The sequence below is a fragment of the Tauraco erythrolophus genome, chromosome 8 (assembly GCF_009769465.1).
Source record: "Tauraco erythrolophus isolate bTauEry1 chromosome 8, bTauEry1.pri, whole genome shotgun sequence".
Lineage (NCBI taxonomy): Eukaryota > Metazoa > Chordata > Aves > Musophagiformes > Musophagidae > Tauraco > Tauraco erythrolophus.
Window position 1 is genome coordinate 44,673,609 of NC_141472.1, and position 125,990 is coordinate 44,799,598.

At 49.0% G+C, this 125,990-nt stretch overlaps 2 protein-coding genes across 4 annotated transcripts; both read right to left on the reverse strand.

The window, feature by feature from the left end:
- Positions 1–4,952: 4,952 nt before the first annotated feature.
- On the reverse strand, positions 4,953–24,131 carry ACVR1C (activin A receptor type 1C). 3 transcript variants are annotated; one of them, XM_086616022.1, is made up of 9 exons: positions 24,054–24,131; positions 16,317–16,539; positions 8,426–8,665; positions 7,237–7,467; positions 6,840–7,007; positions 6,156–6,312; positions 5,792–5,916; positions 5,405–5,535; positions 4,953–5,078 (listed from the first exon to the last, which is right to left on the reverse strand). In XM_086616022.1, the coding sequence occupies exons 1-9, from the start codon at positions 24,129–24,131 to the stop codon at positions 4,953–4,955; spliced, it is 1,479 nt and encodes a 492-aa protein (XP_086472148.1). The 3 variants fall into 3 exon arrangements, with proteins under 3 accessions (XP_086472148.1, XP_009990375.1, XP_086472149.1); XM_009992073.2 differs by lacking the exons at positions 8,426–8,665; positions 24,054–24,131; XM_086616023.1 differs by lacking the exons at positions 7,237–7,467; positions 8,426–8,665; positions 24,054–24,131.
- Positions 24,132–46,019: 21,888 nt separating this feature from the next.
- Positions 46,020–74,535, reverse strand: ACVR1 (activin A receptor type 1). Its single transcript, XM_009979665.2, has 9 exons — positions 74,466–74,535; positions 67,233–67,499; positions 66,509–66,726; positions 61,519–61,618; positions 59,659–59,805; positions 57,251–57,526; positions 53,880–54,077; positions 48,195–48,325; positions 46,020–47,201 (listed from the first exon to the last, which is right to left on the reverse strand). Exons 1-9 carry the CDS (start codon positions 74,533–74,535, stop codon positions 47,067–47,069), a joined length of 1,542 nt encoding a protein of 513 aa, XP_009977967.2. The 3' UTR covers positions 46,020–47,066.
- Between the last annotated feature and the right edge of the window lie 51,455 nt (positions 74,536–125,990).

Consider the following 125,990-nt stretch of genomic DNA (forward strand, 5'->3'; position numbering starts at 1 on the left):
CTGCCCGGGTACAAGAGGCCTGGCTCACAGGAGATGAGCCCCCGGAGCCGCTGCTGGCAGCGCCCACGCGCAGCGGCACGGGGCTCCGCACACGGGCCAACGACGGCTTTACAACACCGATACACCGTCACAGCAGGGATTTTTGAGCCATAACCTTTACCAACACGCACCACTACACAAAAACTTGTGCGTCTGTACCTGTAGACCACAATCAATGCGACGGAGCGTCTTCCCACCCGTCCCCACAAACGAACCTGGCACGTGCCGGGAGCCCTGCGCAAGCACTGCCGGCCGCAGACAGAAGTCCCAGTGCTAAACGGTTCCACGCAGTGGCGAGGCAGTGCGCACGATACCGTTCTGAACAGCAATGGGAAACACAAAATCTTCCTTGCCGTTAGCAAGGATGTGCTGGGGACGTCCTTGAGCCCGTCAGTGGTCACAGGAGATCCAGGCAGGCAAGGACTGCGAGAAGATGGCGCTCTGTTCAATGTTAAGACCAGTTGTAGAGACTAGACATGTTCCTAAACAGATTTAGTTATAATTCCTGAATGTATTCCCAAAAAAGAGTGACATAACAATGACTAAAATATTATAGGATTCGTCATAGCATTACATGAGGGAATGATATTGGTTAAGTGCAAATTACTGTAAAAATAGCCAAGTGCAACAGAGATTACAGTTTGAATTTCTCGTGGGGTATTTGGGAGGGGCAGTTCAGGCAACAACAAAAAAATATTAGGTGCTAGAAAAAATGTTAATTAACTTTCCCTTTCAGTTCATATTCCATGCAGTAAGCTTTAGGTTGTTATTAGAAATGAATTTAAAAAAAAAATTAGTAACTCCCCCAAACTAGAAGCATCAATTAGGAGAGGCTAAACGCGGTGACCGGTCTTGTGCATCCTTGAGCTCGAAAATTTCTACGAGCTTAAGAATTTGTGCTTTAAGTGAAGATTAGCAGGAACATTAGTAACCTCTTAAGAAACCTAAGCCTCCCTAAAACTGCAAAGAAGTGTCCCAGTATAACCTCTGTTCTTAAATTTGAACAGGATCAATCTGTTTTGAGGGAAAAGGTCACTAAAACAAGGGGGGTTTGTTTGTTTGCTTTTTTTCTAGAAGGAGCGGAGAGTTTACAAACATCTAAAAGCCCAGTGCAACATCACCAGCTCCTTGGCTCAGTTGTGTTTAACTCTAGTTTGCTAAAACATACATTCGCCTCCCAACAATAACAGAAAAAAAGAAAACCAGTGCAAAAATAGGTAAGTGAAAAGCTCGGGCAGACGGGCTGTCACGTCTCACGCCATGAGATACGCGCAGGAAAAGACTCAAAGCATTCCCGGGGTGGGAGCTGTGACCCGAGAGGTGCGGCCGGGTCAGACCAGCGTCCGCACACGGAGCATCCCCCCACCCCAGCCTGGTGCCACACGGGTCTGGTTCCAATCCCAGTGCTGTTCGACAGCTTTCAGAGGCTCCAGGAGGGAGGCGGAAAAAACGCCGCCTCAAAACGCACTGCCACATCGGACCGACCACAGGGACAGGAGACAGTAAGTGGCATTTACAACCAAAAGAAGTTACTGATGGTGGTCACACCGGCATCCCACGCAAGATTAAACCAGAGAAAGCCAGGGGAGCAGGCTGGGCTGCAGAGCGATGCGGAGGAGCCACGGGCTTGCACCGCTCGGCTCCCGCTGCACACCCTGCCCGGCCCCATCACCCCGTGGTGCCAACAAACACGTTTGTCTCTGCAGACATAAGACAGACGCACCACACCGCAGCCCCGGAGCATGGTGGGCTGCAAGAACTGCCCGAGCAGCCACCGGCAGCGCGGCCCACAGCCGGCAGCACCATCCCTGACGACCAATTCACTGCTGTGGTACCCACCAAACCCTCCTCTAACCATCTCCCAGCTCTGCCCCCAGAGTGGGTCACCAAAGTGCCCTGCACCAAAAAGCACATTTTTTAATATCACAGCATGACTTTAGTCTGGCATGGCTCCTGACCCAGAGGAGCTTCTGCACAGACACCAAATTCCTCCAGCGTGCAATCCGATTCACAGGGAAAGAAGCCCCAGGACCAGTTATCAGATAGACTTCAAGGGCATAGATACTTTCAAAGGATAATATAGATTAAAAGTGCATAGGACTGAATTTAAAATGGAAGAAAAAAAATCCTAGTGAGCATCCTGACCACTCTCCCTGTAAAAAACGCCTCTATTTTAGGGAAAAAAAAAACAAAAAACGCGTTTTTAAAGTGGTGTAAGAGAAGCTAACGGTGTCACCCTGCGTTTTGCACGGCAACCGATCACGTTTTCGCCAACGAACCTCACCGCATCCGGACTGCTGCGAACATCACGGGCTTTGTGCGACGGCTCCGTCACGCCGCTCGGCGGGCACCGCTCCTCCCTCGCTGCCCCCCAGCAGCCACCAGCCTGCTCAGCCACCCTCCGCCCTGCCACGGCGGCAGCGACCGTCCCCGCGCTCAGCGTAGGGGCGGACACTCCTGGGGCGCATTCTCCTTTCGAAACCACAGTATTTTTTGGTTTAAAGTTATTTCCTGCAGTTATTTCAGCGTCACTTTAAACAACTATTTGTGTTCCGTGACGTGCACCTTCTGGGCACGTGTTCCTTCTGGGCACCTTCCCGAGTGCTAAAGCAATTCCGAAAAGTTGATCTCACCTGCACAGTTTAAATACTTCTGAAGTAACTGCCCTAAATCAGCAGACTATTTCAAATTGCTTTTACTCCACTACTCTTCATTTCAGACACCTTATTCTGCAACTGCAATAAGAGTTGATTGCAACAGATAAAACATTTCCTTTTCCCACTTAAAAAAAAAAAAATCCTTGATTGTTCCTTTTTAACATTCTACAAGAATAAATGCTGGATCTTATGTTTGCAAATCTTTGGAATCTTTGGATACTCAGGTCAGCATGGCTCTTTGGATCATACAGCTGCAACAATTACCCCTCAAACAGCTTAGAAAGTACACATCTGTGGAGCTCCCTGGTGCAGTTTATGCAGTTGAAGCACATAAGAATTCAATCTATAAGATGACCTTGGTTATAGCTCAGAAAGCATACTGGAGAAAAATCTAACAGCAATCTAGGAGAAAGATTCTTCATCATTCAGCTAACAGACCATGCAGAGACTTGCATTATTTAACACAAGCAGGAGTGACGAGAAGTTATGCAAACAGATAAATTGCATTAGAGCCTATTTACGGGGCAATTAACGTCCACAGAGAGTCCATAATGTCCTAGAGCTGCTCCTCAGAATGAAACCTGGAGCACTGGTACTACTGACCATCCCACGCAGTACAAGTTTAACCCATTCTTCCATGCAAGAGCCCCAGTTCAAGAGGTTTCACGTCAAAGATTGATTTTAAACACCGCAATTAGCTAACAGTTTACTTCCACTGAGCTGCACGTGCCAAATCGAATTTTTGCAAAGCTTTGTTAGTCTGGAGACATCTCTGGGCTTAATTTCCATGGACCACCCGCATTTAGAAACACTTAAAGAACCATAATATTATGAAATGTATCATTTTGCCTATTAAAAATATCAGGATACTATATTAAAATGCGTGGACCACGGAGCGGGGCAGAATTCACAAAATGCCAGACCATCAGTGAATTCTGAAGAAACACTCTGCTTTTCACAGCATGCAGTATTATGGAAACATGATTAGAGATGTTAATACTTTTCACCATCCTGGTGCTATTAGAGAAATCCATATGAAACCTCTGAACAGGCTGTATCGGCTCCGCACAAGGCCACCAGCACTTTAAATTTACATTTTAACAGGTCCCTGGGCCATGACAAACAGCAGAGTGACCCAGTCCAGAGCGCAGGTACATGTGAAGCATCAACTTTAAGTGCCCGAAACGAGGGTGGTAGAAAGCACGTTAATCTCCTGACTCCATGGGCACTGCTCTCTGCCGCTCCCGAACGCCACGGCGGTGGTTCCCGGTCGCGTGGGCGTCCCCAGAACCCCGACACACTGAGGTGGGCTGCGCAGCGCGACACTGCAACGAGAAACAAACCTTTCCGCCAGGTTTCAACTGTTTTCCAAGAATGAGTTTTGTTAAAGCTTCCCCCTAAAACATCAAAAGGCACTAAAAAAATGTTACCGGTCACAGATTGGCAAGACATTGTTTAAAAATACATATACTTTCTCAGTATAGGTAGAATTTCTCCCATTCCATCCCTACTTGTCTATCAGAAAAGTATTGCCTCTGTTATTTCTTCTACTGACTGTTAAAAATTGTCCCTTGATCCATACGTTCACTGAACAAATGAACACAGTAAAATAACTCAAAATCCTAACTATAATATTGTATATGAAATCAAGACAATAAAAATAAAAGTTAACAAAAAACTGACTGATCTTTTGTTCCCAACATGCATGCTTAGTGGAGTTTTCATCTGTTTTTATTTGCTTAGGTAACGATAAATATAGCAGTTAAAAACAATTTTACTGACAGCCCCTTTTCAGATTCCAGTGTAAAAATATGTAAAAAGCTGGATAGAATTTGGTCTTGAGGATAAAACATGTGGTTTCTCTTGCAAACAGGCTGTAACCAACACCAGCTACTGCCGGTGTGTCTGGGGGTTGACTGGAATAAAAGTGCAACAGCGAAAGGCACCGTAACACTGCCACGGTGTTTGAAGCTCCTTTCTGCAACTAGCCTGGTGTCTAATTTACTTCAGAAAACCAAAGCAAGTCATTGACTTGCTGTAAAAAAAAAAAAAAAAACCAAACAAAAAAACAAATTATGAGTCAAAAGCTGCCCCTTCCAGTGGCCAAACATGAAGCTGGATGTCAGCGCTCTGGTTCGGGCACTGAAATACTGAACCACGTTACGTGAGGTAGACCGAAAACAAAAACAACATCACATGTTAAAAGGTGAACAGAAGAATTCCTTCCCCTCTCCCCTCCCGCTGCGGGGAGCTCCGTCAGGCTTTGGAGTCCTCCTGCGCGCAGAGCTGCGAAATGGTCTTCTTGACGCGCAGCGCGGTCAGGCGGGCGGCCCCGCTGGCGTGCCAGCACTCGCGCATCATCCGGCCCATCACCCGCAGCGCCTGCCAACCGCCAGGGAAAAGCACAGGTCAGGATAACACCGCCGCCTCCGGCTGCCGGCTTTCCAGTGCAACACTGGAAGACGACGCACAGCGCTCTCAAACGGTACCGCGACAGCACGACCGTAAGTTAAGACCCATATTGCAGGGAGCTCAGCGTTTGGCGCAGAGGCAGTTTTCTCTGCATTGATCCGGGAGCTGAAGAAGAGGCAGACAACTGAAATACATTTAAATTTAGGAGAGGCTGGACATCGAGTTCCCTTTGTCCCGCTGAAAAATTCCGTCTTAATTTAAATACACTTTGTAATAAACTGGAAAACTGCTTTTACCTCACAGCTTTGCCACTGGTTCGGAATATTTGGTCTGAGCTTCTGCTCACAAACCACCCTTCTCATATCTTCTATCGAAGGATCGGAAGGCACAACGTCATAGTAAGGCAACTGGTATTCCTCGGTGATTCCTAGGAAAGATTTAGTGTGTAGGTAACGCAAAATCCAAAGTAGTTGCTCCAGAATCAACTCTAACTGTTTTTACAGGCAATGAGAGAGAACAGAGGAATATCGGAATATCTGGGGCCGCCTTGAACAACTGCTCCACAACAGACTTCTACCACCACATACTGCCAAGATAATGGAGAGCGCAGGGGCAGGGACGTAGACCCTTTAATTGCTTTTGTTTTATTTAAAATAAAGCTGATCTGGATTGCAAAAGCTCACCTCCAACAGGGCACCGTCGGGCTATCTCCCAGTACACCAGCCCAAGGGAGTATATGTCTGCACGCTTGAAGGACTCGAAGACGCTCATGTTCATCACATCATCAAGTATCTCAGGAGCCATGTACCTGTGAAGGACACGGTGGTCAGGTTGCTCCAGGGAGTTCATACAAAAGACTGCCGCTGCGCTGCCACAAGCAGTCCCGGGCAGGGCTGGCAACCGCCTTCGGCACTGCCCACGGGGATGGAGGGTCTGGGTCTGCTGCCAGCGATCGGCAGAGAACAGCCACCGATGGGGGACAGGGCTGAGAGCAGCCGTCCCCGCGGGGCGAGCCAGGCTGGCGGCCACCAGCCCCCCCTCACCCACCTCCTGGTGCCCACCCTGGGGTTCTGGGGAATGTCGATGGTGTTCAGCACCGAGTCGTGCTTCACCGCCAGGCCCAGGTCCGCGATGGCGCAGCTTTCGTTCCTCTTCACGAGGATGTTTTTAGACTTCAGATCTCGGTGCGCGATCGCTGGCTTGCCTGTTCGCAGGGAGAGAAAGCGCCATCAGTTTTGATAACAACAGTATGAATTTTAATATAATGAGGAAGGAAGCAAAAACAGTTTTACTCAACTTTGTTACTACACCCCACAAAAAAACACTAAAGCCTGTTTTGTACTAAAGAAAGCTCTGCTAAATGCCATCAAATTAAAGAAAGACCTTGAGGGCATTTTTGTTCCAATATCTGTATTTCAAGAATAAAACACAAAAAAGAGAAACTGTAAGTTCACCCTCCAAATTAATTTAGCAAATCCTTCGCTAGCTCTCCCCTTTGGCACAGCTGCTCCCGTGGGCATCCACTTAGAGATATGGAAGGAGGCACAGACAGTGAAAGGGGGAAGATTACATCCCTATTCTGTTATACTGTGCCACTTACATCAATACTGGTTTTTGGAGTCTAACAGTTTGTAACATGCTTCACCGTGCCATGTAACCCATAAATGTGTCTGCAAACAACACTGAAGCTCCTTAGAATCCTGGAAGGACCAGCAGAAGGGAAGCACTCACCTTGCGTGCCGACGATCTCCATGTGGAGGTGTGCCAGGCCGCTGGCCACCGACAGCGCCAGCTTGACCATGCCCTCCACCGTCACCGTGCCTCTGTTCAGGTAGTCGAACAGGGACCCCTGCTCGTGGTACTCGGAGACAAGCCAGAGCTGAGTCCACGTCCCGTTATCTACTCGGAGGAAGCAGGATTATTCAGCTTTATTAAAAAACACTGGCCAGCAAAAGCCTTCCCCGTTTTGTGGCCAGCTCAGGCATGCAAACGACCAAGTTTGCTGGCCACCCTGCTGGGAAGGAGCTCGGGCAGCTGCGAGGTTCCAAGCAGTGCTTCAGATGGGAGCGGGGCAGCCAAAGCCATTCCGAGACAAACACGGGGGTTTGGCGCACGACTCGCAGCATACCCTTGTTATCGGCAGCAATGAAGCCCAGGATGTTCTCGTGTCTCAGCATAACCGTCTGATAGATTTCTGCCTCCCGAAACCAGGACCGTTCGTCTCTGGAGGAGAAGATTTTCACAGCTACATCTTCCCCGCACCATTTTCCTCGCCAGACTTCACCAAATCGGCCTTTTCCCACAATTTCCTGCAGGACAATAGTCCTCGCGATTGTTCTTTGCACAAGCAGAGGTAAACCTAGTTTAAAGGGAAGAGATGGGCATTTGTGATATAGTTCAGCAGTGATCTTTAAATCCCAAAGTTGGACATTTTCCAGTGAGTTCACAGAATCAACATGGAACGGTTTGGGTTGGAAGGGACCTCAAAGATCATCCAGTTCCAACCCCCCTGCCATGGGCAGGGACACCCTCCACTACACCGGGATGCTCAAAGCCCCATCCAACCTGGCCTTGAACAATTCCAGGGATGGGGCAGCCACAACTTCTCTGGGCAACCTGTTCCAGGGTTTTACCACCCTCACCATGAAAAATTTCTTCCATAGAAATCTCCCCTCTTTCAGTTTAAAGCCATCACCCCTTGTCCTATCACTTCATTCCCACCTCATTTTTGCTTTCTTTGATTTAACACACGTTCTCAATAGCAATGGAGGCGTCATACTAGATAAGATATCAGAAATGGGAAAAGTATTCAAAAGGTTGGTGTCCCGCTCAGAACACGGATTTGGAGTGATGCTATTTCAGCACTCCCACAAAACTTTCAGGAGTGGCATCCTGACTCATCCAGTTAAGGTCAGTACGTTTCATTATCAGCTGTGCCACACCAGCCAGCAACGTGTCATCTCACACGTGAGCCAGGCTTCTGATCAGCTTTTGAGCTCTTTCATTTGAACAAAGAATCAAACTTTTGTAGTTTGACAGAAAATGAGCAAACAAAGCCCTACTGCCGCTGGGAGGTGCGGCCAAGCACACCAGCACAAAACCTCCCTCGACACAAAACTTGTCACTGGTGCGAGAGCCTCTGAGCCCACCCCCCACCTGCACTCTGCCCGCCTGGCCACGTTCTCCGCTGCTGCACAAGCAAGGTGGCACCTTTGCCTTTGGTTTAAGCTTCAAGCAAATTTGCTCCCAAAGTCGGCAGCGAAGCAGCGGCAGCCGTGCCAGGGCAACGGGCAGGGCAGTGGGCAGCCCTCACCCACCCGAGCCGGAGCCAGAGGTCGTCATGTCGTAGATGAGATCCTTCAGCGTCTTCCCCGAGTTCACCAGGTTGCACTCGGAGAGGGGCTCCTCCACATTGGGCTGCTTCGCCCTGCCGCGGGCACAGCGCCGGCCCGGGCAGGCACACGCCGCCAGCACCGCTGCCAGGGAGAGGACACAGACCGGCACCACCACCGCCAGCACCACGGGTCCCGCGCCGGCTCTGCCAGGCGACTCCGATGCTTTTGGGAGACACAAGGGAGGGTGGGATGGAGGGAAAAAGATGGTAAGTGACAGGCTGTGGAGTGACATACAAAGATTTAATGATTTCCCAGAGTCCTGACCGGGACTGGCAGCAGCGAGACAGACCCTGTTTCTGGACGTTACGGAGTCTTCCCCACCACCACCTTTTTTGCAGTCCCTTGGGCTCAGGGCAGCACTGTGACCACTGCTGAACACCTCCATCTCAGACAGATCGCCCCACCAGCAGCTCCTCAAGGAAACACCAGTGGAGGCGTTTGGCAGCGCGTGGCTGGCGGCAGCACGGCTCAGGAACAGCCCCAGGAGAGCTCCTCAGCCACGCTGACACTCCACCCCTCCAGATCCCATCTGGTTGTATCTCTACTTATCTGTTACTACACCAACAGACCTCTCACAGCACAACACGTCCTGGCCACCAGCTTCTCTGACTGTCCCACTCCAGCCGCCAGCTTCTCCAGCTGTCCCACCCCACCTCTCTGTATCATCCACGACAACAAACACCTGAAGAACATCTCCTCGCAACTGTAGTTCCAAGAACCACAGCAGGACCCAACAGAGCACGCACAGTTTTGCTCTGTTGGCGTTGGCAAACTGCTGTTTGAGCTGACCCCCCACCTCCCCGCTGCCGAAGCTCAGAGACAGGAGCGGCGCGCTCCCTGCGGGACCCCGCGGCAGGGCAGCCCGGAGCACAGGGGCAGCCCAGATGGAACATGGGGCAGCCTGGAGCGCGGGGCCATGCCAGGACACCTGCCGTCCTGGCAGCCCAACCTGCGCTCCGCACGCAGACCATCTGCACTGAGCAAGAGATGCCTTGCCGGCTGTGCAACTGGTGAGCACTGCATCCATCCCACAAAGTTTGTGTATAAATTTCTCAGCACACTGTCCCTGCTGGAAACAAATCCTTGGAAAAAACGATTTCCTAACACTTAACATATACGGGAAAACAAAGTTCTAGTAAATGAGGCTTTAAAACGATTTCTAAGACAGAATGCTTTCAGAACTTGTGTTCATGAAACCATTTCACGAGGGTCAAGAAACGGGACTGTCCTAGATCATTTTCCTTTTTAAAACTGCAGGGGTAAAAAAAAATACCAAGAAGCTATAGGAACACATTATCAAGGTATTTATGTGCACACGTACACACACAAATCCCCTAGTGCCCCCAAAATCGTAAATAAGCAAAAACCAACCAACCAAAAAAAAATCCACAAACCAATCAACCAGCACAACTCCCCAAAAATAAAAGAAAACAGAAACACGACCCAAAAAACCCCTCACTGCTCAGGATCACACGTACCAAACAACAGATCTAAAGGCAACAGAAGATGTAAGAATCATGAACTCCACCCTGCAACGCCCACCCGGAGCCGTCGGAGAAATGAGAAAGCCCCTCTGTCCCTCCGGGCAAACGCTGAGCAACGCGTACGTGGTACGCTGGGTTCTGAGAGCAGCCTGGCTCCCAGCATTGCCCGTTCCTCTCCTCCAGTTCATGTGACAACAGAACCATTTCTTCCCCAAAGGACCTTGTCAAGCCACGCACTGCAGCATTCCCAAGTGCCAGGAGCAAAGCTGGCCGGGCAAAGTTAACTTGTTCCTTTTTCTTCTCTTCTTTACGTTTTAGCACTATGCACTGTAACTAAGAGAGAAAAGAAAATAAAACATTAACAACAGAAGGTCTCACGTCTACTTGCAGCACAATTCAAACTGGTCTGAAAACAGAGTTGTTACGTCTTGCCCACAGGCTTTTCCTTTCATAGACTTGGACAGGACACTCCGAGGACTATCTGGTAGGTTTGTAAGAGGATTGATGAGCAGAATTCCTCCTTACAAGGGCTGCTTGCTAACCGATCCACTGTGATTTCCCAAGCTGATTTAAATCCATGCCCACATGGCAGAGGTTTTCCCTGGAGCAGGTGTGACGCGTGGTCTGTACGCACCCTCGATCACACAAGCTTCGGTGCTGCCGGCGGGTGCGGCGCCCAGCAGAGCTGCTGCCACCACACGGCATGGCACGGTGAGCGGCACCGCGCACGGCACGTGCTGAAGGCTGCGGAGGAGGACTGCACGCTGCGCAGCGGGGTACGGAGCTGGAACAACGTGTCGGGGTGAGGAGCTGCCGCCTGGGTGTTCAAACACAGCACTTCCAGCACACTGCCCAAACCATGTCCTCGCCCGCGGACCTACGTGGATTCCTTGTCTATCGGCAGGGGCTGTTGAAGACGAAGGTGCACATGATACTTGCTATAAAACATCAGTTCTTTCCACCAACTGCTGAAATACAACGTAACATGAAACGAACAAAACTGGAAACTTTGTTGTTCTTCAGCCAGTGCAAACAGCATCAGAAGGAAAATGTTCAGGAAGCTCTGAACAGCAAAAACCGAACCAGTGGGAGAGGAGATGCAGAAGGGCGTCTGCGCAGACGGGCACACAGCCTCTGCGCCCTGAGCCGGAGCGGCGGTTTTCCCTGCTGCAAGCAGCAGCGACACATCGTGCTCCTGGGAGGTATTTGCTCCCAGCAGCACCTGATCCTGAGGCCCTGCAGAGCCCGTGGGTGCTTCACATGCTGAACATCAACGGGCAGAGAGTAGTGCTGCTGGTGGGATGCCCTTCGCCTGCGTCTCCCGCTCATGCCTGAGCCTCGCTGCGTGCCCACACCATCTTCTGCTGGAGAGTCCTTTCACTTCACCACCACGCGGTCCGCAGCCAGGTCACAGCCGTCCCTTCTCGCAGCGTACCCTCACTGCTGTCCTGCATCCCCCTCCCCGTCCTTCCTCCTCTTCCCTCTTTTTTCACAGGTCCCTCCATTCCAAAGCATCAGTCTTTCCAGAAGCAAACTGGTTAAAAATCTCCACTTCTGCTCTCTTTTTCAGTACTTTCAAGTCTGTTTCCTTGTAGTCTGGATGTTACAGGTGGCAAACCTGTACAGGCAAAAAAAAGAGTAACAGTTACTGTTGGCTTTCTTCTTATCCTAAAATTACGCACGTACCTATGTCTATGCATAAAACTTCCAGGGCTTTTTCACCTGCTTTGGAAGGGTTTTTAATATTAAAGCCATATTACTGTACGGGCTATGCCTACACTGCCTTGTCATACGCTCTGCAAACCCAGGCTCGGTTCCGAGATTTGCCGACAGAATTAAGTGAGGCAGCAACGCGGTTTAGACGTCTGGGACATGACAATTTGTAACTTGCAGCACACTGTTTGTACGTTGCAAACCAGTGAAACAGGTTTTATAGCAGAATTTTAAGGGGCTCATAAAAAATCCTCAGTATATCTTTAAAAAAAAAAAAAGCAGCAAAACCATTTTCATCAGAAAAAATGTCGTGAATTTTAACAGAAAAGTGATCTGACACGTTTTCACTGAAGATGCACGAGCACAGTTCGTATCATTAAAGCACTGCGGTGCAGGCTTTGTGAGAGAACTGCACCAGAACTTCATTTTTAGAGCTATCTCCCTCCCACATGGCGTTTGGGGAGCCAGGCAAGCAGCGGGGCGGGCAGGAGAAGCAGCAGGTGTAGCGGGGACACAGTGAGCACGGCAGGCCAGCAAGATCGTTTTGCCACTCTGAGGAATGGAGCAGGAGAAACCTCGGCTGGCGCAGGAGGAGGGAGGAGGGAGCACAGAGACACAGACACTCACGGCCATTCCGGGGCTGCAGAGCGAGAGGTCAGGGCACAGCAGCAGCAAAACTGGAAGAGTTCTCACATCCACTCAGGAGGGTGACATTTGGCATCAGGAATACAGACAGACACCAGCTTAAGGACTTAGGCAGTGACAGTTGCTCAGAATAAAATCAGGTTCAGTGATGCTTACAGGTCTCCTCCAAGATGCTGCTAAGTCGAGAGAGCTCAAGTGCAGAAGGCAAATTAGCAGTGAGATTGGAAGCTGAGGTGTCCAGGCCAGTTTGCACGTGGTCTCCACTGAGTTCCTGGGAAACGAAGGGATCCTGACTGTCTGGAGAAGATTCTTGGAAGGAGTCAACCAGAAACCTCCTCTGTCATCCTTTAGTCTACTGGCTGTACCAAAGACAAAGTGCGGATCACGGCTGGTGGCAGCTACTCCAACCCTCTCCAGTTCTTCATACAGCACACGTGGGGGACTTGGGAAGTACCAGCGCTGCGGCTCCTGCTTTGCAGTTGGTCATAGACCATCTTCAGTCCCGACCCCTTGCAGCACAGTGTCCTGCAGCCAGCACCACAGCCGTGCCCGTTTCTGGGCTTGCAGATCATGACCCCATGGGGATCCCTGGGGCTTCTCACAGCACAAACCACGAACAGGAGGAGTGACAAACGGCACAAGAGCAAAATACACAACACACAGGATACAACAGTGATTAAAGGCAACATCACCAGATAAGTGTGGTAATGTTTACAGCAGTTGTGCAATGTTAAACTCTCTGTGAAACAAGAAAAATCCCTCATGACTACCTAAAACCATCAAATCAACACCATTAATCATAACATTTTGCAATCTGATTTCAAATGTACCATTCAATGACTTACTAACCAACAATAGAAGCTGAAGACATGTTGGCATGTATGAAACAAAAATAGCACATCTGGCAATATTTAGCAATTTCACAATATGGTGTCATTATATTCCAAGTTGTGTAAACAAGAGCAATTTTAGACTACAAAAAAAAAAGGAAATATTTTTTTCCCCTCCAATGGAACGAGTACACAATTTGTACTCAAGTTAAGTTTCTCCAGCTTTCACTCTGACTACAGACCCCATCATCCCTTTCAGGACATCAGAAATCATCTGGAAAAGGTCTGCTTAAAGATCCAGAAGTTCAAGCAAATCCATCAGGGATACAGCTACAAGATAAACAGACGCATTCTATTTTCCCCCTCCCCTGTCCGCAGCCCTGCCTTCTCTTCGCATGGCAGTACTGTTACCAATCCCTCCAGAGAACACGAACCTGGGATGGCCAAGATGGAGAAAAGCATGTGAAATATTTGCAGGATGAGACATCCCCAGAGCAGCTGTGACAGGCTGGAGCTCTGCCCACAGGGGTTTTGTGGGGGAGAACCTCAGGAGATGGGTCCAATGGGGGAATTATCCCAGGAACCACACCAGTGGTGCGGCACTGAGCTGCACTGACATGAAGAGGAAAGAGGTTGAGTGCATCTCATGGAGCTACTTCAGTCTCTGAGCAGCTCTGCACCACTGCAGCCCAAGCTGGCAGCCCACGTCCTGGGTCACGGACAGCTCACCTCCCGGCCGCGTGCCGCGAGGGAGCACAGCGAGTCCCGGCCATGCGGACCCCAGTCTTGCCCGCGCTCAGCAGTGGGAACAGAAACCTGCACAAACCAGTGAGATAATGGACTAATGACTAATCCTGGAACGGCCTCCATGTTCCATCGGACCAGCCGACGGCTCCAGGGCTGGCCACCCGCTACGGTGCCTCTGCCTTGTGCTGCTTGCCCTCAGCCAGAGACGAACCCAAGATCCAGATCTGGATTTTGGAGCGCCACGTAAGACTGGAAGTGAAAGAAGAAAAAAGGCAAGCTGAGCAAGGAGATGCCTAAAAACTTGCTTTGGAAACCGCGATTTCCCAAGCACAGGGATGCACCTACAAAGGCAGCTGAGGCAACGGCACCCAAACGGGTGCCCAAACATTCCCCCAAATGTTTAGAGCAAAGGGCTCAGGCTAAAAATTAAGTAATTTTCTCTGGTACTGAAACACGAAACCAGAGGTTTTGCAACTACCAGTTCAAGCACCAGTACGACAGATATGCCTCCACCGCTCCTCTACAAAGAGCGGTTTTCTCCCAAGATTCCAGCATCCCAACTTGAAAAGAAAAAAAAAAAAGGCATGGTATTGTATTTCTACGTTTCTAGAGCATGACTGCCATCAGTATCTCCCTTCTATTGCCAACAAAAAGAAAAATACTTAAATAATCCTTATTCCTGCCCCACATAACAGGTGAGATCAGGTATCGGGGTTCAGACCTCCCAGCTGTCAGGATTCTACCTAGGCTGGCTCCTCTGGAGAGGCTGCTGGGAACAGACTTTCCTCCAGCAGCATCCAGCATCCCCCTGTCCACACCAGGAGACGACGGTCACCAAGGTGACCGCAGCACATCCCCCGTGGTCTAGCCCCCTCCATCTTATATGACATAGCAAGTGCTCCCAGTTACAGCCTTTTAAATTCCATTAAGGACTATACAACAGCAGCTTAAGTGCAAGTTATCATTGTAAATTATGTATTAATCTGCATCTTTCTTACCTGTAACATCTGTCACCAGTATCAGTACATAAAAGGTATCATCTGATTAAGTAGTGCATTTTACAGCTTTTTCAGAAAAAGCCTGGATTAAACACAAATCTTGGAAAGAAGGGCCAAATAATTAAAAATAGTATAAATATTTAATTTTAACAAGCACTGAATCAACTTCATTACGCAATTTTGAGTTTGGCAGGCTCAAGTTCTGCCCCAGCTGTGCAATACACAGAGCTCCTGGAAGTGCAAATCTTTCTCCCCCCTGTAATTGGGACCAGGAATCTCACACCTTCTCAGCCGGGCTGGACAAGAATCAATGATACCGATCTGACACCTGCGAAAAGCTGCCTCACGAGCTGCTAAAACAAACTGCAGAACCCCAAAGTTCAAGGCAGACTAACGAGACTGCTGAAACAGCATCAGCCAAAGACATCACCCAGCAATGACTTGGTGTCCTTCACCCCTCACCCCCCAGCAGGAGACCCTACGTGCCATATGACCCATATCCACAGAGAGGACACATCTGCCCTCCTGACCACAACGGAGCCACTGCAAACCCCTTGCTGGTGCCAACAAACTGCGGCAATTGCTCATCAATCCAGATCACAAAGACATGGCACTTGGTGACACAGACTCCCAACACAAAATGAGGGGATCAGCTCCTCATGTGCCAGGGAGCGCCCCGTCATGGGTCACACCTCATCGCCAACCCAGACACTTGTCTGTCCGAAAACACGGGGTGGTGTTTCCCAAATACAATTCAGAGTCAGCACCTACATCTAACCACTTTCTTTCCAAACCTCTCTAGTCTGAACTCCTACCCGAGCCATCTAAAGCAGGTCTGTTTAACTGTGTGCAGAGATGTTTGTAAAACTTCCGTAAAACTTCAGAGAGTGCAAGGTCTTTGTTGTTTCCTTGGGATGCACCAGTTAACAGCTCTCAGCTTCTCACAATTCCTAATTCACAGCTGCTACACATTGCTCATCCATGCCCCATGGAAAGTCCTCAGTACATCAGATACCACCTTCCTAACATCTAGACTAATGCCAATTCAAATCACAAACTCCCTGAAGATATTCCAGCCCATAAAACCTGTGCAGTTACAAGCCTGTTTCCTTCAGACACTTCCTTTTCATCTTCAAGGCTAATGCCTCATGGGATCTCGAAGACAGCATTTGGAGTACCTTTAGGAGATACAAGAAACTCACTTTTCCCCAAATAGAGCTGCAGTTTAGATGTTCCTGTCTGAAACAAGTCAGGAAAAAAATAGCTACGGTTTTACAGACAGCCTTTAGAATCCCCCCCAGCTGGCTCTCACGTCATGCCCTCCGCACGGTACTGCTGCGCTGCCCAGCTGCCACACCAGCCTTTGAACAGCACCTCACGCTCACACAGCGCTTACCCACAGGCAGGCGGAGGGTGATGTTGTTGCAGAAGTCGGTGTAGCAGCACTCGGTCTTGGTGATGTTCTTGGAACTGTGGCAGAAGACCTGCGCGTTCAGCTCCGGGAGGGAGACGCAGGACTTGACCACCTCCTCCCGCCCGTTGGTCAGCATGACCGAGGCCCAGCAGGCACCCTCCGTCTGGCAGGTGAAGTTGGTGTGCTCGCACAGCTGGCACACGCACTTGAGACCTGAAAAAGAGGTTTCCAGCTTTCACGAGAAGAACTTGGGAAGACAGACCCTCACAGCAACCATGCCAGGTGGTCTTGCCAGCCGGCCAAGGCTAGCCCCTTCACCACAAGCACCCCGTGCCAGAGCCATTCCCTATACCAGCGAACAGGCTCTTGGACTGCAGGAGGAAGCCAGTCCCAGAAGGTCCCCAACACCCACAGACGACAAGCTTTTAAACCAGGTGGTCCTTAGTCACAGGAAAGAGTACAGCATCTATCTCGCGTGGCACAGAAGTCTGACCACCCCAAGAAGAAGTTTCCATGAAAGCTGCCTTTTGCCTGGGCGGGGAGACAGGTTCAAGTCCTCAGGTTTGTGTTCTCAGCTCCCACGGACTCGATCGCCACCTTCAGACAACGCTCAGGACAAACAGATGGGCACGTGCTCCATCTCGAGATGTCTATTTAGACACAGCTATGTTCATGACGTACTGAATTTCAAATAATATCAACAGCTGCCGTTTGGGCAGCTGTGCTGAATTCCCAAAACCTGGCCATCCCGCACCTGTGCCAGCCATTCCCCCCCACACTGGCAATCCACATGCTTTGCCAGAGCCAACTGGGTTAGAGCAACGAGTCTGTGGAATCGCCAAGATGCAAAGTCCCGGCACGCTCCACCCAACACCCTACGGACAGGGACGGGCAGTAACTCCTGGCTTTTCCTCCCATGTCTTCTGAGATGATGCACCTTTTTCAGGCACACAAACAGCTGCCCAGTTTCTTTTGGTGCAACTTTGTATGTTTTTAACCATATCTTCCGGTTTTACCAAATCTAGTAGAAACACATTTAGTAACTATTATATTTTTCAGGCTTTATTGACTCTTCCTTGGAAGAAGAGGAGGAAACCAAAGCCACATCATCTCAGTGAAACACCAGATGCCAACAATACGTTTTTTTTGCCTTCCTTGTTTTCTTCACCTGCTTCATAACAAACAATTTTTGCTTGATTCACGTCACGTTTAGCAGCCCACGTTAGCAGTGATGCAATAACCAAGACATCTTAACCTCAGGCTGAAAGCAATTTCTACAGGAAACACTTCCTTAACTGCACTTTATATGATTGTTTCTGTAAAAAAAACTTTATTTTAGAGTACAAAGACTTGATCTCTTCAACTTTTGACTCAAATAGTTCTTATCCCACCACAGGGTCCCCAAAATGCATTCTGTACACTTTCCCAGGTCAGTTATAACTCTGCAAGATTGAACGTTGCTCTACTTATGGAAGCCAGGGTATACAAAAAAAAAAAGCAAAAAGTAATTTTATCCATAAACCCATACTGTTCTTTGGGAATAAGGGAGAGTAGCTGTTTCTTTTACTTAAAGATAATAGACATCTAAAAAGTAAAATCATGAGATGACTAGGATGGCCACCAGGAAGAGAAGAGCCTTCTTCCCACCGCTAGCTACCCCGACAAGCCAGCGTGCTCCAATAGCTGCCGCATTTCTCTCTCCAGTGCCTTTCCTTGATCAATCCAGGACCCAAACCAACCATTTATCGTGCCCCACATCCGCAGCCGAGGAGGGAGCTGCAGTGACCGACGGCCGCGGCAGCACGCGCCACGTGGCAGGGGCAGCAGGGACTCATCTCAAACGGAGCCTCCGGAGGAGCGGAGAAGTCCTGACAGACGTCAGCGCGAATCTCATTTCTGTTTCTCTGACACTATTTGTTTTCTTTACAGCAATCTTCATCCTGTGCTACCCTTCTGATAGAACAGCTTGTAGTGTTTATCTCCAGCTCAGGCCCGCAACAAACTTCCCTGGCACCATATGTTCGTGTTTATCCTGGATGCAGGGCACGCTAGGAGCCACATCGCTGTCTGTCTGCTCCGGCTTTCTCTTGGTACGGCGAGCGAGCACAATCAATAACCCAGCAACAGAACAGGTGAATCTCTTCCTTAAAGACATTACCGTGGCCCTAGAAGAGATGCCAGGAGCAAGACTCATCAGATCCAAATAAATAAGAGATCCAGCAGAACACAACTAGACACATCATCACCAATACTGCAAAATAAAAGCATTACTTGAGGAAATGAATATAAGACTGTCTCAAGTGTCTTCAATGTTTCAGACACGTCATTGTGGTGTCTTTCTCCCCCTTCTCATGGCCTAAAAATAAAGCGGGAAATGGTCTTTACGACGTCATCTGCAGTAGATAACTGACAGTTCTATCCATATCCTGGTATTTTGCAGATTGCTTGAGAGAGGAGCTGATCAAAACTGTCACTGCAAGTCCTGACCAGCAACAAGGATACTCCTCCGAGCACCGCAGACACAGGCTGAGAAAAGGGTGGCTAAGGGGCTCTGTGACCTCCCTTTGACCAAGCTCAGACAGTCACTTACCTATATCCAGAAGGAAAGGGGCCTTGCACCACCTCGAGCCTACCTGTGACCAGAGTTGGCTGGAAGTCGTGCTGGCAGACGAGTCTGACAGTCAGCTCGTTTGGCAGGGAAAGCAAGGGGTGCCACCACCTGGAGATAGGTGTTTTCTACTGCTGTATTCACGGAGTGTTTCACTCTGCTGGATGTCCTTTTTAGTTTCTACATCACTGACAGCAAGATTCTAACCCCATTTTTCCTTTTAGTTCTGAGCATTTTGCTTGAAACTGGCTTGTCCAATCTACTGGCCACAACCAAAAGCTCACAGACCTATGGAAATCAGCTCTGTTCCCCAGAGTTGTTTCTGTGAGAAGCCATTACACAAAGAAGAACAAAAAGAAATAAAATTTTGGTCAAAATTCTCAATACAACCCAACCATATTATTGTTGCTTCTGAAAGCGAACACATTCAGCCACCCAATGACAAGCTGGGAGGAGCAGGGACAGAGCATGTTGAGCTGAACACTTCCAGAGAATTTTCATGCCCACTGGAGACTAAAAAGTCCTGGAGACCAAGATGGCTCATTCCCTCTTCTCCTCTGGCAATACTGAGCTCACCAAAGTCATATGAGATAGGCACACAGACTGTATGTGATAGGAACACTGCATTCAGTTTGGAAGAAGCAGAAGAGCACAGGAAGAAAACTTGTCCACACTCAAAAACATTACATCCTAAAAAACTTTTTAATGTATGTTTGTCCTACCACACTTGGTTATTGCCTTTTTAATAACTTCTTTTAAAAAAGCCGAGAACCACTGCCCCAGCTGGTACAAAGCCTTCACCCTATGCTTCTCAACTCAACTCCTTCCAGCTGTCCTACTCTGGTCCTGACTCTGACCCCATCCTAGTTCCCATCCCCCCATCGTTAGGCAGCTCCAGACTCTCAGGGCCACCTAATTCCCGGAGCTCTCCCCAGGAGCACCCCCAGCTCCCCTCTGCTGCCCACCTCTGCTCCTCCCAAGGCAGCTCACACTCACTACTTACACTGTGCCAGTTCCCAAAGCCTCACTGACACATCCTCCCAGCCAACACGTCTCCTCCCTCACCCCCTCCCGGTTCCTGCTTTACTCCCCTGCTCTCTGCCCCACTTTCTTTCCCATGGGGTCGCCAGCTCAGCATTAGCCCCCACAGCCTCTCCGTCCTGGCTCCATCAGACTCTTCCCCATCGGTCAGCTAAGGCTTCATCCTCTCCCTGCTCGGTGGCAGTGGTCAGTGCCAGGGCAGGGGAAGTACCGTGCTGGCAGCCCCAGGGAGAGGCTTCTCTGCTCTCTGTTACTTCCGTCAGCCCTGTGCTAGCCTGCATCGGAGATCAGCTGCTCCAGCCAAGTCTTCCTAAACTGAGACTGTCTAAGCTGAAACAAATTTGGGCTGTCAGGTGATGCACGGTGGAAATAATAGAAATATAGAATGGTTTGGGTTCAAAGGGACCTTCAAGACCACCTAGTTCCAACCCCCTGCCATGGGCAGGGACACCCTCCACTACACCAGGTTGCTCAAAGCCCCATCCAACCCCGCCTTGAACACCTCCAGGGATGGGGCAACCACAATTTCTCTGGGCAACCTGTGCCAGTGCCTCACCACCCTCAGACAGAAGGGTGAAATCTAATGGATAATGCTGTGAGATCTGGGAATAACACACTGGTTGGCAAGAATGAAGGCTTGACACATCTCTGCTGCTAACAAGAATCAAAGGGGTCTTACCAAGAGGTGAAATCTGCACTCTCTCCCCCTTCAGCCTCGTATTTCAGCTTTTCCTAGCGTTATGTCTTCTGCCACTGCTCAACCAAGGTTAAATGCTGCCAAATTTCAAGCCCTTATGCAGGAAAAAAACTCCAGAAAAACAGCATGGCCAAATCTATTCCAAGATAAGGTCAGAGTTTGAGTTGTGGGCAAGACAAGACTCTCTCTTCCCAGAAGACTTATGCAGACCACTTTTAAATATAATTCTGCAAAATCAGAAGCCCAAGGTTCCCCAGATACCTGCCTGTGCTACTGTCTAATTTCTCATTTAGAAAAAAGGATAGAAAATTCAACAGATACAAATACCTGACCTTGTTTCCAAGAGCAGTTATGTACATCAAGAATCTTTTGTTAAAAGAGCAGAAAGATGATCTTAAAATATAACCACAGAAGTATAATTTTCCTGCACCTGTGCTATTTCAGCTGCCTCACCTCAGTGGAATCAGGAGAAGAGGATCCTGGGCCCTTGTGAACACACCCTTGGGAAGCTCTGCACCTCTCCTGCTCCCAGTCCCACTGAACGAGGGGACAGGACAAACCCCATCAGCTCTCACCCAGTGTCACATCCCTGTCCTGTGCCATGTGTGTAGCTTCTCACAGACATTGGTACAGCCACCTGAACACTGTCGAGCCTGAACCATCCTCCCCGCCGACAGCCTCCGGGACATGGCACTTGCCAGAATTTGCAACTTATCCGTGCTGCTCCACTAGACACATCCCAGTGCTGCTCCAGTTTCCTCATTACTTCCTCTATTATCCTTTTCTTTTTACAGAAAAAGTGACCATATCCAGTTCTACAACCTGACAACGCCTTTCAAGCTTTCACACTACACATCTGCACAGTTTCTGCTCTGATGTGACTCCACTGCTGCCCCAGAGAAGCTGGCAAGATGTTCCCCCCAGTTTACAGACCAGAGAGATAACAGCGCGATGACGAACGTCTCTCCCGGTGCTCAAGCCAACACCACCTTGGAACCACGCTTCCCCTTCCAGGTAGCCATTCTATAGCACCAAGTAAGAGGAAGAATTTGCGAATATTGACTGCAATTCTGCAAGTCCCTACATGCAGCAAGAAATGCTCGTTCCCTCCCTGGGGAAGGCACACTGTGCTTCTCCAGCTCTGTTCCTGGGACAGTCCCAGCAACGTCAGCAGCCACGCACTGCCAGGGCCGGGGAAAGTCCACCACCGTGGAAACCAGAGAAGAGGAATAAGGCGACTGTGAAGGAGTTAAAGAGAAAAGGATCAAAGAGGCAGGAGGAAAACGTGCTCCCAAAGTTCCCAAAGAAGGCACTCTCTAATCCAGTAACGAACACGACTCCTTTATTTACTCAAGCACAACATTCCCTTAAAACACAGCATTCTCTGGTTGAGAAACCAGGAGAAAGTGAACAACTGAAATCCACCATGGCCTCGGAGAGCTATGTGAGGCATCCAGAGTCGGCTACCAAAGGTTACCAGTTCTCTGAGCACGTCCTTCTCCAGTAGGCATTAACAAATTTGTTCTGAATCTCCCAAAAGCGCCGCACCCCCGTAAGGCTCACGGGCGCGTGGTCCTGCCGCGACCGGCTGCACAGCCCAGGGCAGGACTGGGACCAGAGCAGGAAGGGACGTGCCATGGGGTCCCTTCAGCAGGGACCGCAGTCGCACGGACACGCTGCACGGCAGCGGTGCGCGGTCCCTCTGGTCTGCCAGAGAGCAGCGGGCGCTTGTCATGACCCACGTGAACAGGAGGAACTAACAGCTGACCGAGGTGACCGGGAAGTTGATTCACAAATTGTCAGACACACAAGGAAAGCAGCTTTTAGATAGAGAGACCACAAAGAACAGGTCTTCCCTGGTTTTAGTATTTTTAAGTCATAAGTATTTTCCAAGGATTTTTTTTTCTTCTGTTACTGCAATAGGAGTTGAGGTTCTGCACCAGGTTCTTGGATGAGACCCGCTATGAATCAAGGACAGAATGACTCGCTTTTCGGAGCAGAAAATAACCTGCATGATTTGCATAAAAAGCAACTTTTTTCTTTTTAGTTTTCCATGGAACCATAAGAAAACACACAATACAGGCAAACACGCTGTGCAATTAACTTATGCGGCAGGACGAACCGAACCAGCATCCAACTCACAACAAATCAACGCAAAGATGCGCAACAGAAGATTTTTTTTTTTTCATACTTCCACATCAGTTTTTCCTCAAATGTCAGCTTCAAATACATGAATCACTAGATAACTAAGGAACAAGAATGATACTACATGTGAACAACAGACGGAAGAATATGAGTTTAGACACCGCTTAACGAAAGCAGCTAGTAATTAAAACAAGCAGGTAGACACAGTGCAGCCTCAAAAGTTAAACGGAAAGAATCGAGCATATAATTGGCATAAAATGACTAAAACTGCGGGACTAAACGAATAAACTAAAAACTACAGGGGAAAAAAGCCCAGACTTGCTATCTCTTATGAACCACACAATGTTCTACACTTGGACACAGGCTTTTTACTATACAGATTAACAAAGCATTAATCTCCCATTAAGTCAGAATCCAACACCACCCACAACAGTTAGCAGTTTCTTCTTGTGACTACAGGGAAGTAGAGCATTTCAAAATTAAATTGGAAAGCAAATATCTTAAGTGGCCTTACAGCAATTAATTGTCTCTAACCTCGATGGGAAGGAAGGCTGAATATCCAGGATGTTTCCATTCTCGATCGGTCTGTACAGTGCTGTACTGCGCCCTTCTAGATATACTTCCAGTTTACTCCCAAATCAAGAGACGCAGGGTTGGCGCGAGCGCAGGCGCTTGCCCGGGTCCCTGCCTGGGGCACGGACTCCAGGGTGAGGACGCAGTTGCCTCCGGGCCACCTTGCACGGGACGAGGCATCACAGCTCCGCAGGACACGCGCACAGACCTGAGACACCGGCCGGCCGGTCTGCCTCGCTCCCAGGAGGGTGCCAGGTGGAGAAAGCTTCGCTGTTGTGAAAAGGGCTCAAAGGAGACCCCAGGAACTACAGACTGGCTGCCTCCTGTCACTCAGTCACGTTGCTCATGATGGAGCTGGAACCGAGAGCGGGGCAGGCGCTGGCGAAGGTGCCGCAGGGTCGGTGCGGCTCCGGCACAGCCCCCCGGCAGGCGCGCTCCGACCGACCCCACGACTGCTGGTGAGTGACTGCGGCAAGGAAACGTCGCTGCCGCGAGCCAGAGCTGCTGCAGTCTGAGCCAGAGGTCAGTCCGTTTGTCTGGCAGCAGCCGAGATAAAAGGCAGGGGGAAACCATCAGCTTTTGGAGCGAGAGGGTGTTATCTGCAGAGTCGCGCAGAAACGCGTGTTGTGTGCTCCAGTGATCTGGGAAAGGGAACTGATAATACAGCAACAAGGTCTGCTGAAGACAGAAGAAGCAGGGCTGACTTCAGAGCATCGCAAAGGAAACTGGCCATGCTGAGGGGTCAAAAGCCAGAGGAGAGTAAAATCATACAGGAGAAAAAAACAACTTCAGCTCTGTGTATGCAGTAACCAGTCCGATACTGGCTATCACCACTCGGAACAGAGACAGCTGTGCCTTTCTGGGAGCTCTGGGGAACATCAGCTCAGCTCATGGAGGAAGGCACCATCAGGAGAAACCAGGAGGAGGTCCAACGCTCTGTCCTGCCATTTGGGATCGGTTCCCGTCACCCACTTTGAAAGGGCACAGGAGAAGTAGAAAGAGTTACGGACAGATGGCAAGGGGGACTGGACGTAGATTAAGGAAGTGGGCTTTTTCTTGTCAGAGGCAATTTTGGGGAGGTATGGAAGTTTTATGAAGAAACCATAGATCATACTGAGAAGACGAATGGGATTGGCTACTCACCATTTCCCACGAACTCGAAAGCTCTCGGGCAGCGCAGACATTATCGACAGCAAACTCACAACGAGCAAGAGGAAGCACTCCCCGCTCTCACGCTGCCTTTGCCACCTGCCCCAACAGCGCCAGGTGACGACATTATTGCCCCTGCTCAGGATAACGCGTTAGTGTATTCAAAAACTCATTGCACAGTTCCACCTTTACGTACTGGATTTACAGAAAGTGCCACGCATAGTGATACGAACACATCAGCTAACTGGGAGCCCAGAACCTGCGAGCTGCCGAGAGCCAGGACTGTTCAGGGAGGAGTTCGGAAAGCGTTGACTTGTACTCACACTGTGTCCCATCCTCCTTCCTCAAGCATCTGCTGGAGGAGCAGCAGTGGTTGGGGCTGTATTAAAAATACACAGGGAAGCAATTCTATTGACATGTGCAAGTATCTTAATTTGGGAAGGAGGATACTGGGTACTCACAATCCCTGTCCTAGGGAAGCTCAGTAACCGTGACACAAAGCCAGCAGACAGAGGCTGAGGCCGGGCATCTAAAGCAGTATTAACTGAGCAGGGAAAGGGTAACAAAACCCAGTGAAATTATTTTTGTTGGAATAAACTGTCAATGGACATTTGCTAATTTCTCATTAGCTTTGAGCAGGTGAGGCGCCCTTTGAAAAGTTACGCTTTATGAAACATAAGCTATGCGGCAAAACTCTGTGCATGCAAGAATTGTGTGAAATGCAGCAGATACATAAAGCTGAGCAAGAACCTGCTGGTCTCAGACCAGAAGGCACTGAAGGAGGATCCAGCGTAGGGCGGAAGGTACAAATTCCATGGGGAGGTGGCTGCGATAAGACGGTGCTGACAGCATTTACTGACTCCACGTCTGAAATGGCTCGCACAAAAAAAAGAACCCCTAGCTTTGAAAGCTGAATATAGTCAACAAGTGAAAAGTGCTTCACAAGGTATTTTACATCCGGGCAATCCCACTGACTGTCTTTTCTATGGCCTCACAGTTCCCTCCAAAATACAGCTACTTTCACATAAAGTAGGTACTACCGATGAAATTTTAACTTGCAAGATTAAAATCTGAATGCTTTCAAATTACTGTATTAAGAGGAGCAAAGTATTTCAAAATAACATTTGGAAACCTAAAATGTCCCTTTTACTAAACTGCTGCTGGTTTTGCCCCATTGTATGTCAGACTGGAAACTTACTGCTGGAGAGGCGAGAGGGATGCGAGTTCTGCAAACACTGCTCTGATTACCTAAAATCAGCTTCCTGGGAGACATGAAATCAAGAAAACACTGACTTTTTAGTGAACTTTACTTATTTTTGCCATCATGAAATTTAAAATGAACAGAGAACAGGAAGATAAAACGCCAACTGCATACTGGCAGTTGGACAAGACGATGGTGTAGGTCCCTTCCAACCGAACTATTCTCTTCTATCAGAAAAAACTTAACTTGCAAAGACCGTTTATTCTGGAAAAAAGCATTCCCAAGGCTACAGCCAGCAGTGAAACAGTCACCTCTGAATGGAGGCTGGCATGGGCAGAGCACAGCAAGGGCTCCGTCCATCGCTTCAGCGCTAAGGCAACAGAAGAATTCTCACATCTTGGGAGACACCGGGATTACAGCGTCACTGAAAGCGCTCGGGACAGAGCACGACGTGTGCTAAAGCAACAAAACCTGCCAACCTCCATCACAGCAACTTGCCGTGGTGTGTCTACGCTTGTCCACATGCGTAGACATGTCCAAAGATGCTGGGAGTGGGGTGATGTATCCCCCCCTCAACGGGTGTTCACAGCATCTAAATTCAGGCATCCAACTTGGGCTTCAGTTAGGACTTTGTTCTCTGCATGACAGATAGAGACAATCGAGGATAATTCAGAGCCCAACAGCACTTGTGGTACAAGAGAGGAAACTGCATTGTTGAACAGGGATGGAGTTATTATCCAAGTATCTCTTCCCTATCATCTCCTCACTGCTCAACACTTTCATGTCACGGTTCTGCTAATTACCACGTTATCAGAATCTTCACAGCTAGGCTGAAGCTGAATCTCTAGCCTACAGAGATAAGCTTGGAAAAAAGCCCTGAGCCTGTCCCTCCCAGCACCTGGTATGGAGAACACAGTGACAGACTACAGCTCTGAGGGACCTCAGCATGATGTCCAAGACCCCTTTTCCTAGAGATTTTTGCTGCAAGCTCTGACATCTCAATGCCATAACCCAGAACTCAAGACGGACTTGGGCAGACGCTCCAACACAAATCCAGCTGAATCCACAGGCACGTCTGACAGCTCACTGCCGTCCGGACAGAGGGACAGGCGGCTGCACCGCTGCACAGCGCACGTGGAGAGCAACGGCACCACTCTTGTTCCAGCAGTGCTCTTCAAAAGTGACAAAATATCCTGGCCACATTAAAGCCAAGAATAATCATTTGCCAGCAACCGGTAAGGATCTAGAGCCTACTCCAAAAAGCAGAATTAAGTGACACCCACTCACCCCACACACAGGCTTTTACTGTGTGAATTATCAACAGACACCCTGATAGCTCACGGAGTCGGGCCATTAAGTGCTCGTAGCTCTCATCCACAGTTGTTTCATTAAAGCTTTTTTATTATTACAGCTTTTTACTAAAAGCTCGGAAAACACAGCTCCAGTGACCCACAGAAATGAGAAGACAGCATCCTACCGCTAATCCGTCACCTCGCGGCGAATTAAATGGTTTGGTGAAGTACGACTCCTTCGCTCTCGCGGCACTTCTTTCCGAGGACACACTACTTCTGCTGCCTGACGACGCGCAGGCTTGGCAATATCACCAGTTAATAAGGACTAAGCAAATCAAATTATTCAGCTGGGACAAAGGTGTTTCTCGCAGAATGTGGCTCCCTGGACCTGTCGGTGACACACACTCACACGGATGTGCCCTGGCCAGCTCACAGCTGTGTGTGTGGGCAACAGCCGCCGCCACGCGTGTTGGGCACCTCGGACTTGTACCCCGAGTCTACATTCCGTCAGAAACACTGAAATAATCGGAGCGTGCTAAAGATTCAGACTTAAGATTCAGAGAATGTTTTCAGCAACTGTTTGTTACTCAATACAAGGATATTTTACAGTACGGAAAAGACCAAAGTTGTTTGAATACAGTACTACTCATGCAGCAAGAGTCCGATTTTACGCTATTTTCATACATTTATCCTTACGTAGCAGTTTTCCAAAGCAATTTATTTTGCTGCTCGTTTTTAGCCAGAAAGCTGGTATTACACCTGGCCGTAAGCAGCCGTTGCTGGTGCGTGTGCTCTCCACTCCGCTCTCCGCTGCACTCCCACGGCTACAAGGAAGGTCCACACTCACCGTTTCATAGATTCATAGATTCATAGATTTCTAGGTTGGAAAAGACCTTAGAGATCATCGAGTCCAACCATCCCTAATCCTAACCCTAACCCTCTTTTACCGTACACACGGGCATCTTTGCCACGCATCAGCGACAGCTTATGGGGTTTGTGGTCTGCTTTTTGGAGGATTAAAGTGCATTTAAGTGGGAAACAAACTCTCACAAACTTAGAACATGCCTAAAGACTCTCTCAAGAAGCACAAACGCCATAATTTAGCAGTGAGCACTACAAGAGGCTCACATGCCACCACCACATATAGGAACACATTTCCTTACTGCAGTCCACACCCACAGCTCCTGTTTATTCAGAAACGCTACTGCACGCTGAGTACTCTCTACTTGCCCTGAAATAACGCTGCAAAGAGTGTAGAAGAGTGTGCAAAGCATGGGACACAGCACGGACAGAGGTGATGTAGAACAAAGGTGGTAGGAGCTGGGGGTGGGAGGGGAGTAGCAATTTTGAGAAATCCACAGGAGGTAAGCAGATAGGAAGCAGTAGGACCATTCACCACGTTAGTAGCAAAATACTCTTCCTCTTAACCCTATAAATATTCCTGAATACTGGGGCACAATGAAAGTTCCTCAGGAGGCCTTCACTGCCCAGCACAGCATCTTCAAACTTGCATGAGAGAGAATAAGGGGTAAAGAGCTCACCCAAGCACGCTTAGTCCTCTGTCTTGATCCGAAGGTTTGTGGTGGCGTATGAGCAGACACAGAGTTAAGTGGATGCATAGCTAAACACTTGACGCTCAACAGCAACCACTGCTCGAGACCTGAAGACCCTTCCTAGGTACGTGTAACTCCCCTTGGTGCTCCCTCTGAAGAGCTACAAGGATGAAGGGATGTCTGCCCGTCCTGCACCACGTGCATACGTACAGTGCCTGAGTCAGACTCTGAAAAGATAACTAATGGGGTAAGAAAACCAGAGGACAATACTATTGCAACTTCAGAGAGCAAAGCAATGCAGTGTTGTTTTATATAAACGACAACCAAAGCCAATGAGTTTGTCAGTGTATTGGTCTCCAAAGGGAAGTGGTAACGGCCACAGCGTTGGTGATGCTTCAATTCAAGCACACCAGGGAAAAACAAGAGCAGCATGGAGTTACCTATTTTCATGGTTCACTTCAAAACTTGAATAATAAAAAAACTAGACGGAAAAGAGAAGAGCTCAGATGGATCAGGTTTTATGCATCTTGAAAGTAATAAAGATTTGGTAGATATAGAATGCTATACAGAAGTACTTCCAACATCAACATTGTTACTCCTCCTTCCCCACAGAAGGGAGTATATTTGATGTAAGAGTGGGCACGGTCCTTCCTTCCAGCTTGGGGCTGTGACCACCCCTCTTTGCAAGAACATAAAAAGCATCACACCGAGAAACTCACTGTAGTGAAAACATTGAGATATATGTCAATGGGAGTAAACTGAACAGAAAATTTTAAAACATTCTATTCTACACTGCCTTACTTTATCTTAAAGATAGCAGCTGGTTTACAGAGTGTTATTTAAAAGCATAGGTTTAGTTTTTAAAGGAAAGGTTGAGGGAGATGAATGTTTCATGCCACCTGCCACAGCCTTTATCGTAAGAACCTGGAAACGTGTGCTTCGCACCCCTGCCCAGAGCCCTGCAGTGGGCTGGGAACCGTGTACCATCCACAGGGCGATGGGACGGGATGGGATGCGACACCCAGCACCGGGCAGACACAGGGGCCTCTTGCCACGACCGGCTGCGCTCGGTCCGAGCAGCTGCCCCCGAGCACCCCGGAAAGGCGGAGCAGAGGCTCGGGGGCACCATACAACCCCCGCGGGCGAGATCCGCCAGATCCCGCCCGTAAAACCCAACGGATCACCAACTTTGGAGAGCACGGTACCCGAACGGCGTGGGCTGCCACCAGCTCCGGGCTGGTCGTTCCCCGTTAAGTCCCGGCTGACCTATTTCCCGTGCGCGCATGTTGATCATAATTAAATGCATTAAGCTCCTTAACCTCCCGAGAAACAACGCTGACCCCGGCGGGGCCCGGGCACAGCTGTCGGAGCACCGGGCGCGGCTGGGGGTCCCGGGGAGGGGAGGTGTCCCGCACCGAGGCGCCCGCACCCCCGCCCCGCCCGCGCACCCCGGCTCCCGGTGCCGCCGCCCGCCCTACCTGCGCACAGCGAGACGGCGGCGCCCAGCAGCGGCAGGGCCGCCCGCAGCGCGGAGCCCCGCGCCCGCCGCATGGCCGCGCACCGGCAGCGGGGCCGGGGACGGATCGTGCTGCTGCCGGTGCCGGCCGGGCCGCGGCCCCGCTCCGCCGCCGGCTCTGCCCGCGCCGCGCCGCCGCCGGCAGCTATAGCGGGGCGGGGCGGGGCCCCCGCGGCTCCGCCCGCCCCGCCCGGGCAGGGCCCGCGGGGCTGCGCGGCGGCGGGGCGGGGAACGGCGCCGGGGCCGGCCCGCCCCGGAGCCCCCGGAGCGCCCTCGGGCCCGGCGGGCAGCCCGGAGCGGGAGGCGAGGCGGGCGGTGTCCGTGCGAGCCCCGGGGCGGCGGGGCAGGGAGAGCAGCGGCGCGATCCCCCCCGCTCCCCCCGCTCCGGGCTCTCGGGAGCCCCTCGCTCCGCTCCGGAGCCGCCGTCTTACCTCCGCCGGTCCTCGCTCCCGGAGCCGGGCGTGAGCATCGACGGGCCGGGGCTGGACACCGCCCGCAGCTCGGCTTACAAGTCCTCAGGGTTCATCGTTACACCTCCTGGGAGTTTTAACTGCAGACACACGTAAAACCAGCCCAGAAAAAATGATGGCTTTCCTCCCTCCTCAGTTTTTAATTATTTAATTACTTTTTTTTTTTTCCCCCCAGATCCCTAGTTGTGGTTTCCAGCACTTTTCCCTTGGTTGCTTCATCAGGCTATGCCAAATTTTCCACAAACAGCAAAATTCTGAACTGTTTTCAGCGTTTCTTCAATATCTTATTATTATCTATTCCATATTGAGACCCTCAAAACCCCACCCCATCCTTACAGCCTCAGCAGTACGAGCATCCCAAAAGCTCTCCTGTACACTGCAGAACACCACGACATTTTTTAAAGCCATTGTGCCATGATAACCCAGAAGCCTCAGTAGTACTTACAGGTATCATCATAAAAATCAACTGAACTTAAATCAAGACATAATCAAGCCTATTCTAAAAGTGTTAGAGGAGCAGACCACATAGTCTAAATCATCTTTAGGAAGGTGTTGCACATGTTCCATTTCTCTGTATTTGTTTTAAAGTAAAAATACTGATGTTTCCTACACACTTACATGTGTCTCTAGATTTTTATTACTGTCATGTAATATTTTATTACTAGGACATCTCTATTAAGCCTTTTAGACTTCCCTAGACAGTAATTCTGAGCAGTGATCTTTTCCAAGTTTTTTTTAATACTGAAGTTAATGACATTTGTCAAATCAGCTTTTTGCAGCCTGCCATGTTCTACCTGATATTTCCAAGCGCGCTGGCAGAGGTTCCGTAATTGTGTCAAAATCCTGGGGGGAAAAAAAAAAGAAAAAAAAAATCATCACCATCTGTTGATTTTCTTAATGTAATTTTCCTTAAGTTTATTCAAGGCTACAGCACTGGCCATATTCACAAGCCCTTTTCTGGCTCCCAACCCCAGATGTTTCTGCGCTGTAGGATCAGAGCTGAGCCTCCCCTCTGACTCGCTCACGAGGCTGCTTCCACGCGCTGGCTGAGCTGCTGTGTTCCCAACGCCGTTTCTGAGGCAATTACAGTTAGAGGGTTTCAGCAAGGTCTTGGGACTTGGGAATTCAATGCATTCCAGTGCTTTCCTGCTAACATCTGAAAATTCATTTAGGACTTGGTTCAATTAAGCACCCTCTGGTGCTGTGGAAAGGACACCCAAATAACCTGAACGAAAACTTGCCAAATGCTAAGTGCGTGGATGTGCTGACGCTCCCGCTCCACCCCTCCGAGCCCGGGCTCCATGGCGAGGCATCCCTGCTGACTTGGGATCCAGAGCTTTGGGTCCTTCTTCATAACCTGCTTTTGAAAAATTAAGCAGATCTAACTAAATTCTGTTAAATCATCCCAGAGAAGGAGTGCCCAGCTGTGTAGAAATAAACTCAGTGACAGAAGCCTTCACCTGGGAAGTGAGAGAGCTGCCTTGATTTCCCCTGCAACTGAAAATGCTGTCCTGGCTCCTGGGGAAGCGCCTGGAGCAGCCGACGCTGGCACGGCCGGGGTCTCGCTGGGCTCTCGCAAGAGCTGCACCCAAGGGAGCTGCCACCCAGGGGTAAGGGAGGGAGAGAACAGCACACGCAGGCAGTAGGAGTACGGCTGCCTTCCGTGCTGGCTGCGTGTGCGTTCAGGCACAGACCAAAGGGAAATCACCCGGGACATAGGGACAAACGCCCCAGCGTCCCCCTGTCCCCCAGGCTGCAGAGACTCGTGCTCTTCTCTTCCCTTTCCGCTGAGACCACCGGGCTTTGCCCAGTGCACTGGCTCGGAGCACAAGGGCTGCTGGCCAGTAAACGGAACTCTGCCTGGTTTTTTGTTTGTTTCAGTGTTGTGGGTTCATTCTGTGAATTTCATTATGTGTTTATCTCAACTAATGTGCTCAAATTAATACTACTCCATCTGTGTTTCTGCATTACCCTTTCACAAGTAAAAATCATTTGACTAAGTGCTTTCAGAAAGAAAATGAATTAACCTACACCAAGATACGGATATAGCAAAGATGAAATCCAAGTAGTCTGGGATTAAGTAGCCACTAAATAAAACCAAAAAAAACCCGCTACTCTTCAACTTTTTTTTTTCTCAATTGTCATCCAGATATAGCCAGGGAAGGTATTCAGGAGCTCCACGTCACCTCGTCATCAGTTAAATGCAATAGGAATTACAACACCTTATTACGATTAAGTCCATGTCGACTGTTTCACAGCAAACCCTATAGATACCTGTCACATGACTCTGAAATACAACACTGCAGCATATCGTGCACTTTACTGCTTCATAAATCATGGAGAGCGATTAGAAAAGGCACGCCAAGGTCTAATTTAAAAAAAATGCAAGTTTGGGTGTCAAAGCAATAGAACAATTAAGGAAAGATTTGCCACTCCTTCCCTCTGAAAGCACAGTTAGTAGCTGCTCCCTGACTACGGCTCGCCAAATCCCTGTTAAGCCACCCATTCCTTTGACACAGACCCCATTGCTCCTGGGAATGTCGTGAGAGAAGGTCAAAATCCTCACCAACATCTACCTGCTGCTCATCTTTCTGACAAAATTAGATAAACATAGCACTGTTCTTGGCAAATCCATGTTTTCTTTCTTTCCTTTTGGAGACTTACAAATAATTTACCTTAATTGTTCAGTGCTACTAGGAAGTGTAAATGTATTTCATTCAGACTCATCTCTGATTCACAGCATGTAATTATTACTTCTGCTTTTTTGTTTGAAGGAAGACATAGAATTACGAATTATGTAATTAAAGTAGTTAAGGTTATTCTTCAGTTAAAAAAGTAATCTATAGAACACATTTACTCACATTTTACAAAAGTGATGAAGAAAACAGTATCTCCTGTGCTTGTCAAAAACAAGAATCAAAGTTTATATAACGAAGTTTGCAGCACACATACTTGGAAAAAAAGCTCTTAATAAAAACGTGCATTGCTTTTAAATAAACATTTCTGATTAAAAAAATGGTTAGCTATTTATTTTGATAGCATTCCCTAATGTACTTTTTATCTCACTATATAAATAAAAGGGAAAGATTTTTGTTCTAGAATTTTCCATTTTCACTATAAGCGCTGAAGGGATACAGCAGGAAGAATGTTCCATACTTTCTCCCTTCCAGTGTAATAACGGAGCAGAGTCCAGCGATTTACTGGATATCCTTTCTCTAGATCTCATACCTTTGGAAAACCTGTTGTGTCAACTTACTTTCAAGCAGATGACAGAACCAAACTCATCTCTCCTGTGACAACAAGACCATCACAGTTGGTACCCGAAAGCTGGAGAGGACTGATGGAAGCTATAAAAACGAATATACTCAGCGTGAGCAGGTGGAACGGTGACGATGACTTCAGCAACATATTTCAGTGTGACCCTGCTACTGCTGGAGCACAAGTTCCCTGTGTTTGGAAACCTGTTCCATCGCCCACTGACATGCTTGTGGGTGGTTTGATCAGGCTTTCTCTTCTGGAGCAGCGTGGCTCGGATCACCCTCGTGCTGGACGCCCTGGAAGCAGGCGGTGCCACCTGCACCCCTTGCACAATTCCAAGGAGCAACGTTAGAGTAGGTGGCAGTGGGATGGGCCAGCAGCTCCCACCGGCTGCCGCTGCTGCTCCCAGCATGGCTGGAGCACACGTACAGGAGCTTTCCCATCCGAGGAGCATGGCCCTGGGAGGCAGAACGGGAAGGCTAATTATCAACCCCTAACGAGGGCTGCCCTCTCCTCTGTTTCCGCCCCGTTGGGTACGCTCCGGGCTGCTCGCTTGGGTGGCTTCTCCGACGCGCGGCGCACGTGCTCCATGTTCTCATCAGCAACGCTGAAGTCAGGCTCTGTTTGTCCTAACTAGTTTGTCCTTAGTGTGCCATGGGTTTTATTAAGCAAAATGTGTGAATGTCACTGTTTTTCAGTTTGATTTTCAGAAAGGCCTGACCTCCCACCGCACTCAATGGCAGCTCAGGTTATAAATAGCTGAAAACGTTTGTCTTGTGTGTACCACCTACAACAAATTGCAGAAATTGGCATCGCGCGTGCTTCTGCCAGAGGCTGCGTATCGCTCGTGCTTCCATCACACCAATACAGAGTGGCTACCAAACCATCCGAACAGGACAGTGCAGAATCAACTTTGAGTTTAAAAGTTCGTGAAGATGTCAGTCTAATTTCCTGCTCCTGTCCCCTCCCTTCTCCAGTATAACAGTTTTTTCGCTGCACCTACATTATTCCTTGAATAAAACAGATATTGAGAGTCTTTTCAAGCATTATTTTCTTCTATGTCCTGACTTTCGGGTTGGAGTTTGTTTGGGTTTTTTGTTTTTTTTTTTTTGGTTTTTTTTTTTTTAGTATCTCCTTTCCTTCTCACATCCACTATCATAATTGCATTTTTTCTTGAGAATCCATAATACATAAACATTGAAATGTTGAAACTCTCCCACAGTAAGTCTGCCATTTTAATTATGTACTGTAGCCACCTTTAATCCTTTCCTTCCTATTCCTCCCTTTCCCACCATCCCTAATAACACCTGCACATGAGTTTATCTTTACTCGTTGATGCCAAGAGGCATCTTGTAGTTAAACAGATCAAGTTCAAGAAGTGCTACCTACCACTAATATGTTATTAGGTAGAAAAGTCTAATAAATGATGGCTGGTCTAGAATATATTTTCAAGCAAACATATATATGATGAGCGCCCTAGAAACTCAAAAACGTACAAATATATATGTATAAAATATAGAAAATATTTGCAACCAAACATGGCACTCGGTCACAGAGATAATGAGTATGAAGTGGCTTATTACTACAGAGCTTTGGTACGTTATTTAGTTGCCAAGTTCTACGTGACATCTCCTTTATTGATAGAAGTTGCCATCAGATTTATAACTATTTTTAATTTGGACCAAATCTAACTAAAAACGTCAGGCTGAGATGATGCACAAAGGTGACAAGATTGTTTTGCAACTATATCAATGAAACAGGATGGTTGCACAGTTTATCACTGATGAGGAACCACATGACAAACTCTGTGTCACACTATTAGAAACTCAAGGAGTCAGTTTATAAGCCAGAACCTTTGTTCTCATAGAATCATAGAATGGTTTGGGTTGGAAGGGACCTCAAAGACCATCTAGTTCCAACCCCCTGCCATGGGTAGGGACACCCTCCACTACACCAGGTTGCTCAAAGCCTCATCCAGCCTGGCCTGGAACACTTCCACCTTGTTCAGGCATGGAAGAAGGGTTTCTCAGGTTTGCTCAGGGATTTGGGGGTGCGGGATTATGAGTGATGCTCTGTGATTGCCTAGTGCCAGTTTTAAAATCCAGTCCACTTTTATCCTTGTTTGCAACTTTCCCTTTGCTTTTAGGCTGAAAGGAACCTCTGAATTTGTACCCTTGTCCTCTTGCCATGCAAAGACAGTCGCCTACATGGAAATCACACGGGATTATCTGCACCCAGCAAAGACCACACCAGCATGTGTCTGTCAGCACAGGAGCAGTAGCTGCTGACGCAGTGAGACAACTGAAGAGCAGCAGAGCTGAAGGAGGAACTGTGAACACGTGCAGGCGCAGTTGTCCTGACTTCAGGGGTCCGTCCTGCCTCACCCAGGACAACCCCATCCTCCCAGTTATTTCATACGGAGGAGTGAACGCAGGACACAACCCTTGAGCAGTACAAGGTTGCCCAAAATTGAAGATTAATTGGAACCTTACCCCTCCAGGCTTCCTGTTTGCTATGACAGTTATCATCTCAACTGTTTTTCCTTTTCCCCAGCAACCTGCTACCCCCAGCACAATATCACATTTTTAGGGTGAGGAGATTCACGGAAAGTTATCGCTTACCTGAATATACCCCCTTTCAGGACATTTTCATCTTCATGCCTTGACGAGACGTGGATGGGCAGATGTGCATCAGGAGCAGCAGACACAAGCGGACGAGAACTGAAACCAGAATAATTTTGAAAAGGAAGCGCTCGCAGAAGAAGTGCTACTTACAGCAAAATTGGAACTTTTTGGCCGGCAAACGGTATTTTTTAGAACACCCAAACACATGAACAGCCCAGACGAGCCCCACCAACACACCTGGAAGGACAGAAGCGCGTCCCTCGATGCCGTCCGTTACGCGCTGCTCTGCCGCAGGTTTTGAGGGCGTACCTGTTTGAGGAGAAGCCCCTTCCCCGGGCTCCCCCTCCACCCCTCGCCCCAGCGAGGGCTTCTCCTTGCCCAGAACCTGCTGAACACCAGGAGAGCGCTCTATTTTCTTTCCAAGTGCCTCAGAGCTTGGGGGCTCACACAGGGGTTACAGCTAATGACAGACAAGGATGCAAAATGTTGCAAATTTTGCCGAAGAAAATTGCTAGAAATTGTATTTCTTCTTGTATCACGACACCAACTTTGTTCCAAGGGAACATCTATAATGTCGGTGCCATGGAACCCTGTGCAAGAGGCAGTAAATTGCTTTTAATAATACACTGCTGATGAATTGCATGAAAAAAACTTACTAAAACAATAAATAGATTGGAGGGGGGACAAACACCAACCAGCCTTTCTTTTTTGGGTGGAGTTATGACAGAATACTGATAATGCTTTGAAGCAAAAAAGTTTCAGTGAAATATATACTTCAAATCTAGTTCCACTAAAGTGGACAGTAAAAACTCCACCCAAATTGAAGAGAATTTATCCATCTGAACGTAGCATGTACCTGTTTGAACAGGTAGGAATACAGGCTGCATCTATCCAACCCCCACCAAGAGATTATATCATATTATACACCTGCTAATTAGTGCAGCTCATCCCAGGGGCTTTCAGACCGTTCAGTAGACAGTGGCCACCATGTTGTCAAGGGTTGGATGCCTCCAGTCAGCGTTTAGGGACTTCAGCAGAGTTGGCTTCATTTTAGAAGAGATTTGCTGAGCTCAGGACAAGATGCCAGACATCAATAACTGGAAAATAACTGGTACTTTTGGCCCAAGATAGATACCTTGGCCGGGACAGGAGGCCTCATCCTCTGGCAGATACGACATCGAGAAGAACAGAGGGGTGGGAAGGTCCCCTCTAAAGCCAGCGCCAGGCACGAGCCTGCCCCGCTGGTCTGGACGTTTGTGCTACTGTGCTGAACAAATGTTTCATCAATAAAAGACAAGTTTAAACACCAACCAATCACCAGTTTGGAGACGCAAGCCCTATATGTGTGTATATATGAGCTTCCCAGTAGGGTAATGGACCGATAGACCGAGTCATTCCAATGACTGAAGGCTTGTTCATGAAAGGCAATGTTGCAGATTCGTGTGTGCCAAAGCTGGAGCATTTTATTTGGAACCTCAACACAGGCCTATTAGAAATTCTAAGGCTTATTGACACAAATCAATCCATATCACTTAGAATACAGATGTTGGCAGTATATTTAAAGAGCTGACAAGTTCTTCCATTTCCCCTCTCTTTTGCATTTACGAGAGAAAAGTCGTGTGTCAGAGCACTAATCGTATTGCTCTATCGCACCCATCACGTCAAACGTTCTATCCCTCGCCTCTGACACCTCCCATGGCAATGCTGTCCATGGTGTCTGTTTTAAACATGGCCCCCTTTGCGTGACTCAGGTGTCATGACACACAATGCTGTGTGTCCTCAAAACACACTTGAGACCTTTTGTTCCCATCTGGGCCATTAAAAACTAATTGTCTGGGCACGTCACATGCTGTTATATTCTGTATCCTACCATGTCTGCGAAATCTGGAACAATGCATTTCAAATTGTCTGTCGGGTTTGAACCTCCTGCTTCAATAGGTTTCATGTAAATAAATGACATTACGAGTATATTGTTGGTACAGAATTACAAGCTGCTTACAATCTAACGTTGTTTTCAAACTGAGTTTAAAAACCCACCAAACCCATTCGTATTCTCTCAGCCCTTGTCTCCACTTGGTTCTCTGCATTTGTTCGCCTCCAGCCCCAAGCTCAGCCGCTGTTTAGGAAGTCCCTGAGGTTACTACAATATGGAGTAAAGCCCACTGCTAAAGCAGCAGCATAAACGCTTAAATGCCTTTTCACAAAGCTCGTGCTGGGAACGTTGGCCTTTTTTTGTTGTTGTGTTTTTGTTTTTTTTTTTTTTCCCTCCAAAGATTACCAACCTTGCTTAACTCCACAGCCATTAATTTGGTGAACTGTTTGAGAAGCAGCAAGAGTAGAAATCACAACAACCTGAATCTAAATTGAACTTCTGTAAGTTAAAAGTGGAATTCTCGATGTATGTTTTGTTAGTGCAGAAGCAAGAAGGAAAAGCAGTCAGTGCCATCCCTCCTCCCGCCGCCTCCCAATGCCTCTGGTCAGGGTTCGCTCCTGCAGGTGCTGGAAGCTCCTGCTGAAAACATCTCAGCTGAGGCAGAAACCTGTATTAATGGGCCACTGATTGAAACAGCACTTCAGGAGCTACCAAAAAGCACACTTCAGGGCAGAGATGGGGAGGAGAGACAGTTATTCACGTCTTACTGCGCTTCTGGAGCATTCAGTGATTTGCAGGTTTAGGTCCCCAGTCATCCACGATCACTGATCTTTCACCCTTGGTCTCTCATCTTTGTCAGGCCTTTGACACACCAAAGGCTATTGAAAAACAAAACAACAACAAAACAACGGATGGAGGAAAAAAGCCCACCACACTGAGGCTATGGTGAGGCAAACGTGCTCCCAAGTTAGATGTTTGCATGGCATGGCTCATAGTAGGACAGAAATAGCGTATCCTGGGGATTTAAGAGCCTTTGGAAATGGGTAAGGCCATAAAAACTTTTGCCAACTGGAAGTACTTCTAGGGTTGGCTGGAAAACAAGAACTTTGTTTTGTAATTTGTTTTGCTCCACATCAGGACAAAACTGAGACTTACTGAAATTTTGTGCAAGCAAAACAAAACCAAAGCCATAGACATCCCAGAACAGCCAGCAGGTCAGTAGTTACCACTCACCTTGGTCCTCTACATCCCAGGTCAGTGTCTATGAAACCATCTAAGGTTTGCCATCAGAATGATACATTCCTGCAAAAACTCTATATTGTCAACCATGGCAACGGTTAGAAAGAGTCAAAAATTCCAAGAACCATTTTCCAATTCTTTACTCACATCCCTCCCCCAAATGCTGCTTTCTGCAGCTCTGAAATCTGTTAAACAGTAGCCCATAAATCTGTTGGTAAGTTTCTGTGGCTCTGAGTGGGTGCCTTTTTGATGGGAAGGGTAATAATGGAACTTCTTGGAACGTTGTAGTATCATTCAGATATAAGAAGTGTCCAAAGAACAAGTGCTAGTGGAATGACAAAGCTAATTCTCTAACGGGACTGCCCCCTCCGCTCCCTACCTCTGTTCTCGGGATGAGCGGCAGCATCCTCCTCTCTCGCCATCTCAGAGCTGATGGTGCCATCTCCTTCTCCTCCTCCTCGCGATGCTGCCGGTGCATCCAACAGTTCACTAACCCCCCCCCACCACCTTTGGTAAGTATCCCATTTTAAGGCTCCAGGTTTTCCAGGAGAACATTCCAAGAACAAAGAGAGATCTATACCGTGCATCTAAAATATTTGATGTTTAGGGTAGGGTTTTTTTTTGGGTGGTGAAAAATGGGAAGACTGCTGCAGAGACCTATGGGGGAAGAGACTGGTGAGATGGAGAGTCCTTAAACGTGGTGAGCAACGGCCATGGAGCTCCAGCCCAGCACATCGTGATCTTCGAAGACCAAAAGCAGCAGCTGACTGCAGGTTCGAACGCCTTCACCGACAGCCCCTGGCCTGGCTCGGGCCCATTTCCTTCTGGCACAGCTCTCCAGAGCCACGCGCAGCTTCTCCCTGAGCCTGAACGGAACAGAGTGCTTGGCGGCGGCCAGAGGCAGGTGGGCACGGCCAGAGGCGCTGTCTCCAGAAGCTGTCCCTGCACAGGGACAGCTCCCGGGACAAGTGAGGGAGGAACGGACACAGAGGAGAATTTGGGAACAAGGAGGCAGATGGGGCTCCAGGACACCCCGGGGCAGCGCAGAGCACGGCTGGCCAGGGCCAGGCAGGGGCTGCGGAGGTGCCCGGGGTAGGATGGACGGTCGTGCAGCTCTGCCGAAGGGCGCGAGGTGCCCACCCCAGCAGTCCATCCGCAGAGGCGTCGCAGCCCTCGGCTGTCACACGCGAGTCCCGGTGAAACCACCGGAGCGGGAAGGAGCGGGCACGCTTCTGCGGCAGCAAAGGGCCCCAGTGCCCACCCCGCAGACCCGCCCCGTGTCCCGCAGCCTCGCCAGGAGCTCAGCGCTCCAGGACATCGTGCTGCCTCACTTAAATAAGCAGCGCAGCACCGGGTAAGACCACGGAGGCCGCCGCAGGCAGGGACAAGCAGAGCCTCAGCCAGGCTTCCCAACGCCACCGAGACACACGTATAACCATCCACGTCGAGAAATCCTGCAGCCTGTGATGTTCACCCCGTTTCCAACAACGATGCTGCTGGGGTCATGCACTCAAAGACCCGGATGAGAGGCACGTTGGCACAGCAAGCCCACCACAGTTAATCAGGGCAGAATGCACTGGCTCCTTCCATATGCTGTGAAAGCCACCAAAAATTAACCACAAAAATAATTTAAAGCTTTCTAAGATACCTACAGGAAGATGATGTTGAAGCTGAATGCACCATCAGCTTCGTTATTCGAGAGGAACAGATTTTAGCACATTAACACACACATGGAATTGCTAAAACTGATGCCAGTATTGGAATGCTCCTGATTTTAGGAGCTCAGGGCTTCTGCAACGGTGAAGCCCTCGGACATTGCATTGGAAAAGGTGGTCAGCATCTCGGTGGGGACTGCAGTTGGAAAGACAAATTAGTAATTATCAATGACAGGTAATTTTTTAAATCCACCTTGTATCGTCTGTGAATCAGCTGCTTCACCCCTCCTGCAGTTGACAAAGATGAAACCCCCGGTGCCAACCCCTCATCTTCGAGGCGTGCTGAAGCCCCACCGAGAGGCAACGGAGCAGCTTTTGCAGTCAGCAGCGCTGCCAGATGCTCCCCTGCTCCCCGTCCGGGGGCACCGCTGGTCCCACACCCCGCAGCGAGCGCTCGGCACGTCCCCTCCACCTGCCTCCCCCACGGTGTGACCCTGCTGGGGCAGGGGGAAAGCACAGCCCGGGGGGGCACAGCACTGCCTACCCAGGCACGGACAGAACGCAGGCATGTTTGGTCAAGAACAAGCAGATGTTTATTAGATCCGTAAGTATAAAGAGAGTCCTGAGGAGCTACACCGGACCAGAGGACAGGACGTGTACACCAGCGGGCGACAGCCCAGGGCCAGGCACATTGCTGGGACAAACACACAGTGCACAGAGCAACACACAGCAACAACCCTGGTGGAAAGGGGGACGCGCTTTTTTTTTTTTAAAAAAAAAAAACAACAATAACAAAACACCCCAACAACTAAGTCTCCCAAGTCTGATAGCTGGCAGGCACTTTGGTGTGTCGTGTTACAGGCCACCATCCCCAAGAGGACCACGTTCCTGGACCTCTAAGCAGCCTGGCTGGTACAGAACAGGTTGACCCAGCGAGCAGATGTCCCAAACCCCTCGGAAGATCCCTTTTGCAGACTTCACACAGCTCTCCACCACGCAGGATCCGGAGGTAGCGAGATGAGTCCGTAACCAGCGAGAAACTGCACTTTTCACAGAGAAGGTGAAGGTGAAGGCTTCTCCATGAGTACCAGAGGTTCCTCTTGCAGCCCCTCTTCCGCCACGACAGGCCGGGACTGATGGAAGCCGTGTAGGGCTGCGCTTTGCTTTTCCTGACATGCTTTGGCATCTGTCTTGGCATGGCTCCTTGGTCCAGGCACTAGAAGTGTGATGGGTTTTTTCCTTCCAACTGGGGATAAAGCAAACGTGCTACTCCCAGGTGAGGGCATCTGTCACAGTACAGCATTAACTCTGCATTTGATAAAATTCTTACTTTTCTCACACAAATCTTAGCTTTAAATGTAAAAATGTATTTGGTGTTTGAGAAAGATTTAACTTCTCTCTCTATAAACGGAACAGCACCTGCAACACGTAACTGCAGTCCCTTCTCCAACGCCAACCACTGCGCCAAGGCTGATCTTTTTGCACAGCAGACATTTCACCCTGCAGGGAAGAGAATTCCTCCCTGTCCCTCCCTATCAAAATAGTTTAATACAGGTAGGTAAGAAAATTCTGGAAGGCTTGACATGGGTTTTTCAGGGAAAATTCCAGCACAGAAGGCCCACAAGGAAAGTTACAGACAAGTGGGAGGAAGCCTTCAGTGGCTTGCCTACAGCAGCACTAACGCGAGTCGCTGGCCTCAAAGAGAAATTCAAACAAAAAGCAACAACCTCCCCCCAAATCTGCAGTGCCTCTCTGGTTTTCCCAGCCTTCCTCCTGCTCCTGGTCACACCTACCAAGAAGACAACCGAGTCAGATGGTGCTACTCGCGTGCTGCTACGCTGTTTTACTTATTCTTCACACGCAGGGCCTCCTTCGGAGTGCTGCGATACGCGGCCAGGCACCGCGCGGATGACAACATCCCGGATCCACGCTGGCTGCGTACAGCGCGGGAATAACTCAGCTGCAGCTCTGGAACTGCCTGTGCCATCTCCATAGTAATAAATGCAGTGATGCCCTTCATGCAGCAGATTATATATAAGCATTCCAAATCTCCTTAGAAGATTAGATTTTTATGGGGGTACTAGAGGAACATCAATTAATAAACACGCTGGAAAACAGCGTGGAGGTGAGGGTGTTATGTTGATGTACACCACTTGGAAAACCCCCCCACGGCCCAAGCCTTGGCACCACGAGGGGAAAAGCAGCAACGGATTTTCTCCTATGACTGTCCAGACACCTGAAAATGAGGTTAAATGACACAGACCACAGATAATCCCTCACTGGCCATCCCTGAGTTTTATCTCCTCTGCTCCCAGGTGCACCACCCCCTGCTTCCCAAGAGGACTGTTCAGAACACTGCTATTTCCGACATTTTTTTAAAAGCATGGCCCCTGACTATCCTCAGTAGCAGCTGTACCTTAGAAAAACACAGTGCTGAATGACTTATCCCTAAGTTAAGGGATAAGAAATTGCTAAGGAATTACTTCTTATGATTATTTTCCGCTCAATTTTCTTGATTCGAGTTTGTCAGATAAACACCTAATAAAAAAATTAACATTTAAAATAGCTCAGTCAAAGCCTGGACCAAAAATACCTCATTAGCAGAGCATGAAAGTGAATTTTGTTTACAATAATCCCTGGATGTTTTGATATGCCAAAGGAAGCTACTAGCAGCAGCACCAGTGAGAACGACCTTGGCTGGCACATCGATGAGTGCCCAGGAGTCCTCGCTTGGGACCGACTTCTCTGCCCTGCCAGTAGCTTGTCTGGATAATCTTCTTTACCCAACATGGGATAAATGGGATATTACTGAGGTGTTTTCATGGTTTATGTTTTTATCCTTTAGCTGGTTATCCTGCTTCATAGACAGGGAGAGCCCAGACTCCAGTTTTAATTCAGGCTGAAGTTCCTCAGTCACGTCTGTGTCCGAACTCAGAAGAAGCCAGTGGTTCCCAGAGCCCGGCCCTGGAAGGGGCCTCTGGAGAACTGTGCGCTTCCTTCCCGCGGGCCCCGCATCCCGCGGCATCCCGACAGTCCCGGCACAGCGAACGCACCCGCGCCCGCTGCTGCCATTCCAGAATTCAGATCTTCAGAGCCAGCAGAGGAAAGCGCTATGGAGCGTACAGAGCTGATTCCAACCTGGAGTCCTGTCGTTCTTCTGCGTACGCCGCACTTTTCAGAGGATGCTACAGCGCAAAGAAGAGACGGATCAAGCGTTTAACACGACCACCTTCCCCAGTAACTGTCAGATGCTGCCACTTAGCATGTTGGCGTTTGAGAAAGGCACCGCAAATTCAGCCAACACGACAGCTGTGTGAGCAGGACAGGTTATCCCTCTCCTCCAACACCTGCACTGGAAAACGCCAGAGATGGGAAAACTCAAAGTAAGAAAACCCACAACTGACCAGCCACTTCAAACTCACGTTGCACATTGAACCTCCGCCTCTGGCTCTGCCCCCGTTTCTGCAGAGCCGCCTCCCCTCTCAGCTCCACCGCACAGCCGGGGACGGCTGGACATACCCGGAGCACCGCAGCCGCCCGGCACCACCGCAAGCAGGATGCCTCACTTCCCATTTCTTCTGAATACTGATGCCTGTTCCATCACATGAATGCATGTGAAAACCATCCGTGTGTGTGCACCAGCGCCTGGAACTGCAGAACTGGAGGCAACACTCTGTACCAAAAAGCCACCACTAACACAGCTCCTCCTTCTGCAGCTGTAACTGTCACCAGTCACTTCCATTCACGCAGCATCTTCAGTCCAACAGACTGATTCACTGTCCCTCCTGGGCTCAGTTATTTACCAGTCAGCCCAGCACACCCCACGCGCACAAACCAGTTTAAAGCAAACCGGGACGTGTTCAGGCAACTGAGCCTTTGACCTCCTATTAAAAACTAGCAATAAAAACTAATCAGATCCTGCTTTTCCTATATTTTTTGCAGTACTGTATCTGTTCAGATTCTTATCAAGTGTAATTAAGAGACGGGACCAGTTCAGTCGGCTCTGCAGAGCCTCAGCCCCACGCATTACCCCCCCTGCAAACTGAGCTGCTATTTCTACACTAGAAATGCAGGAAAAGAAAGGCATGTCGCTTGGCTGGAGCGGGACAAGGAAGACTGGGGCTGCGACAGAAAAACTACGGAGAAGCTGCAGGAGAGCAGAGTCTGGCAGCCAAAGCACAGAAGGAAAGCTCGGAGAAATTCTTTAACCCAGACAGGAATCATGTCCCAGTGGCTAGTTACTACCCAGGTCCTTAGACCACCGGGAGGATTTCAAGTCCATGAATAAAGGAGTTCTTCTCCAAGGATGAAAGGGCACCGTCACTTCCCAGTTACTCTTCCATTTGGCATAACAAAACCCATGAGAGTATCAAGAGGTACAGGCAGAGAAAACAGTTCTCTGGGTACAAAGCAGAATTCTTCCCCATGAGGCACAGGGATAAGGCACCTCCTTCTGCAAGACACGCTCCAGGAGGTTTGCACGGACATGGCTGATGCCAGTTTCCTGCTGTACTATTTTGGGATGCCATTCAGCACAGGAAAAACACACCCCGACAACTGCTGAGAGCCTCAGTACCTTGGTGTCCCACCCAGCCTTGACCTGGGCCCACTCTGGTCACCTGCGAGCGCACGACTGGAGGCACCCGCTGCTGCAGCAGTGCCCCTTCGCTACTAACAGGCAGTAAGAGAACTAAACCACTCTAGTTTGACTTGAAAACATTCTATTTAATTTATACAAATAACTACTAAATAGAAAAAGTAGATTAAAACAAAATAGTTATTTTTCTGGCAGAGTTTAAATGCATATTATATAGCTTAGAAGAAATAAAATGCATTTTTCCCCACAGCACTCATGACCTAAAATTACAGTTAACTCCTCCGTTGCTTCCCTCTTCTAGATCAGTAAGGTACTAGACACAAGGTCCTGTGGGTAATGGCTATATATATGTTCCGTATTCGAACCGAAAATATGTTAACAGACCACACACCTACAAATGTGAAGCACTTAAAATGTGATTATCGAGTTGTAATATGATAATACAGAAAACAATTTATGTTTCAGGTTATATAGTGTTACAAAAACATCTGTGTAAGAAATCATGAAAGAGGCCACATAAAAATAAGCTTTAACTTTATGCACTTATTTTACAGTTTAAAAAACTGGCAAGTGCACTAGTAATAAATAATTTGCAAGTTTTGTATAAACGAGAAATTCCTAATGTTCAGCATTATTGTAAACATCAGTACACATGTAAAATGCAGCTAAAATCTGACAGTTACATTTTCAGTTTACCAAATTCAATTCCTATTACTCAGGCATAGATCAATGTAGTATACAGCCAATCATATTTTTGGCAAGTCATGTCATTAAAATTAACAGTGACAGTGCAAGTAAGGAATGCAAAGAATTCCTAGTGCAATAAAGAAGAGAAGCACAGGCAATATTGCTGATTAAAATTTACCACTTCCATGTGTTCACCCTGGGAGTGATTAGGAGAATTAAAAAAAAAAAAAAAAGAAAAAAAAAAGAAAAAAAGCTGTTCAAAGCCATTATTTAATGCCCTGATCTTGTCTTAGGATTTCTCTGTCTTCCTTCAGGCCACTACCTTTGCAACAGTACATCCAGCGTGAGTCTTTATAGCTTGACCGTTTGCGAAATGCCCGTTGTAGTCACTGAGCAAAGTCCATAGGGTTCCGATGTGTCCCACACGGATGGCTCGGGAAGAACTTCTGCCTCTGTGAGTAGCCACATGGGGACCAACCGTATCAACTGTCCGGCCAGACTCCTTCCGAACCAGACCGATGCCTTCCCGTCAGGAGAGCACCACGAGAAGAAGGTCAACAGTCAGCTTTCAGTTTATCTAAGGAATTATCAATTTTGGTCAAAGTCTTTTTGATTCGCAGGGCTGTTAGTCTCGCTGATGGGTTTTGATACCAGCATTCTTTCATCAGCTTGGCAAGAGACGTTAATGTCTGGGGAAAGAACAAAGCCACAAAACACGCACGTAAGTACGCGAATCACGGGCCAAGCAAGCACTGGATCGAGTTAAGCACCGACACAGTAAGGCTTTGCTGCCTTATTAATACTCAATTTTCAGAGTCTACAGAGAGCGTTTACTGCTGTCTATCAAACATACAGCTGAAAAAAACCCAAGCTTGGTAAGTTGGTTAAACCAAGAGAATAACTAGACAATGAGCTGACTGGAGTGACAAGCTAGCATAATTTTAAACTAGGGAGTTTTTGGGTTTTTTCTAAGTAAACACTCCACAGAATCTCTTTGCAATGAAACCAACTCCTGCAAGATCAATGAAGGGAGCCAGGGGAGGTATAGATTTTCCACTGCAATTTCATCACGTCCAGTGCAACTTTAAACAGCCGAGAGTCACAGCTCTACAGATGGGACCTCTCACCCTTGCTGGCCCAAGCCAGCCATTAACATTCAAAGTGATCTCCACAGCTTCAGCAATAAGGAACAAAACAGCTGGTCAACATAGAGAGTCCAGACTCATTCTGATGCAGAAAAATAAACTTCAGCACTAGCCTTTCAAGAAACACCCCAGTCCTTTATCCTGTAGGCAGGAGAGACACCAAAATTCCGCTCTGAATCTGCACGCTTATAAGCCACAGAAAGTCCTACACCGACTACCTTCCCCTTAAACAAGTTTCTCCTTGTTCTCTCCAGAGAGAGCAGCTTTAAAACAGTCATTGTTAAACCATGCTAATAAAAGGTTAACCTGAATAGCTCAGACTTGACAGTCATAAGTTTGCTCACTGTGTTCTCTGCCTGCTCCAACATAAGAGTCCATGCCAGATGCTTCTGAAATCTGTACAGGTAATGCTCCTGACAAGGAGCACTGAGATCACTGCAATTTCAAGTGGTAACAGAAAATAACTTTCATGACTTTATTTCAAAAGAAGAAAGGTCAGCTCGTATCCTCTGCAACCCCCCCAGGCACACCACTCACAGGGTCTGAGAACCATCTGTTGGGAATGTTGGGCCTTTGCTGATCTACACAGACCACCTTCCTCATGTCTTCAAAACTGGGATCGTTTGGAACCAGGTCGTAAAACGGTGGTTTATAGTCTTCCACAATACCTAGTGAGACACAAACGAGAGAGGCGTTATTTAACGACCGTGTCAGTGACGCAGCGTTTCCGTGCAGAAGGAGAGGACACCTGACCTACCAGCAGCACAAAAACCTTTTGAAAGTTAAACCACCAGTGTCCAGCAGCCATTAAACAGCAGAGTAGGAGTCACTATCACAGGAACAGCTTTTTCTACCCAAAAATGTTAATTATTGGCTCATATTACAATTGCACAAAGTCAGAGCTATATCCATTTTGCAGATGCTTGAGCTGAAATGACAAGAAATAAATTCACTGGCCAAAAGACCATCTTTTATAATGCAAGGTGGTTTACTGACTACCACCAAACTGGGATTTCTACGAGCAAATGTAAGAGTTTTAAGGTCTGCATTGTGGGTTTTAATAGGCTTATCATATATTTTGCATGGTTTATGATTCATGAAAGAATCTAATAAGTATGTTGGCATCTACAGACCCTCACGCTGGTACTTCAAGTAATTTTACTTCTTGTTATTAAAAGAGTAAAATACCTCGGGTAACTGGCACCACACACGATCACAAAGCCAAACACCTGAGCACCTGTGGCATCCAGTGTCTGAATGCATTTTCTAGGACTCCCTTTGAAAAATGAGTTGACGTGTGTGTTCTCACAACTTGCCACTCAGCTTTCGGAAGACTGGCAGGCTCAAAAGCCTTTTGCCTACTCTAAAGCACGCGTACAGCACTGCTGTTTCATCAGTGGATTAAGCTCACAAATGATCCATAGGGAGCTCAGCTTTCTTAGGAAGCCAATTTAAAAACTGGTGTTCAAAGACAGGCGTTTGGGTCAGCAGCTTGGAAAAGCACTGAGCAAACGAGGCCCTCTGTGTACAGTAGGAACACGGGCAGAACAATCTTACAACTGCTTTTGAGCAGACTGGCAGCTGCCCCACAGCCAGACCGACAGGAAATCCAGGAGCGTTTCTGTTGATCTGGATATACTGAAGTTGAAAAGAGGTTCTCAAACTTTGCTGCACTGGTTGGGATTTAGTTTTCTTGTTCTATTGGGTCAAAGATCAAAATCCCATAGATCTGCTGTAAAAATCTGTAAATCCCTACCTGTAATGACTAGTTGAAACGGGAAATGGTCTTCAGGAATCTACAACTCCCTTAGAAAACAGTAGGGCATTCAAACATCTGGCTACCCAAGCGAGTTAGCGTAACGACATAACTGGCAGACGGCAGGTTTGCCCTGTGGTGCCCTGACAGACTGTATGACGTGCTGCGTGAAGAAGCATCACCCACCCTCCTCCTCCAAGCAGTTCAAGATTGCACACACCAATCATCACCTACAGGCCTGAACTCCGGTTTTTACACGTTTCCTGCTTCCTCCAAGAACACAGACAGCAGTTTACTGTGACAACTCAAGAATACAAAACACCTCTCGAGTATCCACGCTGTCTGCGCTTCCGTTTCGGAGGAAGCAGTGGCTTTGTAAGAGTCAAATGCACAACTTCAGAGCTACGTCATGCGGCTCTGAGGACGTTTCCAGGGTCATTAGGATATTACAGACGAACTTTATCACTAAAAGAGAGAGTCTGGCTCTGATTTACTATTTTCATGTGGCCTTTCCAAAGCATAGGGTACACAGCTGGCTGTTTCAGCTGAGCCACGCAGCAATAAACACGAAACGCTCTGGTCTAGCCTTTACTCTAATAGAGGGCTCCTAGAGCCCTCTGGTCTACCACTGCCAAACGTCGCAGACCCCGCGGGACCGCTGCTGGCTCCACGGCAGCCCGCCGGCAGTGCCAGCGAGCCACTGCAACCTCTAGCCCACACGGCTCTGCTCGCACAGCCGCCGCTGAACCGCGACACCCTTCCCTCGCCCACTGCCCCGGCACGGCGAGCTCGCCGCGAGGGAGACCCCGAGTCCTTCAGCACCACCCACAGCTCACCGCTTCCTGGACTGTTTTAAGATCACTTCTGTAATTTACAACATATTGTTGGTTTTTTTTTCCCCTGGAGCTGCTGGATTCTTGCTGCTCCAGTCAACTGGAACTCACAATACAGCGGCGTTTTCTTCACCTTTATTCCTCGTTACTGTGACGTCGGCTTGTCCTACACATGCAAGAATGGAACTGTTGGAGCAAAGCAAGACCTACAGAGACCTAAGCAGAGACACAGCACTGCAGATCTAATGACGACCGCATCCAGGGTGGCTTTGGGCAGTAACCACCTTTCAGCTTCTGCTGTTAATACCATTAATATCGAACGAGACCCCAACACTGGGAACGACAGTGAAGATTCACACGGAACAGAACCTCCAGGCACCAGGAAGGCAATGATGCACGGCACCGTACGCCAGGAAGGGAGTGCGTTCAAAGGCGGCGAACAACCACACTACAAGGAACAAGCACTGGTCTATTTAAAGAGAGTAAAATACTGATGTTGGGGCTTAAATCACATTTTTCAAGTAGAGAAAGAAATGCTGAGTGGCTCCTGCTACAGCAAAAAGACCATACATAAATACTCTTGGTTGTAGCAAAGGAGTTTCCTACTGCATTTTCCTCCTTAAGCCAAGCCACAACAGAAAAGTACTGAGAATCGCCGTGTCACTTTGAGGACCATGACATAAATTTATAAAATTTAAGAATTTTTTAAATTTTTCAAAATTAAAGTGTAGAGATAAAAATTAAAAAACTAAAAATCAGATTATCAGAGTCTCCACAAGGTACTAAAACAGGCTGAGCCAATGGAATAAACTTTACATTTCCAACGAGTCAACGTGAGATGACAAGTGTCCATCAGCACGGGACAGCAGCAGAAGTTTCTGATGCACATCTGAGAAGCGCCTCCAGGCCCCCTAAGATACACCATCACCCAGTTCACACAAGCGCGCTACCTTGACCCCAGCATGCTCACTCCCTGTGCCAAAGTCTTACTACAAACCAAACAGGGTTATCGGAGGGACCACCCGATGGGGTAATGATTCCCACACAGCTCAACACCCGGATTTGAGAGAAAACGTTTACTCCATTTCAAACCAGTGCAAGGAAGCGTAATTACTTACGGCAACAGCCAGAAATACGGAGCAACTGGAAGTAAGTACTGTGGAATTAGTATCACCGTTGTCTTAACCTTCAGACCTTACAGACAGGACCAACGTCACGACGTACCTGTGCTTCTGCAGCGGCACTGAGCTCAGCCCCATCAAACTGCTGAGGCATCTACCTACGGCCGTTGGCAGGTCTGCAGCCCGTGCGGAGCTTCACGCCACCTCGGTGGCGCTGCCAGCACAATCCAAGCTCTCTAGTCCAAAAGCAGCTCAGGTGAACTGTCTGTGAACTGCAGTTACTGCAGCAATACATATGTATCAAATCTGCACAGGAATATTTAAGTCACAGGTACTATTTCATGGAATTCTCATTTCAAGAGGTAACTAGCTAAGAGTGTGTGTATTTTTAATACACATTACGTACAGTACACACACACACAAGTACAGAGGTATATTCACATACAAAGAGAGCAAGACACCTACTATTCCACAAAGGACTACCGGCCTCCAAAACACCACTGTGGCAAGACAGAGTCCAGATGAACTACTCAAAATTTCAGACTGGCGATAAAACCAAACTTCTCAAAAGCTTACACGTGAAGTTTTGTCATCACCAAGGCCAACTGCTACGTTCAGACTGCACTCCACACGCTGCCCACGTGTAAGCACGCACCCCGTCAGTGCTGCTGGTCCCATCACCCACAGCCACGAGCGCAGCCCCTCGGCAGGCAGCACGGAGGAAGACCCGCTGGCTCCTCAGGCACTGGCTTCCCTTTCCATCCAGCGAGCACCACCCATGGCACAGTGAGTTAATCAATCCCTGCACAGCAAACCGATCGTGTTGCGGCGCCTGGCAGACTACAGCACTCTCAGACCACTGAGACAAAGTGCAGAACATAAAACTGCACTGAGGACCATCAAGTCACAGCTTAAGCTCTCGAGGCACCTGCACTGACATGAACTGCAACCCATTGGTCTCCAAATATTGGGAAACGCAATGAGCAAGTCTTCAGAACTGCCTAGGACATACATTTGCCAGCAGAGTACCTCAGAAGAAAAACTACCACTGTGCATTCACGAGACCATCCTCCTTTCTCTAATTACATACGCCTTCACCTGAGGTCACCATCACACTGATGCAGCTGACGTACGTTCTTGTATCAGAACAATACCTACTCCTTTTGCTGCTTACGTCTTCAAGTAACTCCTCTGACAGTGAAGGGAGAAGGAAGGCAAGGCCATGAGCTCAGCTCCAACCACTCCATGGAAAGCCAATGGAAGTTCCCTTCTGCTCCTGTGGTCAGCCCCGTGACTGCTGCTCACTATGGACCCTGCAAGTTGAACTGCATCTCCCCAAAACAGCTGTGCACCCACACAGATTACTACCCTGCTCTCTCGATGGCAGAGAACTCATTTTGGATCTCTTCAGAGCTATCAAAGCAAGCTCTCAGGCTCACAAGGAGACTGAAACAAGCCACCTGAGCCTACCTGATGCATTTGCTACCTCCAAATCGGCTTTGTTTAAGCACCTTGTAAGTATCTGAGAGAAAACAGGGGCTTGAGACAGTGCTCCAGGCCCCAGGGAATCTCCCAGCAAGCTTGGAAGGTCTGCAAATCTTCTCAGAAATGCCACCTTCCAGCAGCCTTCTCTTAACAAGCCTCACTGCAGTGTTTCAGGAGACAACTAGCTGCTGCGGCTCTGTGCTGAGAATTACCCTGAATAGGGCAATAATACTTTTTTTCTTTTAAATCACAGTTAAATTTTTTTGGCCACCAACAGATACCAGATGAAGTCAAAGATTCATGTTTAGGAGTAGTCCTGTACTTTAATAGAATAACAACATTTATTTGCTTCTAAAGCTGTTGCACATGTGCCTGTCCTCTCCCCACCCCCCATAGTCCAAGGTAACACATTTGGACAGGATTTCCACTGGGGTCGGGGAATGGAAAGGAGGTGATGCATGAGAAACGACACGAGGCTTAACAAAATGGTAATTTTCGCTAGAACTTGAGCTGAGTAAGTTGTTCACATGACTCTGTATTAGCTACCGTGAGCCTTCCCTGCCATACCCTTGGGCAGCCTACCTCTGTCCACTCACTGCTCCTCTCCACAAAACTGCTCATACTCCCTCCTTTGGCTCTCAACAGGTGCTTTTGGAGAACAGCTGCAAAGCTATTTTAGTCCTTTCCTCCAAAGTCTTCCCTCAAATTCTCACTTGCAATAGTTCCCATCAAAAAAAGGTGCCCTCAATTCTTCAGTTTGAGCCACTCTGACTACTGCCTCTTGATTTGGGATGTAGCAGGGGACCCTCTTCCTTCTCTGCCTTAACAGAAGTGACAATAACACTCTGCCATTGTACCCAACATATCAACAACTTCAACACAGGCAGCAAAGTGTCCAGAATCAAAATACTTTGGAGGTCCAGTATTTTGCTATGCATCCTATGCGTTTTGGCAGCAGATGCTTTGCTGTGAGCTATCATTTGCTTAACCCCTTCTAACAAGCAGCAAAGGAGCCCCAAATACTTACCGTTGCTAACCATGCGTCTAGCTACTTCCCAGAGGACGAGCCCAAAAGCCCAGATATCGACCCTTTTATACGAGTCAAAGCAGTCTGCCTGGATAGTTTCATCCAAGACTTCCGGAGCCATGTACCGTTTGGTACCCACACGGGGATTGTTCCCCACATCCAACTGATTCGTGCTTTGGGAGTGCATAACTGCAAGGCCTGAAGAACAGGAAAAAAGAAAAAAAGAAAATCACTGTTAAGTCCCCTTTAACACTACAGCAGCATTCGTTTAAGGTTACATGTGAGCAGTGACACTCATCAGACAGTTTCTCAAAAAGAAGGAGCCGAGAGTCCAACTGTCCAAAGACCAACTGGGTCAGCTCCAACCTAGCTATGAAAAACAGCCACTCTGTCCGTAGACTTAGACCAATTATCTCTGCAGGGATTACCACTGAGCATGTTATTGCGCTGTTGCAAAACGTTGTCATTAAGTGTTTTGCAGCCACTGGATGTCACCAGCGCTCTGAGCACGTATACACAGAAGGCCAAGCATCTCTTACGTAGAAGAAAACAATTTTACATGACATTCAAATTTATTTATAGAACTTTTGGGTAGGTGGATATATCCTAACTGTGGGGAAGAGAGAAGAAAAACACTGCGTGATGGATATACACAAGTTAAAAAAATAAAGCTGGAAAATGAAAAACACCGTATTTGTAGTAGCTTGAAAAATAAACATCCTCAAGCTGATCTAAAAATGAGTCAGTCAAAACCACTCTACCTTGTTTCTACTAATTACTAAACATTTAAGCAAAGAACATTATGTGAGGGACTAAATTACTGTAAAATTGGAAACACACAGAGTACTCATTTTGCCATGGTAAACAGAGAGCACTGCAAATTGAACAGCAACAGGTGCATGACATAACTAAGCAATAGAAAAGACGACACAAACTCTCCCTAATTTCCTCAACAACTCTTGTAAGAATAACATATACTATTTACATTTAACATGAGTTTATTTTAGATGGAACTTAAAAACCTTTTTAACTCAGTCCCACAAAAAATTAACCTATCATCAGATCACTAATTTTTTCTCTTTCCAAAAAACAGTCTGTGCTTCACTGTAAAAAAGAAATATTGGAAAACACTTTCCTACAATTTAAATGCACTTGAAGTAATCCCAACTTGCAAGAAAATGCTTATGCCACCTCTAGAAAGATACCATCTACTAATCCCATTATGGCTGAGAAGATAATTTGGAAAGCCTGCTCTCCAGATAAAAGTATTTTTTGTCACACATATAGGACATACATTTACACACACACTTTTACATTTATATATTTGTTTATGTTTATATTCATTTATATTATACCATATGTAGGAATTATATATTTATTTTTTTTTAAAGTCGCATACTGGAAAGAAAGGTTAGAAAAGAAACTTCCTGGCAAACTCTGGATGTCAAGACTTTGCAGAGCACTTTGATAAAAATCATAAAACTCCATCCAAACTGGGCAAACAGACTCAACACCCTAAATATTATACTCAAACAGACAGGCCAAAGGTTTAAGGCTGAGGGAGGCAAGTCAGCATCCCGCATGCTACAAACTAAGAAAGTGTTGCAAGAGGGTCAGGGGACAGCAATGTTGTAATCAGGTTCTCATCACGGTGGCATCTGTGCTGTTTATGAGAGTTAGGGAGCAGATACTGCACTGCTTCGGCTTCTTTTCACCTCGGGAGATCTCAAAGCACGTTTAACTTCGGGACACAAGTGCTTGTCAGAGCAGCTCCTACTTCAAGATACTAATTCTTTTAAAAAGAGAAAAAAAAAGAGCTTGACAGGCATACAAATCGATGAAACAACATTGGTTTTCAAGACACCAAAAAGTGCTCTTTAGTATACTGGAGTATCTGCTAGACACAAAAACTGGGCAAATACATTTTGTTAGCATTCTTTGCCCCCTCCTCACAAATCCCAACGGCCAGTCACTACTCCGTGTGGAGGGGCAAGGGGAAGGAGGGAGCCATAGGAGGGCTGGTTTTTTCTTCTTTTTGTATAAGCATTTCTCTGCTGTTCTATAAAGTTGCTCAACTAAGGCCTATTGCCACGCACAGGAATTGCTTCAGAAGTAGAAGGGCACAACTTTTCCACAGTGCTGACAAGACCGAAGCGGGACTGACACCCGTCCTTGGACTTTACCGCACAGCTTCTGCTTAGCCAGACCCTGCTTGAAACGGCCAGATTTGTAACTGCAGCTCTGGACACTCGGGTTGCTGCTGGAGATATTAGTTCCCAGCACGGCTTGCCGAGGGACGAGCAGCCAATTCCCAAAGCTCCCGCACGTGCTGTGCTGCCCGTCCGCAGGACACACACCACGCTGCGCTGCAGTCCAGGCGCGCGGCACCCTGGCTGCCGCAAAACGGACATATCGAAGCGGTTCTATTGCTCTGTTTTCAGAGCTGACACCTGTTCTTAACAGGTACATGGCACATCCAGAACCTGGTGTGACTGACGGAATCCATGTCCGGCTTAGCTCTGGGCAGCTGCAGTGAGTCTTCCCATCTGCTCATACCTACCAGTCTCCAAATGCCATTTTTCTCGCATGGCACACGTGTTGAAACAGAGGGGGAGACCAGAGGAAGAAAAAAACGCAAAGCTATACAGAGAAAAAGGGCATGAATACATGCCAGAGGTAACAAACTCTTTGGTAACTCTCCTTTACAGATAAGCAGCAAATTAAGAACGTGTCAGACACAAGCCAGAGGACTTCACATTTTAAAACACACCTATTTTTTCCGCCATAAAAACTAACTGGGAAACATTTATTGCTGTGTGCTCTCAGAAAATTTCTCAGATATCTGAAGCCTCTAGATAAATAACATAGTAAATTTAGCTTAATTAGTGTGATATCAACTGATACCAGTATGTGCTGTCCCCTCCCCAGTGTGAACTATAAATGCTTCTAAAGGCCAATCTCTGAACTTCTCTGTTTTCAGCTTAGTGCTCCATTTTTTACTCACTATTCCCTCTGCAGATTTAGCTGGGCCCAGGCGTGGGGCTTTCACGTTTGCCCTGTACCTCATGCCCCTGGGGAAAAAGCGATGGGAACTACACAGCAGAACTATTATTAAAAACCCTCCCATCTCCCGGTACACTTTTCATCCAGCCGATGGCTCCCCAGGACTGGGGTTCCACCTCCATCTTCCCCCTTCTCTTCAGAGAAAAGGAAAATAAACCTGCCAGACACATCCCCGGGCACCGACGGGCACCGACGGGCGCTGCTGCCGCTGCTGCTTCGCGGCTCGACGAGCGCCACCTGGCGGGCGCGCACCGCGCCGCGGGGCCGCGCAGCGGGCCGTGGGAACGCGCGGAGCGGAGCCGACTCACCCAAATCCGCGATGCAGCACTGGCCGTTCTTCTTCACGAGGATGTTCTTGCTCTTGAGGTCGCGGTGGGAAATGGCGGGCTTGCCCTGCGTGCCAAAGATCTCGATGTGCAGGTGCGCCAGGCCGCTGGCGACGGAGAGCACGATGCGCAGGCAGCTCACCGTGTCCAGCGTGGTGAGCTGCAGGTAGTCGTACAGAGAGCCCATCTCGTGGTAGTGCGTGATCAGCCACAGCTGGGTACTAGAGTTTCTGGAAGTCATATCGGATGCAATAAATCCTACAAAGAGAAGGGGGGGAAAAAAAAAGGAGGAACAGCAAAATAAGATGACAGAGCTCCTTGAAGACTCCTCCAAGAAAAGAATCAATACGACTGGGCCCCTCCTGCAGTTTAAAACTTTGTTTAATTTAAACATCTCCGCAATTGTACTGCACTGAAAACAGACTACAGGTACTATCAGGATGAGAAATGAGCTGACATAAGTCTGTTCACAAGAATGTATTTAGGTATTCTGTCAGACACACTAAACGACTACTTGTTAGGACCACATACTTAAAGAAAAAATAAAATAAAAATTAATTTTTTTTCCTCCTTCTTGAAGGACTTTGGGGTGGGGAAGTTTCCAGTTAAACCAAAAGACCACCAGGTTGTAGCACATCTGCCGCTGTCCGCTCAACCAGACCACCCTGGAAAGAGGCAACACCTCAAACAGGCGAGTGAGAGGTAATCACTTCCATTTTTACGGACAGCAAGCCGCCAGCGCAGGCTGCTGAGAAAAGGGTTAAACAGGTCTCATGCATGCATCCCATCCCAGTAAACAGACATTACATACTGTGCCAGCTTCACGTCTACATCCCAGGTAAGTCTATTGGGAGCACTTCTGACACTCAGCCTTGACATGTGGGGACAGCAAGTTTTTGACATGTCAAGGCTGACTGTTGGAAGTGCTCCGAATAGTAATTCCACTTCAAATACTTGGAAAAGTGCAGTGCCTTAAAACCGAACCCAAAATTCAGGAGTGGCTCCCTTCCTGTTACCTCTGAATTGATTGTGTACCAGCACACTGGTGACCTCAATAGCTTTACCCAGGAAGCAACAAAAGTGTTATTCCCAAATCAGAAGAACAAATCATGTTTATTAAGAGCCCACATATGACATTTGTCAGAAAGAACACCCACTGCTTTCTCTCCTGAAGTCAGATTTCTGCACAATGTGGCACTTTCGTAAGTTGTGATATTGTTTAATACCACGTCTAAAAAAAATTCTATAAAATAGTCGACAAATTTGACAGTTATCAAGAAAGACTAAACATGGACAGAGGAATATGGGAAACATGTAATGCAATTTCAGCCAAGTCACTTGCTCTCTCAGGAAGCCAAGTTCAATAACTCACATTTCAGGAGGCCACCAAATTATTTTTGTCATAACAAGGGAACTGCTTCAGGAAACACTAGACAAACACCTAGCAGGGTGAGCTAGAGCCAAGGAATATTCTCTGACAGGAAACAAGAATAAGCAGCCCAAGTAAAACTGATTGAAGACAGACAGATTGCGGGTGAGGTAGTGTCAGCACTCACAAATAAAAGCAGCAGCATATTTTCTAAAGGTGGCACACCAGTGAAAGAAGGTCACGACCACTCAGAATCCAAAAGGCTGCTTAAACTTTGGCCATGGCTCACAACACAAAAAATCCACTTTAAGCTCTCAGAACTGAGCACACAAGGTACATGGGACACAGAAGATTCAAAATCGTTGTACTTTCATATTCGCCGGGAATTGAGATACCTCATAAAGGGGCAACTGCAGTTGAAGTTCAAACACTGAAGGAGCTCAGTTTGACCCCGAGCAGAACAGTTAAACAGAAGAAAATAACGGATTCACACCGCACTTTATTCAGGCTCAAGAAAAAGTATTCCAATCTCACTATAAACTCCTCCCCACTTTTTCTCCCTTCGTTTCTCCCAGGTACACTGAAGTTCTAATAAAACATAGATCCACCAGAACTTCTCCACCTAACGCATCGTGCAACACTCTTCTGCCATTTGGCTGTCCTGCAACAAGGGCTGCGAGGGTGAATTCCTAACACGCGTGTCTGTGGCACCTCCATCCTTCTCTGCACTCTGCTGCCAACAATTGGTTAGTCTGGTTGACGGCTTCTTGCTAGCATATTGCAGGAGGACAACGCTTCATGGTTGCTACACCACCTTCTCCAGTTCAGACAGATTTTAGCACCATCCTGCAAGCCTCCCCCTGAAAATTTCCCTTTGAATATTTATTGCAAACACAACAACCTAATCTCAACGATTTGCAAGATGACTCGCAAATCCACAGTGCTTTGCAAGGGAACCGTTCAGTTAACCCACCTTTACACCAGCCACACGAGGAAACATGAACATGGTTGTTCTACCTACCTAAAATATTTTCATGCCGCAGCAATACAGTGTTGTACAATTCAGTTTCCCTGAACCAGGATTTTTCATCCCTAGAAGAGAAGATCTTCACAGCAACATTTTCTCCTTGCCACTGACCCCTCCAAACTTCTCCATAACGGCCCTTTCCTGGTGAGGGAAAAAACACAGTAAAAGTTGTCAACTAACAGTTTTCACAGGGCAGCAGGACAGGAGTAGCTGCTAGCACAGAAGCTCAGTCATGGCCCAAACACCACACTGATGTAGTTCCATCACCCCACGTACACTTTTTACCACTTTATAGTCACACTGTGCTCCACTGTCCCTTAATTTTTCCTGTTTGTTTCAACTGCAAGCTCAGAGTATGGATCTCTCCTCCTTGCACGTTGGTACAGTATACAGAGCCTTTGTACTGGGCAGGTGTAATTATTCAATGACCAGCAACGAAAGCACGGCACCAGCTTAAGCAACTTTGGCAACGTGCTACAAGGCCCGTGTACACAAATCCAGGAATTCTGAAGTTAAGAGGAGAGGAAGGATATATAATGCCAGGGATACAGCCTTTACATTTCTATTACATCATCAGCCCTTCCAAAAATGATCAGCACAGCCAGACATACAAAGTGCAGAATGCCGATTTGAAAAAAAAAAACCCACAACAAAAAACACACCCACCACTACCAAAAGAGCAACAACAACAACACCACCACACCCACAAACAAAAAAGGGGGGAAAAAACCCAAACACAAAATTCAAAAAACCCACCCCTGTCCTGTTGAGAACAGGACATAGTCTGCATGCCAAGGTTTTTACCAAATAGCTTAGAAGAACGTAGGAAATTATCGAGTACCCAAGAGCAAAGCAACATCCTGGATAAGTCACAATGGAAAAATTCTGGTTCTTGCCACTTCCATCACACCCCAAATACGATGGCCTCAGGCTTCATGCAATGAATTGTGCTAGATTTGACAACTATAAATATCCAAATTCTTTTTTCCCCTACTAGAATCAATCATTATCACGCCTTCCTCACCTCCTTAGTGCCAGTACAGCACCTTGGCTCAATGCCTCTGCCTCAGGATACCTTTGTCCCAAATGCTTCCTAAAATTACTAAATTCAAATTTAACCTTATTCAATTAATTTTATATATGTATATATATCTCTGAAGAAAAATGTAATGGATTCTTGAAACTAACACTGAAGTCCTGCAAAAAATTAAAGACCCAGAAGAGTTTTAGGAAAGAATTACTAGAAAGATTCTCTCTTTTAGGGGAAAAGAGCAACAGTGCATCATTGCCTGCACGGTCTCAGAGCAACAGTGCAGAGCAAGTAAGCTACAAAACATTTCCCATTCCAATGGCACAAAATCACAGGGGTCTTTTGTTTCGTTTTTTAAATGCCACTTTAGCCACTTTGCTTGATGCTTCAACTCCAGATCTCAAATCCAGATGATCCTTCTCTAATTCTAAAGCTTTCTAACTGAACATCATTTAATGAACAAATGTGTTTCACAGTTCGACAGTTTCAAACTTCAAACTGAGCTTGCTTTTCTAAGAGAGTCATTTATTTAGCTTAACAAAGTATCCAAACAAACCTAGTTGTTTGCATTTTCTAGCATCGCCTTACTGAACAAAGCTTTAATTTTTCAAAGCACAGATGATGTTTGCCCCTTTCTTCTGCACAGACCTCAAAGGAATTTTTTCACTTCACTTTCCAAAACCAAATATGTTCCATAAGCTGAAGCCTGAAATGTTTCATACAAGCAACTGAGGAAAAGCAATTGATTAGGACGGGAGACAAAGCCTTCTCTCTGCATGTGTTACCAAGACTTGGCCCTAGATGTGAACCAGATCGATACTAACCTACACACTCCACCAGCGTGATCTGGCGAGCCACCGTTCTTTGCACCAAGAAAGGAAGTCCAGAACCACTTCCAGATGTGCAGGAATGGTCCAATAAATCCTGTTCAAAAGTAAAAGCAGAAATTTACAACCTGTGAGAAACAACATTTTTCCCCCCATTTAAATACACAAGGGTACACCACCTCGCAGGACGGGTTAAATCAGAGCTCCTTGGTATCTCAAGGGCTCTGGTGATGCCATCTGGTCACTCAGGATCAAGACATACCATTGCCATCAGCGTACAGATGGACAGAGAATGCTCTTCCCAAGATTTTACCACTTCAAAGAACATCCCATGCGCAGAAGAGGCTGGTGGGGGGCTATAACTGAGGCATAGTCACTTTCTGTTGGAAATTTTACACACAACACAACAACGAACAGCAAACAAATCAAGCATCATTCCACTCTCAGATTTCTTATTCTGTCTCTTTTATTTGGCATTACAGTATCACTTTGTTTAATAAATAAACTACTGTTTAATAAATAAATTATAATAAATTCACTGCCTGTGAACCTGGAAGTTGACTCGCAGCCTATGAGCTACCCTCTGTAGTGAAATTCCACCCTTTTTCAGCACTTTGTTTTTCTCCTGCTTAGCCTATGCTCTCTCAATTCTGCATCCGTCACCTATTTCAAAAAGGTTAATATCAACTTTTTTTTTTACCCAAATTTTTTGTCTTGCAATAATCTGAGCCAGCTTAACAAGAAACAAGCTTGCTTTCTCTGATTTTTCCTATACCCAAGACCTTAATCCCTATAGTCAGCAGAAAGAAAAGCAGCATTTACTTTTGAATATTCCTGCAGACCAGTCAGCTGTGGTTTCTCCCAATTACAGATGCCTGGAAGGGCACAGCAACACAAACGTGTTTTCACCAACTAGAGCTCAGGTCAGTCTCAGCCCTACAGACCTGTGCTATCGGATACTCTCGAAATCTATTTCAACAATTCCTGTGAATAAATGTGCATTAGGAAGAGACATTCGGGACTTAAAATTTTTTTATTATTATAAACAGACTCTAGAAAGAGCCACAGCTGAAAGTTTCTAATCGACATGGCAAGACAGATAAACCCAACGCATTCCTGTGACACAGCTTGCTTTTTCAGCACCTTTTTAACTCGTGGCCTGCACGCAATTGGCGCTCAGCTGACCGTTTTGTTTGAAGTAACACGGGGAGGGGAGTCAGTCCTGCCGAAAAACCCTGCGGATGGGTAACTGGGGCCCGTGCAAGCGGAGCGGAGAGGTGCCAGCCCACAGCTGGCGTCCTGGGGCTCACAGGGCCCCTACGGCGTCCCTAGCTGGTGCCCCCAGGACGTGGGCTGTGGGCTGGCACCTCTCCGCCAGCTGTGGGCTGGCACAGGTAACAGCCATGGGAAGTTCTGGCCCAAAATATTCAAGTTCGGTACAGTGATTTATAACAGAAAACAGTTTTAAAAATCAACACAGTGACAGGAGTACTACCTGTATCACCTACACTAGGTACGTAACTGAAACTCCAGAAAATTTTCCGTGACAAGTCTTTCTTAAAAGTTTTTATCAGTTTCTGGTATTTTTAGTGCATGGAAACCAGACTTTCAACTGTAAGCTTACAAAAACAAGAGTAAGATTCTAAGTGAATGTTAAAATCCTATTAGCCTTTTAAAATACTAATACCCAGCTACTGTGGTGGCTAGGGCTCCCAGACTAGTTCAAAGCATTAACAACTGGCTACGTTGTATTACTGGACTTCTCTCTTTTTTTCTTTACAAAGGAAAGTAGGATAAAAAAAAAAGTATAATCATAATCAACTTCCTAGTATTTCCAGCAAACCACTGGGTTTAACCAGACCCGATGAAATCTCCTTTCTCCTAACAATTTTTTAATGAGTGCTCAAGAAAAAGATAATTTAGGAATGACAGGAGACTGCCATTTTGCTTTTAATGCAAACCGAGAGCTCATTTTCCTTCCTACTTGTACCAGAAAGAAGCAAAAACCTATCTGCAGTGACTGTAAAAACAAGATTTGAAGAGGCCACAGCTCTTTCCATTTCCCATTAGGAAGCTTAGGGCTTTAAGGATATGCTACCCTATGGAGACTAATCCAAACTGTAAACTAATCTAATGTGTAACAAAGCCAGCAATTTAAAACACAATGGAGAAGAAAAATCTAGACTTTAAAAAAGACTTGCTGTTTAGATGAACGTTTAGAGACAAGGAGCTATCAAAATTTTTTGTACATCACCAACACTCAAGAGGCACAGCAGAGGCACTGCAAAGGTAAAGCTATCAGGGTCTGGTAGCTGAAAACAAAACAGCTCCATTAGACCAAACCTTTACAGTTGACAACTGCTTCAATTTCTTTTAAAAACAATTTTGATTTATTCTTCTCAGGTTTTATCACCGTTCCCAAGTAACATTAAATGACTTGAAGCGCAAAAGGTTTGCAAATGGAATGGCAACGGTCTTGCTGATAAGAGTTAAGAGCTGGTAAAAGCTGGAAGTCAGTCCCTGAAGACAGATAATCAGTCGCACACACGCCCAGTTCATGGTGAACAGACCCAAACTGGCTGGTTTGAAATGGTAACACAGAACCTCACCTCCTGGCTAATTAAAGAGAGCCAAGGCATTATAGTAACCATTTCCAAGGACAGCTCACATAGGGCCAAGCTGAAGCAGAACAGCAGGGCAGGAGCAGGAAGCTGCTGCAGTTTGCACCACGCTGGATCCCGCAGTTACATGGAGTGCCTGGGTATTTCCAGATCTGAGGGGGAGGCAGTTGCCATTGCTCCACCTTACCAAGGAAGCTGGCATTTAAAAGCCAACACTGTTACCAGAGGCACCGCCCTAAGATCCCTCCAGATTGGTATCTTGTCTCTGACCATACCCAAAACAATGCCCTTTATTAGGTTATTACAAGTGGAGTGAACTGGGGGAGTAGACACAGAGGAGCATTAGACATATGGAAGTATTTAGGAGCACTGGGGTATTACAGTATTGGGATACTAGAAGGGAAGGGAATTAGAAGTGAATATGGGAATACTTTAACATACGTGATACTCTAATGCTCTCCCAGCCTCACAGAACATTCAGCTCAGAGACCTCCTAAGCTGGACTTTTGTATATATATTTTTTTTTAATATGATTATCAACATACAGTCTTCTCATCCCGTTGCTCTTTGAACATATACAAACCTCTAGCAACTAGGAAAATCGTCGGGCAAGGAGTTCCACCGGTTCAGTTACCACTGTGTCAAGAACCACCTTCCTTATTTTTATCCTTGCTCTTACTTGCTACATTTTGGTGCCTCCCCCTGTCATCCTACCGCAGGAGGCGAACAACAGACTCCTGTCCATCCTCTCCTTACCACTGCCATGTTGTGTGTCTCCATCAGATGCCCCCATGCCCTTAGGAGAAGCAGGCTCTGATTCCTGGCTGAAGCACTGTTTCCTTACTTGCTCCTGACATAGGCTGTTTCAAAACCGCATACTGGGGCATCCAGATGACCAGGAGTCTGATTACTCAGTTTTAACCTGTTCTTCCTTAAAGACAAATCATCTCTGCTTCAATGGTATCCCTTACCGGTCAACTCAAACCCTGAAAACTTCCTCGTCAGGACATACTGTCCTGTGAGTGACAGTTTTCCACGTGACTCTCCAGCACTTACTCACAGCAGTGTTACAGAAACACCTCTGCCTCGAAACAGAGAGATGCTGGAAATAGTTTCCAGCTCCCCAAAATAGTTCCATTTTTTGAGCAGTCCCACAGATCTTTCTTTTAATAAATTCCCATAGCTGGGCCTGCAAAGTGGTTGTCAACTTTCACGTGAGGAGGTGCATCTGTTTTCTGGGGTACTACTATTTTTTTTTTTTTGGGACATAGTCAAAGCTGCTTCCTTAGTTGGTGGTAACCAACATTTTTTTAAGGAAGATATTGAAGGTTATTCCTCAAAGAAACACCCATTTCAGTTTCTCTCTCCTACACGGAGAAACACAGTCCAAACCAGAAAGAAAATACCTAGTCAGTGCATTTGGCAGCATATTATTAAAAATATTTGTGTTTTGGACCATTTTTCTTTAGCGACTTTTCAACCCTGCAGTGAAAGCAATTATGGCAGGAGAGCAACAAAATGGAAAATGTTTTCCAATCTCTTCATGTTGAAGAGATTCTATCTTAGAAACGCAAGAGAAAACTTCTCTTTGCATTGGTTTCAGAAACACTCGAGCTGCCTCCAAAGCCCTACCTGCTCAGTTTCGATAAAGCGTGGGAAAGCTCCTGGGAACACTTTTTTGTGGCCCCAAGTGAAAGGGAATGATACACTAAGTCTTTAAAAAGGAAACACTTCCCCATGTCATTTTATTTTCCAGAGACTGTGTGAACGAGAACATATTTTAAAAGCTGAATTTTAAGTAAGCAGTTCTCATTCATTCAAATTCCTACCACTCTTCTGTCAACAAAATGTCACTAATTTCCTAGTCATCCAAAAGCCCTACTCAGATCACAGGAGCCAGGTTTGAAGTTTTTAAAGTAAAAAATATCTGTATTTTCTTCTTCCCCTAGCATCACATCTTTCCCGATGTTGCAGACTGCCCTTCATGTATCAAAGATGCAGTACTTTTCTTTTTTTTCCTTTTGTTTTTTTACACCTTCCACATCACTTCAGGCTGCCCAACAGTCAGGCATGTTCTGTTTTGCTGTTCAGACATCGCTCCGAGGAACACCAGCAGTTTGACAACAGTTTATAACAATTATCCAGGTCAAAGGAACTGTATTTTCAAAAGCTATCTTTTGGTTGCATTTCATTCAAACTATGGCTTTGCGAGCACGGAACGCCACCACGGGAGCCCTGACGCTACGCGGTACGCCCCGGCAGCAGCAGGTCCGTTGTTCACGTGGCCCTGCCTGGAGGGCAGGAGAGGGCAGTTCGGAAGTGAAGAAAGCTCAGGCGAGTTTTCACCATGCACACAGGTTACTTACTGCCAACGTGCTGTCTCCAACATTTGATGCAATGAGTCCCTCGATTGTGCCATATTCTGCATCTCTGGAATTGAGCCTCTCCATGTGGTTTTTCTGTATTCTCCTGATGATCAGCACAGCTACTGCAGAAAAAACTACCAGCACTATCACGGGAGCCAGTATAACAATGATTAGTGTTTCCATGCTGTAACCTGCAGCTTCTCCTTGAAAGCTTTGCCCTTGGAAAGGAGAGCAGAGGAAAAAAAAAGAAAGAAAAAAATAAGTTTGCAAATTCCCAAGGAAAGTCTTTAAAACCATTAGCGCTGACACCAGCATTTAACTTGGTAGCCACCTGGCCCGAAAGAGAGGCCACGCCAGAGCCTCTCTACACGCTGCGCAGTGTGCACTTACACGCAGGGTGCCACCGCGGGACTGCCTGCAGAGCGGAGCTGTCGGAACAGCCCCGGCCCCTTTGGAACAGCTGGCACCGTGACCGTGCAGCGCGCTGTTGGGCCGTGACTCCGCTCCTGAAGCCCTGCCACTTGCCCAGCAGCACCAGTCACAGCCTGCGGCGCTCAGACATGCCACTGGGCCCCGGGGAGGGGACCGAAGGAGAAGGGGCCTTACGGTGCTGATGAAACCCTCACTGTCACCTGCGCAGAAACCCCCTCGCTCCCACCACATCGGATCGAAGTCAAATCGTTTTTCTCTCTCAAAGTTCACTACTTACTAATGAACCTCTCACCTTTAGAAGATGGCAACTGCGCAGTGATGTTCATGTTGCACAGATATCCCTGGCAGCACTCAACAGCTTGGTCAGGAGACGGGGGCGTTTTGCACGTCATTTTCCCTTGTTCGTAGACTTGGAAGCAGCCTTTCTGGTAAACCTTAGCACCGTCGTTAATGCTCAGGGAAGCGAAGCACTGCTGGCCTTGGCAACGATCTCCATTCCCACAGGACATGCCTTCACACACACATTCGTAGTGGACCATATTTAGCTTCAGTTCATCATCTGTAAAAGGGGAGAGTTGAGGGAAAAAATCCCTTCGTATTCTCAATAGCTTCAGTTACAAAGAGATAACGAAATTGTTAGACAATAAAAGCTTCTGTTGAAGAGAAGAAATACTACTTGCAGCTAGTGCTGAGGAACCACCAAGTAGGAGCTAACGATACTAATTTAGCTCTTTCAGCAAGACAAAGATAGGAACTTGCACCATCAAAGAAATACCAGTCATATCTACCCACTCCATTTCCAGAGTTCCGTGACATTTTATATCGCCTCTCGCACATACACCACTGCTGGTATACAACACGGAGGGTCACCTACACAAGGACACTCAGCAGAGTGCAAAAAACCCAACAGTGTAAATTTAAAACAGATTTGCTAAAGCACATCATGTATCTATACGGAAATGGTTATTCTCAAGCATTCCGGAAATGACTACCTAAATCAAATTAAGGCCAGTTACGTTTGCAGTGGCACAGTGGGTTTAACTAGCCTGCTTGCAAAGTAAATGTGGATCAACTTTCCCAGGAAGACAGGCCTTTGAGGAGGTGCTTGCGAGTCTGAGTAACCACGGAGATAAAAAGCAAAGCGAGAAGCAGCCCAGTGTCAGCAGGTACAACACCTCCCTTCCAACTCCTGGTGCTTCTGCTACGTAAAAGGAAGAACTTTAGTTTCCTACTCTGTAGATTCTCTTAAAACTTCTAAGTATCCTCAGGAAAGTGTCCAGGGATCCTAAGCTGGGAGAACTCCCCCTCTCTGCATGGAGCCGCACACATCGCCGCTGTCAGGAACAGCATGTGCCTTTGAACGCGGCACTGGGTCACTCCGGCGTCCCCAGGAGAGGACTCCACTCTCGACTGGCTAATGGAGCTGGAAGCTCCTTGGTTTTCTGGAAAATACAGGTGCTGCTGGTGGTAAACGGCCAACTGCCCTCACAGATGGCCGAGAAGAGTCACGGCTGCGAAGGACGGGACACGTTGCTGCTCTGTTATACACATCCCCTGTGTACACACGCACACGTTCATGGCATCTTAACTCAAATTTACATTCTCTTTTTCAGTCCTATCACACAAGAAAAGCTTCCAGCCACAAATACAGTGGATGCTCCTAAAATAGCAGCTGAGCACACCATGTGTTGGACTGTTTCAAGCCTATCATTAGGGTCTGCCCACCGGGAATAGAACTCATTTTGTCTTCCTCTTTGTTTTCCTCCCCTCCTCCCAGAATGAACAAATACACAAACATAATTTTCCACTGTTGAACCACTAACAAAGTCAGGGAAAGAATCCTGAAAAGGGACAGCATCTGTCACATTGATCTCAAGTACTGGCATACACAATCCCACCCATACACATACCAAGTAATAACTTTGCTAATTTCGTGGAACTTTATAAAAAAAGAAAAAAATTTCTGCCAAACATTCCTGTAATCATAGTTCTGTTCCTTCTCCTCCCACAACAGCCACAGTAACACACAAGCCCTTATCTTGGTCCGTCTGCCTGGAACGGCCGGAGGCATTTGAAGCCAGAGGCCTGCACTGGGCTTCCTGCCGGGGCATGGGCACCACCTGCCCGCGGAGCACAAGACCCGCACCGTCGGCAAGCCCGGCAGCAGCGCAGGTTTCAGTGCCCCCAGCCAGCGGGACGTTTCTGCTGCCACCGACGAACACCAGGCTGCGAGGACGAGCCACAGAGGCTGGCACGCTGTGCCGACAGCCGGTCAGCTGGTGAGTAAAGCACAGATAGCTGCTACATGGAGCAGGACAACTCACCTGCTATCAGAGAGCCGTACCAAGTCCACAGGGAAAACTCACCTGGCTTGCAGCCTGATCCAGCCTAATGCTTCCCTCTTCCCGAGACCCAAGGACCCTTTGAGCCTGAGCAAACCTCACGCAGTCCAGAGGAGCAGTTCTGGCAGAAACCACCTCCCAGAGAGCTCCCCAATCCCAAAACGGTCCAGGAAGCGACAGTGCAGCACCGGGCAGCTGCTCAGCCCACGCAGAGCAAACCTGATGCCCCGTACAAGCAACGAACCGAGGCGTTGCAACTCCGAGCGCTACCGGGGTGAGTGATCCGTGACACGGGCTGCGGATCTGTGCTAACAGAGCACAAGACAGGGCAACACTGCCTACAGACACATGAACTGCTGCAGATCCTGATGTGTCCGTGGATCAATAGCTGCTGTAAAAGTGAAACGTTTCTGGTGAAGAACTCCCGGGCTGGAGATGCTCCTTCCCAACTGTTGCTATTCCTTATGCCCAAACGGCTCCTTGCTTTACTTAGCTGGTTTTCCAGCTCCATGGTGTATTACCACGTCCCGGCCAGCCCTTCCCTCACTAACGCTGCTGCAGTGCCACACTCACTCACACAGGGCAAACCTTACCCAGACACCGGCCAAAGCACTGGCTGTGCCCTCCCAGTCCTGCCTCTGCATCCCACAGCTCAGGCAGAGCTGCGGGTCGGGAGCCCGGGAGCACATGGACGGCGATGCTGCAGCAAAGACGCACGAGCTGAACGCCCCCAACGCGCTCTCCCCGCGCCCAAAGTCAGCGGTGAAGGGCAGGATGCTCCAGCCGTGCTCCCCAAAGCGAATCCAGCCGCGCTTGCCAAGCACGGTTCTGTGGGCACGTGGCCAGTCCGCAGCAGCGGCAGAGCTGGACTGGGTGACACTTCTCCACAGCTCCCAGGAGCACGGCTGCGCGGGCGAGTCTGCGGGACCAGCAAATGCCACGTGCCGGCTGCAATCAAGAGGCTGTGGCTGAAGCGGATCAGCTGCCCCAAACACACGCTCAGATATAAGTAAGTGCTCCCTCAACGACAGCTCCGGGCGTGGAAGGCCGTCAGGCCAGCTGCGTCCGCAGCAGACAGCACAGGCTTAAAAATACCTCCATTACCTAAACATGTTCACTGCATTTATTTTTGTTTGGCATTACAGAGACTCGCCGCTGCGCTCCTGGCCCATAGATATTGTGCACACACACACACACACAAAATCCGACTTGCCACACAACGATACAGAGGTTCGCGTTAACTTCTCATTAACTAGTTATTAGTTCATTATTATGGAAGTGTCAAAATTGAAGCTCCTTTATTTTGTTTGCTTCTTCACTTTGTGAAAGTTAACAATTAAGAGCGCTGACTCTAACCATTCAGGTATTTCGACAGAGGGAGAACAAAGACACTCCCGGTTTCAATCAGCACACTGGCGAGCGCGGCGTGCGACGCTCCTGCTGACTGCACGGACACTGCTGCACGTGGCGCTCGGGCACAGCCCTGGCACTGCCAGCCTGCACCCACCGGACACCAAACCACGGGGCTGTGAACACAGGCTGGTGATGGAAACACACGGATACCAGGAAACAAGGACAAGTTATTTTCTTCCGTGTGAAGTTTATGTCACACCGCCAGCTACCAATCCAGACAGTTTTATTTCCTGTTCTGTATCCAATTCCTGGACTGTAAACGTTGATAACTGGGAAAACACCAAACTTCTCTCCAAGGAGAAATACACTACACATCCTAGTTTTGAGGTGATTTCTTCCCATTCAGAAGAGCGATTAATTTCCATTGAAACAGCTGGTACAATGGGCACTGGCCACCTTTTCTTATTGGCACTAGAGCACCGCAGCTTCTTCAACTCCACTTGACTTGAAAAAATGCCAGTTAACTATGTGACATGGTCAACAAGTATTGAAGTAATTTTAAAAAGCATTAAAAGTAAAAACATACCACAAGTGTCTCAATGTCCTTTCTAAAGACACAGTCTCTAATGATATCACAAGCACCTTTTAAAGAAGGGCTTTAACAATATCAGATCATTTCCTTCCAGCAAAGCACCACCACTGCACACTCTCCCCTTCCACACTTTCCCTTTCCAAACTTCGCAGACTATCTCGAGTTGGAAGGGATCCACAAGGATCGAGTCCAACTCCCTGCTCCTCACAGGACTAGATGTCACCTTGCAGATAAAGGCTCGTACATCTTACTACAGAGAGAATAAACACACGTTTAGCACGGGCATGCGAGCGAGCATTCCGAGGGACACCACAAGACCTCTCAGGATGTGGCTGGAGAAAAAAGCCGGTGGCTAAGGATGGACAGAGGTAAAGAAGCCTTGAACAACCTAGTCCTTCGCTGGCCACAACGTGACTTTCTAATGGTGTAAGTTTGGGAGGAACACCTCCAGCTAATTGATTCCTCTTCACCGAAGAGCGTGGTGAAGCAAGGAAGAGCGACACCTCCGATCAGGAACGGGCCTGATCAGGTCCCTCTGCCCGGCCAGCCCAGCTGTGCCGCAGGCAGCTCCATGCCCCCGTGCCGCATTCTGAACATGCACAGACACTGCAGTCATCGGATGACCTTGGGCACGAGCAGCCGTTCCCAGCCCTCGGAGCCACCAGGATCCAGCTTCCCACCCCGAGAGCACTGGGAGCCGTACGGTCACTGCTCGCTGGGCAGGCTTGCTGCTGGGCTGGGAGCGGGACCACTCTGTCCAAACGGAAAACCTTGACATCACACCAGAAAGGTTACAAATCACGGGCAAAGCTTATTTCAGAGAGCTGCTGAAAGCTCCAGTAGGATGAGAGGGACTTCACAATCAAAGGCCAAAGTATTTAAAAGCGGAAATACTCTTTTTCTTTCTAAATGACCAGGACTAGGGGAAGAGGTGGGCTCTGCTAGGGCTTCATATCATAATGCATTGAAGATGAAGGAAAGCAGACTTGAAAAAATAAAAGTCTCTTTTAGAGTCCATTTAAGCATATGTTAGACAGCTCTTTTATGGTGGTTAGCTTCCCTTTATGATTCTTAGCCATTTCAGGGAAACAGAAAACAAGCCTGTAGACATGATTACTCCATTCAGAGCTTTATCTTCTCTCTCTTTCTCAGTGTATACAGTAACAAGAATTATACAACAGCCATAATAACCATCACAGGATCATTTAGGTTGGAAAAGACCCCTAATATCATCAAGTCCAACCTTAAACTTAATGCTGCCAAGTCCACCACTAAACTGTGTCCCTTAGTGCCACATCTACACGTCTTTTAAATATCTCCAGGCAGCCTATAATAATAATATTGCCCAGGCAGCCTGTAATAATTTATTTTATATAGGATTTATTAATTTAACAAAAGCTCTTGAATTTTCCAGCACTAAGAAACAGCTGTTTAGCTTTATTGTTGTTCTCATACTACAAAAAACCCTACGCCAGCAAAAGCACGAGTGCCGGGGGCACTGACAGCTCCACAGAGGGCAGCCCCCAGCCCAGCCGCTCTCCCAGTCACACTGGGACACCAGACCCGCTCCAGCCTGCCCAGCTCCCACGCCCAGGAGAGATGCCGTGCTGGGGAGGGACGCCGTGGCAGCCGCCCCCCATCACCAGAGAGGGCAGGAGCACCGGCAGTGTGCCATCGGTGCCAGTGGGATCAGGAAACGGCATTTCTGCATGGTCGCCAGTACGGGAAAAGCCTCACGCTCGTAAGCACGGGCATGACGTTGTTTGGAAAGTGCTCTGCTTTAGTCAGTGTGCAGCTTCTTGGGAAGTGAAGAAAAGCCTCCTTCCCCGCTTTACGGGGCTAATAAAGAGGGAATACAGAAGGAGGAGCTGCAATAAACCTCTAGAACAAAAGGATTTTCTGGACATGCAAGTAGGGAAAAGATGTGTGTGTTTCTGCACTGAGAACTCCACACTTCGATTTTTTGGGTTGGGTTGTGAGGTTGCTTTTTTAAAAAAAAAAATAAATAAAAATCATGTTTTATCTCAACTTCTGAAGCCACTGGCAATGCAGAAACAGTCAGTCTGCCCCTGATTGCTACCCGAAGATACACTCACCAAAATGCAAAAAACCCAAACTAGTCCAAATCACAGTAAAAGGAAGTGACTGATCTGTGATAAAATATGGGGGGGATAAATCAAAAGGCTTTGCGCTTTTTTGTTTTGTTTTGTTATTTTGTGCTCTGCCCTTGCTCCCCTGCCAGGCATGACCCTGCACCTCCAGCCTGGGTACTGCCGGTAGCCAGGGAAAGAACGAAGATGTCCTGGCACAGGTTCAGCAACTCGTCTCTTGCTGATCACTTATTGGTATCTTTTCAACAAAGAGAACATTTAAGCCCTAGAACAGGGCTACAGTTCATGTTCAGCCGGCTGTTGACCAACACCCCCAGGTCTTTTCCTCCCCAGCAGCTTTCCAGCTGCTTACCCCCAAGCCTGTAGCGTTGCACGAGGTTGTTGTGACCCAAGTGTGGGACCCAGCACTGAGCTTTGCTGAACCTCACACAACTGGCCTCAGCCCATCGATCCAGCCTGTCCAGATCCCTCTGTAGAGCCTTCCTACCCTCAAGCAGATCAACACGCCCACCCAACGATGTTCCCTGCAAACTTACTGAGGGTGCACTCGGTCCCCTCATCCAGATCATTGACATCGACAGTAATCAGAACTGGCCCCAGTACCGAGCCCTGGGGAACACCACTTGTGTCCGGCTGCCAACTGGGTTTAACTCCATTCACCACCACCCTTTGGGCCTGGCCAGCCAGCCAGTGTTTTTACCCAGCAAAGAGTAAAAAAAGTCAGTTTCTACATCTAAAGACCTTACTGGAACAACCATGGAAAAGTTACCATCATACTAAATCCTCCAAAGAGCCTTCTCAGAGAAAAATCTTTGCTTTTAGGAACGCATGCGACAACTGCACCTCAGCCCATGGACTAAACGACCTACTCGTTAGGTAGCTCAGCAATTTGCCATTCACATGGGGGTTCACGTTTCCCTCCCAGGCCCTAGCAAGACCTATGCCAATCACACACACTATACATTTTATACACAAACGAACATCCTTTGAAGCAGCTTGAAATGGAAAAGCAAGCATCTCACTCCTGAGAGGGATCTGCCCACACTGTCGGCTCGTCGGCTGAGCCAGTACTCGAACCCAGCTCCTCCAGCAACGGGCGGCTACTGCCCCGCACACACGGCACTCACCTTGCCAGCTCGGGGAGGGGAACGCCATCATGATCAGCACGGGAAGGATCATCACTCCATCGACCATCATAGAGCTGCAGAAAGAGGAGAGACGTGAGAGCTGTGCATGCTTTCACTATTGTCTCAAAATGCGACCACCCCAAATTCAGTGTTTTGCAACGTCTTTCATCAATTTCTTATACAAAACGCAGAACAACCAAGGTCCGTTGTTCTCCTTTTTACTGTGTCTTGTTTCCCAAGTAATTTTCTTCAGTTATAAAATTTATAGTTTACTGCAATTTCTTAAATCTGATTTTTTTTTTTTTAGAGTCATAGAAACACTGTGCAACTACAGCACACAGAGAAGCGTGCTAGTAGGAAAACATGAACCCTTTCAGAATAAAGCAGGCACGTAAAAATAGAAGATATATTCTTTCAATCAGGTATTAAAAAGTTAAATTATTGTGAACTGAAAAGCAGGTCTGTAAAACTGTGTATTAATTGGACTTTGAGGGGAAACAGAAAAGATCTCAGCCAGAAAACTCCAGATAACTTTCTTTAACCAGCAGAAAAAGGTGCTAGATGGCAAGAAAAAGAGCAAGATGTATTTAAGGGTGACACCACTCAGAAGAGTAATTTCCCAGGTTAAGATGCTTTTCCAAGGGTTTTCCTTTCCATAGCCACGGCTTTTCATTTCCCTGCTGCTGAAGACGGGCAACTACACCTTGTGTGAAAACTCCAGCTGTTTACAGCATATCAGTAGGGGCACGTGCTCCCTCTAAAACAGTAAATACAGGAGTGAAATATCTTATGTATTTCAAATCTTTTCCAGGATATTTGGCCTTTACAAGAAAATAAAAGCTCCACTTTTTACTGTGAAACAAGAATTATTTAACAGGCTTCTGAAAAGAAATTTTTCTGCAGTTTCTGAAACGCTGCCTTACGATCACTATGACCAAGGACTAGAGATTTTTAACTACAACCAACCTCCGCTGGGTTTAACCCAACAGGCAGGGCCGGATGCCTCGGAAGGGCTCGTCTGTCCTGGGCCACCTGGTTCCTACAGAGACCTTCTGGCCTGATCGTACGCCGTAACGTTTCAGCCCACAGCAGCAGTGAGCAGAACGTGCAACACGAAGTTCCTCTGTGTGACTGAGGCCCTGAGGCACTACCATTACTACATAGAAGTATTTGTCTTCATTTTTCAGATTTAATTCTAGTGAAGCAGATGAAACTTGAAAATAGATTTGCTATTGCCATTTTTCTTTCAGATACCTTCTGTTCCTGTCTTTTCAAATCATTAGCAGGCTGCTTAAGTGCTTGGCGATGAAAGTCAAGCCATTTACTTGTTTATTTATTTCCTGACATGGATTTGTTATTTTGCAGAACATGAGAAGCATTTCAGTAACTGCTTCATCATCAGTTCAGATGATTCAAGTTTCCTGAACCCAAGCATTCACCGTTTTCACCCTTACGGAAAGGGTCCGGCAGCACTCACCACTTAACCTCCAGGAGTGAAACTCTCACTTTCAGACATCCATTCGCCAAGTAGTTTTGCCTTCCTCGTGCTTCACACACGTCAATGCATTCTTAATACGTGCCAATACTCAAGCTTCAACAATTATACTGGAAACTCGACGAAATAAAGTCCTACATTAGCACGGTCATTGAGCAATCCAGTATGGGAAGTTTAAAGCAGAAGAAAGCCATCCCAGGGAATGATTAATCAGCTCAAAGGGGTCCATCGCTCCAAGGGATGCTATCGCTGCAGGACACCAGGGCGATACCGTCCTCCTCAGCCACCACCCGCGCTTACGTCGGCTGAACAGCTTACGCCAGCATTTTCCTCGGCACTACACCCGGATAACTCTGCAAGTCCAGGCAGAGGTGGCTCATGAGATGTTCCCTCTTTCTTTCAACACACCAACGGTTCAAAGAGCAGAGGCAAAAAGCTTTGATTTGGATGATGCGGGCCCGCAGCCGCGCTGGGCGAGCCAGCCGCCCCGCAGGCAGCCGGGACAGGGGAGCGTGCCAGGGGAGCCTGGCAGGGACCAGCAGCCCGCTCTGCCCCGAGAGCCCTTCGGACAGTGGGGACACCGCGCACAAGGAGAAAGGGCTTCACAAGAGACAAAAAGTGAGTGCAACAACCCGGAGCGGGTTGAGATGTAAAGCAGCAGCGTGCCACCGACACGCAGAGCAGTTGCCGGGTTCCCTGCAGACGTGCCACTCATGGTTGCATCCTCGGCGCACAATTCAGTGGCAGCGGCGGTTTTCTGCTGCTGGGGAGCCGTCACGGCACCTCCAGTGCCACAGCCCCCTGCAGCAGGGCTCCTCCTTCCACCACCACCGTGTCCCCCTAGCTCGGCCCTTCTAGCCCTCCCTCCTGCCGACGCTGGCTGAAGCAGGGGCAGCAGGAGAGGAGCCTCAACCAGCTCCGTTCAGTTCTGCCAGGAAAGGAGCTGGAACACAAGAACCATGAGCTGGCTGGAGCAATGGAATTTAAGATACAGGAAGCAGACAATAGCATGAAAATGAGGAAAACTCTGCAAGTTGCATGTATCTATTTGTTTGGGTTTTTTTCCAAACAGTTTATTTAAATTCCCTAAATGAAACAAATATACACACACATGCAAGCCCCTGTCCTGTATTTCTCAGGGGGAGGAGGAGGAAGGAAATCCAAACTGCGCCCCCTGAAGAGGCAAACAGCCTCCCATGGGAGCTGGCCTGCGGTCACTACTTCCCATCTCAAGAAGGGGAGCTGTAACACACTCAGTGCTAAAATCATCTCCCCATCCTCTGATTCCACAAGCCCCATGTCCCCAGCCCACGTCCGCGCTTCAAGTCAAAACCAGCACGGGTTGGGAGAGAGAGCAGTTCATCAACGAGTATGAGAATTTCTACCAGTCCTCACCAAAGGGATCAAACAAGGAAAAAAGCCATGAAACCACGATAACAGTCATTCTTGACCCCTCATCCAAAACACTGCTCAGAGTTCCTCTCCAACAAAGCCCAAGGATGACTTCATTGAGTAACACACCTGAAATTGCACCAAATTTTTCATTAAGCACAAGGAGGCTCTGCGGCCGAGCTGCACACGTGCAGCAAAGCCTTGGGGCCAGCGCCAGAGAAGGAGTCAGGAGGGAGCCTCTGACCTTTGCAAAATACTGATTATCCTTCAAAAACGATTTGAGAGCAAGTGCATGCACTCTAAAAATTAAAAACGACAAATAAAACTCTTCACTATATTAAAACCGCACCGAGTCCTTAATCCCTGCTCTAAGACAAGAGAACGTTTGAGGTGGGATGAGGCGAGGTCTGTCCGCAGCCCACGCCATTACCCAGCGCCGGCCGACGTGCTGTGCAGACGGCTGCAATCCTGCCGGAGCCTCGGGAGAGGTGGCATCATCCCTCGCTGGTTGCCATTTCGCTCAGGGTATGCCAGATCTGCCGTGTGCTGGTCGAGCCAGCGGTTAAAAACAAGCCTGGAGAGCACGCTGCTTGCAAGGCAGCTGTGGGACACATGGCTGGGGGGCCAGGGGTCCCCCTCTCCAGGCACTGGCCCCACTGGAGACACCGCAGGTGCGGGGGCAGGGATGGAGCCGGGGTGTCCTGAGGCTCCGAAACAGTGCTCTGTTTTTCATGGTGATCTGCGTTCCCACAGCGCCCGTGTAAGTGAAGGCACAAAAGCCACACGCCACACTGCGGCCAGGCTTTTGCTCTGTTTCACTTTCAGGTTATCCCAGTTGCAAACTGCAGACACAGCAGGAGAGGATTTTAGAAGTCCTGCTTCCACTGCTTTAAAAAAAAATGACTTTTTTTTAAAAAGCAAATAATAATACATAATTACCAAAAACTAGTTCCAGTGACAGCAGCAAACATGTCTCTTCCATTTACTACTTGCTTAGAGAGAAAGAAAATACAAGTTTTAAGGTAAAGAACAAAACATTCTTCAATAAAACTCCATAGCAAGTTGCTGTGGATCTAGAGAGCCATAAGATACCCAGTTACTGTCTGGGGTTTGAATTCACAAGAACTTTTTCCTAAGGGGAGGATTGGAATTTAATCCAGATAAAGAAAGAGGAACTAGAAAGCAACCAGCAAATAATGCGCAAAGTTTATCTTCCTTTCTAGACACATCAGCCTTTACTATTATTTGACTGCAACTCTTCCACATGTCCCACGGAAGAGCTACTCCAGCTGCAGCACCCACCAGGGGCCACCCAAAACAGGAGCACAGGAGCTCAGCACTCCATGGCGCTCCACGCACAGCCGTGTCGGACGCTGTACGGCAGAGCTGGAGACAGGATACAGTGGCTGCGAATCTCATCCCGGTACAGCAAAAAGATCATTTGGATTTCGCTTTTCCCTACAAAAGCATATAATTAGAAAACTGAAACTTGCTCTAGGTCATGGTGGAAAAGTCTCTTCTAAAGTGGCAGCTAATAGATTTCCAAGCAGATCTGTTGTGAAGTGCAGACAACAAAGTGAACGTAGCTCCGGAGCAGGCTGGTATCGACTCCAAGGCTAGCTTTGTGTTCCAAAGGAGGAATCAATTAACTTGTGTTCAGAAGCCTAAATGAACAATAATAAGCATATCATACGGCAGATATAATACTTGGTTAGGATACCCAGCTTAACGTACAGATGCAGAGCTAATTGTTTTAGATAAAAATTGATAGAATTCTTACGGTTTGCATTTGTAAAGTCCCAACACTTTATCTGTCCTGAAAACCCCAACACCCTTCCACTCTCACAGCAAATATAAATTGCTTTCTCATTTCTTCCTAAGAGAACTATTTGTCTCCTGCCAAATCATTCCTTTACGGCCTGATAGCAACGCGGGGTGAGCGAGATCACGGATCCGCAGCTGGGACTGTCGAGATCACTGCTGCGAGAAGCGCCGGGGAGAGAGGAACCAGGAGTTAAGAGGACACGAAACACCCCACTGACACCAGCACAGGCTGTTGGGAAACGGCATTTAGTCTCCAATGCACCACCCTGGTACAGAGCAGAGACCGCACCAGACAAAAGAGCAAGTCCAATTAGTGAAGAAACTGAAGATTACATTTCATCTCAATACGACGCAGACATGGGAACACAAACCATTAGAGGAGCTGAGACTTTCCTGATGAGATCAGAAGCACCCACGCTATCACTGACAGGCCCGGTGGCCACCCGCCAGGAGCCCAAGGGCCATACATATTTTGCATGTACCTCACCAGATTTGTATCAAAAGAAAACATCCATAATACTGGATTGTAGTTCTACCATCCACAATAGCCACACACAAGCTAAAGTCATCAACAGCCGTGTCTTTAGAAGGAAAGATGTGCATTTAAAAGCAGTAATTCACAGCTTGCTGTTTTTTTTTTTTAAATTGAAACTCCCCCAAACAAACACCGAACCCCAGGGCACACACGAAGACATTGTTCACGCCTGGCAGCAGCCTCGGGTGTCCCGTTCTTGAAGTCTAAACTCTGTCGGCAGGATTCAGCAAGGTGGAAGCCAGCCACAAACACCGTTTGGCATCCACCTCTGCAAGTGCACGAGCACACATTGATACACTACAGCTCAAGGAAATTCCAAAAAAAAGATAGCCACTTTGAAAGGCTGACTGTCCCAGATTCAAAGGACCACAAAATCAGAGAGCACCAAGTGTGACACATACTGGTTCTCCCATACTCCTCATATACAAAGCAAAATCACGACACTGCTGAATATGAACAAAATCATCAAGAGGAAGACAACCTATACAATGTAAAGTGTCCTGAAAGTTACTCCTTATGAGGTTAATAGCTCTGAATATGCTCATGAAGAGCTGGTCCGGTATCTAAAGGGGCCTACAGAAAGCTGGAGAGGGATTTTTTACAAGTGTATACAGTGACAGGACATGGGGCAATGGCTTTAAACTGAAAGAGGGCAGATTTCAATTAGATCTATGGAAGAAATTTTTCATATTGAGGGTAGTGAGGCACTGAAACAGGTTGCCCAGAGAAGCTGTGGCTGCCCCATCCCTGGAAGTGTTCAAGGCCAGGTTGGATGAGGCTTTGAGCAGCCTGGTGTAGTGGAGGGTGTCCCTGCCCCTAGCAGGAGGGTTGGAACTGGATGACCTTTGAGGTCCCTTCCAACCCATTCTATGGGTTCTATGATTCTTAAAAGAAAAGGAAGAGGTTAACAGATCATGAGCATCACTTATAGAAATAAAATCCTGCCTGACTGGGTGACTGTAAGAGTCCATTTATCACCTATGCTGTCACTGAAAGGCTCCAGCTGACACACCAACTGCAGAAACAGCACAGCACGGGACCACAAATAAGTAACATTCACCATATGGGGGTGAGGGGACAGACACACGATGACAGGGATGGACAACACAACTGCTTACCCAAGGGAGAAAAATAAATAAGTCTTACCCAGGCAAAGAAGCGAACCAGACCCGAGTGAGACGGGGAAGGCACCAGTTGCACACACACAGCCTCTCCCCCAGAAGGCAGTTCTTGTGCCCGGAACACAGGTGATCCCCACGGAACACGCAGAGCCACTGAAGGCCCAGCGAGCACCAGGGGCACAGAAGAGACCAAAACCAACGCTAGCTTCTCATGCAGGTCAGCTGGTGAGCAGGTGGGCTCATGGCCTCGTACCTGGGCAGCAGAACTTAACACGTGGTTGAAGGAGACCGAAGTGGCTTTTTGTTAGAAAGCCCAAGTGTACAAGTTCGGGTTGTGCGTAGGTATTGCATCAATACGGGTGTCTTGGGCAAGCCCACGGTGGATGGCGTACTCAAATGAAGTAAGCACAGTCATTTTTAAATTGATCTGGAAACTCCAATACATATTGCAGCTTCCTGGTGCCTTTGAAGCCACACGTGTCTCTTTCCATAAGATTTATTGCCTTGCAGGGTAAATAAATTCACCAGGAGACAGCTATGAAGGATTAACACCGCACCATGGAACAGGCTTCCTCTGCAGAGCCTGCACACAGCAACATCCTCTAAAAACACCCACTCACTACGTTACCGATGCTGGTTCACTGACCGTGTCATCGCTGTGAGCATCTTGAGAGTCAGGTGTGACTAACTTCTAACTTTCCACGTGTGCAGAGAACCAACTATACATGGACTTGTTCATATGGGTAAATTAGCAGATCCGAATCTGCGAGCAGTTTCATGAGACAGTCCAGTGAACGGTCGAGCACGCAGTGGCTTCATCTTACAATATATGTGCCTGGTGCATCGAGCAGGTATCAGTTCAAGATACTGTTAGACATACATGAATTATTGTGGCTTCTCACATACTTCACCTATAAACAAAGATGTTATTTTATTGTACTACACACATTTTATTGCTACACAGGTATCATTACATGGCACACAGACAGCTCCTACCAGAGGCGAGCATTGCATTCTGTAATTTCCATGAAAAAGGCTCCATGGCACAGCTGCAGAGTCTTTTGGACATTTTCCCTATGAGAAGCAATTCAGAGTTGCAGACAACCTTGGGTACCACTCACTTTGCTAAGGCCATTCCAAGTGCCCACGCAAAGGGGAGACAATTTCCATTAACATCTGGTGACTTCATTTGTGCTGGGGCCTTGGGCACAAGAGGCAAGCAAACACCCTTCACATCCCGCTGCAAGACAGTGCTTCTTCCCCTAGAATTGTTCTCTCTCAGAAGCCAGCATCTGCTGTCAGTTCTCAACACAGAACTTCCAGTGGAGATATAAACTCCCTCTAATCTCAGCAGAAAACAGGAATTTATCCACCAGCTGTGAATAAGAACAAACATTTCCAACTGACAAATTATCAGAAATTGCCTGTAAAAGCTGTTTCTGTATTCTTTAGGAAAAAGAAAGCCACACAAACCCAAAAAGCACACAGTAACAGCTACTTTACTTTTAACTTACTCAAAGTCTACCTCTGAGACTTGGCCTGCTCTCATCCAGCTAGCGATACTTTATTTATTAAAGATTTTATCTGTGCAGTACGTGACGAAGGAGTTCAGGGAGGAGCACGCTTTCACAGCTTGCAGGCGTTTCAAAATTGCCAATCGAACACCGCTGATATCACATCCCCAGCGCGTCTGTCTTGACAAGTGATGAAAACAAGGAGTGCAGGCAGAAACACTGAGCTCAATTCCTACCTGGGCAGGAAGCACAAAGTCTGACATGGTATCAGGGTCACGTTTTATCAGGATATGGTTTCACAACCAGTTTGGACCAATCTAAGACACAGCAGTGCTGAAACTGGCTGTCCAGCCATGTCCTCAGCTCCGAGACATCTCTCTAAGCAGGCTCTCTCCCCGGCTTGGCTGTGGTGATCGCAAGGCCATAGATCAGCTGGACCGGGCCACAGGATCAGCCCATGTGCTGTTCAGTCTTCACTGGGACCAAATGCACGAGGCTCAGCCCCGCGCCACAACATTGCTGGTGCCAGCACAGGAGAGGTGGTGGGAACGCAGCTCATCCCAGAGATAGGCATCCCTTCAGCAGCAGCGAAATCTTCAGTTGATTAAAAACAACCCAGAAACCCAAACAAACAAAACCAAATCAAACAAACAAAATCACAGTGAAAACACACCTTCCATCCCTACAAGAGAATTAGCAAGGCAGACAGCAGGGTCTTAACGATCTTCCCCTAGCTCTCCAAATAAAATATACTTTTTAAAGCAAAACCCTAACAATCTGCCAAGTAAAGAAATATTTTCATCAGAACATTTCTCCAGGTTTTTTTCTTTTTAGTCTAAAACAAAGCTGCCATTTTTATTACTCACTTCCACTTTCCTTTCACCAAGCAGCTGCCAGCTCCCCCCGACAGAGGCTGGGGTCAGCACAGACCCCCCAGGCAGGCTGCCCCTTACCAGCTGAACAGTAACTACTCCCATCTCCCTAAGTAATGAACACCTAAACACCCCAACCAAGCTGGGGAAAGTCTCCGCAGCAGCCTACAAGACAGACTGACAGAAGATCTCTCTGCACTGCACTTTTACCGGGTGGTCAAACACATGACCCTGGAACCAGGCATCCAAACCGCTGCGCCGAAGCCAAGCCCTACAGAAGTCCAAGGTTGTGTCCTGGTTTGTGTACACGACCGAGATACCTGCTATCCCCCCCACAGCCCTATCCGACAGTTTGACTCTTATACAGAACTGCATGATAATCTCAAGAAAAAACTGAGACAGTTGAAGTTATGGTCTAGAGATCAGTTACTATTAATCTAAGATTAGGATTTTTTATTAACTATTTAAATATCACATAGATTTCTTGAAGAACTCTTCAGCCAACATAAACGAAACATTTCTGAAAACAAATCTTCAGCTTCAGTCTCACCAACAAAAGTCCTAACATTTTTCCTCAAAAAAAGTTGGGTTTTTTTTCTGGTTTTCCCCTCTTTTTTCTTTACACAATTTTTTAATACTGATTTCTTCGCCTTGGGTTGTTTTTGTGGGTTTCATTGTTGTTTTTTTTTCTTTTAGTAGAGAAGGTAGAGTGTGATTCTATGATGTGAACAGCCTTTAAAGACCATCCATCCCTCCCTCCGGCGAGCCCTGCTGAAAGATAAAAGCATAGTCTAGCTCCTACAAAAGCATTCGCTAAGGTGCCTCACTCCAGGCTGGTTCTGTGATTTCGCATACGAAGGGACCTCAAGAGGTGCAAATGCTTTTTATTTTCAGCCTCTGATGTTATCGGGCAGGGTCACTCCGAGCCAAATCCCTCGAGGAACCAAAGGAGCCGCGGACAGACGGACGCTCCCTGGCTGCTGCGAGTCCCCAAGTGCCCCTCGCCCGCGCGCGGCCACGGCCGGGACCCCCACGCACGCATCGATAACCCCAGCCCCGTTTTGCTTGCTGGGAAAATCCGAACCCCTACAGTTATTTTGACAAGGTCTTTACCACAAGAATACTCCACTTATGTCCCTTGGCCCAAGCAGCCTCACCAGTACGCAACTCACGGTATTTTGATAAAAATCGGCTAAAAAAAGTGACTATTTTAATCCTTTCATTGCATTGGCAGAATAACGTAGCTGCAGCATGACACAGCAGGCACACAGCTGTTCGCTCCCGTACTGCCACGGGATCTCTGGAAAGGAGCAGGACCAAGCGGGAAGTGCAGAGAACAGCACACCCAGCTGCCGGTGGGGCGGCCGGCACACACGCGTGGCCCGCTCCGCGGCCAGGGGCAGGGAGGAGAGGAGAGCCGGGCTCCACGCCTCCGGCTCACCGCTCATGGATTACGCTGGGATTAGAACAGCATTCTTCAGGAGTGATGGACTGCAACAAAGTAGGAAAGGTTGAGGGACAGGAGAAAGTCAGGTCTCGTTTTTGCGCCACTTAAAGCCGCACTGCTCCCCAACGTCGGCGAGCCAAAGGGAGCCAAATACAAACTAACACAATATTTTTAGAACAAATCGGAGTGAGAACAGAAGTTCCTAACGCCCCGTAGGCACGTGTTGCTGAACAGCCTTTCATCTCATCAGATTCTTTCGTTAACTATTACTTGGGAGTCCAAAAAGCTGAATGCAATTAGCCATCCAGAAGAGAAGGGAAACACCCTGCTGCACGAGAAACCAAAATCTTCCAGAGATTATATTACACCACCACAGAATTTTAACAGTATTGTTCTACAATTTGGTCTTGCCTGTTTGGACAGGCCAGAGCTGTATTACTCTCTTCTTAAACACAAAGTACAGACAAGACCAGGTTACATTACAGGCATGGTGGTCCACCTTCCTGCTTCAAAGCAAAGCCGTAGCAGGGAGGTGCACTGGCCTCAGGACTACTCGAGGTTCTTTCCCAGCCCCAGCAACCCTTCTTCTTCCGCTGACATTATGCAAATTGGACACGACTGCGCAGAGGCATACAGAACCTCGTTAAATCTGGAAACAGGACACTGGAAGGTCAGTCATCGCTCTAAGATGAATGTATCTGAAAGCCGAGTTTAAGGACCCAGGAAGGTAAAGGACAGTTGGGGTTTTTCTCCATCCCAGAACTCTCCAGGGACATTTCTGTCCCTCCCATCAGCAACATCAACCTCAAAGTCACCAGTGCTGCCACTGGCACCCCACTTTGCCCCGTTCTCCCGCTCCACCACGACTGTCTGGCTCCTTTCCCATGCCCTGCTCCCCCTGCACATCCCGCACACTCCCCTCCCTGCCCAGCCAAGCCTTCCCAGGGCTCGGCCACCTCCACCACGGGCCTCCATTCTGCTCACATCGTACCGGTGGCAGCTCACCCGCCAACGAACCCAGCTAACGTTCAAACCCATGTGCTAAGAGAGCTTCAGCTCCAGATCTCTTTCCAAGTGACTCTGCCCTGACACTCCCAGTTGCTGTCTCAGCTGCATTTATCTTGATCTCACAGGCAAACATGTGTCCCTCCCAGCAAGGGAATGACCCTTCCAGAGTCACAACGGATGTTCATCATTGCCGTACTGCACAACCCTCAGTCTAACAACTGGGCGTCTCGTCACCTCTCCCTACATGGGATTTACTCCAGATACAGACAATTCTGTCATTTCTTTCCAGAGCCCTTGTGTGTCCCCTTTCCACCCATTTACCTGTGAGCTTTCCAAGCCACGCACCTCGCACGGCCTCGCCAAACCCGACTGTAGTTGTATGCCTTCAGAAAACCCTTCCACACATTCACCCAGACTTTTGGTTTAACTGCTGCTACAGAAGCCAAAAGCAAATCAATCAAATTACTGTTTGACAGCTAAATCACCGTGGCTGACCTCACACATGCTCCTAGCTGCAAACTGCAAATCTGAAATAAAACACAAGCTGAAATTCTCTTCACAGACAAGTCTAGCTTTGGATCTCTGGACGAAGGACTGCCTAAGGGCAACTCATCTACGATCGCGTAGAAGCAAAGCCATACTCTCTTGATTAAAGTGACCTCATGACATACATCCACTGGCAACTTCTGAGGTTCAGCGTCTCCACAGAGGATCCAGCCATGACTTAACGTAACAGACTGAAGCCAACGAGTCGAAGATAACCTTCACCAACTGCTTCTGAAAAAGGAGGCACCCAAACATGCTTTGGGTCAAGAGCCCTCCTCATTAATGGGCAGTGACAGTCAGCCACCATTCTGAACAGAAAAGACAGCACTTGTTCATACAGAGTAGGTGACTACACCACTTTTTTCCATCTCAGGAATAAAGCCATTTTCCTCTGAGATGAGAACGCGCAAATTAGAGGAGTGAATATACTTCCCACAAATAAGCTTTTATGGAAACTGTTCCTACAAAAGGGCCAAAGAGCACTGCCAAAGGCACAAGGAACTGAATTTTGGATGCCCTGGATAGTTAGTGTCATCATGTCAGTGCCGATGATCATACTGATGAAGAGGCCCAATCTTCAGCACGAAAAGGTTTCCGTGTCCCTGCTGCTGCTCAGTAGAAAGGCAAAGCAAGACCAGTCAGCAAGGCCAGATCTACCTCCACAGCAATCTGTCGAGTTTTTACCTATCTCCTGGTCACAAAATAGACGCCGAGTTTCATGCTGCAAAACCTTCCACTCAAAGAAAAACAGCAACAAAAACCACCCTCAGGTTCTCACCAGTGCGGATCTAATTCCGAGCGCTCTGAAGTCAGCAGGAAGACGGTTGCAGAGATAAAGCAGCAGCTGCCATGTCTGCCTACGAACGTTCAGTTAGGCCAGGAATCACCTTAACTTCAGCTGGACTAAACGCTAAGGAAACCACAATAAAATGGACTGAGGCATCCAAAATTATTCTCAGAAAATAGGCCAGACCAGGCATGAAAACATCTGGGCTTGGCTTGAATCACGAACCACATGAGCAAGACATCCCACCGCTGCCTCCGGGCAGCCGAGCGCAGGAATGCAGAGCAGCACAGAGGTAGGCAGCAGGAGTCTCCAACACGCAGATTTTCTTTCTATATCTTCCTCCAGCAAACATGTGCAACAGTCCATTCATTCTGAAGCTTTTCCTACAGCCCACTCCTGTAGGATTGCTAAGGATGGGGCTTGTGGAGCGTCAGGCAACGCTCACACATCCGCAGCTGGTCAGCCAGCTCCAGGCGCGTACTCCCACTTCTGCGACAAAAACAAGGCAGAAAAAGTTATATCATTACAATCCCAGCCTATGCTAACACACACGTCCAACTGGCTAAGACGGAACATGCCCCAAGTTTCTCTTACTCTGTTACACCAATAAGCACCAGTTCCCTCCCACCCACCCAAAACACCGAACTGAACCCTCGTTTCAATAAATTAAATGGAAAAGTTCATCCCAATTGCAAGCAGCAACCAGACAAGACTTCAGATACCAGAAGAGCTGTAAGCGCTCGGCTCCCCTCTAACTGCGCTGGGTCCGCGTCGGCACTGCTCCCTTTCAGCTGTACAGAACTAAACACGGGAAGCGAACTCAGCTTCTTACAAGAGCTGCTCACTGAGGTCAAAAACCCCGAAGGACACCTACACCACACTGGAAGGCCAGGCCATGGGGTAAGCAGGCTGCTGACCAGAAGCTGCCATTTCCTAGTCTCAACAACGGGAAGAAAAAGAATTAAGGAGGAAATAAGCAGAACTACAGCAATCATTTAAAAATAAACTGCTGATACATTTTAGAAATAAGCATGACAGGAGGAACAGGTCAGGAAGAGACACACGACAGCATATTTATATGCTTAACATAACATAACAAGGAAAATGTATAAACCATTATACATATAACCTACGATTAGTGCAGAAAATTGCATTCCTGGCCCCCATATACACACGTAAGAAGCATTTCAGCAGTTGTACTTCAGAGGAGATGCGGCCTGGTCCCTTTAATGAAAGTTGCTGCTACCACACGTGGCTCAAAGCTGTCCAGAAGAACAGTCACTGGCTGAGACCTTTACGCCCACATTTCAGGATGGAGCACATCTGGCACACACCAGAGACAGAGCTTGCAGATTAGTTTCCTCCAGAAGGAATCAGCACGTGCATGCCCAAACCACACTGCAACTCCCAACGAATGGGGCTCATCAGGGGGGTGGGCTTCAAAAACCACACGGGAGCTCCAGGGCGAACTCTGATGTTGTTAAGAGCCATAAAGCCACCTGACCCTGAAAGCACATTTTCTGACATCTCTTCATCCCAGCTTCGCACCCCCAGCCAGCCATGGGGGGGTCAGCACGCAGGACTAGGATGCGCGTTGGAGGGGAGAGAAGAAAGGGAGCTAAGAATTAACTTTTAACTGAAAAAAAGGGGGGGGATTGCACACCCGAACAAAACCCCACTGCTATCCAAGTTAATGTTTAGTTTTACTTGAATACTTCTCAGCCTGTGCAGCTGTCTCCTCTTGCAGTTGGCACTGATCATTGCCAATCTGGGACTTATTTCCAGAGAAGAGGCATTGTTTTACTGGCTACTTAGGCAGTGCAGGCACCATTAATGGGAGTTTTATCTCTCCCTTTTCCTGTCAGCACAGAACCAGCCAGTCTGACTCTGTTAACATTAAGAATGCTTATTTTTCCCCCATTCACTATCTCCAAGCCAAAACAACATCTGGAACTTCAGCTTGCCATACAGAGAAGAGAGACAGATTAAAACTGGAAAAAGCTACACATCAGCTTCCAGAGCTTTATATGTTTCTGCTTTTATCCAAGTTTCCCACATGTACCTTCCAGAAGAGCTCTAGTGGGAGAAAAAAAATGAGTCCCTCATACAGACTCCCAAACACAACGTAAAGCCCTTTCCGCGTCAAAATAACCTCAAAAAGGATTATCAGAAAAATAACAGGAACAAAATTGATACGAAAGTTTAGAGTAAGAATTTACCATAGCGCTCTACACAAAACAAAGGTGACACACCAGTGACCTAGAAAAGGAAATTAAACAAAGAAATATTACTGGTGTATGTTACTTGATAAAGCACTGGAAAAAAGCCTGGCGCCGTTTCAGCACACATAAACGCCCCACTTTAACAGACAGCTGTCTCCGGTGTCACTTAAGTACGCTTTTCGCTTAGATCACGCTCAATGAATCATGAAAATCAATACAGAGAAAACACAAAACCACACTGCAGACATGCACAGAAATCGAGCATGTACCAACTAGCACCAGCCTTTTCTGCAGAAAGACGTGCCAAACAAACACAGACTAGTTTTCCCAACAACATTTATTCAACCCTGAGTAGTTAATTAACAGGAGCCATGACTACTGGTTATTTTCTAACCAGCCATCACACCGGGGAGGATTAGGAACGTAAGGCTCACCACCAAAGAAACTCTCCCACTCGTCCACCGGCCTTGCCCCTGACGGACGGCACACCCGGCCGTGACGCAGACCTGGCTGCCCGCCTGGCACTGGGCTCCCCGCCACGGGCGCACATTTGGCATAACCAGGCGCTCCGGGAACATGAAGCTGGGCGATCGCGACAGAGACGTTTTCCACCTGCCCCTCACTGGCAGAGCCCACCGCCCGAGTCCGGGGCTCCAAGAGCGCAGTGCTGCCGGCCGCCGCCATCGTCCACGGAACCCACGGGTCCTGGCAGCAGGCGCGCTGGGCCAGTGCTGCCTCCTGTCCCTGCCTGCAGTGCCCGGCATCCCACGGCCACGCTGCTGCGTGCTCAGCAGCTTTGCTGTCAGAGAAGGAATTTTCATTTCTGTAACACACAGCCCCCCCTGAACAAATTACACCGTTTACAGTCCTGGGCTGCAGGAGCTGCCTGGCTGCTGAAGTGCCGCCAAACGTGGGATTTTTTTCAGCTGACAATCACGTAAAACGAATTTGAATGACCAGAGGAGAATAAAGTGTATGTTTTGAGAAACAAACAAAACATATGTCACGGGTTTCTACATCTAGCAGCAGAGTTATAACACAACACAGAGTTGAAACCAATTAAAATCGTTGCTGTTGAACAGAGTGCACGGCGATGCAAGTGGAAGGACAGTGCCAACCGCTGCACTGTACAACCGCTTCGGCAAAGGCTCTGGCAGTGACGGCCAGCGTCACGCAGACGCCTGATGCCAACTGCAGGGACGCAACAAGAGCACACGCTCAAATGGTAATTTGCTACTGAATACACACAAAAAAACCTCTACACAACACTCCAGAAATTACTATTGTTTCAGCAGATCCTTACTTTGCACCCAGCTGTTGCCTATTCCCAAGGCATTTACCAAGTTATTAGCTATTTCCTTTTTGAAAAGGATTAACTAAAAGCAAGAGTACTCGGAAGCACGGCCATGGCGATGCCTCCCCACGCACCCTACTCCACAGGCAGCAGACGGTGCCACCACCCACAGCCCCCCCGGCAGGTCCTCCGTCCCCATTGCAGGCAGCCGGGCACTCCACATAAAGCTGAGCACCGGCCAGCAAACGGGCAGATTAGAGCTGAATAAATGAATTATCAATGCTTTTAATGCATTATTTTTCTGTGTCAGTTGGCCGAATAAACACAGAAATTACTAAAACACCTCCAAAACTCCCAGAAGTGACTGAATAATATGAACTTACTTGACAATTTGAGCTAGTAAAAATAGAAGTCATCCCTACCGATTTGTGCAACAGTCATTTGCCTTTCGTTTGTGTAACATTCACCATGGGCATGGGTGAGACTGCATTTGTTTGTACTAGAGCTTTGCGCTTGAACTGTCTTGATGTTGTCTGATGGAACGGACTTCCTTCTCGTCCCGCTCGCAGTGTTCAGAAAAGATCATCTAATATTCCCCATGGGTTCCCAGAGCCAAGAGAATCGAGACTGGGGCTGGCAGAGTTTGAAACTATCAAACCAGTGAATCACCACTGCACAAAGCTGTTCCTTGGTCACATTTGTTTGTCATGAAGAGCCATTTATACAGTCAAACAAAGTCTCCTCTTGGCCTGCAATTCTCCTGAACTAGAAGAGCAATGCAGCATGTTCTTAATCCCTAGCTCACGACAGTACCCTAAACAGAAGTTTAGCTATCTACAAAAGTTAAATGGCATAGATCATTTAGCTAAGAAAAGCACTCTGGTTTCTCCTCTTTTTCTGTTCCCTTACTAACATCATGATCAGTTTCACTCACTCCAAGTCCTTCACAAGGAGCATTTTCACTCCTTTTTCCGGAACCTCCCCTATCCTTCAAGTCCATGCCCTCTCCTCCTGGCCACCTTCTCCTTCAGCTATCTTCTGCACTAGAAGAACTTCACGTATACTACACGGCAGATCATTTTCAAACACTGTCACCTCACTTACAAAAGGATTAGGTTGAACTTGTGCTAATGGCAAAGAAAGTAGTTAAGGGAGGCAATAACGAACGGTGCCTGAAATACTTCCTCCTTCAGCCATGGAGCCGCCGGGAACGCGGAGCCTGGGGTCCATCTGATACGGGGCACCTCAGCAGCAGCAGGCTGAAAGACATAGCTGCCTGCCTCGTCTGCCCTCATACTTCTTTTTTTAAAGTAGCTTTTGTAACTGAATGCAGCGCCTGATCTCAAACTACTGTTTTCTAGCTGGGATCACCACCAAAGTCCAGATGCTGTGTTGTTGAACATTCAGTGTCGTTGCTGAAGATCACAGCTGACTGGCACCCTTCCGAACCTGAGAGGAAAAGAGGGAACAAAAAAGGTGAAGACAAGCGTTGCTGGACACGAGTCAACACTGATCCATAGATATAAAAACTCTGCTGCAATAAACATAACTGCTAACAACAGATCTTTAAATAGCAACCCTTGTAAGAGGTGACTTCTTACCTACAGCTGTTTAGAGGGCTATGTATTTCTGGACTTGCCCCTGCACATCACCTTCCAGTTCTCCTCAAGCAGCGATTAAGCCATACATCTCACTGCTGCACTCATCCATCACTTTTCTTTCTCTGAAGTCCTGCAACTGTTACACCTCTGTAGGACCTGAGGCAGGCGATCTCACATCAGCACCTTGTGCAAGCCAGAGAGCATAAGGGAGTTCTTGCCTACAAACCGCTGGGAACGTGAATTCTGAGGAAAGGCTCTGCTGGATGGTCTGTATTTGACCATACAAACGCAGCCTTAGCTCACCCAGCACCGGAGGAAAGGGCCAAAGGTGTCTGAAGAGCTCCGTCATCACCCGTGCAAAAGCCGGTGCTGCCATGGCACCGGGACACAGGCACCAGCAGCAACGCCAGCTTCGGGCAGGCAGACTGAGCCACAGTACAAAGCCCAAGAACACTGAGGTTCCCACAAGCAGGACTGCAAAGAAATCAAACAGCTTCAAAACAATTTTGTGGTAAACTTCCTAGGGGCAGGGTTGCCAAACTAGCAATTCTGGGGAGGGCTGTACGAGCCAGGGATCTCTGCAGGTCTGCACTGCTCCCCAGGAGATAACGATCCCCGGCCACCCGAAAATCCAGCCAGTCTGCACAAGCTGCCCCAGGCAAGTAACACTGCACAGAGTTATTCTGGCACTATATAGAGCATTTCCATCCTTCCTAGACTGCTCCAGTTCTCTGCACCACAGCTCTCGGGGCTGTGTTGTGCCACACCGGCATCAGAGAAGTTTTCTTATAGAAGGATAAAGGTTTCTTTGGACCTTCCACACTGCTTTAAGAGTTCACTCCATCTTCATGCCCTTCCTCCCGTCTCCTCCCTCAAATTCAAAATCTTATTCTTAGATATGCATAAAATGACAGCAATGTTATTTCAAAGCACTGCATACCCCCAACCCTTCTCAGCTCATGCTGGATAAATCCACAGAATTAATATCCAACACCCCTGCACACAGCCACACTCGCTCTTTTTGCTGCAGCCACCTTACTTGAACAGAGAATTCTGTACTCAGGATGGATGCATGGAATGGAAGCGTCTTTGGACTACAACAAGGAAAAAATAATTACACAAATGCAAAATAAACCCTACTGAGTAATTGTGTGAGCATAATGATTCAGAGAAAAGCTAAACAAAATTCAGGGTTAAAACAAACAAACAACGAAAACCCCATACCATTTGGAATTTTACCTGGCTTTCTGAAAGTTTCAAAACAGCATTTTACATTTGCACAGGCAGAATATTCATTTCAGGTTTTGGTATGTATTTAAATACTTTTAAGTTGATCAAGGTGATTTAAATTACCAAGTTGAGTCACAGTTTAAATAAGCAATTCTACATCTGATTTTGCACTTATTTTTTTTGTTCTTTTCTAAAGAAAGGTTACTTATTGTTCAACACAAATGAACATGTTGTTAAGACTAACTAAATATGAACTTTAAAGTCATTTGCCAGGGAAAACAGCAGTCTTGTTAAGACTAACAGGGGATGGAAGGGAAGAGATGACTTCAGCTGTTACTGAGAGCATCCTGTGCTGGCTTGCAGTAATGGGGAGGGACAGCCCCCAAAGTTACTACAGCAAACCTTCACCTACCCCAATCAAGAATTCCGGCAAGAGATGCAAAAAGCACGTGGAGTACCAGGCAGAGAGCAGCAGGGTGAGCACGCCGAGGGACGCGCACGGCACAAACAGCGGCTCACGCGGAGGGCAGCCCGAGTCGCCCCCGCTCAGGGCATCTGCGTTATGCTGCATCTGGCATATCTCACTGCCCGAGCCTCAGCCAAGGCAGCTCCACTCCTCTACCTTAATACTCAGGGACCCAGGTTCCTAGTTTTCATAGTTCACGTTTTACTGTAATAGAAAGCAACACATTTATTCTGATTATTCACTCTCTTACAAACAGAATACTTCAGAAGTTTGATTTTAATTGGAAAACAGGCTTACAACAGCTTGAATGTGCTAATTATGCAAGAATAACTAATCAAGACATTTTGCTACTAAAGCCTGTTTATTAGACAAAGGACAGCGTACCTGCAGGTACTGAACTAAATTAACCAAAACCAGCTGGTCTGTCGTCTGGTGCCCTGGGGGTGCGTGGCGGGGGATAAGACCACCCTGTTCCAGTTCACAGATCAGCAGGAAACACACTTTTGTGCCTTCTGCAGTCCCAGCTCTGACCCTGCTGGACCAGCGGGACACGGGCAGAGGTGCCACCCACCCAGCAGGCAGCGGGACCAGCACCCGTGCAGCAGGCCACCACCGCCGCACCGGGCAGTGGGTGCTCAGCCCCCTGCTCAGGTCCCCCTCGGCAGCAAGCACCCATCAGCCCGTGGATCCCCTTGAAGTGAAAGATTTGAAGAACTTTTTAGGAATCTCCGAAATGTCTTAGACTGGGAATGTTTAATCACCTTTAAAATCATCCTCGTTACTCAGCTGAGGAGAGCTTTTAACCAACTTTATTCACAGTTTACTGTGTTCTTTTATGAAAAACAACAAGCAAACATATATATGAATTTAGTCAAACCCTAAACAGTTCAACCATTTAGATTAAAGTTAACTTTTATACTTCAAACACACAATAGCAGAGGTGAAGTCAATTTCTTCAGGACCACGGTCCCAGTACTGCTTCAGTTGTTGGGTCAGCTCAGCGATTAAAATCTCATTATCCCCTCAAATTCTTTCATAGAGGTCTAAGTTTTAGCTTTCCAGTTTAACTCAATTCAGAATTAAACCAAATGCTAATTTTTTGTATGTTTTACACAGAACATCTTTACTATGTTAATTTATTTTAAACATTTAAAGTTACTTGCAACAGAGAAGACGTTTTTCTGGGTTTTTTTGGTTTGTTTTGTAAAAAAAGCAGCCTTTCACAATCAGAGAATCAACAGAATCTCCTTTTAATGTTTACTTAAACATTTCATCAGTGTCTCAAGAAACTGACCGAATATTATGTCAGGAAACTCACTTTAACACTAAGCCGTAACTCACCATTAGCCACACAAGTCTGATTTCTTTCCTTTGGTGTTGATTTGCTTCTTGACACAGTAGCTACTGTAGCTTTCTTGACCAATAATTATTACCCAAAAAGAAGATTATATATTAAGCATCCTTTTTTTCTTCAGTTGTTAGACCCAAAGACTGGAATTCAGCTGGAATCCCAAGAACAATTTGGATAAAAGTTTATAAGCTGCATCAAGTTGTCAACTAACGCATTTAAGAGACACCTCTTTCATGCAGTTGTGGTATGCAAATTGAGAGCGTTAAATCAGATACTTTTGGCTTGTCCAACGTTTTTTTTTAATTAATGTGCCATTATGAACTGAACCTGGGACATTCTTCCTCCTGGGACGTTCAGCAGTGCCGACAGCGCACGCACAACCCGCGCTAAGGCGCTGCCACGTCTGGTGCGGAGCCTCCCGCAGCACAACGCGAAGGACACACAAGCCTTCCACAGAAAGCCAAGAGGAACGTTAAATGGAAAAACGAACCGCTCCTTACGCGCTCGTTACGGGAAGGCTGTCGCTCCAAAAGATGAGCTGCAGAGACTGGAAGAACTGTTCTCGAAGCCCCTTCCAGAGCCAGGGAGAAGCTGGCACATTCTCAGCGCACTATGTGTTCACGCACCAACTTTTACCACTGCAATGCGTCCACTTCCAGAAGAATCCCTCCCTTCACAGACAACCAGACACACCTGTGGGACTGAAACAAGATCTATCACATAAAAAAAGCCTTAACAGTTTTGGAAGAGTATTTCGGGGGGAAAAAAACCCAAGACATTTCATACCCTTTCACACTATTGGCACACCAAACCCTCCGAGACTTCATTTTACAGCTAAGTGTTCGCTTCTGTTCGAGGGTTTTTTTTCCCCTTTCATGTTTCCATCGGTGAACGTTTTAGACAGAAGCCTTTTCTACGCACACTGAACCGTCATGCAGGAATTTAGCAGATGCTCCCGGCGCCCGGCTCCTTTGAGGAGGTGAAGTCAACCTGCAGAGGGTCAATCCCAACGCAATCCACAGTCAGAGACTGCGAGGTCTCCAGCCTTCGCACCTCCCACCAACGAAGAGCTGTTAAAATCCACAGTCCTCACCCCGTGAGGCGTCACGTGCCACTAGGAACAGTTCACGTAAGACCATCCCAAGTCAACACGCAATCCAATGCCATCCCATTTCCTCTGCCTTGCCACCAAGAACCCTCCCGTGGTGCCAGGGTACCATGGCACAGCAGCCGGTGCATGAGACCGGGGCGCAGAACCTGCAGGGTAAAGACACCACCTGAAGTCTCAGTGAAACGTTTTCAGCTACTGCTTTACCCATGTTCATTAAACAGTGAGTGAAGGCACAGAGCTGAACAGCACCAGTTAACAGCTGATAAGCAGTAACTTAGTTACGGACACTCAGCCACGTGCCCGGCCTTTTTCCATCAGTCCCCCTCATGGTGACCCCCAAGAGGCCCACGAATCGTCCTCTTTCACCTCTACCCTCACCAACTACTCAGATCCGTGAAGAGAGCCAAACTCCACCTCGGCTCCCAGCACTCTCCTTTAACAGGCCCGACAGAAGGGGAGACCTTCACTCCTCGCACACGGGTTCTTACCCTGTAAGCCTTGGGACCCTGGGTCCACCTCCAGTTCGCAGGCTTTGAATCCCAGGCTGGAGACTCTACGCCAAGCAGGTAGCATTGGTTCTTCAAGTTCCAGGCTGGTTCCATTCTCACTTGTGCAGTTAGTGACACCCAAATTCTGTGGTCCTCTCTGCCTAATGCTCCCTCAGGTCTCCTCCTAAGATTGTTGAAGGAGGCTCCTTTGCTGTCCCAGATTCTCCAAAAAGCCCTGCAGTTTCCCCAACTGCTGTTAAATTCCACAATCACATAATCCTACAAAGAAGTCCATCCTGTTACAAACCTTTCAGGAGCAAAAAGAGCACAGACAGTACTACACAGGGAAGGACCACATGCTGCTCCCAGCTAGGCAGCATCAAGAAAAGCCTTCTCCACTCACCCTGAACTACCAAACCCCAGCATTCCTACCAGAAGGCAATCCAAAGCTATGAGTTAGGCTCCTTCCCTCCCTAGAAAAAGGGGGGTTTGCCAATTTGTTCTGCTTTCAGTCATCTTGTGGCACACGCATGCCTGAAGAAGCAAATTTGCTTCTCTTTCCAGATTTTCCGTAATGGCCAGGAAAAACTGTACATCTCCCTCTTCAAAGAGGGAACCTGTTGATTTCAACCAGGTCTCACATCAAGTGCCACAAGACAAACACCGCAGCCTTTTGAAAGCTGCAAGTTGAAGGCGTGCCTACATCAGGAAATGGCCGGGAATGGTCCGCGCTATTCCTTGCGGGAACACGGCGTGCGTGCGCGGGAAACTCGCTTAGGCTGTGCAAGCATTGATGCTGCAGAGCAAGAATGACAGGAGGACTCAGTGCAGAGGAACAGCAGCCTCCGAATCACATCTGCTTCACTTCCGAACAGTCTCAAAATACAAACGAGCTCCCAAAATCCCTTTCTTCTGCCTTCATCTGCCACTGTGTTCATGTGCTGTGGCTCTATTAACCCAGCCTTGCGGAACAGCTTCCAGTTAATTCACCTTTTCCATTTGCTTTAGCCCGCTCCCCAGAGCTCCATATCCAGTAGATATTTATTTTAAGGCTAAGCCAAAACCATTCAAATGCTAACGTTTCAGGGCCTTCAATACTCTTGTTCGCATGCAGTAGGGCCTCTTTTAGAATAAAGAGCATCCACTTTGGGAACTAAACCAACATAATTATAATTGGTCTACACATCAAAAGTTTTACAAATCCCCAGACTGGGAATAAAGCAAGTTTTGCTCCCAGTGGACCCTTTGTTAAGGAAGGCATAAAACTGCATTGCAGACTCAGAAGCACCGATTTCTCACCAGAGACTCCAGTAACTGCATAAGAAATCTGACAGCTTCTAAAAGCTAGTTTGGTCTTCTGGCTCGTAATTGCACGTCACTTTGGCCTTCCTAATGGAGAAACAAGTGAAGTACCCTCAGAACGCAGGGTGTTGTTGTACATTAGAGCCCAATAAATGCTTCCTTTGAACATCTAACCAACATCCAGGATCGAATCCCAACCAAAAGATAAAGTCAAAGACTCTTACACTCATTAAAAATATGCCACTTTTGTACAAGGCGTGGAAATACCGCATTTCTTTCGAACAGTATTTTAAAGGTGCTTAGGTTTTTATCTCCATAATTTAGAAACAGTTGCACATTGAGATGCACTCATTCTTCAAAATATCATTTGAGTTGTGCGGAACGTGCATGGAGGGAAGGGTCTAAATAGCTTCAGATCTTAGAACAGGTTTTGCAGAACAATTATGCACAAGTTTGCTTCAGAAGTATGGACATGAGACTTACAGATGTGTAAAATGCCTGCACAAAGACAGAAAAACACCCTATTGTTTAGGCAAGTTGGAACACGCTACTCATTTGGATTATTCTCTGCTAAAGGCTGATGCAAACACGCCAGGTCCACAAACGCACACAAAAGTGTCTACGTGGCATTTCTGGCACATTTGTAAAAGTCTAATTGACAATCAACTAATGGGAGGTTAGGAGAGACAGCAAAAGCAAAGCCAAGGAGCTGTTCAAGAATTTTTAAGTGCACAGTCCCGACAACAAAAGCCAAGGGGCAGGATCCATGAGAACAGACGTGGAAGAAAGACCAAGTTACAACACATTGGAAAAATAGGAAGCCACCAGCCGTACTCCGAGCTGCGCCTGTACTGCTGCTGCACGTGCACGATGCGGGAATTTGCAGGTAGGGGCAACATATCCCAGGTTTCTTTGTGATCTTTTAGGTGGAGTTTTTTCCTCTACCCCAGCGACTTGAAGTAACTTGCATGTTTTTCTCTGGACAGAGACGGATTCGAATTATGCAAAGATGCTGGAGGACGGCCAGCACGCCAATGATTTAACCTTCCTCACAACCACACAGACGCACCTCTGCTCTGACAGCCCTGTGCCTGGTCGGCTAGTCTGGACAAAACGGGCTGCTCAACTGCGGCAAAAGGCTTCTGCCCCGGAGCCAGGAAGAACTACATCAAGGTAAGGCTCCACGCCACCACTTCAGCGGAGACAGCTCCTGAGTCAAGATAAGCTGAGATGGTTCCACACTGCATTTATGCCTAGTTACCCTTGAGATGAGAAGCGGGCAGAGTGAGAATTGCCATGTAAGCATTTTTTTATCATCATCATTTCATTTAGACTCAGGATGCACACAGGTTTTACAATTCGGTCCAAAAATACAGGCCAAGTGGAATAAAAATTACTTGGATCAATGCCCAATAAGTAAGAATGAATGTTTGGAAAAGAAATTCAGTCTAAGTTTTCCAAATATTTACTATATTTTTCTATTGTAATCACAATCACCAAAAGCAAACTCCCTCAGTTTTCTGTTTTGTTGGTTCCTCTCCATTCGCAAGCATCAGCACTTTTTCATGAGCTAAGAGTACATCCAAAATACTTTTTATTATCATTTAACTTGAGCCAGTATTTAAAAGTCAAACTGAAAATAGCTTTTTTTAAAAATGCACAACTTATTTTAATTCCACTCATAAGCAGACACAAAGTAGCTAATTTAACACTCAGAGTAGTGCACTACAAGCCGTGTATCTTTTCATTCTGACAATAGAAACTACGGAGTCACACACATTATAATACTACAAGACTGACTGCCACAAAATCCATTGCCAAGTCTTCCTACAGCCTGGGATTTGTCCAGCCCATGCAATCGAAACCCATGTTTTAGCAGGCTGCTACACAGAACTGCAGCTTCAACAGGCAGCTATGCTCGAGCATCAGTAAAGAGTGTAATTTACCAGATAAAAGAACAAAAAAAAATATTACTCCTTATGAAGTCAAGAAGAGTTTCAACATGCAACAAGGACATGATTTTTACCAATAACAAACAACCTGCAAGGTACCATCTATCTTTTCTCTAACGTAACATGATACAATTAATTTATTCTCTTAAACCAAACCATTATCTTTTCATTTTATTTTCTCTTTTAAGATTCAGCCTTAAAATTACTTAATTGTTGCAGTCCACCCACACAAACACAAGAGAACTTTATTGCAGTGGAGAGCCCTAAATAGCACAGTCTGTTTTCGGCTGACTAATACAAACATGCATTTTGTTTAATTTTACATTTGTTCCTAGGGAGATTCAGATCTCATCTCTTCTCCCTCCCATTCAGCACTGACTGACATCTCAGGACAGCATCCGCCCTGAAGGGCTGCGTACCGCCGGCAGACCCGCCGTGGCACAGCGTCTCAGGACGGGCTGCCCGCCATGCCGGTCACCGTGCTGGTCACAGCCCGCACAAGCAGGGGGACGGGCAGCCCCTGGAGCTGCCACAGAAAAGCCACGGCATGCAGAGCTTCCAAAAATGCGCGTTTGAGCATGCCACAGTGCAACAGCCATGGTGGAGACCAAGCCGGCAGCAAAGAAACCGGCAGGAACTCTTCCAGGGGAGCATCAGGTCTGCCCTGGCAGCGACAAGCTGGGCCAAGGCACTCTGCCCACAGCCCTGGTCACAGCAGGCAGACCCAACGCGCCCGCAACACGCCTGAGCGAGACACCAGTTTCCACCAACACGTCACGGTCTGGTCAAGCCCGTTGTGCCTGCCCAGCCACTCACCCCCAGAGATCCCTCCTCAGACCCGCGCGAAAGAACACACCAGGAATTAATCTGGGTTAGAACTAACCTGGCAAAGACAGACTAAGTTTTAACCAAATTAATGCCTTATCCAGTTCACCACATGGCCGCGGAGATGCCAGAACAGGAGAAAGAACAGCCCATGGAGAGGGACAGGCTCAACTACTTACTTCCCTGGCATTAGTAGCCAGCGAAAAGGCTTGTGCAACCACAGCACCAACTACCTGGAACTGCTCAGCCAGGAACCCCAGGCCATTCCAAGGACGGCTGGAGAGGCCTGCTGAGGCACACCGGCTCATGAAAGCAGGGATCAGCAGCTTGCAGGACTTCAAAAGGAAGCCACTTCTAGCCTCCGAGCTATCCGCCCCGCCAAAGGCGGCCGTCAAAAAGCTGCCAACCTGCTCCTACTGTTACAGGATACTTGCCAGACAAACAGCAGACCTGCAATTAGAAGAGGTGTTTGTTGGCCTCTCTTCTGCAGCTTATTAGCAGAGAGGTATGGTTTGCAGTCAGAACAAGAAATGCCTGACCTCCAGAGAGCACGACTAGTTACAACCACTCTGCAGGACAAGGAAGGGGTCCTCCCACCAGTTTCCATTCAACTGAGGACAACCTGTGGCTTCAGCATGCTGAGGAGGAACGTCCCAGGTACTTAGGATGGAAGGTTAAGATTGCATCATCATCATCTCTTCCGTAAAGAGGCCCAGATAACAGCCTTTGGTGTTACCCCCCACGATCTCCTCCCTCCATCTTTGCTCATTTCAGAGAAGGCAAATGAGGCATCCAAAGTCTGCCTTGGACAATCACCAAACTGGAGGTCTTCTGTTTTATTAAGCTCTTCCTAATCAAGTGGTAGTCTCCCTTTTCCCAAACAGACTTAAGTTACTTTACAACAAGCTACAAGACACTTCCATATGTATCTTTTCAGAAGCATTACAGGTAGTGAACAGCAGCATGGTTTGACGCTGCCAGGAGCGCTTCAAAAGGGGGAGATGCACGGACAAAAACGACTCCTGGGGAAGAGAAAAGGCAGCTAAATGGCAGCTCCAACAGGAGCAACAGCAGAACAACGAAACGTTCGCCTAACTCAACTATGACCTGCTGACTCCAGAAGAGGCTGGTAGCAGATGCTCAGGAGGAAGTAGAAGGACACAGTGTGTGAAGGTCATCCTGCCCCACTCCTCTGTGGCCCCCCATGCTTTCCAGTCAGAGGTAAACTGCCAAACCCAAAACTGCATCTGCACCACTGTGTCTAATGGCCCACACACAGACTTAAAAACATATCCAATTCCTTTCTCAAAAAAAACCCACAACCACCTCTCGAATGACCCACTGCAGTAAGTCTACAACTTAAGCACCACGCGAAAACTACTTTTTTTTTTAATTTTAAAACAGCTGACTATCGACCACGCATGGTATTCCCTGTTCCTTACAACATAAGAAATACGGCAAGTAAACGGGAAGTGATGATTTTACATTCCAATCATGACTTTAAGACCTCTATATTATTTCCTTTCAAACATTTCTCTCCTCAGCAAAAGTCAGTTTATTTAGATACGCTACAGCTCCGCCATCTCTCAGAGCGCTGGAGAACAAGACTGGCCAACCCCACGTACAACTACAAGGCAGGTCCTGAGCAGAAGGAAACTGCCGATCTGAAGGACAAGGAGTTATCCCAATTGCTTAGAGACTCATGCTGCCTTTGTGCTTGCACAGAACAGAGACAAGCATCACTTTGCAAGGGGGACGCTGATGCTGGGGGCTTCAGAGGTGTTCAAGAGCTGGCGGCACACTAACTTGAAGGCACAAAGGAAGCAAAGCCTGTTCTAAGGAGAACTGGGCAAACCCTCTGCCCAACGGGCCCAGGTCCCAACGTGCTGCCTGGCCTGCAGGCACAGCCGATGCGCTGCAGGGTGGCCTTCACCACCAGCAGCGGGTCGTCAAACAAGGTGGAGCACTGACAGGCAGGGTGAATTCAACATGAAATGAAGCAGCAGATCAAAAGAGCCCTGTCTGAAGACAGGATCGTATAATAACTGGCAAAGAGCGCAACGTAGCACCTGATGTTGACTGTTCACCGGCAGATGAATCATAAGGTCAGTCCTGACCTTCTAGGGGAAGGCCAGCATCTGAGCTGCCGGCGAAGAACACCATCACAGTGCTAAAACACATCACTACTTTCTTTCACATAATGAAGTAGCAGCGTGCTTATTTCACTGGGAGTATCGGCACATTCCTGATACTCCTTCTAGAAAACTGTTAGCATCCCACAGAATTAACATCAAAGGAGAGATTCAATGCTACTTTATAATCACAGTTAGTTCACTGCAGATCTTGTTATGGGAGTAAAGTTTTGAGAGCACGTACTGAACACCAGTAAGACTTACAAATGCAAATCACTTTGAAACAGGAATCTGCGACGGCCGAGCTGTACACACATAATTGCAGAAGACCACATTTTAAGGAAGGGATTACCCATCAGCTGAAACTGGGTCACTTGCATACTTATGGTCCAATATAACAAAGAAAACCATTTCATTACAATTACTTATTGCTATTTGACTACGCTTTGAAAGCGGTAGTCTAAAGCTGTTTTGGCTGCAAACATAGCGAAGAAAAAAGGAATTTCTTGAAAGCCTTTCTACGGAATTCCATACATTCGTCAATTGCATTTTCTAAATTCACGATCCCAAAACACTTTGTAAACTTATGTGAATTCAGCTTTCCAACACTGCTAAGGAATACTATCATTCCTTATTTTACAGATACATACAAGGTGTAAGTGACTTAAGTCCTTAACGTGTAGTCGCTGAACTTCAGCAGGACTGAAAAGGTGCGTTTTCAGACGGTGCTGGATACCTTTGTAACCAAAATGCTCTTGAACTGCCTCGGTCTTGAGTAACCTCAGGTCTCAAAGCAAATAAACTATCCCCTAATACACACGCATACCTCCATCAGGGCCAACCTGCAATCCACCCAATGGATCTCCTCCAGTTCTCATACACAGAAAGGCTCAAAGAACCCAATTATCACTTGGAAATCTACCGCATTCAACATCATCACTGTAATCTTCTGGAGCTCTACATAGCTGCACAGGTGAGAGGGCTGCGTTTTTAACCTGTTTACACACAGTGGAAGAGATAAAAGATACAAGAGCAGATATTGAGATGCCCATTTGAGAGCTCAAATACCTAAGAACGCAAGTGAATTCAAGTAGCTTTTTTTGGTTTATTTTTTGGCAAGGACGGGGGGGGGCGCTGAAAGGGTGCCTAATTATTTTACAACGGCTGTCCCTAGATCCTATTTTAGCATCAAGCTTTCATTAAATTTAAGCATGACTTCAGAGTACCAGCTGGCAAAAAAAACCCTCACAAACCAAACCCAACAAAAACCACGAACACAACCCGCCCACAACACCCCACTGGTGTTCTTTCCCCCGCCTGTGTTCCCTTCCTACCCCAAAACCTGCTTTGCTGCTAAAGAGCCCACTGGTCTCTCCCTTCTCGAGAAGCAGGCAGCATGTGAAAGAGCAATGCATGGCCAGAGCAGGGGTTGAGAGAGCGAGAATGTTTCTCTAAATGATTTTATCCCTGTCCCAGACTCATTTGCATCCCTCCCAAACGAGCTATTTGATGCGGGTGCTGTTGCTCCGTCTGGCAGTTTTGGCAGGATGATGCAAGTCTCCATTCCTTCCCTGCTGGACACAGACTGAAGACAGGCACATGATATCATGTCAAGCTCTGTTCCCACATGCCTTCCCTGCTCCCCCAGCCCTGATCACCGATCCCTGTTTTCCCTTACACCTGCACTGACTGCAGTCAGGCTCCAGACCACTACAATGTTGTCTGTGAGGAGTCAAACAGGAAAAGAAACTCTCTTCTGGGAAGACACAAAATTTCATTTGGAGAGTTAGCCTCGAAAATAGGTAAGTTTTACAGGAAAGAGCTATAGGTAGCCTTTGCCTTTCACCTCAGCTCCTCAAGACATTCATATTCTCCTGCGGAAGAATCTTTCTACGTGGTGTTGGAGGTGAGCTTTAGCAGGTCACCTCAGCAGAAGGAATGCAACCAACTTATATATGTTAATACAGAAGAGTGTAAACAATCACCAGAGTATAAACTATCCAGTTACTACAACATTAAAAAAAACTCACATCTCAAAGCATTTTAAACTGTAAGCTCCAAGGACACAATATGGCCAAAGTTACTTTACAAGTTAAGTCCACGCGGGGTGAGGCTGAACTTCTGCATCTGCCATTCAGGTCTTTGCAAACACTTTTGTAAGTAACTAATGCAGCCATAGTATTCTCTACAGAGACTATAAACATTAAATAACCTCAGCAGCTACGCAACCAAAATATTTCCTAACGTACATATAAAAATAAGTCATGAGGAAACGAGTTAGCAACAGTTACTGTGCAGTGGAACTTATGCAGAGACTGTCAGGAGGTCTCTGGAAACATCACCAGCAACAGGTCAGTAGGACTTCCCTTTCTCAGCTTATAACCTTGAAACGTGTTATAAAGACTTAAAACTAAAAATATGTAGCAGTTTTCTTCCCCCAGGCTGCTTTATTTAAATACCAGCCTCGCCTTCTATAGTCTACGATTTCGGCCTGTAAAAGCTGATTATTTACAAACTGATACCATCGGGGTGATCTAAGTCACAGCAACAGGCCTTAGAGTTTGTCCTGAAATGGAGACAGAAGGAGACAGAGTGAAACACGCCCGTCACTACAGCGCGAGAAGACAAATAAGCAGAGATTCACAATCAATAACTACTCTGCTCCCAAGCCCTGTGCCACTGGGCACGCAGCAGCACCCCCGCCCCTCTCCCTCCCCAAAGCGGAGGAATGCAGGCCTTATCCCAGCAAACAAACCACTGAGATGGAAGGCAAACCTCTCAAAACTCGGCACACACTTAACACCTCCCAGGGAGAGCACAGCACACACCGGAACTTTTTGTTCCCCTAAAATAGATCCGTAACACCTCCGCCAAGAACAAGTTACGGTCATCAAAGGAAGCAGGCGTGCACTTGAGAGCCCTCCACATCCAGCGTTTCAGCTTCCACCCATTTCAATTTCAAGGCGACCCAGCAGTACTCTTCAAACAGCACTAGACCTTCAAGGACAGAACTTGGAGGGTATTTACCAAGTGTCTGCTGCATTCCAGGTCACTACCGTGTCTCTGAAGATGAAGTATAAGGATCACAGTAAAGATCGTATTGCAGGAAACAGAAGAAAACTGAAGATATAAAAATAGATCTGTCATTGCCCACAGCAAAACGCTACAGACATAGGAGTTTTCTTAAATGAAAGGCTGAGATCCACGACAGACGAGCTTCAATGCATGCCATAAAAACACGTGAGACTGGAGAAAAGAACCTGTTCTCTTCTGAAAGCTCAAATGCATCGTTTCTAAGAACTGTTTTTATACAAAAGTGCCAGTTCTGCAGCTCAGTCCAGAATCTGAAAGTTTCCACCTCATGATGCCGCCATTAACAATACTGGTTTAATGAATTCCAGCACACCTACATAAACCCTTACACTTTCCAAACCTGAAAGTTTCCCTCTCAATTTTGGGAAAATAATTTAGTCCCAGTTTACCGTAAAAATACTGCTGGAAACAAGTTATTTGAACACATTTTTATAGACCAACAGAGTTGGAAAGACTGCCCAGGCAGCTTCCCCTGCTCCATTCATGCCCCAGATTTCACAGACCAGCATGTGGTTTCAAAAGCCTCGAGGCTGACACGCAGACCTGAGCGGGCAGAAAGGACTGCCAGCTTCTACCACCCGTCCTCCCCCACCAGCCCAAGCCTTGACAGGAGCGCAGGCGACACTCCTGCCACCCCCTTTGTTTCCTCCCGACACCCAAAGCTGCGTGACTGTAAATAGGGAGGGGATTTAGACCCGACTGACTCTCTGTGCAGAACGCCAGCACACCTGGCAGTGGAAGAAGCGCCTTTATCAGATTAAGATGCACAAGGGACTTGGGCCCGTAACTTTCCCGTCTCAAACCACGGAGCTTCAGCACGCCGGCCCTGGCAACGCCAAGGCAGCCGCGCCTGGAGAGCTCGTTCCGATGTAGCACCACTCCGCACCTCCAGTTTGCATCAGTTTATGGAGTTAAAAACAACAAAAAAAGGAGCCCCAAACCGCTGCCGCTCACCGGGGCCCAGCGCGATACCGGTAACCGCTACACGCGTGTTCCGCGGCAGCCACCGGGAACGGAAACCCTTTGTGTCTCGGGCCCCGCTCCGTGCGCACGGCGAAGCGGCGCGGGGGGCTGCGGCACCCCCAGCGCTCCTGCTCTCCAGCGAGGAAAGTCGCTCGTTAAGTCACGTCGTTCCGGTGTCGCGGGCGAATCCGTCCGTCAGTCCACAGGAATTTTCCCTCCCGGATTTTATTACGACGCCCCCTCCGCCGCGTCCCCCCGCGCACAGACCGCGGCGGAGGCGGCCGCGGGGCCGGCGGAGCTCGGGCAGGGCCCGCGGCGGGGGCGGGCAGAGCGCCCGTCCCGCCGGCGACGGCCCCGCCGCGGCGCGGGGACCCGGCTCGGCCGCCCGGACCCCGGCCCCGCTCCCGCCGCGGCCCGAGGCGGCTCCTCCCGCAGCCCCGCACCACCCGCCGCGGCCGCCGGCACTCACCTCCTCATGGCGGCGGCAGTCGCGCTAGGGCCGCGGCGGGCCGGCCATGGGCGGCGGGGAGGGGGGGGCGCGGCCGCCGCGCTCTAGGCCCGGCGCTCGCCCTGCCCGCGGCCCGCCCGCATGCCCGCGGCGGCGCCGAGCGGCGGCGGAGGCTGACAAAGGGGACGGCGCGGCGGGGGCGGCGGCGGCGGCGCCCCGCCCCGCCAATGGCCGCCGGCAGCCGTCACTCCCGGCCCGCGGCGTCACTTCCGCCCGCCGCGCCCCGCCGCGCCCCCTGGCGGCGTCCGGCCGCGGTAGCGGCGGGGCCGGGCCCGCGGGGCGAGGGCTGCCCGGTGCGCTCCGCTCGCGTGTCGTACGGGAAGCGCGCTGAGCACAGCGCGCCGCCGCCGCACGTACCGGTGCTGCGGAGCGGCGTGACCCGCGCGGCGATGAGCGAGACGTGCCCGTGCCCGTGCCCCGGGCGGGGCGGCTCCGCGCCGCGACCCCGGACAGGGGCACCCGCGGCGTTCGCGTGGTGCAGAGACCCGGTGGTTTCCTGCCCAGGGGACGGGATCGCTCCGCGACCGGCTGCGGGGCCGGACCGCCGCACCTGCCGCCGGGCCCCGGAGCGGGACGGCTGCCGCTGCCCGCGGTGCGGGGGTCCTGCCAGCGTCCGGGCACAGGGCACCCAGCGTCCGGGCACAGGGCACCCAGTGTCTGAGCACAGGGCACCCAGCATTCGGGCACAGGGCACCCAGCGTCCGGGCACAGGGCACCCAGTGTCTGAACACAGGGCACCCAGCATTCGGGCACAGGGCACCCAGCGTTCGAGCACAGGGCACCCAGCGTTTGGGCACAGGGCACCCAGCATTCAGGCGCAGGGCACCCAGCAAAAGAGGAGTGCAAACAGGAGACGCGGAGCCGTAGCCCGAGTCAGGCTGGGCCAACGTGGGCAGTAACCCCAGCGGTGGTGCCCAGCTGGGAAGTGCTCCCTCAGAAGCTGCTTTGTGCCTTCAGCCCGTTTGTGCACCGCTCTCCGAATGGGCCCGGATTTGACTCATTGCAAGTAACAGGAATGTTTTAAACAGAGGAAAGAGTACTAATTCCCTTAAAAATACAGATAGGTCTACGTTTGGCTCGACAGTACAAGGCCAGTAATTTTCCACAGTGTACTGCCAAATAGCTGAATGTGACATTCAAGTAGCTCATGTGTAGGTGTTCCTCAGGAGAAAATACAGCTCTAACAAGGACCGTTTTCCAAAAGAGAAGACTAAAGGCTGGGTATCTAAATAAGACTTTACAGAATCTAAGTAAACAGCTAAATTTCCAGAAAAATACCAGGCTTCCCTTGAGGCTCCACAGGTGGTGCTGACAGCCAACACTTCTGAAAATCTAGCTGCTTATTTGCAGCCTAAAGCACTTTTGAAAAGAGTAGCCCACGTGGCGAGTAGAGCTCATAACAAAGGGTGACACTGTTGGATTAAAAGCCATCTCTAATGACAGGCTGCAGGATTTCCAAGCGACATGAGAAACTGCATGGGTTAGAAACACTTTGCATGGAAAAAGTTTCTACTTTGGTAAAACAACATGAGTTTGGGAAACTATCATTTTCTAAGTAACCCACACATGGCTTGCTAAGGGACAGCTGTTGCTAAGTGCTTGTTCGAAGCCACAGAAGGAACCAGTGCTAGAAACTGGAATTTGGACTCAGCAGCTCCTGCCCACAGCCTCATGTAACTGGATCACGTACTGTTTACATGCAGCTGATTTTTAATTAATAGTGAAGATGAGGGAAGAATTAGGTTAGTGAAGTAATCTCAGCATAATCTGTAAACATGACTATTTTTCTGTCCTTCTGAATACCATGTCTTACTCATCATCATAAGCATCCTTCCAAACAAATGTGCTTTCCAAAAGGTGCAGGGTTTTTTTATCTTTCCTATCGGTATCACAAGTGTTGACAGGAAATTCCAGCTGTAAGTAGAATTTTATCTGTACTAACATTATTTGGGGAGAAAACCAGCTGAAGTCTAAGGTGAGTACTGTGACAAGGTCTCTGGTTTAAAGGCTGGCAGCGGCACCTCAGAATCAGGACCGCTGGTTCCGCCGCTGACCGGTGATTTGGGAGGATCACAGGGCCGTCTCTCTGTGCCTCGGTTGCCACGGTGGCACAGTGAGGGCAGTAAAACACGTAGCTGTTCAAGTATTTTACAGGCCTCAAGGAAAGGTGTTATGGATTTAACGGGTGTATTCACGCGGAGGTGACTGCGCACAGCTGTACGAGGAGCAGAGCAGGACTGAATGTGGGGTCTTCCATTTCACAGCAGAGCACCTCTTGTAGCTGCTCTTTCCATGCCAGTGCACAGTTCGTAACTTTTTCCAGCTAATGTTTGTATTAACCAAGGCGTAATAACGGCGTGTCCATGTGAAAGGAGTGCTACGTGCATGAATTGCCACGCATAGACATGAGAACAAACCCCGTAATGTTAATGCAAACATCATGCTCTTCAGAAGTACGTGGGCCCCAGAAAACAATCGCACACCTTTTGCTGTAGAGCAGGTTCACCCTGTCATCCTGCCACGTAGAAAACTCTTCCAGCAAGAAAGCAAATATAGCAAAATCAGGCTTCTCTGTTTTGAAATTATTACCATGGTAACCTGAAAACCCTTTGTACTTCATAAGTTCTGCCTCTCTCTGGAGCAGCTGAAATTCCAAGTAAGACCACTTCGCAATGCTCTGTGAGCGCAGAAACAGCTCACACAGCTTAAAGATGACATAGAGGACGTTTTTGGAAGACTAAGGAGTTGTGGGATCGCGGGCCAGTCACCTCATTCAGTAAAACGATCTCCCTTTGGACTCCTGTGTCTTTTCAATCGAATGGGACGTTTGCCCTTCCCACGAGCGCGGCCCCAACTCGGCACACGCAGCAATCAGCCAGGTTACTCGGCGGTCTCGAGGCATATCCACTTCATGAAAGTTTGTGGGGATTTTCCTTTGCCGACGCAGCTCCCCACAGCCCCGGCGAGGCACAGGAGGCTCCGCTGTGCAGCGAGCAGCAATGCTGCGGGGCAGTGGGCACCATTCCCCACCCACCACAGGAGAGGAGCAGGGCTGGAGGGACCTGCCTGGGTCCAGGCTGGAGGGACCTGCCAGGTCCTGGCACCTGGAGCAGGGCTGGAGGGACCTGCCCATGTCCAGGCTGGAGGGACCTGCCAGGTCCAGGCACCTGGAGCAGGGCTGGAGGGACCTGCTGGGTCCGGGCACCTGGAGCAGGGCTGGAGGGACCTGTCCGGGTTTGGGCACCTGGAGCAGGGCTGGAGGGACCTGCCCAGGTCCAGGCACGTGGAGCAGGGCTGGAGGGACCTGCCAGGTCCAGGCACCTGGAGCAGGGCTGGAGGGACCTGCCGGGTCTGGGCCACCTGGAGCAGGGCTGGAGGGACCTGCCCGGGTCCAGGCTGGAGGGACCTGCCGGGTCCAGGCACCTGGAGCAGGGCTGGAGGGACCTGCCCGGATCTGGGCACCTGGAGCAGGGCTGGAGGGACCTGCTGGGTCTGGGCACCTGGAGCAGGGCTGGAGGGACATGCCCAGGTCTGGGCCAACTGGCCAGGCACTGCCGCCCGCGGAAGCACGCTGGGCAGGCTCATGGGCAGCATGGAACCCAACAGCGAGGCTTGTTCAGCAAAACACCCCCACAAACCAACACTAGTATTCCTTCTAAAATACAAAGTAAAGGCTATTTTTGTTAAAGTACATGAAATGAGGCCGTACATGAAAAAGCCTACCTAATAATTACTTGGAGCATTGCTAAGGTTTTAAACTCCTAGCATTATTCAAATCAGTACATAAAGACTTTGCTTATGTGCTGGAGGTGAGCTGTGGTACAGAAATAATAATGCAGATGACCTTCCAAGCTGCTGCTTGTCGTGAGCTATTTTCTTTTGCCTTGGGGAATTTTATAAATATATCTATACACACACACACAAATAAGCAAACCCGTCAGCTGTAGTGTAGTGACGGTTACACCGCTGCCCCTTCCCAAGCGTACAGCACTGCATCGTTCCGAGTACAGCTGCTGAGAAAACCCCAGGAAGTACCTGGCTTTGCAATTAAAGAGCTTGTTTTAATATTTAGCTGTGATCAATCTGACTGAGAGTACATGTATTTCACCAGGCGTCTGTGAGTCAGGCGCGTGACTCACAAAGGGAGCCGTGCTGGGGCTGCTGGAGACAGCCAGCGAGGCCTGTCCTGGCAGCTCCAGTGCCCGCGGAGCTCCCGGTAGCTCCTCCGAGGAGATTTAACGAGCGTGAGGATGGGATGGAGGGCGCGCGCTGTCCCGTCTGCTCTGCAGGGAGCCCGACCCCGCGCACCTTCTGCGCTTCCCCCGTGCACGTCCTCGCACCGCGCAGCCACCTTTGTGTCGCAGATCCCACAGCCTGCGGTGGCGTCGGGGGCCAGGTGCAATCCTGAACGGGCACGGAGAGGAGAGCCCAGCTCCAAGTAATTAACAATAACATATAATTGCTACTAATTCAGTTTTACACAAATTACGCAGTATTATTAAATTAAGCAAACGATGTTCTTGCATCTGAGCATTAGCAGCATAACTCATTTTCATTCCATTTTTTAAAATAGCGCTTGTAATTAGTGCTCTTCGCTTTCCAAACCTATCACATGCAACATTTTGTTTTTACCAAAACACCCACCAAGAAGCGTTCGAGTTCTCTAATTGCGAAGATTCACTTCACGCGGCTGTGCAACTTCTTTCTGCTCTGGGTGTTATTTAGGAACAGCCAACTGGAATATATTGAAATTACGTCCAAAAATAAATGATTAGGAGTGCTCCCCAGCTGGGTGGGAGACCTCCCATGCCAAGTTTCAGCCCGTGAGAGCTCTTGCGCCAGAGTCGCGGGGCGCGCGGCGGGCACCAGGCTGCGAAAGCGGCAAGCCCTGTGCCATTTCAGATGCCAGGACCATTGCACAGGCGAGCTCTCCCTCCGCGGCTGCCAGCACGGCCCCGTGGGCGCTGCGCTGTCCCCCTACCTGCCCCTGCCTGCCATGGGTGTCCCAGTGCCAGTCCTGCACCCCAGTGGCCCCGCTGGCACAGCCACCCCCTTCTCATCCCACCCAGCCGGGGAGGGGGCTGGTTTTGGCCTCTGCTTCTGTCATCTGGCATTGAAATGTAACGAGATCTCTCGCTGCTAACATTTATAGCAGCAAAATATTTAAGTGCCAGGGCTCGTAACACGTTATTAACGTGGCGTTGCCAAGCCTGGCTGATGCGGAGGCTCCCCAAGCCCTCCTCCACGCTCACTTCGGGTCCGTGCCAGCGAACGGACGCTGTCCCGGCTGCGCTGCAGCAGGTGAGCGGGAGCTGCCGGGGGTGACCGGTGAGGGCTGCTGGCGCCAGCACGCCCTGGGGTGCTGCTGGAGCCCCGGGCGCACTTGTGGCACTGGGAGAGAGGGGAGAAGCCCACCGGCGCTCCCCCAGGGCAGCGCCCGCCTGCAAGGGACTGCTGAGCCTGCAGCCATGGTGTGTGGGCGGCTGGCGGCTCTGGGCACGTCCTTGCAGGGCTTCCCCCACCTGCTGCCCATGTGCCGGCCGGGCAGGAGGCAGCGGTGATGGCCGCGTCACCTCTGTCTCTGTCCAGGGCCTCGGCTCGCCGCCGGGGCCGGCTCCAGGTGCTGGTTGCACCTGGAAAGTGCCGGCACATGAAGGGCGAGGTAGGGTTTGTCCAACGGGTCCACACAACGGGGCTCAGGAGGCAGCATGAGAAGGACAAGCTACCGTCATCAGCCTGCCAGGACTTCAATCAAAGGCAGTGATTAAAGAGAGAAAGTGGTTTAATGTGCCTGATTTAGCAATGCGTGTGCCAGGGCCTGTTTCAAACCCTCCCACTGCAGCCCGGGCAGTCAGGCTGCAAAAACCACCCGGAAAGGCGAGGCGAGGAGCAGGCACGGCACGGTCCGCATGCATGGAAAGGCAAGGCGAGGAGCACGCATGCACGGTCTGCCCCCCTGCCCCTCGCCCAGTCCTCACCCCTCCACTGCCAGGCTGCCAGCGGGATGCTCCTGCCTCCCCAGGGCCAGCACAGCACTGGAGGGGATCTGGGCAGGACCACCAGGGCAAGCAGAAGGCAATGCCTCTGTGCCGTCTAATAAAGATGTTCCTGGCTTTTGAAAAAGCCTAAAGCGACATCAGATGTTACCAACGAGTCTCTTCTTCCAGCTCCTGTTTGACGCTCCGTTACGGTAACATCGGAGCTCGACAGCTGGTCGCGAGCAGTCTGCACCCAGGCACCGTGCGGGCGGGCACCCCTCCCTCGCGTGCGGGTGCTGCTTGGCACCACCACTCTGCAGCAGGTGAGGGGTGGTGGGGGCTCCCGGCAGTCGCCCACCGACCCATCCTGGCTGTGGTTTGGGGTCCTCTCAAACCCACAGGTGCTGGACACCCCGGACACCTCAGGGGTTGTGAAGAATAAGAAGAGGCTTCTGATCCTCACGATCACAGCGAGGAGCTTGGAGATATAAACCCCACAGGCTCAGTCATGAGCAAAGAACCCATGTTTAAGCCTCCAGGTTTTTTAGACAGTCTCCAGAAATGTCTTCTTGTGGTCCAAAGCCCTGGGCTCGAATGGAGGGAGCCCTCACCTCTGCAGGAGCGGAGCTGGCAGATGGCAGCTGTCTTGGCCACCGGTGTCCTCTTCTCCCACCTGCCTTTCTCAGGACTTCCCACCTCGTCGCAGGCTCAGGAGTCCCTCAAAGGTCTCGTCACCTGCACCACCCCAACAGACCCACGCTGGGACAGATGTCTTCAGCCTTCTGCTTGGAGGTCGTGGCTCTGTGCTGGAAAACCACGTCGAGTATTTCAGAGCAGCTCTTGACACATGCTTTTCTGTTGGAAGAGTAGGCACAGGAAAGGGAAGTGGACTACAGTCACCAAATTTAGAGCTTGGAGCGAGAGGAGGTATTGGCTGCGAGGTCTTGGCCCACCCTTTTACAACATCTGCCAAACAGAGACCGCGATTCAAATGCCTCCAGAGCACAGGGCGTGAGATCAGAGCAGCAAAGGACGAGTCCTTAGCAGCCCCTCTGAAGTAAAGGCTAAAAGGGGCGGCAGCCTCAGTATGAAGATAGTTCTCATAAATCAATTCTCATAAAGCCAGGCACCGCTTTTATTTTCCTCTCCAACAGCTGATTAAGTAGCTGGTGAAGGGAAGACGTGTAATTTGTCGTCTGACTCAGGACAAGGAACCAAAGCCTGCTCGCTGTGATGCTTCTGAGCAGCTGGAAAGGGAAAGAGAGAGAATGTCTGTTAATATTGGACGTGACAGAAATAACCCGGCAATACATCAGAGGGCAGACAGCCTTACACAGTTAAGGGCAGCGTGTGCTGTGAGATACCGTTATATTTTAAATAAAGCACTTTGGAAGGTCCCAGTTTTCTTCAGATCTACTGTGAGTGCATGGATGAGCCTACAGCCTGCGTAGGCTGCCTTACGTCCTTCTCTCTCGGCTGAGCTCAGAGCAACCCAGCTGGCTGCAAATCTGCAGCGTCCTTTCTGGGGAGTGCACTAGTGGGCAGGATAAAACACGGCTGAAATGTACTGCGGGCCTCAGCTCCAAACAGTACCCGGGTGAGCCGGGTGCAGGGCACGGGGAGCAGTTACAAACAGTCATCTAACATCTCCCCAAAGCAGCTTCTTTCAGCTGATAGGAGCGGCAGCATGAAATAAGAAATAAAGCCAGGTCACTGCTGTAAAAAGGATGCTCCACTCTACTGGCCTGAACGTGATTTGGTTTAGGCTTCTTGTTGCAAAGCAGCAGGGAAACTTCATAGCGTTGGTGATAATCTGAGAGTTGTCTACTGCTGGAGCTGCAGGTGAGCGCAGGAACGTAAATATTTATTGGAGGGTCTGCGTGCAGATATGGGATGCACTGCCAGCTCGGGTGAGGACTGACATCCCGTCACCACACCTGCCTGGCCTGGCAGGTCTGCTGGCTACCACATAAATAATTATGCCAGGAGCTGCACTTGGTTCTACAGAGGAGCTTGTGCAGCGTCTGCAGCACAAACAAGGTACGGCTTTCAGAGCAGCAACGCTGCTACAGTGCACCAGCGCCGTAGCGCAGAAAGGCCCCCAGGTCGTTCAGGTTAGCCTCACGTCAACGGGGGGGCAAGCAATTAATAACTGAAGCAGACGAACAGCAGGGAGAGAAGACAGAGTGCGGTGCTGCGGATTTGGCTCTGCCAAAGCCCCAGGTCGCCCAGACGGATGCATGGGCTGGGGAGGGGGGCCTGTCCTCCAGGTCAAAAACTCCCTCCAGCTCATCCACACTGCTCCTCCCTGCCGGCAGTGCTGTGAAAGGCAGCAGCACCAACACTGTCCACTTTTATCCCTTATGATTTGTCCCATTTTGGCCAGTTCACTTCGTGTTCAGCTGCACAGTGCCAGAGAGCACTGTGCAGCCTGCTCCTGCTCCTGCTCCTGCTTCTGCTGAAGAAAGAACCCAATGGCTCCGTTTTCCTCACTTGTACGTCCTGGTTCCTCAGGTGGCTCTTCATAGATTAGCTACAGCGCATTTGTTCTGCTGACACTCTTCAGCACGTTCATCGATTTGCTTTCACTGTTCATTTTCCTGCCTTCGCTCCACGGCCGCTGCCTCTGACGGCAGCACGCAGCGCGCCTGCTGCGCAGCCGGGCCGAGCGCGGGTGGCTGCAGAGCAAGGCGGCACCCCGCAGCACCTCTGACGGATGGCACCAGGCATCCCTGAGCCTGGAGACCCCAGAGGTGTGAAGACACGCGTGTCCCCGCTGCGTGCCGCAGAGGCCAGCCAGCCTGGCAGGAGCACCCCATCCCACCAGCAGCCTCCATTCCACAGGGCTGCGCACGGCGCGGGGATTATCTGCCACGGGGCAGATTTGGGCTCATCACCGCAGACCTGAACAAGCCAATCTTCACAGAAAATGCTGCTGCTCCCACACCTGCAGCTGCTCCCACACCTGCCGCTGTTCAGCCCGGAATGCCACCATGGGGCCGCTCTTACTTGAGGCAGAAACGTCTGATGAAAGCGGCGGCAGCTCCAGCGACCCCGCACACATCCCCATAGAATCATAGATCATCACGTCCCATGTCATTTGCTTTTCCAGCTCGTTTTGAGGGGGCACGCGGCGCTGCAAGCGCCGAGCGGAGACGGGACCGGTCCGTCGGTGCCGGTCAGCGGAGGCGGCTGCAGGGCAGGGCCCACCGGACGGGACCCGCCGGACCGGAGCCCACGGCAGCTGACGGGCGCACCCCGCACCGACAGCACCGACCGCGCAGCGCCGCGGGGCTCCGGTGCCCGCGAGGGCTCCCCGGGCTCAGCCCCCGGCTCCTCGGGGAGCGGCTCAGCCGCCGGCGCCCGGTGCGGGCGCTTCGCATCGCCCGGCGACGGTTCTTCCTCCCGTCCCGCGGCCGCCCGGGCTCTGCCCGACGGCCCCGTCCCGACGGCCCCACGGAGACCGCCCTGGCTCCGGGCTCGGACCGGGCCGGAGGTTCCGGCAGAGCAGCGGCGCCGCGGGCGGCTCCTCCGGCCCCCCGGGAGCCCCCCCCGCTGCCCGCAGGGACCCGCCGGTCGCGGGACCCTCGCCGGGCTCCCCCCGCGGGGCCGGGGGCTCTGCGCCCGCCGCCCGGTGCCTGCGCGCTCGCTCCGCGCGGAGCGGGGAACCGCGGGCCGGCAGCGTCGCGGGCGCGGGGCGGGACAGACGGACAGACGGAGAAACGAGGCGAAGTGCCGAAAAACGCAAAGTGCGTCATCGTCTGTGGGAAAGCGGTTCGGTGCCAGTGCGCGTTGTTAAGCGGCCGGCGGGCTCTGATGGGCACCCGGCTGCGCTGCCGCGAGCAGCGGAGAGTTTACCGGAGACGTGCCCGCCCTTCTCCCCCCAAAAAAGGGACAGCCCGCGCCCGCTGCACGGAGCAGCGGCTCCACACAAGGTGGCACCGGTCCCCTTCGCTTCCAGCCTCGCTCCGGAGAAGCGAAAGGCACCCGAGCATGTTCTCCGAAAATTAACCCCTAGCAAACAGGGTGCATGGTTCGTCATGCAGTCACTCATCAGCGATCGTTTCTTTCCCAGGCACTAACGACCAGGGACAAGGACCTTTTGCCGTGCTAACGGTGGCATTGGGCAGGCAGGACGGATGAGGCCAACAAACGCCGAGTCAGCTCCCGAGAGCCCCGGCCTTGGCACAGGCACAGTGCCACTCGGAGCCTCCCAGGGCAGAAGGACGGGCCCAGGAGCCGAGGGGGAGCCCTGCCCAGCCACCCCCCGCTGCCCCGGCCAGCCTGGGGACACCCCTGGCTCCCGGTGTGGGGCACTGCACACGCTGCTGCAGATGGGCAAAGAGGTTTGTGTACTCCCAGCAGATCTGCCCTGCGCTTTATCTGATGGAGCATAATGTTTTATGCCTATAATTTTAAACCACAGTTAAGGTATTTTAGAATATTTTTTCGTACACAGTGCAGACCAGTTACAGCTCTGCTGACATATTACATGCTTTTGCATTCAAATGCAGGACGCTGAAGAGGCCTGCCTTCCACTGCAGGCTCTTTTGATCCTGACCTTTCCACATAAAGAAAATGCAAATTATTATTACATATTAGAAATACAGTATAGCTAGAAATAGCCTCTTGCGTCAAGTAGCGAGATGGTAACACCGTCGTGGCCCAGCTGAGGTGCCCGGCTGTGCTGGGTGAGGTGCTCACTGCCTATCCTAGTGGGACGGCCTGAGTCCAACAGCCCGATGGGCCCACGCTCGTCCCCGAGTCCACCCCAGAGCTGTCCTGGAGCTGGTCCCATGGCTGGTAAATCAGGGAGTTAATTTTCTGCAGGATCCGTCCAGGTTAGCAGACTTCAGAGAACAGCAGAGTTATGAAGGAATTGCAAAGATAGTGCCTCTGTCATGTTCTCTGGAAGAAACTAAGGAACCTGGATTGCGTGGCTTTGGCAAGGAGGCTCCAGTTCTAGACAGATGCTTCCCATTCTTCAGACTCCGCTCAAAATGCCACAAATACATCAGTGAAGGCTAGAGCCAGCTGCCGGGAGGGCATCTCTGGAGCCAACCGCAGCACCAGCGTGGAGCCATCACCCTGGGCTGCATGGGGAAAGCACACGGTGCTCTGAGCCGGGGCCCTGCCGCGGGCACTCAGAACCCCAGGCACGCACAGCCCTGGGCATGCACAGCCCCTCCAGCTGTGGGCACTTGCTGCGCAGAGCCCTGGGCATGCTGCAGTGCAGAACTGGTGTAGGCTCGTTACTCCTGTTGCGGGGCACAAAACGCCATTCTTGCCAGCAGCACCAGTTCATGTCGGTGCCAATACTGAGTGGAAGTTAAAGTTCCGTTACTGGTCCTGAAATCAGAGCTGGGTTGGGGTAGGGTTAGCCTTTTTAGTGTGCCAAAGCACTGGGCTCCAATTTCAACTGTTTTAAAATGGCCTTTTCTAATGTAAAAGGAAATCTATTTTAAAGTGATGAAGTTCCTACATGGCAATCTAGACATCATGTTCCAAAAATGTCAGCTCGGGATGACATTAATGAATCGGTTTTTGTTTGGGTATTTTGCTGACGTGGAAATTCATCGGAATGGACTGTCTTCACTGGAACCTATTTGCTTTTGACAAATGGGTCCTTTACGATGGGGAAATGGTCTATGAGAACATTGCCAACAAGGTGCTGCCGAGCCCCTTCTTCCCTTCTGAACGCAACTGCTGCTGGCTGCCGCCCGCACACGCTGCACCTCGCCCCGTGCCAGCGCGGTTTCACCAGCTCCTGGGCTCCCAGGGGCCAACCCCGAATCCATCGGCGCTGAAGATGTCTCGGCACCAGTTGCTTTAGAAGGTAACCGTTACCTCCGACGGCAATGCCTGCTGCACGCTGCTGGGATGTGCTGCAAATGCAAAAACCCAGTTTCTGTTGTGCTGTTAGATGGGTGTGTTCTGTCCCAGGGCGCTGACGCTGTCCAGTTGGGTTATTCCGCCTCTTACCTGTGGACGTGGGGTCAGCTCCTCTGCTTCCAGGGGCTGCAGATGGGAGCCTGAGTTCAGGCGGCGGCAGAGGACAAGTGTCGCCACGAGTGCCCCGTGCTCTCCGTGGCTCACACCGCCGAGTTCTCAGGGATGGCATTACTTCTGACTCGCCGTTTCAGCACACGAAGCTGTGAGAGGTTCATTTCAGCTCTCATGAATGCTAGCAGGGTGCTACTGCCTGGGAATTGCACTTACTTCAGCTGCATCAGCTCAGATTTAAACCCATGTGAGGGCTGGTTCTGGGTCTGAGAAGTAATTTATTAAATTCCCGTCCCATGAAATGCAGCTACTGTTAAATTCCTGCTTCAAAACCATCAGAAAAATCACACCAATACTTACCAAACGCTGCTGCTGCCATCAAGTGAATTTTCATATTCCTCAGTCGCCAGAAACAGAATTCTTGCGCTGCAAATGGATTTGAATATAGCATGAAGAACTTCACAAGAGTGCTCTTTTTGCAGCCAAATCTCTCTTTTTTCCTGGCACATGGCAGCCTACAGAGGTACTGCATTTCTGTGATGGCTTATGCATATTTAACTGACATGCATATTTTGCAGAACAGCTGGAATGATGGTATTAAACTGAATTGCTGAAATATTTGAATATACAAATCTACATACGTGGTTTAGTTGGTCTGAAACTGCAGGTGGCGTCTGACCTCACACGATAGCCCCGATTCGGACAGCAGCTGGCCCAGGCAACCTCCTCCAGTCCCTTCCAGCCTGGCCATCCGATGTCTCAATGTTCTCCAGAAACTGTGTCATGGGGCCAATGTCTGCCAAAGTCAGCAAGATGCTCCAACGCTCTGATGATAAAGTCAGTCTTCCAGTGCCTAAAGGGACCTACAGGAAAGCTGGAGAGGGGCTTTGGACAAGGGCGTGTAGTGACAGGACAAGGGGCAATGGATTTAAACTGAAAGAGGGCAGATTTCAATTAGATCTAAGGAAGAAATTCTTCCCTCTGAGGGTGGTGAGGCACTGGCACAGGTTGCCCAGAGAAGCTGTGGCTGCCCCATCCCTGGAATTGTTCCAGGCCAGGTTGGATGGGGCTTTGGGCAACCTGGTGTAGTGGAGGGTGTCCCTGCCCATGGCAGGGGAGTTGGAACTGAATGATCTTTGAGGTCCCTTCCAACCCAAACCGTTCCATGATTCTATTCTGCCACGGCCTCATCAGTGAAATCATTGCAAAAACTTCCCTGTGCCACACTTGGAGATGGCAACACAAACCTCTTCTCTCCCACAGCCGCTAACTGGATGGGCTCGTGGGAAATGTCCTTTGGCCGAGGGTACTCCCCGGTCCTGTGCTGTTCATTCACTCCTGGCAGTGCTGTGCAAGGGCTTTTAATTCCCATTGTTACCAACTGTCGTTACAATCCTGCAGCCCAGCACCTCTGGGTGCCGTGCCATGGCCGCTCCGCGCACCAGCCCTCCAGGACGGGAGCAGCGCAGGCTGGTTGCCCAGTCTGTGTAATGCCGTGCTCCTGCACTTGGCTTTGGCAGCAGGACGGGCCCACGAGGGGAGCTGAGACCCTCCCGCCCCGCAGGCGCCTGGCTCGCGTCCCGCGGGATAGGCACCCTTCGGGGCTGGCCCAGAGCCGCCCCTGCCCGCCCTCTGCTTCGTGGCTGCAGTGCAGCGGGCGCAGGGGGGGCAGCAAAAACAACCACTGCTGTCCCTGGCCTGGGAAGCTTACAGCACGCTTTTAACAGACTGGAACTTGAAAAGAATCCAACAAATCGGTGAAAAAAGTTGCTGGAAGGCCTGCTGGTGCGGGGCTTAAGTACACGTGTGCCTGTGTAGCGCCTTCCCTCTAAGCCGAGGAGTTCCTCTCGATTTGGCTGCTTGCTTGGGGCGAGCAGCAGGTGCACCAGGGTGAGCTCCAGCCGCTGCCCGCTGTGCCCAGGTGGAGTTTGCACCAGGTGTTCCCAGCTCGGCCCATGCCGCCAGCCCCTGCGCCAGCCGTGCCGGGAGAGCGGTGCGCGGCAGCTGGCAAACCGCTGGTTTGTGCTGATGCAAATACCATGAACGTTAAAGAGAAGAATCCGAACAGCTGCTCCCCACGGGTACCTCTGCCTGCGCAGAAAAAACCCCAAACTCAGCCACATGCTGACTCATTCACAAGACTCTTTCTCTGGCTTTTTTTTGTTTTTTTTTGTTTTTTTTTTTCCAAGGGCTCTGTTTTACCCACCCTGGCACATCACATGCAGGCTGAGAAAGAGTCAAAGTCACAGAGCCCTCAGCTCTCTGATTATGAAAATACATGGCTTTCTGTTTTTCTGAGTTGTACCTGGCACATTATTCACCCACTTCTCTCTGCCCTCGCTTCACGTGCCGTTTATAGAATTTCTAGTTCGAACGGTTAAGTATCATCTCATCTGTTTAAAATGCTCAATTTTATAAGGACAGACTGTTTCGAGCCCTTCTGTTCCCCTCTGTTTGGCACAATCACAGAGTAACATAGGGGTTCGCATAGCTTAGGCTAGTAAAGAAAAAACAGGGATTTCAGGGTGATCAGCTTACCCCTGCCTGAACCGAACAACAGATGAACATCATGCAACAGGGACTGCAACGTGACTGCTCTGGGATACACACTTGGCAAATCTGGAAGAGTTTTAAGATAACCTGTGATTCTTCTGGGATATTTATATGCTTTACTGTACGCTTTTCATCTACCTCCAGTAAGGGCTTGGCACAAACACTTAAAAAATTAATGGGACATGGGGGTCAGTCTCATCTCAGCCTCATCTCTGAGAGCTGCCCAGGACCGCACGGATGGGCCACAGTGACATGGCCATAACTGCCACAGCTGGTTTCTGCCTGAAATAAATGGGTTTATGACAACGCTTCACCGCGGGGGAGAATGTGTCCTGCAGTTAACTCGCGTGCCCCAGGATCTGCGGTGCCTCGTTTCTTCAGAGAGCGTTTCACTGCCTTCTCCCAAAGCCAGGAACAGATTTATACCAAAAATAAACAAGGCAAAACAAAGAACCAGAGCAAACAGTTGATAAAAATCTACATTTTGCTCACCTTGTTTGCTATTCTGGATCTGCACAACAGGGAAGGGAAGGGACAGGGGCCGGGGAGCGGGAAAGCTCCGTGCTGTTGGCACGCAGCCCTGTTTCTGTCGGGTAAAACCCTTCCTGGTGCTGCTTCTGCTCCTTCATGCTCGTTGCCAGGAATCACTGCTAGAGGAATGCACCAGACACCTCTCAGATTCTCTGCTAACGAACCAGAACTGCTAATTTAAAAGCTGACACTAAGGCCCTGGCGTGAGCACGGGCTCCACACGCTGCCACGATGGCAGAGCCTGCTCCTGCTGCGGGCACAGCCTGCTCCCTCCTGCCCGGCCTGAGACCCGCCGCCGCGCCGGGCTGCCGGGGCTGTCGCCAAACCGTTGGAGGATCCTGTTTGTCGGCAGCGTCAGGGAGCGCAGCGTCGCGACAGCGGTACCGCGGGAGGGAAGTCAGCAATGAGCTCACTGGAGAAGAAACTGCTCGGGCTTGTTCGGAGCAGACATCGCAGCAGCCGGGCAGGACACAGCGGGCAGGACGGCTCTCTGCCGTGCAAGGGCTGACATGTGGCTGTCTATTTTAAACCAGCATGGAGCGTGACGATGGTGCTGGATGGGTGCAGGAGCGCTGGCTCTCCCAGGCTCTTCCCTTGCTGAGAGCCTGTCTGCATTCCCATATGTTACTCTGCCGTACACCTCATCGTGCCTTATTTGTCATCCTTTGGCACATATGCTTACAGCTCTGCTGCCTGCCACTGAGCAAGTCTGAATTTAGCTCTGAATCAGTCACAAACGCTCGCTCAGGGCCACAATCTCTGCTTCTCGCCATCCTCACTGCCCGACCCTGCCTCGCAAAAGCAAAGCAAAGCAACACAAAGCAAAGAGAAGCAAGATTTTCGCTTGAAAGGGACCTGCAATGATCATCTAGTCCAACTGCCTGGCTGCTTTGCTTGGCTTTTTTTCCCTGCAGCCTCCGCTGTGGCAAGCAGGAGGGCGAACCGTGCCTGCAACGCACAAGTTGCCTTACAGTCAGCGAGAGGAGAACAGCCACATTCCAGCTCAGGATGCGTTTAAAGCCATCCTAAAGGAGAACAACCACATGGAAAATAATCCCCAAGAAGGAGAGCGGACGTGAGGGACTTTCGGCACGGGCCGGGCAGCGAGCGGAGGCAGGCGCCCAAACCCGTGCAGCGGCAGCAGCCACTGTTCCTTCCCTTCAGCACCAGCTCTGGGAAGCCCAAAGCACAAGCCAGCGGTCTCCCTTGGCGCAACCGTGTTTACTTAAAAAGAACACGCTGGTTCCTTTTGCCTTGAACGCAGCAGGGACACACACGGCCAGGAACATTGCTTACTCATGAGTTCCCAGCCTACCTTTCCAGGCAGAGCCACGGCTCCAGGAGATTTCTGTCCCTGCTGGCTCAGCAGGACCACCCACCAAAGCCTTGCCCCTTTGCCACACACAGGGTGCGGGGGGCTCGCTGCCCGGGGCCAAGCACGCTGCGGGCAGGGGAGAGGGCTTCACCGCCCACCAGGCAAGGACTTCACGCGTGGCAGCTGAATGCACAGGAGTATTATTTTTAGTTCATAAGTAAATATTTAACTTAAGAAGCTGTCCATGTGCTCCGGAAAATTATTTTATCGTGAGACAGTTTGTAATTGCACAGGTGCAGGTCCTGCCAGGCATGTCCAAAAATACTCTGCCATGAAGCGTGGAGAAGGGGGAGACATGTAAGTGCTGCAAGGCAGCAACCGCTGCCCACGGGAGCGCGCTGGCTGGGGGCCACACACGCTCCTGCCTTGTGCAGGGTCACTCACGTGTCTGTCCATCACCCATCTGTCCATCCACCATTTCGCCAAATCCTGCTTTTTCCTCTGGCACCGCTGAGTGCTGGCTCCCTGGTGAAGCCCTTGCCCAGCTGTGCCCTGCGGGTCATAGAGCACCCGTGGGTGGGCTTGGCCCGCTGCACAGCTGGAGTTTCACAGGGGCTGAGATGCCACTGTGCCGGAGCGAGCCCAGGGTCCCTCCTCCTCCTCCGAATCCCCTCGGGGCTGTGGATTGCAAGTCAGCGTTGGAGCTGTCAGAAACCGATGGAGTGGGGTGAGGGACTCGTGCTGTTCCTTCCCTGTCAGCTGTGCCCCCTTTGCAAGCAGGTGGTTTTTGTGGCCGCTCACCCCATAGAATCATCTGGACTCAATGCACGAGCTGTTCCTTCTCCTCTGTGCACCACCCACAGCGCTACGGGCCCTGCATGCTGAATCAGCCTCTCACCGACAGCTGGGCAGCTGCCCTGGCTCCAGCCCCTGGCACACATGTGGGCAGGGACACAACCTGGCGCTTCCTTCCAGCTCCAGTCCTCCTGTGGGTCTGGAGACCCTGGCAGGGATGGCACTTCCACCGGGAGCGACGGATGCTAAAGGTGGGCGCAGGGCAGGGGAACCTCGTTTCCTCCCTACTGAGAAGGTGTGTGCCCCGGGAAGCAGGTGAGCCCCTGGGAAGCCTAAACTGTGATCTCACCCCCTCCGGAGCGCTCGCAGCTGCCGTGGGTGAGCAGCAAACCTTCCCGGTGCAGTCTCGGAATGGAGCAGTGCTAACTGGACAGAACTGCAAAGATCAGCACGACAATCACCGCAGTGGCTGCGATGTGCCCGAAGCATTGAGTTTTGTGCTGAAAAATACAGCAATTGCCCTGAGTGACTGAGGCAGCTCAAGGCTGCGGGAAGACGACGTGTGCGTACCCCTAAGGGAGGATTTTCTGTGTACCTCGTGGTGCGATCGGGTGCACTCTAAAAGGAACAAGAGTCTCCAGATTCTTATTCTTCAGGAGTGCTGTGGAGCATCAGTAATAAGTCATCTTTGGCAGGCGTATGTCAACAGCACCCAGGGAGGGGAGAACTTCATCAGAGCAGAGAAATCATTCCAGCCTGACTTTGGTATGACTCCAGCAAGTCTAAAATATCCATGAGGGCCCTGCTCCCATCCCTCCTCAGATCCATCCTGGCCCTGCCTCGGGTCAGATAGCCAATTTACCCGTTTCTGTACCCCTGCGTCATAATGCTTATTTGCTTTCATACAGGGTTTTGCAATTTTAAGGGTTAGGACGTGTGTTTGCCCAGCAAAAGGCCACCTCAGGTACAGCCATTACCTTCCCCACCCCCTTAGCAGAACGGGACCTCGTTACTGCCCGGGCGCTGTGCGGCAGGTGGGTGTTTGTCACCGGGGCTGCGCCTTCGAACGGATGGCAAACGTGCTTTGAGTCTCGTCCGTTTATTTTTAGTGCTTATTCACTGGCTAAACGGCAGGGAAGGAAACCGCCACGCGCGAAGGGTAAAGGCAGCTGGATGGAGGGGGCCTTGCGAATCCCTTCGAAAGAAGCCCCAGCTGTCCTTAAGTGCCAGTCTGAAGGTGGAGGGACCTCGAGGCAGTGGGAGGGGAGGGG

What these genes read in the sequence shown, in the direction of transcription:
- ACVR1C (XM_086616022.1), bottom strand. Translation starts at nt 24,131, where the DNA reads ATGGCCAGTTTCCTTTGCGATGCTCTGAAGTCAGCCCTGCTTCTTCTG. An exon ending in ACCTTGTTGCTGTATTATCA is followed by an intron (nt 16,540 to 24,053) that starts GTTCCCTTTCCC and finishes TCAGGTCTCAAG; the next exon opens with TGCGTGTGCCAGCTGTGCGA. An exon ending in ACCAGTGGCAAAGCTGTGAG is followed by an intron (nt 5,079 to 5,404) that starts GTAAAAGCAGTT and finishes GGCGGTTGGCAG; the next exon opens with GCGCTGCGGGTGATGGGCCG.
- ACVR1 (XM_009979665.2), bottom strand. Translation starts at nt 74,535, where the DNA reads ATGATGGTCGATGGAGTGATGATCCTTCCCGTGCTGATCATGATGGCG. An exon ending in TTGGAGACAGCACGTTGGCA is followed by an intron (nt 61,619 to 66,508) that starts GTAAGTAACCTG and finishes ACTTTTGAACAG; the next exon opens with GATTTATTGGACCATTCCTG. An exon ending in GTGCTGCATCGCGGATTTGG is followed by an intron (nt 54,078 to 57,250) that starts GTGAGTCGGCTC and finishes CCTGTTCTTCAG; the next exon opens with GCCTTGCAGTTATGCACTCC.